The sequence below is a fragment of the Camellia sinensis genome, chromosome 14, assembly GCF_055761805.1.
Source record: "Camellia sinensis isolate YWXY chromosome 14, ASM5576180v1, whole genome shotgun sequence".
Lineage (NCBI taxonomy): Eukaryota > Viridiplantae > Streptophyta > Magnoliopsida > Ericales > Theaceae > Camellia > Camellia sinensis.
In genome coordinates this window covers 41,246,535-41,390,713 of record NC_138974.1, presented here as the reverse complement: position 1 = coordinate 41,390,713, position 144,179 = coordinate 41,246,535, and the positions used below count along the sequence as shown (strand labels likewise).

At 37.9% G+C, this 144,179-nt stretch overlaps 2 protein-coding genes, 1 long non-coding RNA gene and 1 pseudogene across 9 annotated transcripts; all 4 read left to right on the top strand.

The window, feature by feature from the left end:
- The first annotated feature begins 9,919 nt into the window (after positions 1-9,919).
- On the top strand, positions 9,920-14,449 carry LOC114274205 (CDT1-like protein a, chloroplastic). Of its 4 annotated transcripts, XM_082905585.1 has the most exons (8): positions 9,920-10,374; positions 10,857-10,976; positions 11,074-11,308; positions 11,981-12,736; positions 13,355-13,556; positions 13,642-13,732; positions 14,035-14,061; positions 14,101-14,449. In XM_082905585.1, exons 1-8 carry the CDS (start codon positions 10,079-10,081, stop codon positions 14,129-14,131), a joined length of 1,758 nt encoding a protein of 585 aa, XP_082761711.1. In that variant the 5' UTR covers positions 9,920-10,078; the 3' UTR covers positions 14,132-14,449. The 4 variants fall into 4 exon arrangements, 2 of the variants coding, with proteins under 2 accessions (XP_082761711.1, XP_028071883.2); XR_014350495.1 differs by lacking the exon at positions 13,355-13,556; XM_028216082.2 differs by having other exon boundaries at positions 14,035-14,449.
- A 39,656-nt stretch (positions 14,450-54,105) lies between these two features.
- LOC145807423 (uncharacterized) lies at positions 54,106-57,541 on the top strand. Of its 3 annotated transcripts, none has more exons than XM_082905582.1 (5): positions 54,106-54,332; positions 54,926-55,098; positions 55,795-55,893; positions 55,984-56,135; positions 57,050-57,541. In XM_082905582.1, the coding sequence occupies exons 2-5, from the start codon at positions 54,928-54,930 to the stop codon at positions 57,435-57,437; spliced, it is 810 nt and encodes a 269-aa protein (XP_082761708.1). In that variant the 5' UTR covers positions 54,106-54,332; positions 54,926-54,927; the 3' UTR covers positions 57,438-57,541. The 3 variants fall into 3 exon arrangements, with proteins under 3 accessions (XP_082761708.1, XP_082761710.1, XP_082761709.1); XM_082905584.1 differs by having other exon boundaries at positions 54,132-54,332; positions 54,893-55,098; XM_082905583.1 differs by lacking the exon at positions 54,106-54,332 and adding an exon at positions 54,383-54,490.
- A 404-nt stretch (positions 57,542-57,945) lies between these two features.
- On the top strand, positions 57,946-102,061 carry LOC114274247 (protein DOWNY MILDEW RESISTANCE 6-like; annotated as a pseudogene). Its single transcript, XR_014350493.1, has 5 exons — positions 57,946-58,281; positions 58,389-58,636; positions 73,691-73,754; positions 101,252-101,482; positions 101,915-102,061. The product of XR_014350493.1 is annotated as a protein DOWNY MILDEW RESISTANCE 6-like (transcript).
- An 8,800-nt stretch (positions 102,062-110,861) lies between these two features.
- On the top strand, positions 110,862-121,512 carry LOC145807422 (uncharacterized). Its single transcript, XR_014350492.1, has 2 exons — positions 110,862-111,073; positions 121,234-121,512. It is a non-coding gene; the product is annotated as an uncharacterized LOC145807422 (long non-coding RNA).
- The last annotated feature ends 22,667 nt before the right edge of the window (positions 121,513-144,179 follow it).

The window sequence follows — 144,179 nt, the reverse complement described above, 5'->3', positions numbered from 1 at the left end:
AATTCTACACCGGCATATCCTCAAGCGAATGGCCAAGTAGAAGCATCAAATAAAGTCGTCTTGGATGGACTTAAGAAAAGACTAGAGAAAGCAAAAGGCAAGTGGGCGGACGAACTTCCTCATGTTTTATGGGCTTACCGCACCACACCTCGACGATCAACAGGAGAAACACTATTCTCCTTAGCATATGGAATAGAAGCAGTAATCCCACTAGAAGTTGGCCTCCCCACAATTCGAAGCGAAAATTTTGATCCAGACTTAAATGAAGAAGCCATAGCATTGGAACTCGACCTTGCGGAAGAAAGAAGAGAAAGGGCACTGGTTCACATTGCTTCATACCAACAAGAGTTAATTAGAAAATACAACAAAAAGGTGCATCCAAGACAATTCAAGATCGGCGATTGGGTACTGCGCAAAGTAATGAGAAACACCTTGGTACTAGGATATGGCAAGTTAGGGCCAAACTGGGAAGGTCCTTACAAAGTGGTTGGATTAGCAGGCAAAGGGGCATACCACCTAGAAGACAAGGACGACAAAGCAATCCCTAGGCCATGGAACACAGCCAATCTCAAATTGTTTTATTTTTAGCCTTTTTTTTTTCTTTCAAACATGTAATTTCTTCTTTTTTCTCAATAAGACAACCAATTCTTTTTCAACATGAGTTGATCTTTGTAAAAGTCAGTTTTAGTAAAGATAGGAATATTGCAAACCTTTTGTTCTAAGTTAGCTGGAAAAAACTAACTTAGAAGTTGGCTGGAATAAACCAACACCCTTCCTAAGCCCAGGATAAGGATCCAGGCTGCAAGACGTTTGGTCGGAATAACCAAACAATATTCTAAGTTAGCTGGAAAAAACTAACTTAGAGGTTGGCTGGAATAAACCAACACCCTTCCTAAGCCCAGGATAAGGATCCAGGCTGCAGGACGTTTGGTCGAAATAACCAAACAATATTCTAAGTTAGCTGGAAAAAACTAACTTAGAGGTTGGCTGGAATAAACCAACACCCTTCCTAAGCCCAGGACAAGGATCCAGGCTGCAGGACGTTTGGTCGGAATAACCAAACAATGTTCTAAGTTAGCCGGAAAAAACTAACTTAGAGGTTGGCTGGAATAAACCAACTCTTAGTACTCTTCAGCCAAAGTATGGGGATGGCTGAAGAATAATTGGTTGGAATAAACCAACTCTTAGTACTCTTCAGCCGAAGTATGGGGATGGCTGAAGAATGGTTGGCTGGAATAAACCAACTCTTAGTACTCTTCAGCCGCAGTATGGGGATGGCTGAAGAATGGTTCACTGGATTAAACCAACTCTTTGTACTCCTCAGCCGAAGTATGAGTATGGCTGAAGAGTGGTTGGCTGGAATAAACCAACTCTTGGTACTCTTCAGCCAAAGTATGGGTATGGCTGAAGAATGGTTGGCTACAAACAAACTCATTGTACTCCTCAGCCAAAGTAATTATGTCGGCTAAGGAGTGGTCAGCTGGAATAAACCAGCTATTATTCTTCAGCCAAAGTAAGGGTATGGCTGAAGGGTGGTTGGCTTGAGTACTCCTCAGCCGAAGTACTTATGTCGGCTAAGGAGTGGTTGGCTGATAAGCATAGTTAGTTTAACCATTTAAAACCGGAACGACAGTTGGAACAATAGAAGACATTACAAGTGCAAGCACACATCAAAACCGGAATAAAAGTTCAAACAAAATTTTCATTCATTAAAAAGCAAGTACAGAGGGGCATAGCCCGGTTACAAAGACAAAAGGTAACAAAAAAGAGAAAAAATCAAGAAAAAAGATCTTCGATTTCGGCGTCAAAGGCAGCATCGGCATCAACATGAAGACCGGTTTCAGGCGGAAGGTCGTTTTCTGTCGCAAGAGTGGTTTCGGTCGGAACCACGGTTTCACCTGGTTGTTTAATAGTTTGATCTTCCACCATGGGCTCCGACCGAACTGACTGATCTACATTGACAACCGGAGTATCCTCAGAGGCAGAGTCTTCATCAGAGTCTGAGCCTTCAAGGAACTGCTGTTGCATGGCATTAGCATACTCCATAAGGGAGTTCGGTATGAAGTAGGCTGGAGGGTTGAAAACCTCGGTCTGTGGATCATGACCGAGCTTCTCAACGGCTCCCCTCCAGCCGCACTTAAAGAATAGCTCCTTGGCAGTTTCGCACTGCTTGACATAGGCGTCCTCTGCCTTCTTGTAGCCTCGTTTTTTGGCTCCTTCTGCGCTCTCCTTCACTTGGGTTATTTCGGCATCTTTCTTCTTTTCAAGCTTTACCAGCTCACGCAGGTACTTGTCCTTCAGAGCAATGGTAGCCTTCTGCTTTTCGGCTTCGGCCGAACTAACTAGTCCGGTCAGTCTGGCGATCTCACCTTGTAGCTCGGCCATTTGCTTTCTGGCTTCGTCTAGCTCAGTCGCTTTTGCTTCAGCCTCTGCCGCGGCTTGCCTTGTTATTCTCCTAAGCTCCAGCACTTTCCTATGAGTGATTTGGTTTTTCTGAATAGCTTGACAAAGCAAAGATTTCCCTTTAGCCGAAGTAAAAGTTGAAAAAAGAAAGTAGACAGAGACGATCGAAGTCACTTACCAGAATCATGGATTTTGTCGTAGACCGGATGGCCTTTAGTTCGGTGTTCAGTTGTTTTTGGTGGTGCTCCATGTCTTTAGGGAGACACACACTCTTGGCCAGGTTGAAGGCCAACTGATGGTCTTTTTCAGCAACAATCGAGTCTGAGGCTTGGATGTCTCGGTTGTTGAAAGTAAGTTTCGGTGCCCAGCAACCGGTCGTTCGGCCAGAAGGCTCCGGTTGGGGGCTCGGTAGTAAGCTCGGTGGAAGAGCAGGTTCTTCTTCATCAACCAAAGTTTGTTCGGTTTCGGCAGTCCGAGCTCGCTTGGTTCGACGGGAAGAGGACGGCTGTTGAGAGGGGAGGGCCACAACAGCAGGCTGCGATTGGCTGGGTGGCGTTACTTCGAGCCTGGTTGTCTCGGTTAAAAGGGCCCTGACTCTATTCTTTTTTGCCATCTCTTCTTCAGCTGTCAATGGGATCAGTCTAATCTCGGGCAAGGATGGGTCCGGTTCTGGGGCCTCTTCAAGAAGAAAGTCAGTTACTCTGGCCTTCCGGCGACCACTATATCGGTAGGTCGGCTCGAATTTCAGCAATTTGGCCCAACTACGTTCAGGATATCGTAGTGCGGTTCGCAAAGTTGCAAGGTTTGGATAACTGTATAAGGAATGAAGGTGGGCAGAATCTGCAAGAGAAGAACTGTTAGCTCGGTTGATAGACTAACAAACCGAAATAAAAAAATGCAAGATAGAAGACCGAAGTTAAATTACCGGGCTCTCCTTTTTTCCAATTTATAGGTCGCCCAAGAATTTGAGCTTGAAAATCCTTAAAGTTCCCAGAGACCCAGAAAAAATCATCGTCGTTTAAGTCTTTGTCCGGTGTATATTTAATTATCTTCTCTCGGCGGCGACGTATTCTAAGATAATAAACCCATCCATCTTCTTTTGAGCCGATGGAATATTGATGGAAGATTTCGGCCAGGCCAAGGTTTAGTCCGGCTTGGCAGTTCAGTTCGGCTATTCCCATAATGATGCGGTAGGAGTTAGTAGATAGTTGGGTTGGGTATAGTCTGGTTTGCCTAAGGAACTCGCAAATCAATGGCTGGACTGGAAACCGTAGTCCGGTTCTATAATGGATAAAAGAGTGAAGGGGACGAAGCCTTCATTGTCCCAGGGAATGACGTCTTTTTTGGCCAAGACCAGATGGACGTCATCAGGTATTTGGTAGTCTTTTCTGAATTCGGCTAGGCCGCCGGGAGTATTTACTAGGTATCTATACTTCCCCATCTATCGTATAATTTACAAATAAGTTATATCGGTGAAAAAATCGTGCTCAGTAGCTCGGTTGAGCGCACGCAGGAGTGCCTAGGCAACCTAAGTCTGCAAAGTAGAAAACACAGGAGTTAAGCACAGATCATTGGACCGTGCTACAAATTAAAAGCGAGGTAAAAAAGTCCTACTTCGGCTTTATGGACAGGTTCTATCTCGGTTCAGCAAAATGCTTGGTAGCTCGGTTTGAGCAAGGTTCTTATTAGCCAAATCTTGGCAGGCATCTCGGCATACTAGCTTTGGAAACAATTTTTGTTAGACCGGTTCATCGTCTAGGGGCAGCTTTCTGAGTTCGGTCTAAAAAACTAAGAAAGCTGGTTCAGCCCCAAAGGCCTAAATCGGTTGAACTAGGAGTTTTGTTATTTCGGTTGAGCCTCTAGGGGCAGCTTTCTGAGTTTGGTTTAGAAACTAGGAAAGCTGGCTTAGCCCCAAAGGCTTAGCTCGGTTGAAGACCGAGGTTCCTTAGTTAATAAAGTCAAACTTCGTTTAGTGGGATTATCCTGGCTAGAGTTATTCAAGAGTTGATAACCTACTGAAACTGCTGTTTCTTCTACAAGTTCTAGTTCGGTTATTTGCTAAAGTGATCTACCTATATAGGACAAACAGTATCCTAGTTCGGTTGCTACATGATTTTGGATCCAAGACTAGTTTTCTATAGAATAGTTCATACACGCATGAGTTCTACTAATTTTTTCATGGAAGTATAGAAGTGAAGCAGAAATGGAAGAACATGTTTTGCAAAAATACAGTAAACCAAATGCATAGAACAAATACAAAAGCAAAAACATGGAGGGAAAGAAGATTTGCTTACCAGATTGAAGAAAAGGGGACTGGGGATGAAAACAGTAGCAGCAAAAGAGGAACACGAACTCAGGATTAGAAGAGCAGAGGCACGAAGAAAGGAAATGGTGAAATGTGTGGGTGAATGATTCAAGGCTGGAGGAGTTGTTTTGTGAAAAGGGAGAGAGAAAAAGCGGGAAACTGTTCAAAATTTTCGTAGTACGAGGGTAGCGTGACAGCTGCCCACAGCCTATCAGAGCCTGCCACGTGTCATTGGAAAGTGAAGCGTTACAGTCACAGTGATTGAAGAGACGTTTTGACCGGACAATCGGAACTTGGAGTAAATTAAGCTCGGCTGGAGAGGTTAATGGGATTTTTAGCCCGGCTGGAGAGGCAAAAGGGGTTTTTTTTTTTTTTTTTTAGCTCGGCTAGGAAGGCTTAAAAACGTTAGCTCGGCTGGTCACCAGGTAATCCCAATCATGCTGTGCAGAATGGAATTAAGGGGCAATTGAGAGGGTAATTTTTGGTGAAAATTGGACCGAGCTATGAGATGGACTTTATGGCCCAAAGTAAAAAGGGCCGAAAAATTACTCCGGCCCGATAGAGATAATGTTACTTCGGCCAAAAGAGATGAAGTTACTTCGGCTCAGGAATCAACTTGAATTTAGACCGGTCTTGGAAGTTATACCGGTCTTGGAGTTATACCGGCCGCAAATCGTTGGTTCGGTCCAAACATACCATGGGTTGAACAAGAGAGAACCGAGGTAATGAGGAGCAAAGGGAGAACCGAACTAAGGAATAGTTCGGCCTATTCTATGGCTCAGCATAGCCGTAGGTACTTCGGTCAAATGGTAGTTCGGCCGTGGTAAAAATCATCCCACTTGGTTTGAGCAGTGAGGGGGTGTAAAAGGATAAGCATTTTCCTTTAGGAGTATGAATCCTAGGAGGACTCTGCATGGAGAAATAAAAGTCCTACTAGGATTGTGCCACTCGAAACCTATAAAAGCTCACAAGCATCACCTTGGAGGAGGTAACATAACACAACATACAATTTTGCTTCCTGAATACATTGAGCTTTGTTTATTTGTCAAGTTTTCTGACTTAAGCATCAGAGAGGTTTCCGGCACACACCCGCCGGCTAGCTCACGTTTGCATTTTCAGGTGACAAAGCGACGTCGTACGGAGGAGCGCGGACTTAGTCAACAGGATTATACGAGGAGAATTATTTCTTCCCCGTACACCAACCAATATAGAATTTAGTAGAATAATTATTTTTGGATATCTAATGTTATGACAAAATAAATATAAAATATACATTATATTCAATCAAATAGTTTAAGAACTATTTCTCACACAACTAATAATCAATTGCAATCCATCACTCACCTAATTCATTCAAACAAATAAGGCCTATGTTTCCAAACTAATTTCAATTAGCCATTTATACTTGTTTGTATGTCTAACAGATAAAATCATATCTGGATAGATTACAAATACATTCATGACATTTGCTTAAAATATAAATTGTTATTTGTAGTTTAGAAAATTATAAATATTCCAATTTTATAATTTTTTATTTACCACAATTAATTGAAAAAATAAAATTTATAACTGATCTCTTATGCAATAATAAAATTACTTAAATTATTAATTGAAATAAATTTCTGACATTATTAAAAAAATTTAATTAAACTTTATAGTTTATTAATAAAATGGGTCATTTATTATGAAATTATAAACTTCAAAAAACGAGATGTAATTTTCAAAACAACTGTAGACAAATCGTATTTTAAACACATTTCATGAAGTATATTTATAATTTACGCATTATTTTTTACTGTTCAATGTATAATTCCTCTATTTTTAAATTGTTTATTATACATCTTTTTGGGGCAAACAAATCAGCCTCTAAATAGCAAACCATCTAAATAATTGAATGAAGTTTTGTAACTATCTACTTTTTCCAACGGTCCAATTTAGCATCGAAGGAAACTATACAAAACTTTTAATTCCCCACCCTTTGTAGTCTTCAACGGTCCAATTTAATCAGATTAGGAAATTAGATAAAAACAAGGCACAAAAGACTAACATATACACACAACGAGGATTAGTTTATATTAGGAGTAATTATCCTGTACAACATGATTAGTCCCTCAATGACATTTGTGCCATGTTATGTGATTTTTGTTTATACACTTTAAAATTTATAGTGATTTTGTAATCGATCAATGAAAGGGGTAAAAATAATTAGGACTAGGATCATTTTCTTACATAGTTACAGTGGAAGATTTTTATTACATCATTTAAGTATTGTGAAGTAATAATAAAAACTTTATTATTATTTTAAATTTTAAAAAAATTATTACAATCTCTACTCCTTGAATAATATAATGAAAACATTTCATTACAATTTTAGAATAAAAATGATCACAACCCATATAATTTGTCAAGTTTGAAATATCATAAACAAAGTATACAGACATCTATTGTTAGACAATTTATGCTAATATTATCAAAAATTATCATATTGTATGACCATATGCTCATATACTAATATTTTTATATTTTTTATTTTTTTTTTTAAATTCATAGAGTTACCTAACTACTCAAATATAGAATTAGCTAGGTCTCATTTAGAAATAAATTATTTTAATAACTTTTTATTTTTTATGAAAAAATGTGTACACAAGCAAAGAAAGTAATGTGACAATTTATATTAATTTTTTAGTTAAAACATGTAGTTGTCAAACAAGGTTTTAATCATCTTAAAGGATCTCTAATGCTTACTCAATTTTTTTGTTAAATTTAAAAATGAGTTTAATATAATAAGATGTTCTCCAATCATTTCATCAAAACTGACCAGTCGTCTGCCCTAGTATAAATTTTCATCAAATCTTCCTCAATTCGGTCATCCACCTAGTTGTTTGACTAATCGTCCACTTGTTGACCAGATAATCATTTACCCGATTGTCTATTTACAAGATTTGATAAAGAGTTAAACACTTTATTGATTTTATAACAAAAAAAAAATACAACTCCTTTCATTTAATATTAATTTAATAAAATGGGTGGAATATTATTTTTATCAAATTAAAATTTAATGGAAGATAAGATATGATTAAAAAAATAAAAATAATTACTCATTGCGAGTAGGGATAGCTATACCTCTGCGTGTTCCCGGCATTTTTTCCCATCAACCGTGCCTAGGGGTGTAATTTTGATCCGGCCCGGCCCGGCCCATATTGGGCCTTGCGTGCTCCCGTCAAAAAATCGGGCCGGGCCGGGCCGGGCCAGAAAACTAGGCCTAAGCCCAAGCCCAAGCCTAGAAGTATTCAGGCTTTGGGCAGACCAGTGGGCCGGGCCCCTGGGCTCGGGCTTTTGGGCGGGCTTCGACAGGCCTAAACAACTTTTATATATTTTTTTTACCAAAATATTATTATTTTCTATTAAAAATAACATTGGGCCTCAGTCGGCCACGAGCGGGGCTTCAAAATGATGGCCTAGGCCCTGGCCCAAGGCCTCGGGATGGGCTTGGGCCTAAACGGGCTGAGCCCACCTCGGACCATGATCTGTCCATGGGCCACGAGCCAAAATTACATCCCCTAACCGCGCCACACCGCCTCCTTGCTTTGTAATGCCAATTAGATTAAATTACATGTATAGCCTTCTTCTCTCTAAATTATATATAATATAAGTATATTAGGGTTATTTACACCATGTTTGGGTTAAGTGATTTGGAGAGAAAAGAGAAAAAATTGAGAGATGTATTTTATTTATTTATTTGGATAATCTAAGTGGAGAGAAATGCGGAGAAATTGAGATGAACGGAGACTCATTTTCAATCTTTTCCAAAAGTGAAGAGATTGGGAGAGAAAAGAAATCAACAAATTCTTATATTTTCATAATATCAATTTTGTCCATATAAAAATAAAAATAATAAAATGATTGACACGCATATTCTCAAGAGCTTTTATATTATTTTGATAATATAATATAAAATAATTTCTTTTATTTTCTTTTATGAAATCTAACCAAGTAAGAAGTAGAAAAATCTCAATATTATAGTTACATAAAAAATAAAAAAAAATTTCCTTTCTTTTTTGTTTTTTTCCCCTCTCTATCTCTTATGTAATCATTTTTTTTTTTTGTTTTGGGGTTAAGTAGATGGGAGAGGATTAGGATGGCAGGGGTGTTATTTAACATTGTGTTTGTTTGTAAAATTGGGGAGGGAATTAGGATGGTGGAGATGATATAGATGGAGGTTGGGGAGGGGATTGAAATGAAGATTGATGGTATTAGAAAAATAGTGAAGGGATTAAAAAAAAATTTATTTTTTTTATTTGTTATATATTGAAATTTTTTTTATAAATATTAATGTGTTAATTTTTTATATTTTTTTATTTATTTTATTATCTTATATAAAAATAATTTAATAATTCCTACACTAACAATTATCATCAAAACAAATACAAATTTACTTAATTCTCTCGCTAACAACCCCTGCCCGTTAATCCCTCAGTATAAACGGGGCCTTTATCTCCTTAATTCCAAACATCGACCCCGCTATGTAGCTCGAAAATGGAAAGCTCGAATGGCTCGAATTTTTTTTTTTTTTTCTTTCTCCTTCGTTCTTTCTCTTCTTCCTTCCCTTTGGATTTGTTGAAAAACCTTTCTCTGTCTTTCCTTCTTTCTCTTCTACGTAGCTTGAAAAAGCCTTCTGGGTTTGTTGAAAAGCCACACAGCTCTCTCTCTCTCTCTCCTCAAACCCAAAGAGGAAGAAGAAGAGATCAAAAACGTAATGGTTCAGCCGAAGATCAAAATCAGCACACACAAAAAAAAAATCACAAAAAAAATCAAGTCTCAAAACAAAATCACAGTTTGCAAAATCACCAAAAAAATCAAAAAAAAAAAATAAAAAAATCAAAACAAAATCAAAACAACCAAGTCTGAAAAGAGTTGAGCCGAAGACCCATAGCCGAAGATCAAGCTTCGGCCTCTCCGTCCATGGCGGATCAAGCTTCGGCCTCTCGAAGATCAAGCTTCGGCTTCTCCTCTCTCTCGCCTCTCTCTTCCTCTCTTCCTCCTCCTCTGTTTCTTTCACCTCTGTTTCTCTCTTGCCTCTCTCTCAAACCACTCAAACCAGTTCAAGAAAGAAGGAAAAAGAAGAAAAAAAAAAAAAAAAATAGTGTCAAAACGACGTCGTTTTGACACTCGGGGCATTCGAGCCGCTTAACTCTCGAGCTACCACGCATTTCTCTTCCAAACATAGTGTTAGTCTCTCTCTCTCTCTCTCTCTCTCTCTCTGAGCCAGAGCAAACGGTGAAGTCCCGGAGGAGACAGGTCACGACGGTCTCTTTCAGATCCCCCAAACCCTAGTTATCTCCCACCAGTCCCCAAACCATCAACTAAGTAATGGAGTCTTCAGACTCATTACCCTTTGATTCATTTAAATCGAAGAAGATACTACATTCATCAGCCCCGAAGTCCTCGCCTCCCGATCAATTGGCCAAAGCTTGTTCTGATTCGAGTACATGTAGCTCCAAAACCCCCGAGAAGCCACCAAACCCTCCGAGTCGAGTCCGGAACCGCCGAACTGCGGCGTCGGTGGAAGAAATGAGAGATATCGCTTCAGAGCTCCCGATTCCAGATCAAGATCGGCCCTATCAGTACGAAAAGTCCGGTTCTGATGACGTAAATCTTCCGGAAAAGTATGTTTTATGCAAGTTTGATTACTTTTTCGTAAAATGTTGGTGAAAATTTACGGGTTTTGTCAGTTATGTTGTTGTTTCTATAGATCTTGTAATAGTAACATTTTGTTTGTTTTTGAGAGAAAATGATGAATTACTTGAATCTGATTTGAGCATTATGCTTTTATAGATCAGGGAGAGCTAAGGCCATTTCAAATTCAAGCAGATTTTTTTTTTCTTTCTCCCAATTTGTTGAATAATTGTTTTGGTTATTTTGTTTCAGCCAATCAAAACTCTCAACTTATTTGTACCTTTAACTAATTTGCTGGATTTTGGTTCCTGGCAAATCTTTGTAAAGTTTTGTTCTTGTAGCTCCGACTAAGTACATTGGGTAATATGTAAAAACCAGGGGAATTGATTTATTTTTTATTTTTTATCTTCTGGACAAGCACGCAGACCATGTTTTTAGTCAATTGCTGATGGTGGAGTTGAATTACTTTCAGGTATGAGATATTGGGAAAGTTCTTCAATAGCTTGGATAGTTCGATTCGGCTGCTTAGGTTGAGGGGCTCAATGTCCACATTTACAAATATTTGCCCCAAAGTAGAGCGTTTGACAGATAGGTAAAATTTTGATACATGCAAACTTCTATATAGCCAGAGGATTTCTTTTTTTAATCCTTTTCATTAGATTTGTAATGTCATGATTTAATTTTTGTAGGAGGTTCTCCCATGGTCATTTAGCACAATTGAAGTTTATTTTGCCTGAAGTGATTGAGATAAAGAAGGTACTTGTACATGATGAGCGAACTTGTTGTATGAAGCCTGATCTTCATGTTACTATGAATGTTGATGCTATTAAGAATGAGGGCATGATGAAATTGGCTAGTGGGAATTCGCACATGAGGAAGGTCTTTCAGGGTAGACTATTGGATTTCTTTAAAGCCCATCGTGAGGTATACATATTCTTCTATGAAGTTTTAAGATTGATTTCGTGAGCCTGAATGTAAGTGTGTAATTGGTTTGGTTCGGACAGTTTATAAAGCAAAATTGGCCCCATACTGAACATGTTGGTTTCCTATAAAATGGTAATGAAAATGACCATACTATACCTATAACTGAATCTTTTGGTTTTGTAGTGGGAGGTTTGGTGTGGTTGGTTTTGTTGGGTTGGCAATTCAAATCCTAATTTCTAACATCAATTAACCCAAACAAAGAATAAATTTCACTGACCAAATTACACAGAAAGGTGCCAATTTCACAAATTAAAACCTAATTCTGTAAATCATTCCCAAATTTCAGCATAATCAATTTTCACCACACTATTTAATTGTGTAGAATGCAAAACTCCAGTTCAGTTATCAGTATTAGTGTCATGGTGACAAGTTAGAGACGCGTCCTGCGACTTTTTGATGGTCTGAACCCGAAGTATGAATGCTTGTCCCCAGCTAGGAAGTTGGCTTTGCGTTTCAAGAACAATTTGGTCTATATTCTATATCTGCATTTTGCCTCTGATGTACTTTAAAGATATTATTGTCTATAATCATCTGCCTTTTGTTTTGCTTGCACTGTCATCCTGATTTTTTTTGGCATAGCTTGCGTAATTAACAATATCTCTTAGCATGCAGGGGGAAGTTCCAGAGGGAACGCTACCAGAGCCATTCAACCAGTCAAAGCTAGATCTGCATACAAGCACAATCAAGGCCTCCAGTTCATCCTTGATCGGTGAGGCACTAACTGATGCACTTGAAGAACCACAGCCAGCAGCAGCATCCCATCTATCTCAATCTTTCCAAAAATGCTTTTCAAAAGAAGTTTTACGCATTGAAGCAGTACATAGTAATCCAGAACAATCATTAGTGTCTGTTCAGCCTTCAGTTCCCCCTGTTTCAGAGCTGCAGGTTGACCACAGTTCCTATGATGAGCGAATCAGTGCATCTGCTGCCCCATTCATTAGTAAATTTTCTTTAAAACCAACCACCCATCAAAACTGTTCACTCCGGGCTTCTCAAGCAACTGTACCACAGCATCATTCACCTGCAACTGCCATGAAAGATATAAATTTCGTGAAGAATGAAGTCTGTTCTTCTGTGCGAACTCCTACCGTACAAGGAACTCCTGCAAAACACTTTTTGACTCCAGTAAAGCTGATGAGTGCCACACCTGCATTGCAACCTCCAAAGAGGTGTTATATGAGCCCGGACGATGATTCGACCAGCTCACCCAACAAATCTGTTAATCGGCCACTTCGTATCAGATCATTGAAATTTGACACCCCTGTGGAAAATGCAAAGATGGAGGATGAAGTCAATATCACTGGAGGAGTATCAGTTGACATTGACAGTGATATTTTTGAAATTCTTCCCGAGAATCTTCTGCAATCGGTAAGCCCACGATGGATTTGCTATCCTACCCTTTAATCCTTTTCACAGCGTATCTTTGTCTTAGAATTCATTCATGCTGATGGAATATATCAGCCATCTTATATGATATATCTAGGCATAGATTTTGTTCACTTCTTATTTATAACAAAGTCAGGCTTGGAGATCTAGGCAAAGTGTGTAATACTATAATGGTGTGTTTTATAATTGATGTTTAAGATGCTAAAATTTAACAAAGTAGAAACCACATGGGCTGCCTAATTTTGACTGAGAAAACAAGTAAAGAGGATAGCTACTCTGCTTTATTTAGGAGGCTTGTCAGAATTAGTTTCTGATGAGGTAAAATTGTAGTGTGTCCTGGAACTATTTCCCTGATATAGAATATAGTAGTAGTAGCATAAAGATTGGCCCTAATGTTATCATTTTAAAGAGGAAGTGTTTTGATGAAAACAACATTTACTCGTTCCACTCATGCTCTTGTATTTTTATGCCTAGTTTGGGGAGGAACATTGTCAAATTATGTTTCACATGGGAAGACTTGTGGTTACATTTGTTGCATAATTGATTCAAATAAGGAACTACCTAACATCCCTCTTACTCTCTCTCTCTCTCTCTCTGCAGATTGGAGAGAAAGAGAGGAAAGCATTAGAGCAGCAGGATCCAGCCTTCTCACAAGTGATGAGGCGCCAACAGATGATTGCCAGCTTACCTAAACTCTTTGACTTGATTCGTTACTTGTTTCAGTCAATCAAGAGTTCTGTTATCACAAAAGAGCAGCTTATGCACAAGATAGTGGCCAGCCACCTAGATATTGTTGATAGAAGTAAACCTCGATTTTATTATCAGAAACATAAATCTCTTTTGATGTCACGAAACTCTGTTTGAGATTACTCGTCTTGTGTTCACAGGAGAAGTTGAAGAGCAGCTTGAACTTTTGCAGGAACTAGTTCCTGGATGGATTTATGAGAGGTCTGTATCTAGTGGAGATCTTCTCATATGGTAAGCCTTTTATATATAATTTGTAGGTTTCACGTGTTAAATTCCATTTAAATGATTGAAAATAGTATATACAAGAAATGTGTTAGGTTAGTTCCAAACTATTTAAAATAACTTAAAAGTAGTGGTATTTCACTTTTGCCGTTTCTGGCTCCCACTTATCCTACACCTCTCAAGTCATTTCACAAAGTCGGACTAAAGTCAAGCTCAACAGGGTCTTCTTTCCCCTCTGAACTAATTGTTCCTTTGTTTGTTAATATTTAGCTACTCCAAGTTGTTTAATGTGATCATTTGTCCTTTTGTAGCATCAATAAGATATCAAGCCCGGAGTTGTTGCGTGCAAGACTGGTGGAAGCAAAGTGACAACAATTAATTGGAATTTCACTTCCTCAAGTTATTTAAAGAAGCGGATTTATACTGGTCAACATGGGCAGAGCTGGGTTGCTAAGTCTTTTGTGTGGACTGGGCGAAACAACAATTGGCCACTGGGTTGTTAAGTCTTTAGCTTCTAAGGTGTTACCTGTTAATTGGGCTTTGTTTCACCCAGCCTGTTTTGTTTCGTTTCGTTAGTCTCTTCTGATGTACCTTCCTTTCCTACTTAATGAAAGATTTCTAGTGTTAAAAAAAAAAATAAAAAAAATGGACGGAGCTATGCATAAAGTAGGTGTTTAATTGAACCCATTGAACTTTTTTTTTTAATTTATATATTTATTTATAGAATTTTGTAGTATTATATAAAATTTTTGAGAGGTTTTCATAAATTGACACCATTAAAATTGTTCAAAGAAATAGATTTATCAAAAAAAAAAAAAGGTTTAAACAAATAATTAATTTTATGCTTACTATATTTTTATACCATTTTTGTTTAATACAAATAACTATTAATGGTTGAATATGAGTATGAATATGAATGTGAATTATATGAATATCATTACAACAATCATTATGTATTTCAAGTTTTATTGACATAATAAATATCATGATATTAATAAATCTTTTTTGTGAATAATGGCATAAAAATAAAAATAAAAATAAATGATACATAATTTTTGTATAAAATTATATAATTGAATATGTATATTTAATTTTAAGATAAAACATTCATGAAGATATTTTTTATTTATGGGGATTTTTTTAGAGTTCTTGATATTAAGATTTTATAGCATAAATGACATTTAATAGTTTTATAATGTTTAAGGTCTTTCATACATTGATTCAAAAAAATTTCAATTTCTAGAAGAATTCTCGCTAAATTTCTCTAGATTTCTTTCCAAATTTTTCTCTCCAAAATTCTTTGGATTTCCCACTATCCAAGGAATTTTTTTCCAAATTTTTCTGGATTTCTTTCCAAATTTCTCATAACTTCTCAGTCTCCAGAAAAATTCTCTACAAATTTTTCTGACACAGTAAGTTCAAGTCTCAACTTGACCTAAACTCTCTCTCTCTCTCTGATATTTTAGAAGATGAAACAAATATTCAAAAAGAAACTCGGGGAAGGAAGTCGAGTCGCAAGAGTACCACTAGAAATGTCAGTAAGCATCTTTTTCTAAGATCATTGTATATTGGTGGTTTGTTTTCTTACTTTGATAATGGATTCTTGGTAATAGTAAATACAAGTGAAAATGATTTTAAATGTGCATACACTACACTAAAATAGGCTTAATGATATTTTTGAAAAGTGGAAAATACATCAATGCTGACTGCATAATGAATTTCTATTGTAAACAGTGAAAGAAATATTAACATCAACCATCATGTTGAAGTTTCAAAATTTCCAGGTATCAACACCTTATATGAAAATTGTGAAAAGCAAGGAAGGTTAAATGGCACACAAGGAACTTTTGCATGGATATTTATCAAACAGTAAGCTGAAGTGAAAAGGAAATTTTGGGTTGTTAAAGGGATGGAGTTTATCCAGTACCTCAATGGATGCAATACCATTATTAAATGTTGAATCAACTAATTTAGTGTCTATATATCTCTAACTCCATAAAAAAATTTAGTTTATGCAGAACCGCAATGGATGCAATTTCAGTAATATATGCAAAATCAATTAATTTGGGGGTTGTTTGGGGTGTCCTAAATAAGTGTATTTTTTGTCTTTTTGAACTAAAAAGTTGAGTGAAAAAATATGGATGTTTGGATTAACTTTTTGACTTTTTATGAAAAAATGTGTAATAAAAAATTGTAAAAATTGGTTTGTAGAGGAAAATTAGGATTGGGAATTGTACAGCCGTAATTGTTGACTTTTGATAAATAGTGTTAACTTTTTAACTTTTTGAATAACTTTTTAACTTTTTGACTTTTTTTAAGTATCCCAAACTTGGCCTTAGCGTCTATGTATCTCAAACACCATTGAAATATTCATTCAACCGTCCAAATGATTCAACTAAACTGGGCTTTTTTTAACCATTCAAATGAATCATTTATCAAACCTCTTGTCCCACTTTACCTCTCTTTTTTAGTAAATTGTGTTCATCTGTATATTTCTGAACACATCATTATATGCTGAAAGTTGGTTATTGAGATTTATTTGATGCAAGTAAACTAATCTTCTTTTAAATATTGTAACTTCAGGACCTGCTTAGCATTCAAAAAGTGAAAATAAAATTCTTCACATGTGTGGTGATGACTTGCTTGAGCTTTAAAATTTCATCTGCAGAACCCTGATTGTCTTCTTCCAAAGGTTGCCATTGTTGGAAGGCCAAATGTTGGTAAAGCTTCAATGACACCAAGAATGGGGTCTTTGGGAGCGGGCTCAATGGTTCGCCACAATGAAGAGGACATAGATCGACCTCTAAACGCTGCAATCGACGAATTATTCAGAATTCAACTCGACATCGTAGTTTGAATCACCATTGTTGAAGGAAGAAAGAGAATCTGAGAAACAAATAGAGAGCGAAGAGAGAGAGAGAGAGAGATGAGATTTGATTTGAGAGAGTCAAATTTTTCTGTGATATATGGGTGTAGAGTTGAGGGACCTTAGACATCATAAAATAATATTATGGATCTCTTCCATTACTAAAAATGGAAGAGGGACCTTAGACAAATTTCTCTTTATTTATAACATCCTTTTTATGATTTTTTTTTTTTTTTTGAGGAAAGGGCATAAATTTTATGTATAAATAGAGTTTATGAGAAAAAACGAAAGAAATAAAGATAGATTTCTTTTAAGGAGAAATTAGTGAAGTATCCCTTTTCAACTTTTTATAGTATGAGAGGCTTAATATGTTTTTTCCTATTAGTTAACGTCTATCAATAATATTATTAGAGAAATCTTAGCTTATTACAAAAAAACATGTGTATTTCACACATTAAATAGTAAATAAAATATGATAAGTGTAGTCTTATTGACATCATGATATCAATTTTATTTTTATTTTATTATTATAATTCTTTTTTTTTGTGAATAATGGCATAAAAATAAAAATAAACGATACATAATTTCTGTATAAAATTATATAATTTAATATGTATATTTCACTTTAAAATAAAACACTCATGAAGATGCTTTTTATTTATAACTTCATTTTTATGATTTATTTTTATTTTGAGGAAAGGGTATAAATTTTATGTATAAATAGAGTTTATGAGAAAAAACGAAAGAAATAAAGACACTTCTTTTAAGGAGAAATTAGTGAAGTATCTGTCATCCGTGATTATCAAAGGCTTGTTTAACAGTAATAACAACAATACAAAGTAAGGGGCTGGCGGAAGCCAAACAGTAAATAAGAGATGTTCGATGAGCTGTGAAAATTTGAATGCAAAAAGACTTTTATGTGCAAAGCCACATCCACAACCAAAACATATATACATACATCATATACACAAAACATCCAGGTTAGGGACCACAACCCTTCACCATAACTGTACAGTCAAGTCTTGAGCATTCGTTACAAAAAAACAGAGACAAAAGAGTGAATCTGAAACACCCCAAAACAGCCTTGGCTTGAACAGACTTTGAGCCTCGAAGTGAGGCACAGTGGTTGGCTTGACAAAACGAGAGCTTAACTTGACGCTCCTAGCTTCGGTCCGGTGCCTGGCCACTTACATACATATATAAACAGTGAGCTAAAGCCCAGTGAATAACTAATGCATAAAGGGGTTAAGAATGAATGTCCTTTCCTTAATTAAAACAGTCATTTGCATCGGTAAGTCAATTATTCAATCAGTGGCTCATATTTCATGCCTTATTAGTCATTTAGAAATCATAACAGTCATACGTGGTACGTCCAATAGAAAACAGTACTGTAGGTCTTAATAGACCGAACGGTCAGTTAATGGCCATCAATACAGTAGCAATAGTTCTAAGGATAGGAACTGATAGAGATCTCTGTAACAGTAGCAGTAACAGTATAGTAACAGTAAATTGCTATGGATGTCACGAGTACAGTTTACAAATAGGACAAACATTCATTCAGTAAACAATGTCATTTTAAAAAGCAGTACAATCAATCGTTCAAAAATAATTATAATTGAACGTATCTTTACAATATCGTTACTCACAAATTACTGGGCTATAGACAGGCTAGTCAGCGTCCTCGGGTGCCAACCCTACACAATTGCAGAATGAACACACACTAAGTTACATACTGGGATTAATAACTAAGCCCCTATCTTGACTTGGTGTGGTTCTATAACATTATCCTCATTAAGATGCCTTAAACATGGCCTAGGAATGCCTAGGATGGGATGAGGATGCAAAGATGTACTTTAAATCACTTTTCAAAATTTATTGAAAACAAGGGTCTCGCTCGAGCGTGAATTTCTACGCTCGAGCGAACATGCAGACAAAGAAGCTCCGTTCAAGCGTGACTTTCCCTGTTCGAGCAGACTGCAAACTCATGAAAAAGTACTGGTTGCACGTTTTTCACGCTCGATGGACGCTTGACCCACGATTGAGCGTGAGACTCAGATCCTCGCTTGAGTGCAGATTGCCTCGCTCGAGCGGACTGCAAAACACATGAACTTCTGGGCATATGCATTTCACGCTCGAGCGTGACCCTGGACGCTCCAGCGTAAGTGCATGTACTCAAAGTGTACGCTCGAGCGTGGATCAAAAATTTAGAATTTCCAGATTGACCCTCAAGCACAAAACTCAACCTCTAAAGCTTCAAATTTGATTTTTTTGGGCTAATTTTCTGGAAAACATTTAGAAACCCGTAACACAACATGTTTCAAAGATCATTTTATAAAATCAACCCCAAAGGTGTGATAATTGTACACGATTTTGACTAAAACTTGAAGAACAATGCAAGAACATGACATGCATGAGTTCCTATGAACTCTAATGCTCCAAAACATGATCAAATGCAAGATTGAGCTCAAAATCATGGTGATTTCGTTGACCATAACTAAAATATGAACATGCATGTGGAAATTCTCATGTAATTGATCTCAAAACTCAATGATATGGACATGCATGCACACATTGCTTCTTAATTCAACTCTTTAGGCTATAACTTGACTCTAGTCTCCAATATTTCCATGAACCATGCAAGAAACAACTTAAATTCACAATTAAGAGAAAGAATTCCCTACCTTAAGTCTTGAATTCTAAGTGTGGAAGCCCAATTTTGCAAGTCCTCTTCAATTCCTCTAATTTCCCAAGCCAATTCTTGTTGAATCAATTCTTTTCTCCTACTCTCCCTCTCTCTCTCAGTTTGGTCTTGAAAATGGCGAAAGAGTGGTGTGTCAAAGTGTATGAATTAACCCCAAACAATGCTTCTAAAAGTGGCCCACTAATGGCAAACATGTAATTAACCTTTATTAAATTAATCTAGCATTATCTAATCTAATTTAATCATTTCAAATTGGATTTTAATTAAACCTACCATAAAATTCTATAAATCCTAATTAGCATACAACACCAATCAATTTCAGAATCGGTCGCCGGAAAGGCTTTCAATTCGCAATTCAAAATTAGAACATGAACAGATCATTCAATGACAAACAGATAGAAATGCAATTAAAGCAACATACTCATGTAATCATTTCATGATTTCATCTTAATCTATTACTTATCATGCTCAATCACAATTTAACGCTAATCAGAGGTGAGGGTTGTCACAGTATCTCTTTTCAACTTTTTGTAGTATGAGAGGTTTAATATGTTTTTTCTTATTAGTTAACGTCCATCAATAATATTATTAGAGAAATCTTAGCTCATTACAAAGAAATTTCAAATTTCTCTTTGAAATTTTTGAAATTTCTCTGTATTGAAATTTCTCTTTGAATAGTTGAATTTCTCTTTGAAATATTGTCTTGTTACAATTTTTTGACCAATCATAATTTGATATGAAGTCACAAAATTGGATATTTATGGAATTGAATTTATAAATTTTATAATACCATTATGATATAAATTTGAACTTTTTAATTTGTAAAATTCTTCATTTTTTTTTGGACAAATAAGTTGATAATTATTAGTTATAGAAATTATAAATGTATATGATTAAAACCTCAAAGATTTAGTAATAAAAAAAGGGAGTTTTTTTTCATAAATCTCATTCCTAACAGTTTTATACCATAAAATCCAAATCATTTTTTATTATTCCATTAGGTCCCATTTAGTGTAGTAAGACCAAAACACCCTCCCTCCATTTCTTCCGCGCATACTCCATTCTGAAAACAAACCATTCCTATTTCATCTCTTTACTCCACAAAACACTGATTTCCCAAAAGAAAACTCATCATTGGCCCCAAAAAACTCTCAAACCGTAACCCTAGATTTACATTGCCTCACCACCGTTGTCCTCCACCGTCCACTGTCATCAGCTACTGCTATTCCACATCATCTCACCGCTGCGAAGGTTTCCATCGGAAGGAGGGTGGTTCGTTCTTCCGTGTTTCCCGTCGATCGACTGAGTATGATTTGTCGATTTCCATACCCACCCACAATGAGGAGTAAAAGTAAGTACCATCATTTCACTCTCTGTTTTTAGTCAATAATAACATAAAGTAATCACCAATGTATATATTTACATTGCCTTATTATTATTGTTGTTTTTGTTAATCATATTGTTCAATTTTGATGATGTCTAAAATATTATTTGCCGAAATTTAGATTTTTTAATATACATATTATTTGACACAAAATATTATTTTTTTAAAATATATATTGTATGATACATTTGTTAAATATTATTTAAATAAAAATATTTTTTACTATTCATTTTTTGAAAAATTATGCTGATCACTATTTATCTTTTGACAAATTTGATATTGATTGATTATATTATTTTGATAAATTTGATATTGATGAGTTGTCTTCTTTTAACAAAAGTGATATATCCACATGGATTGGTAGGTTATGTTTAGTTTAAAATCTCTACAAAAATTTAAAAATGGTATATATATATGTTCAGATCTATTATAAATATTATTTAAAGAGATTTTACTATATATGCAAATATTTGATTAGAATATTATATATAATGCATATAATATAAATAAAATACATCACGTGAGAAATTAGATTTTTTACACTACATTGATTATATCATGTCTCACACACACACACACACACACACACACACATATATATATATTATATAATAAAACAAGAAGAAAAAAAGGTGAAGCAAATCATTTGTTTGTTTGAAAGTTGTGATTTTTTGATCAAATTGTCTACAAAAGTGGTGGCTCTATATTTGACAAAACAAAAAAAATAAAAAAAATGGAAAAGAAAATTATCATTTGCTGTCTATTTAAATCAAAGAGCGTGCCATATAATCCATGACGTCAGCAAGGAGCGTCCTATTTCCAACGGGTAGATTTTTTGGTATAAATAAAAGTGTTGTGTGTGGAGAAAAATCAAGAACTTGAAGAGAAAAATTTCTGTGTGCTCTAAAATTTTGAGTATATTGTATTCTGTTCTTTCACTTTCAATCTAAGTGTAGCCTTTGATTTTACACTTTCATATTTACTCTTTGTGAGAGAATTATTGTAAAAGGAGGTTTAAGTACCACTTATTTTTATTCATTATTTTTGTGACAGATTTTGTAAGGGTGAGGCATTTATTGTTGAATAAGACTCAATTGATAAGAGTAAGTCCTGTGCAAAATCCACAAGCTTGGTGAAGACTTGGTGGTGTATTAATTCATTTTGATAGTAAAGAAATTCTCAAGGAGATTCCTTGGGAAGTGGATGTAGGCCTGGAGTGCCGAACCACTATAAATCTCAGTGTTTAATTTTCTCTCCCTATCTCTTTTATTTTTTATATTGATAATTATTATTCTGTTTTTTATTTGTTAAAATTCTGAATATTGTGTTTATAATATTTAATATTGTAATTTTTTTTAAATAACCTAATTCACCCCCCTCTTGGGTTGCCTACCTGTGATAACAATTGGTATTAGAGTCTAGACTCTACTTTGTGTGACTTAATCGTCTTAGAATAAATCATGGCAACCCCTAACTATTCCTTACCTGAGGGATAAGCATCCAATAGGCCACCACTGTTTAACGGTACAAATTTTAGCTATTGGAAAACTAGGATGATCATACATGTTCAATCTAATGATTATAAATGCTGAAAAATTATTTGCAATGGTCTAAAAATTCCTACTAAAATCGTACATAGACTTAGGGTACCAAAACCTAAAGATGAGTGGAATGAATCAGATACTATAATGGCCCAAATTAATGTCAAAGCCACGAACATGTTGTACTACGCCTTAGATACCAACAAGTTCAACAGAATTTTCACATGTAAAATCGCAAAAGAAATTTGGGATAAATTTATAGTGACTCATGAGGGAACCGAACAAGTTAAAGAATCTAGAGTCAGTTTGCTAGTCCATAATTATGAACTCTTTAAAATGAAGCCTGATGAAACTATTCCTCAAATGTTTACTTGTTTTACTGATATTATTAATAATTTAACTTCTCTTGGCAAAATATATACTAATGCTGAAATTATAAGAAAAATGCTTAGGTCATTGCCAAAAAATTGGGAGAAAAAAGTCATTGCCATTACCGAGGCCAAGTATTTATCAAAGTTAAGTCTAGATGAGTTAATTGGATCTCTTTTAACTCATGAGCTCATAATGCAAGAAGGAAAAGAAGAAGATGATAACAACAAGAAGAAAAGAATAACCTTCAATTCCACCTCGAAATAGCAAGAGGATGAGGACGATGATTTGGATGATGATAAGGAAATGGCATTCATCACTAGGAAGTTCAAAAGGTTTGTGAAAAAGAAACAAGGTATGCAAAAAAATTTCAGAAAAGATTTCAATAATAGGGATTTTCAAAAGGGAGAAAATCACAAAAAAATTTGAAATTACCTGCTACGAATGCAACAAACCTAGACACCACAAATCAGAATGTCCGAAACTTAAGAAACAATTCAAGAAGGACAAGAAGAAAGCCATGATTGCAGCATGGGGAGAAGATAGTGATGAAAACGACTCAGAAACTGAAATTTGCAAAAATAAGGTTGGTAACCTATGCTTAATGGCACTTGGAAACGAAGATGAGGTAAATGACGAATCTTTTACGTTTAATGAATTACAATCATCTTTTGATGAATTACATGCTGAATTTATGAAACTTAGGCTGAAAAGTAACTGTCAAAAGAAAGTGATTTCAAGTTTATCAAAAGAAAATGAATCCTTAACTTCCAAATAAATGATTTAGAAAATGAAACTATGAAAATGGAAAAGGAAAATGATATTTCAACTCGAAAAGAGTCTTCAATTTCTGAGAAAACATTAGTTGTATTGCAAGAAGAAAATGAGTCTTCAAAAAAGGAGCAAATTGGTTTGAAAGAAAATATCGAAGACATGAAAAATACTTTTCCAAATTCACTCAAGGTAGAGAGACTTTAGATAAAATTCTTAAAAATCAAAATCGTATTTTTGGAAGAGCCGGAATTGGATATAAACCTTTTTCAAAAGTAAAAACTGTCAAAAATGGTTTTATGCATGCATTTTCTAATCACTCTCATCTCACATGTCATTTTTGTGGTACAAAAGGTCATATTTCACATTTATATCCTGTAAAAATAAATCCTTTTGCTAAAATAAAAAAGATGTGGGTTTCTAAGGACATTTCAAGTGTAACGCCCTCAAAATAATAACATTAAACCCATCAATATAGACATGCATTGATACATAAAAACTCCACATTCTTCTATTCATCAGAGTTCCATTACAAAAAGTATTACATGTTAACGAGAAAAGCAAATGCCCTACGGGCTTACAGCTTTCCAAGTTAACACTTGGTTACAATAAAAGAGTACTAACTCATTTACACATTAAGCCCTTGGCTTGAATTTACATGTAATACATCAAAAAGAAATAAGACAACAAAAGTGTGTCCGCCTCTAGCCTCCCAAACTATGTCCTTGGAGGTGGCATGCTACCTGTACCTGAAAATGATATTCCCATATAGGGTGAGCCACAGCCCAGTAGAAATACACTAAACCAAATATGAACAATGACTAAAAGATTAACAGTTGATAGATGGCCAACAATGATACTTTCTCTTATCACACTTTACAGTTTCATGACATACAATTCCATGTTACAATTCATTTTCCAGTTCCTTTCAATTCTCATTTTATAACCATGGCTCAGAACCTGGCCAAACAACTCATATGAGACAGTAACTCATATCAAGCACTTCCCCATTTCATAATAGATAAGTATACTAGCTATATCACATACCAACAGATAAGCATACAAGTTATATCATCAATTCCACAGATATGCATATGAGCACTATCACACTTCCAATGACAAGCATATGAGCTCTGTCAATACATCACTAGATAAGCATATGAGCTCTATCAACGGAGTCCATCCCCTATCTCCTCCCAACAACATCCGGTTTAGAGGTCCATCCCCTATCTTCCCCTAAACCGTGGAGTACATCCCCTATCTCCTCCAACACAACACAATGCATATAAACAATAATTATACACATCATCACACAACACATAAATTTAACGTGTTCTTTCAATCATCATACTCAATGACTCATTCCAGTGATTAGTTTCCGTTTGCCTAATCATCATGCATTGTCTACAACAATCAAGACTATCCTCCACCGATAGCCCAAAGCAGTTATTTCTATACAAAAAAATAAATGCAACAATAGATATACAATCAACATTTCAATCAGGTGAGCGATAAATAATCAACTACACCCCTTAACCCCTTTCCCTTTCCAATTTCCACATTCTCAATTCAATTCCTCATTTCCAACAATTAATTATACAAATTAATCAACCAATGTAATTAGGGCATTTTCCATAACTAACATTACAACCCTTAGGTTCCATTTTCATTAATGTTTTAACATTAATTTCACTTTTTCCATGCCAAACATGCATCTAGGCTTTATATAGCTAAAACCCCAACTTTTGTAAATTTACACAAAAGCCCCAAACTTTCACAAAATTACCAAACCAACCCCAACATCTCAAAATACTAAAATTTAAAGACAATGCTCATAGTAAGGAGTAGGTTATCCCTACCTTAAAGAATGACACCCAACCAAGAAGATGATGGAAATGAAAATGCTCCAAACTACGAACTATTCGGATCAAAAGATAGCCCTCGACGATCAACAACTTTTTTGTAAAGGCCAAAGGTGAGGAAATCACTCATACTAGATCAATACCTAGAGAGAAGGTAGGGCTCTAGAGTGAGAGGCTCAACAATGGTGTTTTTGAAAAAGTAAGAGAGAAAAGAGAAGTGGAAAAAGTGATTTAAAAGATCAAAACACGGAGCTTTAACCCAGTCGCTCCGCTCGAGCGTCCAACGCCCCGCTCGAGCGTCACTCACAGACTCCCGCTCGAGCGTCAACAATCCCGCTCGAGCGGCGGATACACACTTCCAGAACTTTTACAGAATCAGGTCTCCGCTCGAGCGTCAACTCTCCCGCTCGAGCGTCACACACAACAACCCGCTCGAGTGTCAAAAATCCCGTTCGAGCGTACAACACTGCAGAGGAGATACTGGAAGATGGAAAACTACGCTCGAGCGTAGAAAACCCCGCTCGAGCGGACAGACAACAACGAAGGGCCCGCTCAAGCGTCAAAATCCCCGCTCCAGCGTGAAGGCCAAAATCTGGGCAACTACTCTTGGTTTCTAAGTTCAACCAACCTATTTCAAACCTGCCCATCACAACCCAAGACTCGAACACAAGGAGTAAAGGATGTAAATAGGACGCACACAGCAACTAACTCCACGGAACCTAAGTTCGGATACAACAATTAAAGAAAAGGGGAAACCGGGATCGCTATAACAAGAGTGTCAAATTCTAACTTTTATGGACCCAAGAAAATATGGGTACCAATAGAAAAATCAAATTTTTGTAAGTATGTTTCAAGACAAAATCTAGTAACGATAGATGGTATCTCGATAGTGCATGATCGAGGCACATGACTGGAAATAAAGCTATGTTTGCCACACTTTAACCAAAGGATGGCGGATATGTGACTTTCAGCGACAATAGTAAGGGTAAAATCATGGGTGTAGGTAGTATCGATAAAAATCCTTCTCCTGTTGTTGAAAATGTTTTACTTGTTGAAGGTTTAAAACATAACTTGCTTAGCATTAGTCAATTATGTGATAAAGGATATAGAGTTATTTTTGAGAAAACTCATTGCACTATTGAGAACACCTTAGAAAACAAAACTTTATTTGTAGGTTATAGACATCAGAATGTATATATGTTTGATTTACATGATTTGTCTTTTCATTTTAACATTAAATGCTTATCTGCTATAAATGATAATGGTTGGATTTGGCATAGAAGATTAGGACATGTTCATTTTGATTTAATTTCCAAGCTTTCAAAAAATGAGTTAGTCATTAGTTTATCAAAAATTATTTTTGAAAAAGACAAACTTTGCGATGCATGTCAATTTGGAAAACAAACTAGATTTTTTTTTTAAATCCAAAAATATTGTTTCAACTACTAAACTGCTTCAACTCTTGCATATTGATTTATTTGGACCATCTAGAACATTAAGTTTATGAGGAAAATCGTATGCTCTTGTTTGTGTTGACGATTATACTAGATATACATGGGTATTATTTTAGCACACAAAAATGAAGCTTTTTATAATTTCTCAAGACTTTGTAAAAGAATTTAAAATGAATTTTTTTTTAATATTTGTAGTATTAGAAGTGATCATGGTAAAAAATTTGAAAATAATGAGTTTATTATGTTTTGTGATGAGCTTGGAATTAATCATAACATTTCTGCCCCTAGAACTCTTTAACAAAATAGTGTAATTGAAAGAAAAAATAGAACTCTTGAAGAAATTGCTCGTACTATGTTTTGTAAAAATAATTTGCCTAAATATTTTTGGGCAGAAGCCGTCAACACTGCATGCTATGTTATAAACCGTGCCATGATTAGACGTATTCTTAAGAAAACCCCTTATGAACTTTGGAAAGGTAGAAAACTTAATATTAGTCACTTACGTGCTTTTGGTTATAAATACTTTGTATTGAATAACAATAAAGATAACTTAGAAAAATTTGATGCTAAATCGGATGAAGCTATATTTCTTGGTTATTCTATGTCCAATAAAGCTTATAGAGTATTCAATAAAAGAACTCTATTTGTTGAAGAATTTGTGCATGTTATTTTTGATGAATCTAACAACATTATTTCCAAGAATCTGGTAAGTAATGATATTGTAGAAAATCAACCAAGCATGGAGAGTATTTACATAAAAGAAAATGAAGAAAATCCACTACGCGAACATGAAGAAGAAATGATAATGGAGAAACTTCAAGAAATATATGTTCTTCCAAAAAACGACTCAAATCTACCAAAAGAATGGAAGTATGCTCATGGCCACTCTAAAGACCTCATCATAGGTGATGCGGCGGAAGGTATAAAAACTCGTTCCTCTGCTAGAAATGTTTGTGATAACTTAGCGTTTGTTTCACAAATTGAACCAAAATCGCTTTTAGAAGTTGAAAATGATGAAAACTAGATTTTAGCAATAAAAGAAGAATTCAATCAATTTGAAAGGAATGAAATTTGGTTTTTAACCCCTCGACCTAAGGATCATCCCGTTGTTGGTACAAAATGGGTTTTTCGAAATAAAATGGATGAATTCGGAGTTGTTACTAGAAATAAAGCTAGATTGATAGCCCAAGGTTATAATCAAGAAGAAGGCATTGATTTTGATAAAACTTTTGCACCAGTTGCTAGACTTGAAGCTATTAGAATGTTACTTGCTTTTGCATGCTTTAAAGATTTTAAATTATATCAAATGGATGTTAAAAATGCGTTTTTAAATAGGTACATTTCGGAGGAAGTTTATGTTGAACAACCTTCCGGTTTTGAAAATTATAAATACCCGGATCATGTTTTCAAATTTTCGAAAGCCTTATATGACTTAAAACAAGCTCCTAGAGCTTGGTATGAAAGATTGAGTCATTTTATACTTGACAAATGTTTTTGTAGAGGAAAAATTGATACAACACTTTTTATAAAAATAAATAAGGAAGATATGTTAATTGTTCAAATTTATGTTGATGATATCATTTTTGGTGCTACTAATGAAAAATTGTGCAAAGAGTTTACTAAAGATATGCAGGGTGAATTTGAAATGAGTATGATGGGGGAGTTAAATTACTTTCTTTGTCTACAAATTAAAAAACTAATGATGGGTTTCATTTAAATCAAACAAAATATATCAATGATCTACTCAAAAGGTTTGAAATGGAATCATCAAAGCCTGCAGCAACTCTAATGAGCACATCAATAAAAATCGACAAAGATGAGTAAGGTAAACCTGTAGATGAAAAGAAATATCAAGGTATGATTGGTTCCCTATTCTATCTTACTGCAAGTAGACCCGATATAATGTTTAGTGTTTGTATGTGTGCATGTTTTCAATCCGCACTGAAAGAGTTACACATTACCGCAATCAAACGTATTTTCAGATATCTTGTTGGCACTTCAAATTTGGGATTATGGTATTCTAAGGGAATCACCTTTGAATTTTTTGGTTACTCAAATGTCGACTTTGCGGGATGTAGACTTGACCGAAAAAGCACTAGTGGCACTTGTCATTTTCTTGGATACTCTCTCACCTATGGGTTTTGCAAAAAACAAAACTCAGTGGCTTTGTCAATTGCTGAAGCAGAATACATTGTCGCCGCTGGGTGTTGTGCACAATTGCTTGGGATGAAACAATAACTATAAGATTTTGGACTTCACTATGATTATATTCCTATAAAATATGAAAATACAAGTGCCATTAACTTTCAAAAAATCCTATTCAGCACTCACGCACTAAACACATTGAAATAAGGCATCATTTTCTAAAAGATCATGCACTCAAAGGTGACATTGAACTTGAATTTGTGCCTACAAATCATCAATTAGCTAACATATTTACCAAGCCTCTTAATGAAGAACAATTTTATTTTATTAGAACTGAGCTTAGTATGATGAATACTCCAATATAATGTTTATATTAAATATAAATTTTTAAAAATAAATAAAGAAATAAATAATAAATAAATAAAATAATGATAATTATATATATGTATATATGTTCTCTCTCTTTCTCTCTCTCTCTCCCCCTCTCTCTCTCTCACTCTGTTTCAATCTTTCACCAATTCTCTCCGTCACTCTTTGTTTTTCTCTTTCACTCTCGCTCTCTCTTTCTTCTTCTCATCCTCAGCCGACACCATCTTCATCCTCACCATCATCTACAACCAACTCCACCATCCATAACATCATCCATCACTTTCATCACTATCATTATCCATCCAAATCCCTTACCAATCTACTAAGATCCATCACTTCTCTACCCAAAATTTACATTACCATGTTCCATCACCGTTCCATCAAGATCCGTGACTAATTCATCCAGATCCATTGTCGATCTATAAAAATTCGTCACTGATTTACACGATCTTCTCAATTTCTTCGGATTATCAAGGTCATCACCGAGCAACATGTTAAAATTCTTTTTGCACTGTGTTATATTTTTTTACTTGTTGTATGTGCTCCAAACTCTCTTGAATTTAATAATGATTGCTTCTACCTTGTTTGAAGAAATTGATTTTATTTTTATTTTCTCTTTTTATGCTAGTGCATTTGGTGTAATTGTTTATGGTCGGATCTTAATGGCCCTTGCTATTATAGATTGGTAATTTGTTTCTTCAAATTTATATAATTTTTAGTGCATTAATTTAGGAGGAGACTCATATATTTTGAGATTAACAATTATAATAATAATAATAATAATAATTAAAAAAAATGTTAAAAAAAGGGACATGTGTATATCTTATGCATAATTTTAGGGAGAGTATATATATATATATATATATATTTTGCACTACTTCTTATCTGCACCACCAATTTTTTTTTTTTTTTGCAAAGACATAATTTATATAAATAAAAAAAATGGGAGGAGAGATGCTTGCAATTTTATTTCAGAAGGAGAAAATATTACTCGATTATATGTAAATTTTCAGAAGGCTTCACAGATTTTTTCCGTTTCACTTTTCTCAACAATTTTTCATGAGCCTCTTTTACATGCCTCTCTCTATTTTCTCCTTCTGAAAATTTACATGAGCCTCTTTTACATGAGCCTCTTTTACATGCCTCTCTCTATTTTCGACTTCTGTGAGTCTTGGTATTATAACCGTTGCATAATATTGCACTGCATTCTCCAACTGTGCATTTTTCTTTTTTAGTTCTTTCTTCTCCTTACACATATTAACCAGTTGTTGTTTTAACAAGCACACCTCATCTCTCCATTGCTGATTTTCTTGTACTATTGGTTATAATCGTTGCACCATATTGCAGTCATTGCCTGTGTACTAAGAGCCATAGTGTTATTAATAGCATCGATATCATTTCGATTACCAATAACACTAGGACCTTCATTTACAGGAATAGCATGTGCCAGCACCACTGGTACCCTCTCATTTGCTTGCATTACAGGCATCTCATGCATTTCCGAACCATTGATGGCTAAGGTAAGGAATGACATGAATATACAAGAAGGTAAAACAAATTTTCTCTCCAATACTTGATATTTTCATCTTTTTGCCTATCATCCTTGTCACTTTTTATACACTCCATCGATCTAATCCTCGATGCATATCTGCTCAAATCTTTTGTTTGTCAACATTTTGTGTGCTCGAGATGCTCCAAAATCCCCACAATGATCTCGACAAGACCTATAGACCATTATTATATTTTTGGCATCTTAGATTATTTTACCAAATGTGTTTGTTTCCTATCTCCATATTTTGATGATGTCAAAGGAGGAGAAAAAAATATGACTTTGAATTGTTGTGCATGCATGCGCTTTAAATATTTTATATTGCAAAATTATCAAATAACCTGTTGATTTTTATTTTGTGTCAAATCCATACAAATATTGTCATCATCAAAAAAGGGGAGATTGTTAATCATATTATTTAATTTTGATGATGTCTAAAATATTATTTGCCAAAATTTGAATTTTTTAATATACATATTATTTGACACAAAATATTATCTGTTTAAAATATATATTGTATGATACATTTGTTAAATATTATTTAAATAAAAATATTTTTTGCTATTCACTTTTTGAAAAATTAGGCTGATCATTATTCATCTTTTGACAAATTTGATATTGATTAATTATATTATTTTGATAAATTTGATATTGATGAGTTATCTTCTTTTGACAAAAGTGATATATCTACATGGAGTGGTAGGTTATGTTTAGTTTAAAATCTCTGCAAAAATTTAAAAAGGGTATATATATGTTCAGATCTAGTATAAATATTATTTAAAGAGATTTTACTATATATGCAAATTTTGATTATAATATTATATATAATGCATATAATATAAATAGAATACATCACGTGAGCAATTAGATTTTTTACATTACATTGATTATATCATGTCACACACACACACACACACACACACACACATATATATATATATATATATAATAAAACAAGAAGAAAAAAAGGTTAAACAAATCATTTGCTTGTTTGAAAGTTGTGATTTTTTTATCAAGTTGTCTACAAAAGTGGTGGCTCTATATTTGACAAAACAAAAAAAAAAAAAAAAAGAGGAAAAGAAAATTATCATTTGCTGTCTATTTGAATCAAAGAGCGTGCCATGTAATCGTTGACGTCAAGAGGGGGTGTCCTATCTCCGACAGGTAGATTTTTTGGTATAAATAGAAGTGTTGTATGTGGAGAAAAATCAAGAACTTGAAAAGAAAAATTTCCGTGTACTCCAAAATTTTGAGTATATTATGTTCTGCTCTTTCACTTTCAATCTAAGTGTAGCCTTTGATCTTACACTTTCATATCTACTCTTTGTGAAAGAATTATTGTAAAAGAGGGTTTAAGTACCACTTATTTTTATTCATTATTTTTGTGAGAGATTTTGTAAGGGTGAGACATTTATTGTTGAGTGAGGCTCAATAAATAAGAGTAAGTCCTATGCAAAATCTACAAGCTTGGCGAAGACTTGGTGGTGTATTAATTCATTTTGATAGTAAAGAAATTCTCAATGAGGTTCCTTGGGGAGTGGACGTAGACTTGGTGTGCCGAACCACTATAAATTTTAGTGTTTGATTTTCTCTCCCTCTCTCTTTTATTTTTTATATTGATAATTATTATTTTGTTTTTTATTTGTTAAAATTCTGAATATTGTGTTTATAAAATTTAATATTGTAAATTTTTTTTTAAATAACCTAATTCACCTCCTCTCTTGGGTTGCTTACCTGGGATAACAGTTTTTGGATTTGATTTTGTAATGAACTCCCTATTTGCACTCTTTGTCCATGTTGGTGATTTTGATTTTTTTGTTGAATATGAATAACATTAACAAACAAATGTACAACTTACATTCCTTTTCACCCTCTATTTTTCAGTCAATGATAATATAATGTAATCACCAATATATATATTTACATTGCCCTATTATTATTGTTGTTTTTGAATTTGATTTTGTAATGAATTCCCTATTTTCACTCTTTGTCCATGTTGGTGATTTTGATTTTTTTATTACATTCATTTGTTATTAATGTTATTTGTGGTTGTGATTTGGTAATGAACTCTCTATTTTTTCCCTCTGTCAATGTTGGTTTTGTTTATTGTTGATGTCCATCGAACCCTCAATTTTCACCAAAAAATATGATGGAATATGATGTAAATATTCACATTATGACATCAATGACAATATTCACATTATGAACATCAATGACAATATTCACATTATGGTTGTCAATCCTTTTTTGGGTTAATGTGAATTCCATTATACATAATATCAATATTTACATCAGATTATTAAATATTGGTAATGACTTGTTTGTCTTAAATTGTCATGTATTATTGTTTTGTAATATACTTCTTATCTCCTCCCTTGTTTCAATGTCAGACTTGTTGGTTATTGATGGTCATGAAATGATTACAGCCCAAACTTTAGATGGTTGCCAACACTGTTTTAGTTACATGTAAATTTTTGTAGGCATGTTATAAATAATAATATCATATTGTTTCACTTGTTATTGATTAACATCAATGTCAATATGCATATTCTGAACATAATATCAATATTCACATTGTAACATCAATGGCAATAATCACATTATGAACATAATGTCAATATTCATCTTCTAACATCAATGTAATATGATGTAAATATTTACGGAATTGTTGGTATTGTTGCTTGTTGATGGTTATGAAAAAATTATAGCCCCAAATCTTTGATGGTTGTCAACCCTCTTTTAGTTCAATGTTAATCCCATTATACATATTATTAATATTTGTATTACCCAAAAGACAACCTAAAAAGGGGGGTGAATTAGGTTTTTACAAATACAAATTATGATTAGCACAATAGATAAATATAGTTAATGAAATAAAAATAATTAAAACAAGTGTTCTAACAACTATGTCAGTTAATGATTTTAGCACAGTGAAAATGTGAAATATAGCTATGGCAATTTAAATAAAATAAAGAGATACGAGAGAGAGAGAGTCAAACAAATTTATAGTGGTTCGGTTTCAACTTGGCCTACGTCCACTCCTCAAGCTTCACTTGAGATTTCCACTATACTCTAGCTTTACGGGGGTGCTAGCAACCTCTTTACAAATGGAGCAATCCTCCACATATTTTACACAGACTTTTTAAGTTAAGAACACTGAGTGTACTACACTCTTACAAGGTTAAAAAGAATGTGTTTTTGCTTTCACAGAAAACTACAAGAATTATCTCTCAAAAATAGATATAAAAATGAAGTTCTGGTTTTTCTGTAAACCTCACACAGGAAAGATGAGTTTAAAGCTATACGTCTCAATGTATAATTTCTGAAGGAGGATATAAACAAAAATTAAAGAATACTTCTCAGAGAATTTTTCAGAGAATAGATGTAAGTGATTATAAATCAAAGAATATTTTCTGATTTTTTTGTAACATGTTTAAATTAGAGTCTTTGGTATATATAATAAAATTTATAGCCGTTTATAGCCGTTGTATTTATTTGAATATCTTCCACTCCATTATTACTAATTTGAATATCTTTCACTTGAACTTTTTGAACCTTTTGAACTGTTGCTGTACTGGGCTGTTTTAACTCTTGATTTAATCAATTATTAAATACATTCTAACAACATTTAGGATAAAGGTTTAGGTGAGAAATAATGGGGCAAAATAAATTTTGATTTTATTTTTCTCTTTCAAATAAATTAAAGCATAATTAAATAAATCATCAAAATAAATGTTGATTCTATTTTTCTCTTTCAAATAAATCATCAAAATAAATTTTGATTCTATTTTTCTCTTCCAAATAAATTAAAACATAATTAAATAAATCATCAAAATAAATAAGTCTAACAATCTCTTCCTTTTTGATGATGGCACACAATAATGCTTTGATTTGATTTGGGAGTAAGAAAAGCTCCCCATCAAGTCATGCTCCCTGAATTAATTTATAAAAACATAGGTTAGCACATGTGTAATAAAAAAGCTTTAATTAGAAACATGATATGAGACTAAGATATCAAACTATAAATACATAACATCAGATTAGTTTGAAAATAATACCATAATTTGAAAATAATACCATAATACATAACATCATAATTTTCTACCCCTGTGACATTATCAAAAGGAAATCATGGGTCAGAATTTGGAGGGGGAGGAGGAAAATGATAGTGATAAATGACATCTATACAATTCAAAACATATATATACATATATATATATATATATATGATTCGCACGCCTCTCTCTTTTCCATTGAAAATCGCGTCGGATATGCGTCCTCGCTTTTGCGTCAGCCAACCGACAAAAGTAAGACGGGTCAATCAACGGCCTCGGCTCTCTCTCCCTCTTGTCTTCTTCTCCTCCGTCTTCTTCTTAATCGCTCTGTTCTCCTTCTTCTTTCTCATTTGCTTCCATCTCTTTCTTCTTCTACGTGAGAGAGATAGAACAGATAGACTGAGCAGAGCAGAAAGGCTGCCAAAAACAACCCTCCTGCCGAGTACATCTCTCTCTTCTACTACATGGCCTCGTCCCGTCCCCTTCCTCTCTTTTCGGACCTAAGTGATCCTGTAAGCGCTGTTGGGCTGAGTGCCCCGACTCCTACTCTTCCTAACCTTCCTATGATGACGATTGAGCAAATAATGATAGATCAATCAGACATTGTAGCCAATCATTTCACATTGACGTCTTGTATGGAGACGGTGACTACAGTCACAAAATTGGCTCACCGACTACAGAACAGGACGAGTGAGCTCCACCAGGTTAACACCCAACTCTCGTTGCTCCAGCGCATGTACAAGGATGCGCGAGCAGAGATTTGCGTACTGAAGGCCGAAAATAAAGAACTTAAATGGAAGACCACCTTCTTGGCCCAATTTGGAGCAACGTCGTTCTTGGCCTTTGATAGTTAGCGGGGAGTCGTCGTTCTCAACGAAAGCACGGGGGAAGGGCCTCCCAAGGTGATAAAAAGAAGAAGAAAACGATAGAAGAGGCGAGTAAGTAAGATCGGTGAATGGTCGTACAAAAATGAAGTTTTTATTTTTTATTTTTATGAAAATATATTTATTTTGATCGGCGTATGGTCGTAAAAAATTAAGGGTTTTTATTTTTGTTTTTTATGTAAATATTTGTATTTTGATTTGTTTTTGTTTTTATGTTTAAGTACTGAAAAATGAAATTAAAAAGAAAATAAAAGAAAATAAAATTAAGCCCAAATAAAAATAAAAGAAATTAAGCCTAATAGCAAAATAAAAAATAAAATAAATTAAAATGAAATAATACCAGCAAAAATTAAACTTAATGGGACGTTGGTGTAGCTGGAATGGTAATGCAAAAAAAATACCATGAGGGTTTAAAAAAAATCAATGTATGCAAAGTTAATTTTACCTCAAGATGCAGAAACCAAAAAAAATTACACAATTTGAGAATGGCAAACTGTTAAGGAGAATAAATGTGTGAAGGACCTGAGAGCATTCAACTGATATAAATATTTCCATATCAATGTAGCAATACACATATATATCATTTTAACAAAAATTCAAGTTTTACAATCATAACAAAACTTTTTAAGTAGAAATCGACATTCCAAACTGGCCACGAATAAAATTGAAGCGATTCTCGCTTAGGGATTTTGTGAAAATATCCGTCAATTGCTTGTTGGTGTTTACAAATTCAAGTACAATATCCCCATTTTGAACATGATTTCTTAAAAAATGATGTCGAATTTCAATATGTTTTGTTCGTGAGTGTTGAACCGGATTTTTGCTTAAATTGATGGCACTAGTATTATCACATTTAATAGGGATATGATCATAATACAAATCAAAGTCCTCTAATTGTTGTTTCATCTAAAGTATTTGGGCCGAAAGCTATATATTCAGTTTCGGCCGTTGATAAAGCAACAAAATTTTACTTTTTGCTAAACCAAGATACTAATGAGTTACCAAGAAAGTGACCAATGCCACTGGTGCTTTTTCTATTAAATTTGCATCCGGCAAAGTCGGTATCCGAGTAACTAATGAAATCAAACGCAACACCTCTAGGATAAAACAGTCCCAAATTTTGAGTGCCAACAAGATATCTAAAAATTCTTTTAACAGCACTGAGATGTGATTCCTTAGGATTTGATTGATATCTAGCATACATACAAACACTAAACATAATATCGGGTCTGCTTGCAGTTAAATAAAGAAGTGAGCCGATCATACCTTGATATTTTGTTTGATCAATGGACTTATCTTTTTCATCATTGTCTAGCTTAATGGATGTACTCATAGGTGTTCCAGCTATTTTTGAGTCATACATACCAAACTTTTTGAGTAGTTCTTTTGTGAATTCCTTCCTTACATTGTTTGATTTGAAGCCCAAGGAAATAACTTAGCTCCCCTATCATGCTTATCTCAAACTCACCTTACATACACTTAGCAAATTCCTTACACAAGGTTTCATTAGTAGCACCAAATATAATGTCATCCACATATATTTGCACAATAAGTAAATCATCATTTTTAGTTTTAACAAAAAGTGTTGTGTCAATCGTTTCTTTAGAAAATTATTTTCAACCAAAAATTTACTTAATCGTTCATACCATGCACGAGGTGCTTGTTTCAAACCACATAAAGCTTTTGATAGTTTAAAAACATGATTTGGAAAAGCATGATCTTCAAAACTTGGAGGTTGTTTAATATAAACTTCCTCATTTATAAAACTATTAAGAAAGGCACTTTTTACATCCATTTGATAAAGTTTAAAATCTCTAAAACATGTAAATGCAAGTAACATGCGAATGGCTTCTAATCTAGCAATCGAAGCAAAGGTTTCATCAAAATCAATACCATCTTCTTGATTGTATCCTTATGCAACAAGTCTAGCCTTGTTTCTTATAATTGTGCTAGATTCATCAAGCTTGTTTCGAAAGATCCATTTGGTACCGATAATGATATGATCTTTAGGTTTTGACACAAGTTCCCACACTTTATTTCTCTCAAATTGATTAAGCTCTTTATGCATAACTATCATCCAATGTTCATCGAATTCAGCTTCTTGAAAGTTTTTAGGCTCAATCTGTAAGAGAAAAGCCAAGTTACTACAAATGTTTCTAAGTGAAGAACGAGTTTCAATACCTTTTGTAAGGTCACCTAGGATTAAATCTTTAGGGTGATTATGAACAAACTTCCATTTTCTTGGAAAATCATTATTGTTTCCTTCTTCTTCTTGAGGTAGGAGAATAGGTTGTTCAATCTCTTTGTTCAACTTACATGATTGGTTCTTTTCTTTGTAGATACTTGAATCTTTTACATTTGGTTCCAAATCTATATTATCACTGACAATTTGCTTTTGAGCAGAGATGTTAGTTTCATCAAATGCCATATGTATAAATTCTTCCATAACAAGAGTTCTTTTATTAAAAACACGATAAAATTTGCTAGTTAAGGAATAGCCAAGAAAAATTACTTCATCAGATTTTGAATCAAATTTACTTAAGTTATCATTACCATTATTATGCACAAAATATTTACAACTAAAAACATGCAAGTGACTAATGTTAGGCTTTCTATCATACCAAAGTTTATAAGGAGTCTTTTTGAGAATAGGACTCATTAATGCACGATTTAAAATATAGCATGCGGTGTGAACGACTTCGGCCCAAAAATATTTAGGAAGATTAGTTTCGCAAAGTATTGTTCTACTTATCTCTTCTAAAGTTCTATTCTTCTTTTCTACTACACCATTTTGTTGAGGGATTCTAGGTGCTGAAAAATTATGTCCAATATCATGCTCATCACAAAATAATTCAAATTTTTCATTTTCAAGTTATCTACCATGGTCAGATCGAATAATAGTAATAAGAAAGCCTTTTTCATGTTAAATTCTACGACAGAGTTTTGTGAAAGAAGAAAATATTTCATCTTTGTATGCTAAAAACATGACCCATGTAAATCTTGAATAATCATCAACAATAACAAGACAATAATGTTTACCATTTAGACTAGATGTCCTTGAGAGACTAAATAAATCCATATGTAGTAGTTGTAAATGTCTAGTTGTGGAAATGCGAGATTTTGATTTAAACGATGTTTTAGTTTTTTTTCCTTGTTGACAAGCACTACAAAGATGATCTTTTTCAAATTTAATTTTTGGAACTCCAATGACCAAATTATTTCTCAAAAGTTTAGAAATTAAATCTATGTGAGCATGACCAAGTCTTCTATGCCACAACCAACTATTTTCATTATTAACATATAGACATTTAACATCACTAGTATAGAGATCATTGAGATGAAAAACATAAATATTTTCGTGACGATTATCAACGAATAAAGCTTTATGATCATTTGTGCTTTCAATTGTGCAATGTGATTTATCAAAAATAACTCGATTACCTTTATCACATAATTGACTAATACTAAGTAGATTATGCTTAAGTCCATCAACAAGTAAAACATTTTCAATAGAAGGGTTAGGAGAAATACCAATGCTACCAATACTGATGATTTTTCCTTTCTTGTTGTCTCCAAAAGTAACAAATCCTCCATCTTTCGAAGATAGTTTAATAAAGAAGGATTTATCTCCGGTCATGTGTCTGGAACATCTACTATTAAGGTATCATTTCCCTTCTTTAGCTTTGGACTTAAAGCAAACCTATAAGATGACAATCAAATGTTGGTTTTTGGTACCCATAATTTCTTGGGTCCTTCTTGGTTAGTTTTATTAGATCCCTTAGTAATCCAAATCTTTTTAATTCCCATGTTCATATTCTTTTTGAATAGACAATAAACTATATAATGGCATTTCTACAATAATGACAAGTAATATGAGGGTGTGTCATGGGAGGCGCCTTTTCAAAAATTGTATTGAGATTCTTTTGTTACTTAATAGAGTCATATCCAATGACCGCTTTATCGAAAACACATCTTTGATTTCCAAGAAGCATGTTGAGATTATTTCTACCTTTTACAAAATTTCAAGTGTTTTTGTTAAATCATCAATATTGTTTTTTAAAACAGTTTTCTCATTAGAGATGGTGTCAAAATCATTTTTCAAAATAATTTTTTCTTTCTTTAATTCTTCTACATTACTAGATAAAGATGCAACAGATTTTTTTAACACATTATTTTTGACACAAACTTTTCTAAATTCATCTTGTAGTTCATGGAATGCACTTTCAAGTTCTTTATAAAAAGTAGTTAGCTCATCTTGAGTAGATTCCTCATCTTCAAGAGCCATGAGACACAAGTTGGCTACTTCATTTTCAATTTCATCACTTGAGCTTTTATCTTCATTTTCTCCCCAAGCTGCTACCATGGCCTTCTTATTTCTTTTGTAGTCTTTTCCATGGTTTTTCAATTTTGGACAATCCATCTTCATATGTCCAGGATTTTTGCACTCATAGCAAATAATAGGTTCTTTCTTGTTATCTTTGTTGTACTCCTTTTTGAAAGGTCTTCTTCCTTCATAATTATTTTTCTTGAAGTATTTTTTGAGATTTATACTAAACATGGCATAGCTTTCGTCCTCACTAGAGTTTTCATGTTCTTCTTCATTTGATGAGGTTTTGAATGCAATTCCACTTTTGTTTTTGCTTTCAACATCCTCATGTCCTTTCATGGTGATCTCATAAGTCATAAGAGAACTCATAAGCTTATCCAATCCAAGTGTGGAGAGATCTTTGGCTTCTATAATGGCGGTGACCTTTGCTTTCCAATTCTTTGGTAAACACCTAAGAATTTTTCTCACCAACTCACTGTTAGTATAAATTTTGCCAAGAGATTTCAAAGAGTTTACAATTTCAGTAAATCTAGTAAACATACTTGAAATAGATTCATCAGAGTTCATTTTAAACAATTCATAACTATAAACAAGCATATCAATATGAGATTCCTTCACTTGGTTGTACCTTCATACGTTACCTTTAGTTCGTTCCAAATTTCTTTTGCTGAATCACAACTTAAAATTTTATTATACTCCTTAGTCTAATCCACAAACAAGATTGAGTTTGGTTTTAGCATTGGTTTGCAATAATTTGTGATCACTCTTATCACATTCATCTTCTGTTTTAGGTATACTAATATTATCTAGTAATTTAGCAGGAATTTTTAGACCTTTGGTGACAATAATCTACATGGCATAATCAGTAGCTTAAAGGTGTAGGGTCATCTTATATTTCCAATGACTATAGTTGTTTCCGTCAAACAATGGTGGCCTATTTGAGACTTGTCTTTCAACTAAAGTTGCCATGGATCGAAACTCCCAGATGATTAAATCTAAAATAAGAGTCTAGGCTCTGATACCGATTGTTACCCAAAAGACAACCTAAGAGGGGGGTGAATTAGGCTTTTACAAATGAAAATAATAATACCCTAATAAAAATTATGACTAGCACAATAGATAAATATAGTTAATGAAATAAAAATAATTAAAACAAGTATTCTAACAACTATGCCAGTTAATGATTTTAGCACAGTGAAAATGTGAAATATAGCTATGGCAATTTAAATAAAATAAAGAGATAAGAGAGAGAGAGGGGGGCAAACAAATTTATAGGGATTCGGCTTCAACTCGGCCTACGTCCACTCCTCAAGTTTCACTTGAGATTTTCCATTATGCTCTAACTTCACGGGGATGCTAGCAACTTCTTTACAAATGGAGCAATCCTCCACAGATTTTACACAAACTTTCTAAGTCAAGAACACTGAGTGTATTACACTCTTACAAGGTTGAAAAGAAGGTATTTTTGCTTTCACAGAAAGTTACAAGAATTATCTCTCAAAGATAGATATAAAAATGAAGTTCTGATTTTTCTATAAACCTCACACAGGAAAAATGGGCTTAAAGCTATACGTCTCAATGTATAATTTCTGAAAGAGGATATAAACAAAAATTGAAGAATATTTCTTAGAAAATTTTTCAGAGAATAGATGTGAGTGATTATAGATCAAAGTTTCTGATTTTTTTGTAACATGTTTACATTAGAGGCTTTGGTATATATAATGAAACTTATAGCCGTTTATAGCCATTGTATTCATTTGAATTTATAGCCATTTATAACCGTTGTATTCATTTGAATATCTTCCACTCTGTCATTACTAATTTGAATATCTTCCACTTAAACCTTTTGAACTGCTGCTGTGATGGGCTGTTTGAACCTCTGTTTTTGGGCTGTTTGAACTCTTGATTTAATCAAATATTAAATACATTCTAACAACATTTAGGATAAAGGTTTAGGTGAGAAATAATAGGACAAAATAAATTTTGATTCTATTTTTCTCTTTCAAATAAATTAAAGTATAATTAAATAAATCATCAAAATAAATGTTGACTCTATTTTTCTCTTTCAAATAAATCATCAAAATAAATTTTGATTCTATTTTTCTCTTTCAAATAAATTAAAACATAATTAAATAAATCACCAAAATAAATAAGTCTAACAATTTGCATTAGATTGTCAAATATTGGTAATGGCTTATTTGTCTTAAATTGTCATGCGTTATTATTTTGTAAAACACTCTTTATCTCATCCCTTGTGTCAATGTCAAACTTGTTGGTGTTGTTAGTTGTTGATGGTCATGAAATAATTATAAACCAAACTTTGGGTGGTTGTCAACCCTATTTTGGTTACATGTGAATTCTTGTAGGCATGTTGTAAATAATATCTTATTGTTTTACTTGTTATTGAGTGACATCAATGTCAATATGCACATTCTGAATATAATGTCAATAATTACATTTTCAACATAATGTTAATATTCACATTGTAACATTTTGAACATAATATTAATATTCACATTGTAACATCTTTTGGTTCAATATGAATTCCATTATAGATAATGTCAATATTTAAATCAGATTGTTACATATTGGTAATGACTCTAAACCGATGGCAATATTAACAACACAAGACCGTAACCATCACAGACATTTACATCATGTTTTATTCTTGCAGGTTTGTTGATGTAATGTGTGATTGTTCTCCCCCCTCTTTATGTCAATGTTTGTTTGTTATGTGTTATCACCTCTTCATGTGAATATTTACACCAGCTATTCACATACTATTTTACCATCACCATCCCATTATTCACATTACACTTATTATCACTATTCATTTGTGAACAGTGATGTTAAATTTGTTTGTATTTGAACAAACAGGTCTTCCCCGTAAATTCGATGGCAAAAAAAAGAGAGGGGAATCCCACATCAAAGGCAAACCCAATCAAACAGCTAGTTCCGAACAAGTAAACATGAAAAAGGTCAACTACAGGTTTAATATAACTAGATTGGTGAAACTACTGAAGGCTACAAAATTTACAATTGGTCAATTGAAATGCCTTAGGAAAACACCATTTTGGCCCTTATTTGATTGTTTGATCAATAATGAAGTCGACCTCTACCATTGCATGAAATACGATAATGTCATTGTACGCATAGTGTAGACATTCAAGCCATCCAGTAGAGGTTTTACATCGGGGGTAACAACATTTAGATTTTTAGAAGTGATGTATCACTTATTTTTGGGATAGATTGCAGCACCAACCCAATAGACCTCTCTTGTGGTGCAAAACCAAAGGCCAGCATCATACGCCGAACGTGCAAGGATGTCAATCAGGTTAAGCGCAACAAAAATACATGAAATTCTGAATGAAGCATTAAAGGGCACAGAGAAACAAGACAATGAAGAGGTTGCAAGATTAGTATACATGTATGCATGTGTAAAACTGTTCTTTTCCACATCTGGAGAAACAATTGGATGGACTTTCTATTCATAAATAGACCCATTAGACAAAATGATCGAGTATGACTGGGCTGAGAGCATCCGAGCAATGCTCATGGGGTCAGTGGGCCAAAACTGGAGAAAACCAGGACGAGTCACCAGATGTGTTATGTTGTTAATGGTAAATCCCATAAATCTTATTCTATATATAATATGAACATTCACAGGGTCTGTCCACCCATGTTGGTAGTAAAACAAATGTGACACACACATCAGTACACACTGATAGCAAGGTTGGCATAAGTACACACTGATGTGAATGTTGTGTGGAATGTTAGGAACATTCACATTAGTGTGTACTGATGTAAACATTGACACCAGTGTTTTGCTCATGTTGGCACTAAAACAAATATGGAACACACATTACTAGGCAATGGTGTGGAAGTTGACATCTATGATGTGAACATTCACATCAATGTTTATTAATGGAAAAAGTCACACTAGTAGACAATGGTGTGAACATTCATATCAATGTGCTACTCATATGAACATTGACAACAGTGCGTACTGATATGAACATTTATGATTGTGTTAAAAATGCTGAAATCAACATTGATGTTTGTTATTTGTTTTAGTACTAGTTGTGTGAGCACACAACCATCTTACAACCTCGCAAACCTAATGCCATTCCGCGGTATGTAAAGTGAGACCTCACAGCCTTACATACCAACATAAAGTCTATATATTTGTCGAAGCTTGGTTTAAATGAGGTAAAAGTACACCAAAAAATATTGTGAACATTCACATACTGAGACAAGGAACTATGTAACTAACATAATGTTTCCAACTCCAGGTATATGACGACGAGCTGATAGCAACCCCAACAGAAGTAAAGATGTACCATCGTCGAGTGCACCACCAAAGCAAAATAAAAGCAACGATGATGAAAGCAAAGACAATAAAGGCAGTGACAACAGCGATGGAATTTTTGGGGATGCAATTGAACTAAATGATGTTAAAGATGACATCAACACCAGCTTTAACAACCTCAATGCTGAGAGAGATATCATCGTAGCACAGCCAAGTGAACTGGACATCGTGGATATACTTATAAAAGAAAACCAAAAAGCTTGGGGTCTCATACGATAATGGGAAGCAAAATACAAACAGTTGGAAGAATCATGGAAATTGAGGGCAAGGATGATCATTGCACTTGAAGCCAAATTATTCGACCAATCGAGCTCATTCAATATGAACATGGAAATCAAAAATTGCATGGAGCAGAAGGATGTAGAAATCTAGTGGTTGACAAAATTGGTCATCAATCTAGAATGCAAAAAAAAGATTCTTTAAGACCTTTATGATGATCAATCCGTCCACATTATCACGCAAGCCGAAGCATAAAAGGTTCATGACAGCCTTAAGAAGCATCCCATTGCATCATTGAAAGAAATTCTCAGCCCACCATCTAGGGTGAAACGTATCAAGCAGAAGGTAAGGAGAGAGCACCGCTTGGATGACTTTCAATACCCCTACTTGCCTAGCCAAAAGAAAGGGAAAGAGAGAGTTGAAAAACAATTCCATACAGTTCACATTGTACAAGATGTAGACAAACATCCACAAACAAAGCACCCAACAAAATACAAAAAGGTAACATTGACCAACAAACTGAAGGTTTGGGCCAACATGAGCAAACTCAACAAGAAAAAGGTCCAAAATTTGCACAAGAATAGCGGTGACGAGTAATTGATTATACACATTGAGATTGAATTTATCTTTATGATGATGTTAAGCTTCACATATCTACTTAATAGATTAGATCATTTTATAATTGTGCAATGTTAACATTTACATTTTCCGTAATCACAATGCACATGTTACTTGTGTGGCGAAGGGACTCAAAGTCTAGAAACGTGTATTTTGATGACATCATGTACATTATCAAGGAAGAATCAATATACAACAATGTATGACACTCGCAAATGTATACAAAACACACACACACATACATACATACACACACTGTAAAGACACTAGAAATAATATACTGTCACCCCTCTGTTTGTGCAGGTGATAGATGTATATGGAGAAATACTACTTGAACTACAAGAGCTGGTCAACTTAGCTTTGGAGGATTCGACATTCATTTTTACAAGCACATGTTTGGTAACAACTAGACTATTGGTTTGTTTATGTTTGATGTTGATGTGAATGTTCACATGAACAGTAATTGATTTGCATGTTGAATAGATGTGAATATTCATCTGAACATTATATGACATGCTAGATAGATGTGAATGTTAACAACAACATTATATGACTGATTGAGAAGTTAACAGATTTGAACATTCACATCTATAATACATTGTAGGACTGATTAACAAATTAACAAATGTAAGCATTCACATCACTCATAATGAACATTGATATAAATACTTTGTAAGAACCTGAATTTTTAGACAACTAATTAGTTTATTAATAATAATATTAAGTCAATCAATAGTGATTATTAAACTATTAAATTATAATGTTAATAGCACCATAATTAATACCAATATTAAATTCTTTTAAATAAAATTATTTATCTTGCTGTGATTAAATTTCTATATCAAAATACAGTTGTGAAAACTAAATGAATTAAATTAATAGTAAATAAGCTAGTTAGAGTTTAGTAGGAAGAAAACCATCTAGTTAAAATATACACACACACATATATATATATATATAAAATAATATAAATAAATAAATAAGTAAATAAGGAAGTTATATCTATGTATACTAATATTGTATTGGCATCAATTTCAATTCAATTCAAAAAAAAAAAAAAAGGGTCAAATTGCAAGAAAATGGTTGACTGCCACTTCTTTTCCTATACTACTCTAACGCATGCAAGACATGCTTGTCTCCCAAGTTCACACTCAGCATCCCTAAGAAACAAGCATGGCTTAGAATGGCAATTCCAAGCCAATAGAAATTTTTTGGCTAAAGAAAGGAAATAATAAAATAAGACAAAAAGTTGCTCCCATATTCCTTACATAAGGGACCTCACCATCAGCCATAATACACACACACACACGGCTGTGAGAGGAAAGAAAGAGTGGAGAGGAAAAAGAGAGAAGAAAAAGAGAGTAGAAAAGAGAAGAGAAAGAGAGGGTACTTAGTGAATACCATTTTCAACTTAGTTTGAGAAGTGTTTGCAAAAGCTCTTGAGGTAAGAATACTCAACCTCTATCCTCCCTTAGATACCTCTAACTGAATTTATATAATTTATATATGCAAGACTAAGCATGGTTAAGTCATAAATAGCAAAATAGTACCATGCATGTTTAAAATTTTGATAGGATGAGGGTTTCATTATGTTATAATTTCATATTCCTTCTTGTAAACATAGATATATGGCTTAGCTACTATTTTTATGTGTTCAATATTCTCCATTGTTGAAATAATCTTACAAGGGAGTAAAATGAGATAAGAATGGCTTCCATTTACCTGAAATTTAGATTCTTCCTTACTGTTTCAGACTTTATCGGATGAAAAGAGGGCTCTAATAAATTGAAAATAATTAATGTTAAAAATCTGTGTACTGGAAGTATATATAGGGGTTATACACTATGTAAAATTTTTATAAAATCATTGGACACCATTTTCTTACCGAAACAAATATTTTCCCTAAGCGTCACTTATAACACAGTAGAAGCAGTAGCTTCAAACAGGTCCCATTTTCCCTACAAATGGTATTTTTCTGCACGACCACTCAAAAAAGTTATATTTTTAAATTACCTTTCAAAATCCACTGGTTTCATAATTTTTTATTAAGTATTGAGAGAGAAACACCAATTTTTCCAAAATGTGACAGAATCTGTCCAATTTTCTTATAAAAATTATTGGACCATCTTCGGCTGGTTTTCAGCCTTCACACTCTTCTGGAAATATGTTCTAAACTCAAAAATATAGCAAATGGTTCTGACCATGCCTCTTTTCGACACCTTTTGAGGCCACTTTTTATTTTTCAAACTTGGATCACCTGTGCTGGAGGTTAATATAACCCACTGTCCCAGAAAACTAGTTTTCTTCCAAAAATTATTTCTCCATTTTAAGATTGTTTTTAGCCCTGGTATTCTTCTCGAAATATTTTCCTAACTCGATGAACTAGTACCAGTTAAAATATTATAATGGTTGAACTTCGTTTGATATGAGTTTCATATTTTTTTTTTGGTATGACCATACAGTGCTGGAAGAAGAAGTGTGTGAATTCTTAAAGAATTTTGTGATGATTCCTAAGACATTCTATCACATTTATTTTGTTTGCCATATATGATTGCGTTGTACTATATAAACATTATGTCATTGTGATTCTCAAACTAAAACTTGCACATGCATAAATATGTGAATTAGACGAAGGAAATACGAAATTGAACCGATTATACATTAAAAATTTAAAAGTAATGGGGTGAGCTCGGTTTAGAAGCTTGCGCAAGTGAGTTGTGAACCCTAACATGGCACGGGAAGGTATTTCGACTCTTATCGGTGTAGGCGATATAAGGTTGGTGGTGCGGGTGTCACAACATAGACCGTTCCTTTGGGGCAAACCGTGATGTCACGACTCGGGTACGTAACCCTGGTGCGTGGGCATCATTGGTAGTTACAGCAAGTAACATTTGAATATTTGACCAAAGGGGAGCTAGAAATGCCCGTGGCCATTGCTTAGCGGTTGAGTGGAAATAGTGCTCCGCGGGGAGTTACTTAAATTTATTTGATAAACTAAATTTATGAGAATTCAAAAGAAAAATGTGCATTTTTCTTATGATAAATTACTGTTTTTGTTTGTCATTTTTTTTTATTATTTATTTATCCATCTATTGTTATTATTTTAACTGTTGGCATTCTTGTTATGCTTATTAAATGCTACCTGTTATTCTGTTATTACGCATTATTCATTAATTATGAGTATTATTATTGGGGTGGGTATTTTCAGGTTGTAGTATATTATTGAGCTCGTCGCTCATTGGCATTTTCGTTGCCTTGGCATTTTATGCCAGGTACCGAAGAAAACGAAAGAAACACCAAGGCCTTGCAAGGTGACATTTAGCCTTGGTTAGCTTGAAGAGTCCCTCATTTCCATGAACCATTTCCTATGTTTCCTAGTTTTCTCTAGTTTTATTTCATAGTTGTTTTATTTTTTTTTATGTACCGAGACTAAGTTTTAAGTTTTATTAGAACTGTAATTTGAAAACTTTAAATTTTTGGGTTGTTAATTAGTGGATGTTAGTGATGTTTGGTGGCAACATTGATTTTAAGTTCTAAATCTTATTATGATGTCCTTAAAATTTGGGGCATCACATACTTGGTATATAATTGTATGTCCATTGTGTGCATAAAGTTATGCAAGAGTACCCCCCATAAGAGAAATAAATTGATTGATGTACATATCAATGATTATTAAGGTCAGAGATACTTGATCTTCCCAATACACCACGACTTCTATTGTAAGATCATTGTCTACGACGTCAAAGACAATATATGGAGGCATTATAACTCACTATGACCAGGACCCAGCATACATGACCCATATATTAACAAAGCACAAATCGTCATAAGTGGCTGACACATATAATATTTGTCATGATGTCTAATATTTGAACTTGGACGTATGCACTATGTTGCTTTGTGCCTAATATGAAATTTCATTCTTCCCCCCATGACAGAGGGACTACATTGAGGCAGTGGTGTGCAACATTGGACCTTCATCACCACTATGGACCAAATTATCAAGCCAAGATCCAGCGTAACCAATCATATCAGTAGACGTCTATCCTCAGCAAGCATCCGAATCGTAAGCCTCACATCAATTTGTATGCATATTCTACAACCATTATACACACCTAAATTTCAAATTCTAACAATAACAACTTTGTATTTTCAGGGTAGATTGCAAACCCTGCAGTGTGTTACATCATGAGGGCGCATGTATTCCGTGAGGAAATTGTTGACAGCCTTAATCGCTTTGAATGGTGTTAAATAAAAACTCATTAGTACACTTTTTTCTGAATCATAAAAAGACAGTGCAATATGAAAACCTATAGGTGCGGGGTGTCCATCTATAACTGTTATCCACATTTAACACAATTTAGTATCAATAGCTTTGACATATTGGAGCAGATTAGCTTGATTGTAAATCAATTCTATATCATTGCTTGTACTGCTATTTTTCATTCAATATATGTATATGCATTTTGAGGCCTATTTTGTGTTGATCATTCATATTGAGATTGTGTTTATTTTTGGCGCACGACATGATATGAATTTCCACATCATGGAAGGATCAGACACATTCTTATGTTTAAAGCCGTACTCCATGGATGTGAAGTATTATTATAACACAATATGACATGTGTGAATATGATATTTCTTAACACATAAGTCAATATTCACAGCAAATAATTTGATGATATGAATATTCACACCACACACATATATGTATCACAATATATACAACAAAATCTCATTTTGCTAGCCAAACCCACTCACAAAGCCACTGTTTTATGTACTACAAACTAAAAAGATAAACAAATCAATACTACGGAAATTAAAAAAAACACAGTATTTTGTTTGGCAAATATATGAACGTTATTCAAACATGCTTTATACCCGTTGCCACACAAAGCATAATTTTATTCCAAACGTTATATTTTGTGCAAGAATGTCACATTGTCTACACAACATCATTACGAATGACATACACAGGTGTGAATGTTCACACCATGTCAATCTGTATGCATGTGAAAGTTCACATCCTAGATTATATTCATGTCAACGTTGACAACAATAATGTTAAAAGTTCAACCCATGTGCGAGTATTCACATAATATGATTATTTTACACAAGTGTGAATGTTCACATCATGTATTCTTCATAAACACACCAACAAAATGTCAGTTTGCTACTGGAAAAAAAAACCAAGCACAAACCAAATACTAATTTTGCCAATGCATTATTATGTTTGCCAATACAACGTAATCTTATTGCAACACAATATTTGCTAACACAACACAATCTTATTTCAAAAATCAATATAAGAATCACATGTAAAATATAATGTTAAAATGAAAAATGTACACCCTATATCGGCTCCTTGCATGATTTCCAATTGTGACTTCCCAATTTATCACATCTCCTGCACCTTATTTGTTTCAGTTTCTCACCCTTTGATGTTATTCTATTCTTTTTCGGCTTGCCGGGTGGTCTTTTCATAGTTGGTGGGTATATAGTGAAGTCCGTAGGATCAAAAGGCGGCTTTCCACCGACGGTATAGGGAATATGGCACCCAAATAGGCTGCATGATACGTCTCTACATGAAAGTAATGTTCCACACAATCATTGAGATTGTAGCGACTCTTCTAAATAGCAATAATAGCATGGTCACATGGGAATCCATTAATTTTCCATTTGAAGTAAGAACACGTATGCCTTGCAATATCAACTGTAACAGATGGTATCGAATAAACCTCAAACACATCCTCATTGGCTTTGCTAACCTGTCAAGACTTGTTGCTGTTGAACGAATCAAGAAGCATTGTTTCGAATGTAGGACAAATAAGCTCATTCCACTTGTTTGCTTGGTCACGCCGCGCAGACATTGGCCGCATCAACTGAATATACATTGTGTCCACCATCTGAGTGATAAGAAGATTGCATGCTTCTTTAATCCAATTATTAAATGACTCCTCCGCATTGGATGTCATCTCCCTATAAACCATGCCTCTGCACAACATCACAAATATTGTGCAATATTGAATTTAATTTCTTTGAAACTGAATATGAAATTTCACATCACCACATAACATAACTGAAATTTCACATCACTACCTTTCTAAACTTAACAAATGGAATACATTAAGAAACTACTATTACCTAAAGTATGAATTCCCCTAGCGCTTAGGTGCCAACTCCTTGAAAAAACTATGTGCTCATTGCTTACCCTCCTCTTTTAATTTCTCAAGCTTTTCATGGAATCCTACCACAGTTAGCTCCTAAGCACAGTCACTCAAACTACTAACCATGTGGTCCCTAAATCTATTATCAATTCCCTTCAGTTGGTCTCTTAAATTGTTCTTTAAGTGTTGTAAGCAATAACCGTGATGAGCCGATAGGAATACCCTTGGTATCGCTTCTGACAGACCAAGATTACGGTCCGAAATAAAAGTAATCTGACGCATACTATCAACAGCCTTCCCAGTTTATGCACGAACCACGACCAATTGGCCGTGGTCTTTGAATCAATAATCGCAAATGCAACAGGGAATAAGCCTATAACACAACACCATTAAACAATTGGTCACAATATTCTAATGTGAATATTAACACAAGTAGTTTACAAAAACACTATAAAGTAAACAGGGCATGTGAATGTTCACACTGTGTAATGGTCAGTCATATATCCACACTATGCCGCTCAATGTGAATATTTACATGGCTACACAGCTAAAAAAAATACTAACCATTGTTTCCATTTTTCGTCGTTGCCGCAAGTAGCTGACCTTTGTACTTTCCTTTGAGGAATGTTTCATTCAGGAATAACAAAGGTTGGCAAGAATTGTACCCAGAAATACATGCAGCAAATGATACAAAGAAATGACAAAACTGTTGACTACTTGCGTCATAGTCAATATTGACATAACTTCCCAGATTGTAACGCATCACAACATCCAAATACCACCGCAGCTGGTCAAACAATAATGAGTGATCTCTATGAATAACAGTCTTTGCTTTCTCCACGCCCAACCATATCACGTGATAATTCACATCTAGCCTATAATCTCTCTTCAAAATAGTCACCACCTCCCACGGCCGAGTCAACGGCTTGTTCATTATAATTTCAGATATAGTACTCGACACCAAACCAGAACTAACTTTTGGATTTTTCGAAGTTCGGACATTCGTACCACAACTATGCACATCACTGAACCTCTTCATGTAGAAAAAAACCATTTGCTCGTTGTGCTCTACAATGTATAGCCCACAAGAAACCTCTCTCCTCGCGTATCGCACACACTGCAGTAACCCTTGTTGTCTCGTTCTTGACATACGTAAACTGAAACCCACATTAGATTGCATGCTTATATAAAACATCATGAAATTCTTGTGCACTTCCTATAAACCGTTGTCTCACATACATAATACCATTTGTCCAAGGGGCTGACAACAACACCTTTTCTTTATGGTGGCAAAATTTTCGGAGTGTATCAATTTCTTCTTCACCCCCTACACGCAGCGACCCAGAGCTACTCGACTAACCAATATCACTTTTTAAATTAACGATAACCTCTACATGGTGTAACCCTATTGATTTGGCAAGCAATAACATGTTCTGAAATTCTTCGTCATTGTCCAAATCACACCTATTAATTCCAGGTAGTCGATAAAACAATGAAACAGAATAAGCAAACAACTCGTCCCATTTCTCACACAAACACTCCACCAAATGCGAATAACACAATGTGCGAACCACATTTATTACAGTTGAACTGCAACTATATGTGCACACCAACATCATAAATGTATCCATATCCTGTAAAAACACAACAAAACAAAAGTCAACAACCATGTAACAACCATACGAACAACAATACATGTAATAATCCATACTATATGAGCATTCACATTATGCAAACTAAAGGCCTATGTGTACGGTTCCACTGCTAAATCCATAATGAAAACTACCACCACCATCCTTGCACAATATAAAATATTTTACAAGTTCAAAATCACACCACCAAAATGCTGTCATAGTACACAACATGCATACAACCCTCTATAACTTCATATTAATAAGATGTGAACATCCACATTAAGCACGCATAAAAAATTCATCAAAAAAGCACTTGTATTACCACATAGATCAAAATATAACATAAAACGAACATACATTCATACACAATGTATACGCCTATATGTACATTTTACACTGCTAAATCCAAACTCAAAATATCACCATCATCATTGCCAATAAGATGTGAACATCCACATTGTTCACTTAATCCGAATTACTCCCCATCACAGAGCCACGCAAAATGCATATAAAAAAAAAAAACAGAGCGTTCAATGTACATACTTCAAACACCATAGCATCCAATCCATCACCATAGCATCCAATCCATCACATAAATTAAAACATAAACTGAACATGCATTTAATACCAAAATGATACTAACCTTGATCATCAAATCCTGCACTCGTCCTCTACCTCGAAACGATTGATTTGAACCAGTTATGCTTCAAACAATGTCACAACTGAACATCATTCAAAAGAGCCACAACAATAACAATGAAATCCTAGCACACACTAGCCTTTAAATGAACCAGCAAAATTGAAACGTATCCAACCAAATCAGAATCAGAATGAAAAGCGTGAATACAACAACCTACCAAAACAGAATGAACAAAAAATAAGAAAACGTTTATATCTGTTATGTGTATCAACAATATATAAATAAGGGCATAATAGTCCATTAAAAATAATAAAATGAGAAAAAATGATTTTATGGAATAAAAAGATAAATACATGAAATTAATTAGACTATACTAATCATTTGTGGTCCTAATGAGTTACAACAACTCTAAAATGAATTTATTAATAAAAATCCTATTAAATAAAATAAAAAAAAAAAAAAAAAAAAAAACTCATATGCCAAACGAGGGCATTATTTCCCTGAGCTAAAGTTAACCGGGGTTGGGGTTTCGGTTCGAGCCGCGTCGGCGTCTCTCTCTCTCTCTCTCTCTCTCTCTCATCTTTACAAAAACCGACCCAAACTTCGTTACAAAGGAAACTCATATCAGATTCAGATTGTCACCATCTCGCTTGCAGATCGACTCATTTCTCTTTCACTCTCCCTGGTTAGTACCTCCTCTATCTCTCTCCCTCTCTCTCTCTATATATATATGTTCGTGTTTGTCTTTTTCGTTCTGCTTCTTTCAACACAAAGATACAGAAACAAATTCGATTTTATAGGGTTTGAAACGCAAGGTTGCCCGAACCCTAGAATCCCACAAAAGTATGAAGTTATCTATATATATACATAAACACCATGATTTGAATTATTTTCGATGGTTGTTTAGTTTGAAGTCTCTTTTAATTGTAGTTTATTAGATGCGATTGTCTAAGACACGCTTTTGTATCTTTTGAGATGTTATTCAAGATTTCTGTTACGCGTGTAATAGTTTCACCTAATAATCGTTCTGTATTTTCAATTGCTGAATTCTCATCATGCTTACTGTGTTGCCATATTTTAAAGTACGGTTTTTTTAATCCCTGTATCATTACATGTATATACATTGTGTATTTCATTATTTTCGTAGCAGCAAACCTTAATTAGATCCACAGTTCTCATTTTTTTTTTCTTTCTTTTTTCTTGGATATATTTTTTCCTCCTTTCGCCATAATGTTCGTAATCTAGTGAAGATGGCCTGATTGGGTTTCATTATTGTAGAAATGTATGATAATTTGGGAGCCCAACCTGGGGTGCAAAGACCACCTCCAAACCCACAGCCAAATCCGTTTGGGGATGCATTTGTTGGAGCTGGTTCCGGACTTATAAGAGGTGGACTGGGTGCTTATGGAGAGAGAATTCTAGGATCAAGCTCCGAGTATGTGCAAAGCAATGTAAGTGACATACTATGGCTATGGAATTCCAAACTCCCATTATGGTTAGTTTGTGTTTGTGTAAGAAAAGATGTTGAGTGCGTGTGCATCCATCTCTGAATTATATGATAGGTTGGAAGGTCGTTTAGTGCTGTTTACTATTGAGGGAATAAGAACTTTTAATTGATATAGTCAGTTCCAAAACCTTTATATTCACATGTTGCTTTATGACATGTCTTTAAGGAACTTTTAGGGGAAGCCTTGTAGTCCGAATACCATTTTGTCAAATGAAGCATTGGCCTTCTTTAGCTTTATCTTCGGATAATGTGGATTTTAGCTGTGCTTAAGTTGCAACTTCAATTTTGGCAAAGGCAGGCTTACCATGGCAATTGAATTTGTCCATCCTGTTTCAAATATAATATAACACAAATCAGGGGTGTATTGTGGAACATAACCATAACCATAAACATAAACACAACCACAACCACAACCACAACTACCAAAGGAAGGAAAACTGTGCTGTTTCTCAGATTTTCACGATACAATCACGTACAGAAGAACTTGAAATTTCTATTTCCTTGAGATATCTATTTTTTCTCTCTTAATTTTCATTCATTTTCTTAAAAACTAGCTTGCGACAAACACCTTTTAGTGTCATGTTATTATTTTGATATTTGATTTGAGGTCTGTTTACTTTGTTTGTTCTTCAATGAGCAGATAAGTAGGTACTTCTCTGATCCCCAATACTATTTCCAAGTTAATGACCAGTATGTGAGGAACAAATTGAAGGTTGTCCTCTTTCCATTTTTGCACAGGGTAAGCACTAATTTTATGTTTTTTAGCCATTTTGTTGGTCAGTTATTACTTTAAGGGTAGCTGCCTTTTTCTTATTCTTGGATCCTCCAGGGCCATTGGACAAGGATAACAGAGCCAGTAGGCGGTAGGCTTTCCTATAAGCCCCCAATCTATGATATAAATGCTCCAGACTTGTATATTCCATTGATGGCATTTGGTACCTATGTTGTTCTTGCTGGTTTCTCGCTGGGTCTTCAAGGAAAGTAAGTGGTCGTTTTGTTGCATTACATGTTTTTTGCTTCCTTTTTTTTTTTTTTTTTTTCCCTTCTCTCCAGGTAGTTTGAAGTGGAGATGGGTGTCCATTTACTGTACATTGGCTTGAGTGTTAGCATTACTGAACTTGCATTTATTTTTTTTACAAATGCTTTATTATCTAAGGGGTGCTTGAAACTTAACAAACATGACTTTGTGGCTTGTTCTTTACATCCGATTGAGCTTTTGCTTAAATGCTTAGTGCCCTACATCATGCCCCATTCTGTAATTTGCGATGAGTTTGCTCTGGGTTGACTCCCAATTGCAGTGTTCCACAATGCTGTATGAAAGGTCGAAAGGGCATCTTATCATCTAGGGAAAGGCTAGGAAATTTTGTATCACAACGTATGAAAGGTCAAAAGAGTATGCTTGTCATCTGGGTGAAAAGCTAGGAAACTGAATTGCTATGGCTGTGATTTGTTATGTTATCTGAAGGTATTTTTAGAGGCAACATGAATAATTTTTTTGTTCTTTTCTTTTATAAATTAGTTTTTGTTGCAACAAATGGTTTCTACATGGTGTCTTAAATAATGTTGCTTTCTATAAACAATGAAAGTCCCACGTGGCATAAAGTTATCGGGAATTGTTGATTAGGTGCCAGAGTTGACCTTGTTCCTTACTGGACATATAGTCATTTTTGTATTCTCAATAGTTGACTTCCATATTGGCGTTCGGTGATTATTTTGACAATAACATGCTTTGGTGTTCTGGCATTCAAACTTGAAACTTATGTCATAATAATTTGGAGTTAAATAAGATTTTTTTGTTCCATATCATTTTCTTCCCCCCCCCCCCCCCCCCCCCGCCCCCCGCCCCTTCTTTCTCTCACATATTTCTTGTATAACATGTCTTCATTTGTTGCCAGGTTTAGCCCAGAAGCTCTGAACTGGCTTTTCATCAAGGGGTTGGTAGGCTGGTTTTTGCAAGTTTCTCTTCTGAAAATGTCGTTGTTTTCATTGGGTAGTGGTGAGGCACCCTTGCTGGACATTGTGGCATATGCTGGATATTCTTTCACAGGAATGTGTCTGGCCGTCCTGGGAAGGATTGTGTGGAGCTACTCGTACTACTTTTTGATGCCGTGGACATGCTTGTGCATGGGAATCTACTTGGTCAAGACGATGAAGAGAGTTCTTTTTGCAGAGGTTAGGACTTACGACTCGAGCAGGCATCATTACCTCTTGCTATTCATTGCCTTGGCTCAGTTCCCACTTTTCATTTGGCTTGGCAACATTAGTGTTAATTGGCTTTTTTAAACTCTTCTCTCTCTCTCTCTCTCTCTCTATGTTGTAGTGTGAAACAATTATGTCTAGTCTAACAATCTACTACGAGTTATAGGCAATTTTTCAGTTTTGATTGATTTCTGGATGGTTATTTTAATATCTGATTCCATTCATTCTTCTGAATGTCACGATTTAACAACCGATTAAATATTTTTAAATGTTCATTATAGCGCTTGAAGTCTTTAAGAGAAATGAATGATGGAACAAGGAGTCTTGGGAGTGTTTATGTTTCATTTTGTGTTCTGTTTTATTTTTTAGACAGGAAACTTTTCTTGCTACTATCAAGACTTTCTTTTACTTCAATTTTTTAGTTATGGAAAATTTCTTTTTAGAGTGTTTTTTTCTTTTTGGAAATCGAAGTTTAAGACTCTGCTTGGAATTTGGATTTGCGAAGGGGAAAGATAGGAAAACAAAACAACGTAAAGAAACTAAATTTGTTACCATTTTAACTGGAATCAGTTGCTACTGATTCCAATACCAAGGTCTTGTCTGTAGCTGGACCTCAAGGGATCAACCCTAAACATATAGTTCTTTTTAAACATTTGTTATCAAGTTGTTAATACAAGGGCCAGACACAAAGGCAGGAGTTGTCAATACACAAATCAATTTGCTAGAAAATGGAGAAGCTCATTTCAACCAATGCAACATTCAATCAGTGCTGGAATCGTATATATCACCAGTTGAAATCAGACCAGGAGAGCTAGTTGTTCCTCTATGCAACACAATCCCAGTGATTGATCTTGAAAATCTTGGTCAGAACCAAACAGAACTAGTTCAGCAAATTGTCAAGGCTAGCCAAGAATTTGGATTCTTTCAGGTATGTATGTCTCAACTCAATTCAATTGTATTATTAATATCATTAACGTGATTGTCAACATACTGATGTTTTAATATTTGAAAAACAATTAAAAAATACAAAAACAGTCGATAAATCATGGGGTCCCAGAGGGGCTGGTGCAGGATGTGATGAGAGTGGCTAAGGAGCTCTTTGAGTTGCCTGCAGACGACAACGCCAGCTTGTACTCTGAGGATCCGAAGAAAAGTTGCAGGCTGTACATGAGCATCGACTGTGTTCACGAGAAAGTGCTTTTTTGGAGAGATACTTTGAGGTTCCATTGTCATCCTCTCGATGATTATGTGGAAGATTGGCCCAGAAATCCAGCTCGGTACAGGTATGTATTTGTTGTTGCAAATGATTATTCTATGTTTGCAAGTGCAACTAGGTCTAGCTATCTTAGTAACAAGGAACATTTTGCGAAAATTCAGAAAAATTTATGAAGCGGGGACATTTTACCTTACCAAATTAGCGTATTCAAGATGTGATCAGAGAATTAATCACGTCACGACAAAACAGGCATAACATCTTTCAGATTTCAATGAACCAAATAAGTGCCCTTTTTTTTTTTTTTTCTTCCTTCCCTTTCTCTCTCTTGGATATATTTTTTTTCCCTTTTGCCATAATGTCCGTAATCTAGTGAGGATGGCCTGATGGTGTTTCCTTTCTTAATATCTTATTGTAGAAGTGTATGATAATTTGGGAGCCCAATCTGGGGTGCAAAGACCACCTCCAAACCCACAGCCAAATCCGTTTGGGAATGCATTTGTTGGAGCTGGTTTGGGACTTATAAGAGGTGGACTGGGTGCTTATGGAGAGAGAATTCTAGGATCAAGGTCTGAGTATGTGCAAAGCAATGCAAGTGACATACTATGGCTATGGAATTCCAAACTCCCATTATGGTTAGTTTGTGTTTGTGTAAGAAAAGATGTTGAGTGCATGTGCATCCATCTCTGAATTATATGATAGGTTGGAAGGTCATTTAGTGCTGTTTACTATTGAGGGAATAAGAACTTTTGATTGATATAGTCGGTTCCAAAACCTTTATATTCACATGTTGCTTTATGAAATATCTTTAAGGAACTTTTAAGGGAAGCCTTGTACTGATTACCATTTTGTCAAATGAAGCATTGGCCTTCTTTAGCTTTATGCTTAAGTCGCAACTTCAATTTTGGCAAAGGCAGGCTTACCATTGCAATTGAATTTGTCCATCCGGTTTCACATATAATATAACACAAATCCGGGGTATTGTGGAACATAATCATAACCATAACCACAACCACCAAAGGAAGGAAAACTGTGCTGTTACTCAGATTTTCACTATACAACCATGCACAGAACTTGAAATTCTATTTCCTTGAGATATCTATGTTTTTTTTCCTTTTAATGTTCATTCATTTGCTTAAAAACTAGCTTGCGACAAACACCTTTTAGTGGTCATGATATTATTTTGATATTTAATTTGAGGTATGTTTTCTCCATTTGTTCTTCAATGAGCTGATAAGTAGGTACTTCTCTGATCCTAAATACTATTTCCAAGTTAATGACCATTATGTGAGGAACAAATTGCACGTTGCCCTCTTTCCGTTTTTGCATAGTGTAAGCACTAATTCTACCATCTTTTTTACCCATTTTGTTGGTTGCTTTTTTCTTATTCTTGGATTCTCCTGGGCCATTGGACAAGGATATCAGAGCCAGTAGGTTCTAGGCTTTCCTATATGCCACCAATCTATGATATAAATGCTAAAAGAAAAACATATGCTAAACTTGTTTTTGTTTTCTGTTTTAATTCTTTTAATACTAAAACACAAATGAAACAATCAAATCACAAGTGTTAGCATTACTGAACTTGCGGTTATTTTCATACAAATGCGTTATTATCTAAGGGGTGCTTGAAGCCAAACAAACATGACTTTTTGGCTTGTTCTTTACATCCAATTAAGCTTTACTTTATTGTTTAGTCTCCTACGTCATGCCCATTCTGTAATTTGCAATGAGTTTGCTCTGGGGTGACTCCCGATTGTGGTGTTCCACAATGCTATATGAAAGGCCAAAAGGGCATGCTTGTCATATAGTGAAAGGCTACGAAATTTTTGTATATCGCAATGTATGAAAGGTCAAAAGAGAGTGCTCCTCATCTGGGTGAAAAGCTAGGAAACTGAATTGCTATTACGGACAGGTACGGATATGGGTATGATACGGATACGTCGATATGACAAATTTTTTAAAAAGTAAGGTATGGGTATGACAAATTCTTTATATATATATATATATAAATTATAGTTAAACATTCAATATACAAATCAAAGATTTAATATCTAAATTAAAAAAAATTAGTTTGTCTAAAAAATTATATAAATTTTTTTTTTTTTTTATTGTCTAAAACATGATGTAAAAGAGAGCAAAATTATAACTCATGGGTAAAAAGTGTTGGAAATAAATTATTTGATATTTTTAAAATTTAAAGAAAAATATAAAAGGTTGCAACAAATTTTAGCCGCGGCAAAAAAAAAAAACTTCGCTGTATCGGTGTTGTACTCACGATGTACCGGTGTCGTACCTAAATGTATTTGCTGTATTTGGCATATATTTGGCGTATCTGGTACATGTACCGTCATATCGATATACGTACCTATACTCTATAAATATCCGATATACGACATCTTTTTAAATTTCCCATACTTCATAGCTGAATTGCTATGGCTGTAATTTGTTGAGCCATCTGAAGGTATTTTTAGAGGCAACATGAGTAGCTTTTTTTCTTCTTTTATTTTATAAATTGGTTTTTGTTACAACAAATGGTTTTTAAATGGCGTCTCAAATTATGTTGCTTTCTATAAACTATGAAAGTCCCACGTGGCTTAATGTAATCGGGAATTGTTGATTAGGTGCCAGAGTGGACATGCTTGTGTATGGGAATCTACTTGGTAAAGACGATGAAGAGAGTTCTTCTCGCGGAGGTTAGGACTAATGACTTGAGCAGGCGTTATTTCCTCTTGCTATTCGTTGCCTTGGCTCAGTTCCCGCTTTTTAATTGGGTTGGCAACGTTAGTGTTAATTGCCTTTTAAAATTATTCTCTATGTTGTAGTGTGAAATAATTACTTCCAGTCTAACTGTCTACATTGACTTATAGGCAATTTTTCAATTTTGATTGATTTCTTGGATGGCTAGTTTAATATCTGATTCCATTCATTCTTGTAATTCTCGCAATTAAGCAACCGATTAAATATTCTTAAATGTTCATTATAGTTTGAATTAAAAAAAAAATGTTCATTATAGTGCTTGAAGTCTTTTAAGAGAGATGAATGATGGAACAAGGAGTCTGTGAATGTTTATGTTTCATTTTGTGTTGTATTTCATTGTTTTAGACAAGAAACGTTTCTTGTTACTATCGGACCCTCTCTTAGGTGGTGTTTGACAAAGTTAATAATTAAAAATTAAGTATTGAAATTTGAATGTTAAATTTTTTAAGTTTAAAAGTTGTTTGATAAAAATTTAATTGTAAAAATAAGTTGTTTGATATGTATAAAATTAAATTTATTATTTATTATTTTCAAATTGTATATTTCAATTTAGCAAAAAAACAAAAATGTATGTTTTAATTTTTATATTGTGATGGTAGTGGTAGTGGTAATGTATATTCTCCCTATCTGTTCATTTTTATTTTTTTAAATCTTTTTAGTTCAAATTTTGTTCCTTTGTATCAAACCAACACTATCTGATGATAAAATCTTTCCTATCTGTTGAAGTTTTGTATCTATCTGTTGCAATTGCTAGAGAGAGATGAGAGAGTTATCTATTGCAATACCAAGCCAAACCAAACCTATCTGTTAAAAAATTATTATTATTTTATTTGTTCAAATCTCTCTCTATACCATATGTTCAACACACAAGAATAAGAAAAAATGGTGTGTTCTATTTTATTTTCATCAACATCAACATCAACATCAACAACCAAAATAACTATAACTACATACACATACACAACAGATCAATTACTAAAAAAAAATATGGAGACAGAGATAGAGACATACACAAACATACACATATCATACATTTGAAGAACCTTTTCCAAAAAAAAAAAAAATATTGGGAGAAAGTGAGAGAGACAGACTGTAAAACCCAAGTTTTGAACATTATTATTTTTGGATAGATTGGTATTACATTAATTTATATGGGTCACTTAGTAATATCAAGGATTTAATTATGAGATGGCATTATTATTTCAATAACATAGGTGGGTAATTTTGTAATTTTGGAAAAGAAAAGAATATTAGGTTAAGTAGCCATCATGCCGTGGCTTTGTCTGGGAGAAGATAAAAAAAAAAAAAAAAACAGAGGGCTTGGGAGGAAGGCTGCGCAGGGTTTGAAAAGTGGAAGGAAAAAAAAAAAAAAAAAAAAAACAAACAAACAAACAAACAAACCAAAGTGAAGAAGGAGGATTTATAGAGTGGCGACTTTTCTTTATTCATCACTTAGGTAAAATTTATTTTATTGTATTCTTATCTATGATTTTGGTGTTAATATATCAATAGATGAATTTATGGGCATTTATGATTAAATAAATATATTGATGTAGTCTATGTCGGGGGTCTCGATTTTTGCTCAATTTTAGAGTGTATTTTGCATCCCGGTTGGGTGGTTCATATTTTGAGATTAATATGTGATAGGTTAAGTTTAATGGTGGTGTGTTTGTGGGATACAAGTTTGGCTACAAGCAATCACAAATTTATACATGTATATGAACAACAATAGAATAATATAGGTTGAGAATTCCGAAGCCGTGATGGCTTTGTTTTGATGCTAAATTGTGGGGGTCCCTAATAAACAATTGGATTAATTTATTCTATGGTTGCTACAAGAAGAGAAGGATGGGTGCAAATAATAATTGTTTATGTGGTATAATATTTTATTAGGTTCGTGAGATTGAGGTGGATCTTGGTAATTTGAGATTAGCTTGGGAAATATTATTTTAGCTGTTTGAGGTAAGTAACCCTCTATCACTGTTGGTACATTTTTTATTCCTATTGAATCGTTTAAAATTATAAGTATTTATTTATAGTCTTCCTGTTCTCTTAAAATAAAATATGGGTCAAGTATAAAACAACATCGAATACTATTATGAAAATTATTTGAATATTTTGTGGAACTATTCTGAAAATTGTACTAAACGTTTATTCTGAAAATATCGAATGTTTTATTTAAAATTTGTTTATTGTTTGAATTTTGAACATCACTCTAGTCTGACTACGATTTGGACCCTAGCCAATGGGGGTTATTTATTGGCACAGAAACTAGTTTCTTTTGGGGCTTTACCACCGGCCTATGTGTGGTTCTGGGCTTTGTCACGGGCTAAGTGACCGTAGTCATTAAGACTTGGGTTTTGTGAATCAAATCATTGAACCATCTGAATATCGAACCATCGATTTGAACAATGAATTACTTTGAATTATCTTGTTGGCTTTTCATTTAAAATGCATTATACATTGTTTATTTTTAGCTATGAAACCATCTTTCAAATACTTGTTCATTTATTGAACTGTAGAAAAATTTATATTTATTGGTTATCGGTTTATTTATTTATTTTTTTAATACTTGATCTAGCTGGTAGTGATGGTTGGTTATTTACTGGGCTATCTAGCTTACCCTTTTTTTTTCTTTTTTTTTTTCCCCAGATTCTGAAGAGTAGAGCTGCGCGGGATTTTTTTTACATATGGGAGTGCCGAGAGTAGGACTATGATTTAAGTACTTGGATTAATTGTTTTGTTAATGGATTTTATTAGTGGACTTGGTGGATAATTTCATATGATAACAATAATCAATTTTATGGATTTTAGCATTATGATAATTAAGGATTTAATTGGAGTATTTTACATTGTTGGTTATGTGTTAGACTCTTAGCCTTGCATGCTCACTTAAATGAGTGTGCGGCGTTGTCACGGAGCTTGGGGCGTGACAATTTTGTGGTATCAGAGCCAGGTTGTAATTTTAAAGGCTGGTATAGAATAATGGTGAGATTGGGTAGATGTAGGATTGGGAACGCTTATAATTTGATATAATGTTATTTTTATTTACATGTTATAGGGACTTGAGAATAGAATAAGATGAGATTTTATTATCGACGCATTTAGGTTGCAATAGAACATGAGGAGACATTGGCAAATATGGCTAGGAATACACGCCAGGGTCAAACGAATCGACGGACTGGTAATAGCAATCGGCGAGGGAATGTGACTAATAATGGTAGTGGTTCTCAAGCAGTCGGAGGGAATCAAGGGCAAGAGTTGGGACAACAAGAACAAGCTGCAATCCCCAATCCAGTTGGAATGGTTCAAGTGCTTGAGACTTTGGCCGGGGTGGTGCAACAACAAACCACCATAGGGAATAACTTGACTAGACTTATAGAGCAACAACAACGGATGCAGCCAGGTGTTGGGCCACAATCGAGGCCACATTGTAACATTACTGAGTTTAAGAAGATAGCCTTAGCATTTGACGGAGCCACAGACCCTTTGGAGGCTGAAAAATGGTTGACAGAAATGGAAAAGTTGTTTCCTGTTTTTGAGTGTACGGATGATCAGAAGGTGACCTATGCTACGTTTATGTTACAAGGGATAACTAACGATTGGTGGCAGATGGAGAAGCGCATACATGAGCATGATGCTAACCCCTATACATGGGAAAGGTTTAAGAATGCATTCAATGAGAAATACTTCCCTAGGAGTGTTTGTCTACAAAAACAGAGGGAATTTTTGAAGTTAGAGCAAGGGAATAACACGGTTGTAGAATATGAAGCCGAGTTTACGAAGTTGTCTAAATTTGCATCAGCATTTGAAGCAGACGAGGATAGCAGAGCACGAAAGTTCGAAGGTGGGCTAAGAACGAACATTATGCAACAGGTGGTTCCTTTCGAGTTACCTACTTTTGGAGTAGTGTTGAATAAGGCTTTGTTGGTTGCGAGTGGCCTCAATAGAGCCCAAGAAGAGAAAGAAGAGAATTATAAGAAGAGGCATAGTTCTTCCAACTTCCAAACTAACAGTTCGAAGGGCAATGCTAAGAGACAAAACACTTCTTCGGTTGGGAGTTGGGGAAGTCGAACTGGAGGTGGTAGTGTTGACAAGCAGAACGATCGGGTACAGTGCACTAGGTGTAATGGATTCCATCGGGATAGTGAGTGTCATTGGAATACTGGGGCTTGTTTCTCTTGCGGACAACAGGGGCACAGGATAGCTGATTGCCCTAACCGGAAGGGGCATGAGATTGAACAAAAAACATGGACAAATAAAGGAGCATCAACAGACAAAGGGTTTTCAGGAAGTCAAAAGAAAAATGGAGGTCATAAGCCAAAGACTCAGGGTCGAGTGTACGCACTCACACAACAAGGTGTTCAGCTTCCAACACAGTGGTGTCAGGTATTGTTTTAGTGTCTTCTGTTTATGCACATGTGTTATTTGAATCTGGCGCTACAAATTCATTTGTGTCTATGGGATTTGTTAAGAAACATGGATGGAAATGTGTCTCTAGAGAGATCGACTTATGTGTTGAAACCCCGATAAGAGGGGTTATGGTTGCTGACTTAATTTGCAAATCTCGTGTGGTTAGTATAGATGACAGGAAATTGCTTGTAGACTTAACTGTTTTAGATATGCGGGACTTTGACATAATTCTTGGAATGGATTGGTTGGCAACCAATTATGCTTCTGCTAATTGTCGAGGCAAAAGGGTAGTATTTCAGATTCCTAATCAACCAGAATTTTGTTTTGTGGGTAGTGGAGTTAACACTCCTCTTCTGGTAATCTCAGCTTTGCAAGCTAGACGGTTGTTAAGGAATGGTTGCGAGGGTTATTTAGCTTCTGTGAGAGATACCCGTGAGACTGAATTAAAGTTAGAGGATATTCTAGTTGTGAAGGAATTTCCCGATGTTTTTCCTGAAGAGTTACCGGGGTTGCCACTAGATAGAGAGATTGAGTTTGCTATTGAATTGATACCCAGCACGGGTCCTATCTCCAAGGCTCCGTATCGGATGGCCCCAGCAGAGTTGAAAGAGTTGAAGGAACAGTTACAAGAGTTACTAGATAAGGGCTTTATTAGGCCTAGTGTTTCTCCTTGGGGTGCGCCCGTTTTATTTGTGAAAAAGAAGGATGGTAGTTTTCGCCTTTGCATTGATTATCAAGAGTTGAACAAGGTGACAATCCGAAATAAATATCCTTTGCCTAGGATATATGACCTATTTGATCAGTTGCAAGGAGCACAAGTTTTTTCTAAGATTGACCTTCGTTCTGGCTATCATCAGTTGAAGGTTAAGGCGGAAGATATACCTAAGACAACCTTCCGAACTAGGTATGGGTATTATGAATTTTTAGTGATGCCGTTTGGGTTGACCAATGCGCCTGCAGCTTTTATGGATTTAATGAACAGAGTATTTAAACCCTTCTTAGATCAGTTTGTAGTAGTTTTTATTGATAACATTCTTGTGTACTCGAAGAGTAAAGAGCAGCACGAAGAACATCTGAGAATAGTGTTGCAGATATTAAAGGAGAAGAAATTATTTGCTAAATTAAAGAAGTGTGAATTTTGGCTAGAGAGTGTATCATTTTTGGGTCATGTGATATCTAGAGATGGGGTGTCTGTTGACCCCAAGAAAGTGGAGGCGGTGGTAGAGTGGAATAGGCCTACTAGTGTCATTGAAATTCGTAGCTTCTTGGGTTTAGCAGTATTATAGAAGGTTTGTTGAGGGATTTTCTCAAATTTCTATGCCTTTGACTCATTTAACACAAAAAGGGGTTAAATTTGAATGGTCTGATGATTGTGAGAAGAGTTTCCAGGATCTAAAGAGTCGATTGGTGTCTGCTCCAGTACTTGTAGTTTCGTTCGGAGATGAACGTTTTACCATCTATAGTGGTGCATCGAAGATGGGCTTGGGTTGTGTCCTGATGCAGAATGATAAGGTAGTGGCATATGCGTCTAGGCAGTTGAATCCATATGAGCAAAATTATCCTATGCATGATTTGGAGTTGGCTGCTGTGCTGTTTGCATTGAAAATTTGGAGGCACTACTTGTATGGGGTGAAATGTGAGATATTCACTAATCATAAAAGTTTGAAGTATATTTTCACTCAAAAAGAATTGAATATGAGGCAAATGCGATGGTTGGAGCTATTAAAGGACTATGATTTGACTATCAATTATCATCCAGAAAAAGCCAATGCAGTGGCGGATGCCTTGAGTAGAAAGACCCTGAGTAATTTGGCTACCTTAATCACTGACCAAAAGAATATCTTGGAGGACTTACAGAGGTTAAATATTGAGATTAGATGGCATAGCCATGGAGTGCAGTTAGCAAACCTTAGAGTTCAACCCACATTGATTGATAGAATTAAAGATGCTCAGGGAAGAGATCCTTAGTTGCAAAAACTTAAGGCTGAAATGGAAATAGGGCTACAAATGGAATTTTGTATGCATAAAGATGGAACCTTGAGATTTGGAGAGAGGTTGTGTGTGCCTAATGATTTAGAGCTCAAGAGAGAAATCCTGAGAGAAGCTCACAGTTCAGGATATACTGTACATCCAGGGAGCACTAAAATGTATAAAGACTTGAAGAGGAACTTTTGGTGGAATAATATAAAGAGGAAAATTGCTCAGTATGTTGCTCAATGTTTGGTATGTCAACAAGTGAAAGTTGAATATCAGAGACCTGCAGGTAAGTTACAACCTCTTCCTATTCCCGAGTGGAAGTGGGAACATATTACCATGGATTTTTTGACAGGGTTGCCTAGGACCCAAGGTGGTAACAATGCTATTTGGGTTATCATTGATCGATTGACCAAATCCGCTCACTTTCTAGCTTTTAAGGTAGGGTTCTCCTTAGAGAAGTTTGCAAAATTGTATATTAAGGAGATTGTGAAGTTGCATGGTATTCCGGTGACCATTGTGTCTGATAGAGATAGCAGATTTGTATCTATGTTTTGGAGGAGTTTGCATACAGCTTTGGGCACTAGTTTGAATTTTAGCACTGCCTTTCATCCTCAAACTGATGGACAGTCAGAGAGAACTATTCAAACCTTGGAAGACATGTTGAGGGCTTGTGTTATCGATCTTGGAGGTTCTTGGGATGAGCATTTGGTCTTAGTGGAATTATCTTATAATAACAGTTATCATGCGAGTATTCAGATGGCACCATATGAGGCTTTATATAGACGAAAGTGTAGATCACCTATTTGTTGGGATGATGTGGGTGAAAGGAAGTTGTTAGGGCCTGAGATTGTGCAACAAACAATGGGCAAGATCAACCTTATTAGAGAGCGACTTTGCATGGCACAGAGTAGACAGAAAAGTTATGCAGAGAACAGGAGACGTGATTTGGTGTTTGGGGTTGGAGACCATGTATTCCTTAAGGCGTCTCCTATGAAAAGAGTAATGAGGTTTGGTGTTCGTGGTAAATTGAGTACTAGATTTGTTGGGCCATTTAAGGTTTTAGATCGAATTGATGAGGTAGCTTACAGACTTGCCCTACCACCTTCACTAGTTGGAGTTCATAATGTTTTTCATGTCTCAATGTTAAGGAAGTATATACCGGGTCCTAGTCATGTGATTGATCATGCACCATTGCAGTTTAAGGAGGATTTGACATATGAGGAACATCCTGTATGAATTGTTGATAGGAAGGAACATGTTTTGAGGCGTCGAGTCATCCACTATGTTAAGGTTCAATGGAGTAATCACTCAGAAAGAGAAGCAACTTGGGAACTCGATGATGAAATGAAACAAAAGTATCCACAACTTTTTGAAACTTCAGGTATGTCAAATTTCGAGGACGAAATTTCTTTTAATGAGGGAAGGATGTAAAACCCAAGTTTTGAACATTATTATTTTTGGATAGATTGGTATTACATTAATTTATATGGGTCACTTAGTAATATCAAGGATTTAATTATGAGATGGCATTATTATTTCAATAACATAGGTGGGTAATTTTGTAATTTTGGAAAAGAAAAGAATATTAGGTTAAGTAGCCATCATGCCGTGGCTTTGTCTGGGAGAAGATAAAAAAAAAAAAAAAAACAGAGGGCTTGGGAGAAAGGCTGCGCAGGGTTTGAAAAGTGGAAGGAAAAAAAAAACAAACAAACAAACAAACAAACAAACAAACAAACCAAAGTGAAGAAAGAGGATTTATAGAGTGGCGATTTTTCTTTATTCATCACTTAGGTAAGATTTATTTTATTGTATTCTTATCTATGATTTTGGTGTTAATATATCAATAGATGAATTTATGGGCATTTATGATTAAATAAATATATTGATGTAGTCTATGTCGGGGGTCTCGATTTTTGCTCAATTTTAGAGTGTATTTTGCATCCCGGTTGGGTGGTTCATATTTTGAGATTAATATGTGATAGGTTAAGTTTAATGGTGGTGTGTTTGTGGGATACAAGTTTGGCTACAAGCAATTACAAATTTATACATGTATATGAACAACAATAGAATAATATAGGTTGAGAATTCCGAAGCCGTAATGGCTTTGTTTTGATGCTAAATTGTGGAGGTCCCTAATAAACAATTGGTTTAATTTATTCTATGGTTGCTACAAGAAGAGAAGGATGGGTGCAAATAATAATTGTTTATGTGGTATAATATTTTATTAGGTTCGTGAGATTGAGGTGGATCTTGGTAATTTGAGATTAGCTTGGGAAATATTATTTTAGCTGTTTGAGGTAAGTAACCCTCTATCACTGTTGGTATATTTTTTTATTCCTATTGAATCGTTTAAAATTATAAGTATTTATTTATAGTCTTCCTGTTCTCTTAAAATAAAATATGCGTCAAGTATAAAACAGCATCGAATACTATTATTAAAATTATTTGAATATTTTGTGGAACTATTCTGAAAATTGTACTAAACGTTTATTCTGAAAATATCGAATGTTTTATTTAAAATTTGTTTATTGTTTGAATTTTGAATATCGCTCTAGTCTGACTACGATTTGGACCCTAGCCAATGGGGGTTATTTATTGGCACAGAAACTAGTTTCTTTTGGGGCTTTACCACCTGCCTATGTGTGGTTCTGGGCCTTGTCATGGGCTAAGTGACCGTAGTCATTAAGACTTGGGTTTTGTGAATCAAATCATTGAACCATCTGAATATCGAACCATCGATTTGAACAATGAATTACTTTGAATTATCTTGTTGGCTTTTCATTTAAAATGCATTATACGTTGTTTATTTTTAGCTATGAAACCATCTTTCAAATACTTGTTCATTTATTGAACTGTAGAAAAATTTATATTTATTGGTTATCGGTTTATTTATTTATTTTTTTAATACTTGATCCAGCTGGCAGTGATGGTTGGTTATTTATTGGGCTATCTAGCTTACCTTTTTTTTTTTTTTTTTTTTTCAGATTCTGAAGAGTAGAGCTGCGCGGGATTTTTTTTACATATGGGAGTGCCGAGAGTAGGACTATGATTTAAGTACTTGGATTAATTGTTTTGTTAATGGATTTTATTAGTGGACTTGGTGGATAATTTCATATGATAACAATAATCAGTTTTATGGATTTTAGCATTATGATAATCAAGGATTTAATTGGAGTATTTTACATTGTTGGTTATGTGTTAGACTCTTAGCCTTGCATGCTCACTTAAATGAGTGTGCGGCGTTGTCACGGAGCTTGGGGCGTGACACAGACAGATAGACAAAGGCATACATACACATACATTTGAAGAACCTTCAAAGCTAAATACTTGTGTATCATCGACAGATTTGAGATCTGAATGTGTATCACAGAGAGAGAGAGAGATATCTGAGGAAAGAGATTATGCGGTGTGGTCGGCGGCGATGGACGACGGAGGAGGACGACGTAAGGTGTGAGATCTATGTGTGTGTGTGTGTGTGTGTATGAGAGAAAGAGAGAGAGAGAGAGAGATTTTGATCTCAAAACCACAATCATCATCCTCGTTGCTGTCTTTTGAAGGCTCACTAATGATGAGACGACTCCATTTCTATATTTGAGAGATCTGTTTGAAGTCGTAATTGATGATGATGGAGAGAGTGAGAGAAAGAGAGAGAGAGAGAGAGGCGACAAAGGCTTTATGGTTTATTTGAAGAGGCATCGACAACGTCTGTTCAGATCTGCCGTGGCGGAGGAAACAGACGTCGGAGTATTGAAGTTTGGTGACTCAGGCATTACGACAGTGGCGCGGACGAGGAGGCGATGGTGACTGCGTCGCTGTGGGAGGCGACTGAGAGAGAGAGAGTAGAGGGAAGAGAGAGAGATGAGTGTGATTTGTTAGGTTTGGATGTATATATGATATATATATATATATATATATATAAGGAATGGTATTTTGGTCATTTTGTTTGAGTTTATCCTTTTGGACAAAATGTTTCATCGCCTAAACTTTTGAACAAACAAATTTGAAATTTTGGACCACGTGGCCATTTTTTTTTTTGATGATTTAAATTGCTAATTTTATCAGGAACTTTGTATATTTCATCTACACAAAAGATTAGATTGATCTGATAATTATAATTTATTCAATTTATCGTGTTTTTAACTTAAAAAAATTGTGTTTTTAAAAATAAATCATACATTTTTTGGTTAAAAATGTAATAAATTGAACAAGTTACAATTATACGATTGACCTAATTTTTTGTGTAAATAAAATACACAAAATATCTGATAAAATGAACTATTTAAATCTTCAAAATAGAGCCCATGATGGCCCCACCGGCTCAAACAGCATGATCCTCCTCCTAAATGAGTGGTGCTATGTATTTTTTAATATATAACTCCTATTTTAACTTCTAATGAAGTGAAAGAGAGAATAAAGAGAGATAGAGAGATTAAGGATGAAGAGTAAGAAGTGAAATCCATTTCATATCATTAGAATGAATTAGGGGTGTTCAATTAAAACTTCCAACCATATTCCTTTCTAAATATAACCAATGTCGTTGTAGGCTCAGGTGAGGTCAAAATTTGGGAATCAGATTCCACTGATCCTTGTGTTCCAAGGTCTTGTTTTTACTTGGACCTCAAATAGTTTTTTCTTTTTTTTTAAATATGTATTATCAAGTAGTTATTATAAAGGCCAGACTTCAAATTCTCATACAAAGGCAATACATTACTGAGCAATCTACAAGAGGAAAAAAAAAATGAATAAGCTAATTTCAACCAAATCAACATTCAATCAGTTCCAGAATCTTATATATTACTAGTCGAAATCAGACCAGGAGAGCTAGTTGTTGCTCCTCTATGCAACACAATCCAAGTCATTGATCTTCAAAAACTCAGTCATCACAAGCAAACAGAACTAGTTCACCAAATTCTCAATGCCTGCCAAGAATTCAGATTCTTTCAGGTATGTATATCTCAAATTCTCCCTGTTCAATTCAATTGAATTATTAATATTATCATTATCTTGATTGTCAACATATACTGATGTTTTAAAAAACAAAGAACAAATGCAGTTGATAAATAATGGGATCCCGGAGGAGCTGATGCAGGATGTGATGTGAGTGGCTAAGGAGTTCTTTGAGTTGCCTACAGAGGAGGAGGAGAGTTTGGATTGTTATGGAAAGTTGGTTAAAAGTTAGTTTTTTTTGACTTTTTTTTATTTTTATTTTTGAAAAAACGTATAAAAAAATAAAGAGCTGATATGACCCAAAATATCCAAAAGAGGGCTTTATACTCCAAGGATCCAAAGAAGATGAGAAGGTGCATTTATGGAGAGATGGTTTGAGGCAGCGTTGTCATTCTCTGGATGTTCATGTGGCAGATTGGCCCACTAATCCAGCTCGGTACAGGTATTTATTTATTATTTTTTTACAAATAAACATTTTATCTTTACAAGTGCAAATAGGTCTAATAATCCTAGTAATATTTTTGAAATTTTTTTGGAAGCGCTGACCTTTTACCATCCCAAAATAGTATATTTATGATGTGATCAGAGCATTAATCACGAAATTTACTGTATTTATTGGTGTTTTTTTGTGTGCAAATTGATCTAGTTATCATAATAACAAGAACCTTTATGCAAAAATTCTAAAAAATCTTTTACCATCCCAAATGCCTATTCATGATGTGATCATATTTAGGGTTTTTTTTTTGTGTGCGCGCGCAGCAAATTGGTCTAGTTAGCTTGGTAATAAAAAATATTAAGCAAAAATTCTGAAAAATTTATGGAAATGTTGATCTTTTATCATCCCAAAGTAGTATATTCATGATGGGCACAAGAAACATTTGCAAAAATTCTTAAAAAATTATGAAAGTGCCGAACTTTTACCATCCTAAATTAGAAATATTCAAGATGTGATTGCGAGCACCAATCGCAACAAATTTAGATTTAATTTAATTATTGTTATTATTATTATTATTATTTTTTTTTTGGGTAGGGAGGTGGTTGGAAGTTATGTAGTTGAGGTGAGGAAGCCTAGTCTGAGGCTTTTGGAGCTAATTGTTGAAGGGTTGGGTTTGAATTGGGATACTTCAAGGAAGGGCAGATCCAAGTTTAGTTGATGACTCTAATCATTACCCACTGTAACGCCCTTAAAATATGATATAAATCAATTATTCATATAATCTATAGACATAATAGAAATGTTATATTTTCATTCATCAAAGTTCATATTACAAAAGATATTACATGCATTATACTTTCATCAATGTTCATTTTGAAACTATAGCATGTAACTCTAAATTGTTAACAACAAAAATAAGTGCCCTACGGGTTTACATCTTTCTAAGTTATCATTCGGTTTCAACAAAAGAAGAGTCCTAACTCTATACATATAAAGCTATCGGCTTGAATTTACATTAAACACAAAACAAAATATGTAAAATGGAGCCTTCAACCCCTAAACCTCTCTAGCTATGTGCTTGGAGGCGGCATGTCACCTGTACCTGAAAATAGTTTCCCAAGTAAGGTAAGCCAAAGCTCAGTAGAGATATACTAACACAGTGTATGAAATTTAATTAAGATATAGGCATTAGATAAATGTTCAATATTGTTACCCAAAAACCAACCTAAGAGGGGGGTGAATTAGGTTTCTACAAATTAAAATTAATAATACATCAATAAAATTAACTACTAGTACAACAAATTATTAACAAGCACAATGATTAACTTAGCAATAAATGATCAAGCAAAATAACAATGAAGTATAACTAACATACAGGGTAAATCAAATGATTAACACATGAATATTAGATAGTGTACGGGGAGGAAATAATTCTCCTCGTATAATCCTGTTGACCAAGTCCACGCTTCTCCGTACGACGTCGCTTTGTCCCCTGAAAACACAAACGTGAGCTAGCCGGCGGGTGTGTGCCGGAAACCGCTCCGATGCCTAAGTCATAAAACTTGACAAATAGACAAAGCTCTAAGTTCTCAGAAAGATTGTGTTCAATTACCTCCTCCAAGGTGATGCTTGTAGGCTTTTATAAGTTTCCCGTGGCACAATCCTGGTAGGACTTGTATTTCTCCATGCAGAGTCCTCCTAGGATTCATACTCCTAAGGATAATGCTTATCCTTTTACACCCTCCCCCACTGCTTAAACCAAGTGGGATGGTTTTCTCCATGGCCGAACTACCACATGACCGAAATAACACTGGCTATGCTGAGCCATATAGAAGGCCGAACTATCCTTAGCTCGGTCTTCTCTACTAACTCATTACTTCGGCTGCCCTTGTTCAACCTTGGTGCGTTTAGATCAAACTTCCAAGTAGCAAGTTCTGACTGACCTAGCCAGAGTATGTCATGACCGGACTAACTCCGAAGCCGGTCTTCCCAGAACATACTGCGACCGGACTAACTCTAAGACCCTACTCCGAGTTGTCTCTGGACCGGAGTAGAATTACTCTTCCTTGGGCCGAAGCAACTATCTCTTCTTGAGCCGGAATAAACTCACCTCCTTGGGCCGAAGTAACTTTGTCTCCCCAAGGCCGGAGTAACCTTGCCCTCTAGGCCGGAGTATTCAGTACGGCCTTTTTACCTAGTCCTCTGCGTTTTGGGCCTCAAAACCCAACTCGAAGCTCGGCCCAATTTTCCCAAAAATTACCCTCTCAATTGCCCCTTAATTCCATCTGTGCAACATGATTGGGATTACCAGCCTTCTGGCCGAGCTAGAGTTTGTTACGCTTTTTCAGCCGAGCTAAAAAACCCTTTTAGCCTTTCCAGCCGAACTAAGTTTACCTCGGGTATCACTATGTCCGGTCAAAACGTCTCTTCAATCACAGCGACTGTAACGCTTCCCATTCCAGTGACACGTGGCAAACTCTGATAAGCTGTGACCAACTGTCATGCCGCCCTTCAGAATTTTTGTACTGTTCCCGCTTCTTTTTGCCGCCTTTTTCTCTCCCTTCTTTCACAAAACAACCTTTTTACTCTTCTGAATCATTTACCTGCATCTACCTTCTCTCTCTGTCTTCATCTTCTTTTTGTGCCTCTACTTCCATACTCAAGCTTGTGCTCTTGCTGCCACCGTTTCCGACTCCAGTCTCCTTTCTCTCTTTTCTGGTAAGAAAATCTAATCATCTTGCTCTCTATGTTTTCGTATTTTACTTTCCATGCCCTGTATGTTTTTTGCAAACATCTTTCTCCATTTATCTGCTCTGCTTTTGTACTTTCTATGAAGAAACCAGTAGAACTTGTATGTGTATGAACTGTTATGTGGAAAAACAAGCCTTAGATCCAAAATCACATTGCGACCGAACTAGGATTCTGTTTGCCCCTAATATGTAGATTTCTGTAGTCAATAACCGAGCTAGAACTTGTAGGAATGTCAGTAGTTTATCCTGAACCACTCTAGCCAAGATAAGATTACCGAACAAGCTTGCACATACCGAACTAGGTACTTCGGTCTCCAACCGAGGTAAGACCTTGGGGCCAAGCCGGTTTTCTTAGTTCTGAAACCGAACTCAGAAAGCCGCCCCTAGGGGCTCAGTCGGAGTAACTCTCCTCACACCGCAACCGATTTAGGCCTTGGGACTAAACCAGCTTTCTTAGTTTTTTAGACCGAACTCAGAAAGCTGCCCCCAGACGTTAAACCGGTCTAAACTGCTCAAAATCGAGCTAAGAAACCTTCTGATGAGCCGAGGTAGAACCAGCCCACTAAACCGAAGTAGGATTTGTATATCTTGCTTATAATTTGTAGCGCGGTCCAACGATCTGTGCTTAACCCCTTTGTTTTCTACTTTGCAGACTTAGGTTGCCCAGGCACTCCTGCGTGTGCTCAACCGAGCTACTGAGCCTAGTTTTTGTACCGAAATAATTTATTCATAATTTATACAATAAATGGGTAAGTATAGATATTTAGTCGAAACCCCTGGTGGCCTGGCCGAATTTAGGCAAGATTACCAGATTCCTGATGATGTCCATCTGGCGTTGGCCGAAAAAGATGCTACCCCCTGGAACAATGAAGGCTTCGTGCCCTTTACCCTTCAATCCATAATAGAAACCGGACTACGGTTTCCTGTCCAACCGCTAATCTGCGAATTTCTTAGACAGACTAGGTTATGTCCCACCCAACTATCCACCAATACATACCGTATTATAATGGGGATAGCCGCATTAAACCACAAAACCGGACTGAATCTTGGTCTAGCCGAGATCTTTCATCAATACTCTATCGGCTCAAAGAATGCTGGGTGGGTCTACTACCTTAGAATTCGCCGCCGCCGAGAGAAGATAATCAAGCACACTCCGGACAAAGATCTTAACGATGATGATTTCTTTTGGGTCTCTGGGAACTTTGAGGATTTTCAAGCTCAAATTCCTGGCCGACCTATAAATTGGAAAATGGGAGAGCCTGGTAATTTTACTTCGGTCTTCTGCTTTGTGTGTTATCTCGGTTGTTTAGTCTATTAGCCGAACTAACACTTCTCTCTTTTTTGCAGATTTCGCCCATCTCCATTCCTTATATAGCTATCCCAACCTCGGAGTCTTGCGAGCCGCATTTCGGATTAAAGAAAGAGATTGGGCCAAGCTTCTAAATTTTGAGCCGACCTATCGCTACAGCGGTCGCCGAAAAGCAAGGGTGACTGACTTCCTTCTTGAAGAGGCACCGGAGCCGGACCCAACTTTGCCCGAGATAAGACTTGTCCCTCTAACCGCAGAAGAAGAGATGGCGAAAAGGAGCAGAGTCAGGGCCCTTCTTACCGAAACAGCTAGGCCCGAAGTGGCGCCTCCCAGCCAACCGCAGCCTGCTGTTGTCGCCCTTCCTTCCCAACAGCCATCCTCTTCCCGCCGAACCAAACGTGCCCGAACTTCCGAACCCGAACGAGTTTTGATTGATGAAGAAACTCCTATTCAGCCGAGCTTACCACCGAGCCCCCTTCCGGAGTCTTCCGACCGAACCATCGGCTGCTGGGCACCGAAATTAACCTTCAACGACCGAGACATTCTAGACACAGACTCGGTCGTTGCTGAGAAGGACCACCTGTTGGCCATCAACCTGGCCAAGAGCGTGTGTCTGCCCAGAGACATGGAGCATCACCAAAAACAATTAACCACCGAGCTGAAGTCCATTCGGTCTGCGACTAAATCGATGATTCTGGTTAGTAACTTCGGTCGAATTTCTATTTTTTCCTCTTTTTTTTTTCAACTTTTTCTTCGGCTAAAAGGAAGTTTCTTTGTCAGGCCATTCAAAAGAACCAAATCACCCACAGGAGAGTACTGGAGCTGAGGAAAGTGACAAGGCAAGCGGCGGCCGAGGCAGAGGCAAAATCGGCCGAACTAGAAGAAGCTAGAAAGGAACTGGCCGAACTCCGAGGTGAGGTCGGCCGACTGACCGGAATGGTTAGCTCGGCCGAGGCTGAAAAACAAAAGACTGCCATAGTTCTGAAGGACAAGTACTTGCGCGAGTTGTTAAAGCTCGAAAGAAAGAAAGACGCCGAAATGAAGGAGAAGGCGAAGGAGGCTGAGAAACAAGGTTACAAGAGGGCAGAGGATGCTTACGCCCAACAATGCCATGCTGCCAAGGAGCTTTTCTTTAAGTGCGGCTGGAGGGGAGCCGTTGAGAATCTCGGTCATGATCCTCAGACCGAAGTTTTCAACCCTCCAGCCTATTTTATACCGAACTCCCTGATGGAATATGCCACGGCCATGCAACAGCAGTTCCTTGAGGGCTCAGATGATGAAGACTCTGATGAAGACTCTGCCCCTGAGGATACTTCGGCTGTGAATGCAGATCAGGTAGTTCGGTCGGAGCCCATGGTGGAAGATCTAACTCTTGATCAACCAAGTGAAACCGTGGCTCCAGCCGAACCCATTCTTCCTTCTAAAAATGTTGTTGCGCCCGAAACCGGTCTTCGGGTTGACGCCGATGCTGCCTTCGACGCCGAAATAGATGAACTTTTCTCTTAATTTTGTACTCTTTTCTTTGTAACCGAACTAAGCCCCCTTGTAATGACTTCTCTTTCGAATGAAAATTTTACTTCTCTTATTCTGGTTATTGTGTGTATGCTTGCATTTGTAATGTCTTCTATTACTCCAAGTGTTATTTCGGTTTTTGGTTGGTTAAACTATACTTACCAGCCAACCACTCCTTAGCCGACATAATTACTTCGGCTGAGGAGTATTAAGTGTTGGTTTACTCCAGCCAACCACTCTTCAGCCTTACACTCACTTCGGCTGAAGAGTAACAAGAGTTGGTTTATTCCAGCCAACCACCCTTCAGCCTTACACTTACTTCGGCTGAAAAGTAACAAGTGTTGGTTTATTCCAGCCAACCACTCTTCAGCCTTACACTTACTTCGGCTGAAGAATAACAAGTGTTGGTTTATTCCAGCCAACCACTCTTCAGCCTTGCACTTACTTCGGCTGAAGAGTAACAAGAGTTGGTTTATTCTAGCCAACCACTCTTCAGCCTTGCACTTACTTCGGCTGAAGAGTAACAAGTGTTGGTTTATTCCAGCCAACCACTCTTCAGCCTTGCACTTACTTCGGCTGAAGAGTAACAAGTGTTGGTTTATTCCAGCCAACCACTCTTCAGCCTTGCATTTACTTCGGCTGAAGAGTAACAAGAGTTGGTTTATTCCAGCCAACCACTCTTCAGCCTTGCACTTACTTCGGCTGAAGAGTAACAAGTGTTGGTTTATTCCAGCCAACCACTCTTCAGCCTTGCACTTACTTCGGCTGAAGAGTAACAAGTGTTGGTTTATTCCAGCCAACCACTCTTCAGCCTTACACTTACTTCGGCTGAAGAGTAACAAGTGTTGGTTTATTCCAGCCAACCACTCTTCAGCCTTGCACTTACTTCGGCTGAAGAGTAACAAGTGTTGGTTTATTCCAGCCAACCACTCTTCAGCCTTGCATTTACTTCGGCTGAAGAGTAACAAGAGTTGGTTTATTCCAGCCAACCACTCTTCAGCCTTGCACTTACTTCGGCTGAAGAGTAACAAGTGTTGGTTTATTCCAGCCAACCACTCTTCAGCCTTGCACTTACTTCGGCTGAAGAGTAACAAGTGTTGGTTTATTCCAGCCAACCATTCTTCAGCCTTACACTTACTTCGGCTGAAGAGTAACAAGAGTTGGTTTATTCCAGCCAACCACTCTTCAGCCTTACACTTACTTCGGCTGAAGAGTAACAAGAGTTGGTTTATTCCAGCCAACTATTGAAGTTAGTTTTTCCAGCTAACTTCTAGTATTTGGTTATTCCGACCAAATGTCCTGCAGCCTGGATCCTTATTCTGGGCTTAGGAAGGGTGTTGGTTTAATCCAGCCAACCTCTAAGTTTGTTTTTCTGGCTAACTTAGAATGGAATGCTTGTAATATACTTAAGTCTTGAAAGCTAACTTGTACAAAGAGTAATCTGTGCTAAAAAGAATCTCATTTTATTGAAGGAAGAGAGAATTACATAATGTTTGAAAGAGAAAAGCTAAAGGTAAAATATCTTGAGATTGGCCGTATTCCATGGCCTAGGGATTGCCTTGCCATCCTTGTCTTCTAGGTGGTATGCCCCTTTGCCGGCTAACCCAACCACCTTATAAGGACCTTCCCAATTTGGGCCTAACTTGCCGTCTCCTGGGACCAAGGTGTTTCCCATTACTTTGCGCAATACCCAATCGCCAATTTTGAATTGTCTTGGATGAACCTTTTTGCTGTATTTCTTGATTAACTCTCGTTGGTATGCGGCGATGTGGACCAACGCTCTTTCTCTTCTTTCTTCTGCAAGGTTGAGTTCTAAGGCTATGGCTTCTCCATTTAAGTCTGGATCAAAATTTTCGCTTCGAATTGTGGGAAGGCCAACTTCTAGTGGGATCACTGCTTCCATGCCATAGGCTAAGGAAAATGGTGTTTCTCCAGTTGATCGCCGAGGTGTGGTGCGGTAAGCCCATAAAACATGAGGAAGTTCATCCGCCCACTTGCCTTTTGCTTTCTCTAGCCTTTTCTTTAGTCCATCCAAGACGACTTTATTTGATGCTTCAGCCTGCCCATTTGCTTGAGGATACGCCGGTGTGGAATTGTAGAACTCTATCTTGTATTCTTCACAAAAGCTTCTGAAGATTCTGCCGTCGAACTGAGTTCCATTGTCTGAGATCAGTGCTTTTGGTATGCCAAACCGAGTGATAATATTTTGCCAAACGAACTTCTTCACATCTTTTTCTTTGATTGATGCCAATGCTTCTGCTTCCACCCATTTTGTGAAGTAGTCTGTTGCTGCGAGAAAGAATTTTCTGCCTCCGGGTGCTGTTGGAAGTGGTCCTACTATGTCTAAGCCCCACATTGCGAAAGGCCATGGGCTAGTTAAAGGTAGGAGTTCTCTTGCTGGTTGATGTATTTGGTGCGCGAATTTCTGGCATTTTTCACACTTCTTCACATATTTCTCTGAGTCTGCTTGCATATATGGCCACCAATATCCTTGTGAAATAGCCCTGTAAGCGAGCGACCTTCCCCCTTGGTGACTTCCACATACCCCTTCATGTATTTCGAACAGGAATGCTTCTACTTTGCTGGGATGAACGCACTTGAGGTAAGGCCCAGAGAATGACTTCTTATATAATGCCAAAGATGGAGATAGCCAAAACCGCTGCGACTTCGCCCTTATTCTGTTGGCTTCTTTTTTCTCTTCTGGTAGGATGCCGTCTTTTAGGAACAGGATGATGGGATCCATCCAAGAGGGCCCTAATTCTGCGCAATACACTTCTTCTGCTTCGGGGTCTTCTATGCTTGGTTTTGGTAAGAAGTCGACGAGTAATGGATGAGGGATTGATGTATCTGCCATTGAGGCAAGGCCTGCTAGCTCGTCCGCTTGGCTGTTTTCCTCCCTGCCAATTTGTTCTATCCTTACCACATCAAACTTCTTGATCTCCGTTCTGACTAGCTCTTGGTACTTGGCCATTCTGTCATCCTTTGCTTCGTATTCGCCAGAAATTTGGTTTACCACCAGCAGTGAGTCACTGTACACCATTAGTTCGGTTGCTTTCATGAAGTGTGCCGACTTGAGTCCTGCGAGAAGCGCCTCATACTCTGCTTCGTTGTTGGATGCTGGGAAGCCAAGGTTGATTGCTTGCTCTATAACCAGGCCGTCTGGAGAGATGAGGACTACGCCAAGCCCTGCACCATGTCGGTTGGATGCTCCATCCACAAAGAGCTTCCACATCTCTCCAACGAATAGTTTCCAGCAAGTGGAAGGATCAGATGATGTCGTGAGGTCAAGAAGGGTGTTTTCTTCAAAGTCCAGGTTGGCTGTCTGCCCTTCGTCCTCTGTTTGAACTGCTGGTGAGCCTTTGTTTGGCTCCTCCTTATTGTCCTTAGTATGGTCTGCCTTTGTGCTTGATGGACTACCTTCCACTAGGGGTTGCGCTATTCCGGCGTCAACTTCCGTCCCTAGTTCGGTTAAGTCAGTCAGGTCGACTGGGCAGATATGATGACTTCCAGGAGTAAACTCTGCGACGAAGTCTGCCAAAGATTGAGCTTTTATTGCGGTCTTGGGTTGGAACTTGATGTCGAATTGTCCCAACTCTACTGCCCATTTCAAAATTCGCCCACTGAAGTTCGCCCTTTCAAACAGAGCTTTTAATGGAAAGGCTGTGAGGACGACTATGGTGTGGGCGTGAAAGTAATGCGCCAACTTTCTGGATGCCATCATTAACGCTAATGCTAGCTTCTCTAAGGGCAAGTACCTTGTTTCGGCTCCCAACAATGTCTTGCTTACATAAAAGATGGGCAGGTGTTGTATTCCTTCTGCACGAACCAACACTGCGCTAACTGCGTGCTGAGAAACTGCCAGGTATAAAAAGAGTTCTTCACCAGGAACTGGAGTTACAAGTAGTGGTGGGGAATACATGTACTCCTTCAAGCTTTCCAGAGCTCGGTCGCATTCTTCATCCCACTCAAACTTGGCTTTTAAAGCTTGGAAGAATGGTCGTAGTCTGTCTGACGACCTGCTTATGAACCGGTTTAGCGCAGCCGCCATACCAGTGAGATGCTGCACTTCTTTGACTGAGTTTGGTCTCTCCAACTCCTGGATTGCTTTGATCTGAGAGGGGTCTGCTTCTATACCTCGGTTGGTCACCAGGAAGCCCAAGAATTTGCCAGATCCAACTCCGAATGCGCATTTGGATGCGTTGAGGCGCAACTTGTGTTTCTTCAGGATCTGGAACATCTCGCCCAAATCTTTCAGATGGTCATTCTTATCCTTGCTTTTGACCACCATGTCGTCGATGTAAGCCTCCATTGTTCTGCCTAACAATGGTTCAAACATCTTGGTGACCATCCTTTGGAATGTCGCCCCTGCGTTCTTTAGGCCAAAGGGCATGACCTTGTAGCAGTATAACCCCCTTGGTGTTGTGAAGGATGTGACCTCCTGGTCTGGTTCATGCATGGCGATCTGGTGGTAGCCTCTGTATGCATCCAGGAAGCTGAGACGGTTATGCCCTGCCGTTAGGTCCACCAGTTCATCTATCCTTGGTAGAGGGAAGCTATCTTTTGGGCACGCCTTGTTGACCGTTTTGTAGTCGACGCAGACACGCCATTTACCATTCTTTTTTGGCACTACGACGGTGTTGGAGATCCATCTTGGGTAGTGCACTTCCCTTATCGCTCCTGCTTCCAGCAGGTTGCCTACCTCTTCTGCCACTATTTCGGCGTGGTGGAGTGCCGATCTGCGTGTGCGTTGAATGACTGGTCTGGCGGATGGGTGGACATTGAGTTGGTGACTGATGAAGTTTGGATCAATGCCTGGCATGTCGTAAGGTGTCCAGGCAAACACTTCGATATTGGAGGTCAAGAATTCCATGACCTCTAATCTCTCAGCGCTAGACAACGATGATCCAAGCAAGAAGAACTTATCCGGGTTCTTCTCATCTATTTTTACCTCCACCAAGTCTTCCACTGCTTTTTGATCAACCTCTTTGCCGACGTCAGCGAATAGTTCATTACTTTCTGGCTCTTCCACCGAATGAACGTATCCTTTGGCAGCTCGGCTTCCATTCGCTGTGGCGAAGCACTGTTTTGACATGATCTGATCGCCATAGACTTCTTCAATTATACCGGTGTCATTGGGGAACCGCATTACCTGATGGTATGATGACGCTACCGAACGCATGGCATGCAGCCATGTTCTGCCCAGGATGATGTTGTAGGTGGAGGGGACCTTCAATACCCAGAACTCCACCTGTTTTGATACACTTCCCGCTCTGACTGGAAGGATTATTTTGCCGACAGGCCACTCTGGCATGGAGTTGAATCCAATCAGGGGAGAAACTGCGGGTGCCAAGTCTTTATCTTGCAGCTTTAGTTGTTTAAATGTGTCGTAATACATGATCTCACGTGAACTACCCTGGTCAATCAGAATCCGCTTGACGTCAAAATCCTTGACTCGGAGAGTGACAACCAGGGCATCATTATGGGGGCAGTAAATTCGTTCCAAGTCCTTATCCGAAAAGGACATGACGTTTGTTGCCTCTGTCCTCCCCTTCTTGATGGCGGGTTGGGCACTTAATACTTCCCTAAAGTGCTCAGCCTTCTTGATCGAACCTCTAAGCTCGCATACGCGCTCAGGTTCAAAAACTCCATGAATTACATTGATAATGCCTTGTGGTGGTGCATCGTTTGGCATTCTGTTGGGTTGGTCATTATGATCTTGGGGGGCCGGTTGCGCTCCCCCTTCAATGTATTCGTCCAAGTGGCCTGCTGCCACCAATTCTTCTAAATGCTGTCTTAGTGGCGTGCAATTCTCAGTTCGGTGCCCCTTTTCTTTGTGGAAGGTGCACCGTGATCTGTCGTCGTAATTCTTCTGAGCTTCCCCAAGCTTGGCTGGCCACTTGACAAAAGGCTCATCTTTGATTTCGCTCAGAATCCGATATATTGGTTTTTTGAACACCGTTGTTATGGCAGTGCGGATTCTCAACCATCTTTTGTCTGGGTCTTCTCCGTTATCACGTCTGCCACGTCCGTTCTTGTTATTTCGGTCAACCGTGTTGACCTTGGCAGGGGTTTTCTTTTCTGGTGCCGCGGTCGTACTTGATTTTGCTTTAGCACGCACGCCATCCTCTTCTACCCTGATGTGCTGATGCACTCTTTCCATCAGGGCCTCCATGGTGAGGGGTGGTGTCATGGTGATCGAGTCTCGTAGTCGATTCCCTACTGGTAGGCCTCTTTTATATTGCGCAATGGCCAGATTGGTGGGGCAGTCTCCAATCTGGTTGAATGTCTCCCAGTAGCGACTGTTGTAAGATCTGAGGGTCTCTTTTTCACCCATGTCGATGGAGAGTAACTGGTCTATCTCCACCGGTGTCTTAGTATTTGTCTGAAACCTTGTTACGAACGCTTCTGCCAATTGGGCCCAGGAGGCTATGCTGCCCTCTGGGAGCTTTTCGAACCAAGTCAAGCCTAAGTCGCCCAGACTTGATGGGAAGAGTATGCACATTAGGGCCTCGTTTCGCCTGTACACAGCCATGACTTGGCGAAAGTGGCTTAGGTGAGAATACGGATCCGTCTTCCCTTCATATGTATTGAACTTCGGCTGAAGGAAGCCTGATGGTAGGGGTGCGTTTTCGATCGCTGGGACAAACGGCGAAGTCTGTAGTCTTGCTAATGCCTTGTCTGCTGGTTCGTAGGCCGGTCGCGGTATTGGCATTCCAACCTCGACGCTTCCATGCGTCCGAGGAGCCAACCGTTGTAAGGCCGAAACTCGGTGTGGATCTCTTGCCCTGGCATCCTCCTTGCATCGTGCTTTTTCTTCTAGCACAGTTCGTAAGTCGGATGACCTGGGTAGCTCGGTTTGTCTGGATCTGGTTTGGTGTGAATGTGAAGGCCAATACGTGCTTCCTTCAGTGTATGATCTTTCGGATCTCGTCCTCTCAGACCTGGAGTGACGAGTTCTTGAAGATAAGGAGTGAGTGTCGCCTGTCCTGAGGCTTCTGCTCTCTCCTTGGGAGGGCGTAGTATTCCTACTACGATTCTCTGAGTGGCGAGGGGGCGTCTTATGCTTGCGCCCCTCTCCTGTCGCCACATCTTTAGTCTTCATCTGGCGTTTTAAAGCCTCCATGTCCGCCGCCATCCTTCGAATTAGTTCATCCTGTTCCTTTACGCGATCTTCCAGGGCTTGAGGATCAATCCTCCTCCTTTGCCTGTCGGGACTTTGAGAGTGACGAGGGCTGCCATTCCGCCTTCCCCTGCCACTCCTCCTGGAATTATGTTGTTGGGGCTCCAAGTCCGCCATGGGAGGGACAGCAGGTAATCCTTCACGCCTTGCGCCCCCTTCTGGAGTTAGTCCGTCGACGGCGGACTGCGGCAAGTCTTCAATGTGTGCCATTGAATGAGAAAAGGAGAAGCTTAGTCAAGAGGTTTTTGTTCTTGTCTGTTCTTCCCACAGACGGCGCCAATTGTACGGGGAGGAAATAATTCTCCTCGTATAATCCTGTTGACCAAGTCCACGCTTCTCCGTACGACGTCGCTTTGTCCCCTGAAAACACAAACGTGAGCTAGCCGGCGGGTGTGTGCCGGAAACCGCTCCGATGCCTAAGTCAGAAAACTTGACAAATAGACAAAGCTCTAAGTTCTCAGAAAGATTGTGTTCAATTACCTCCTCCAAGGTGATGCTTGTAGGCTTTTATAAGTTTCCCGTGGCACAATCCTGGTAGGACTTGTATTTCTCCATGCAGAGTCCTCCTAGGATTCATACTCCTAAGGATAATGCTTATCCTTTTACACCCTCCCCCACTGCTTAAACCAAGTGGGATGGTTTTCTCCATGGCCGAACTACCACATGACCGAAATAACACTGGCTATGCTGAGCCATATAGAAGGCCGAACTATCCTTAGCTCGGTCTTCTCTACTAACTCATTACTTCGGCTGCCCTTGTTCAACCTTGGTGCGTTTAGATCAAACTTCCAAGTAGCAAGTTCTGACTGACCTAGCCAGAGTATGTCATGACCGGACTAACTCCGAAGCCGGTCTTCCCAGAACATACTGCGACCGGACTAACTCTAAGACCCTACTCCGAGTTGTCTCTGGACCGGAGTAGAATTACTCTTCCTTGGGCCGAAGCAACTATCTCTTCTTGAGCCGGAATAAACTCACCTCCTTGGGCCGAAGTAACTTTGTCTCCCCAAGGCCGGAGTAACCTTGCCCTCTAGGCCGGAGTATTCAGTACGGCCTTTTTACCTAGTCCTCTGCGTTTTGGGCCTCAAAACCCAACTCGAAGCTCGGCCCAATTTTCCCAAAAATTACCCTCTCAATTGCCCCTTAATTCCATCTGTGCAACATGATTGGGATTACCAGCCTTCTGGCCGAGCTAGAGTTTGTTACGCTTTTTCAGCCGAGCTAAAAAACCCTTTTAGCCTTTCCAGCCGAACTAAGTTTACCTCGGGTATCACTATGTCCGGTCAAAACGTCTCTTCAATCACAGCGACTGTAACGCTTCCCATTCCAGTGACACGTGGCAAACTCTGATAAGCTGTGACCAACTGTCATGCCGCCCTTCAGAATTTTTGTACTGTTCCCGCTTCTTTTTGCCGCCTTTTTCTCTCCCTTCTTTCACAAAACAACCTTTTTACTCTTCTGAATCATTTACCTGCATCTACCTTCTCTCTCTGTCTTCATCTTCTTTTTGTGCCTCTACTTCCATACTCAAGCTTGTGCTCTTGCTGCCACCGTTTCCGACTCCAGTCTCCTTTCTCTCTTTTCTGGTAAGAAAATCTAATCATCTTGCTCTCTATGTTTTCGTATTTTACTTTCCATGCCCTGTATGTTTTTTGCAAACATCTTTCTCCATTTATCTGCTCTGCTTTTGTACTTTCTATGAAGAAACCAGTAGAACTTGTATGTGTATGAACTGTTATGTGGAAAAACAAGCCTTAGATCCAAAATCACATTGCGACCGAACTAGGATTCTGTTTGCCCCTAATATGTAGATTTCTGTAGTCAATAACCGAGCTAGAACTTGTAGGAATGTCAGTAGTTTATCCTGAACCACTCTAGCCAAGATAAGATTACCGAACAAGCTTGCACATACCGAACTAGGTACTTCGGTCTCCAACCGAGGTAAGACCTTGGGGCCAAGCCGGTTTTCTTAGTTCTGAAACCGAACTCAGAAAGCCGCCCCTAGGGGCTCAGTCGGAGTAACTCTCCTCACACCGCAACCGATTTAGGCCTTGGGACTAAACCAGCTTTCTTAGTTTTTTAGACCGAACTCAGAAAGCTGCCCCCAGACGTTAAACCGGTCTAAACTGCTCAAAATCGAGCTAAGAAACCTTCTGATGAGCCGAGGTAGAACCAGCCCACTAAACCGAAGTAGGATTTGTATATCTTGCTTATAATTTGTAGCGCGGTCCAACGATCTGTGCTTAACCCCTTTGTTTTCTACTTTGCAGACTTAGGTTGCCCAGGCACTCCTGCGTGTGCTCAACCGAGCTACTGAGCCTAGTTTTTGTACCGAAATAATTTATTCATAATTTATACAATAAATGGGTAAGTATAGATATTTAGTCGAAACCCCTGGTGGCCTGGCCGAATTTAGGCAAGATTACCAGATTCCTGATGATGTCCATCTGGCGTTGGCCGAAAAAGATGCTACCCCCTGGAACAATGAAGGCTTCGTGCCCTTTACCCTTCAATCCATAATAGAAACCGGACTACGGTTTCCTGTCCAACCGCTAATCTGCGAATTTCTTAGACAGACTAGGTTATGTCCCACCCAACTATCCACCAATACATACCGTATTATAATGGGGATAGCCGCATTAAACCACAAAACCGGACTGAATCTTGGTCTAGCCGAGATCTTTCATCAATACTCTATCGGCTCAAAGAATGCTGGGTGGGTCTACTACCTTAGAATTCGCCGCCGCCGAGAGAAGATAATCAAGCACACTCCGGACAAAGATCTTAACGATGATGATTTCTTTTGGGTCTCTGGGAACTTTGAGGATTTTCAAGCTCAAATTCCTGGCCGACCTATAAATTGGAAAATGGGAGAGCCTGGTAATTTTACTTCGGTCTTCTGCTTTGTGTGTTATCTCGGTTGTTTAGTCTATTAGCCGAACTAACACTTCTCTCTTTTTTGCAGATTTCGCCCATCTCCATTCCTTATATAGCTATCCCAACATCGGAGTCTTGCGAGCCGCATTTCGGATTAAAGAAAGAGATTGGGCCAAGCTTCTAAATTTTGAGCCGACCTATCGCTACAGCGGTCGCCGAAAAGCAAGGGTGACTGACTTCCTTCTTGAAGAGGCACCGGAGCCGGACCCAACTTTGCCCGAGATAAGACTTGTCCCTCTAACCGCAGAAGAAGAGATGGCGAAAAGGAGCAGAGTCAGGGCCCTTCTTACCGAAACAGCTAGGCCCGAAGTGGCGCCTCCCAGCCAACCGCAGCCTGCTGTTGTCGCCCTTCCTTCCCAACAGCCATCCTCTTCCCGCCGAACCAAACGTGCCCGAACTTCCGAACCCGAACGAGTTTTGATTGATGAAGAAACTCCTATTCAGCCGAGCTTACCACCGAGCCCCCTTCCGGAGTCTTCCGACCGAACCATCGGCTGCTGGGCACCGAAATTAACCTTCAACGACCGAGACATTCTAGACACAGACTCGGTCGTTGCTGAGAAAGACCACCTGTTGGCCATCAACCTGGCCAAGAGCGTGTGTCTGCCCAGAGACATGGAGCATCACCAAAAACAATTAACCACCGAGCTGAAGTCCATTCGGTCTGCGACTAAATCGATGATTCTGGTTAGTAACTTCGGTCGAATTTCTATTTTTTCCTCTTTTTTTTTTCAACTTTTTCTTCGGCTAAAAGGAAGTTGCTTTGTCAGGCCATTCAAAAGAACCAAATCACCCACAGGAGAGTACTGGAGCTGAGGAAAGTGACAAGGCAAGCGGCGGCCGAGGCAGAGGCGAAATCGGCCGAACTAGAAGAAGCTAGAAAGGAACTGGCCGAACTCCGAGGTGAGGTCGGCCGACTGACCGGAATGGTTAGCTCGGCCGAGGCTGAAAAACAAAAGACTGCCATAGTTCTGAAGGACAAGTACTTGCGCGAGTTGTTAAAGCTCGAAAGAAAGAAAGACGCCGAAATGAAGGAGAAGGCGAAGGAGGCTGAGAAACAAGGTTACAAGAGGGCAGAGGATGCTTACGCCCAACAATGCCATGCTGCCAAGGAGCTTTTCTTTAAGTGCGGCTGGAGGGGAGCCGTTGAGAATCTCGGTCATGATCCTCAGACCGAAGTTTTCAACCCTCCAGCCTATTTTATACCGAACTCCCTGATGGAATATGCCACGGCCATGCAACAGCAGTTCCTTGAGGGCTCAGATGATGAAGACTCTGATGAAGACTCTGCCCCTGAGGATACTTCGGCTGTGAATGCAGATCAGGTAGTTCGGTCGGAGCCCATGGTGGAAGATCTAACTCTTGATCAACCAAGTGAAACCGTGGCTCCAGCCGAACCCATTCTTCCTTCTAAAAATGTTGTTGCGCCCGAAACCGGTCTTCGGGTTGACGCCGATGCTGCCTTCGACGCCGAAATAGATGAACTTTTCTCTTAATTTTGTACTCTTTTCTTTGTAACCGAACTAAGCCCCCTTGTAATGACTTCTCTTTCGAATGAAAATTTTACTTCTCTTATTCTGGTTATTGTGTGTATGCTTGCATTTGTAATGTCTTCTATTACTCCAAGTGTTATTTCGGTTTTTGGTTGGTTAAACTATACTTACCAGCCAACCACTCCTTAGCCGACATAATTACTTCGGCTGAGGAGTATTAAGTGTTGGTTTACTCCAGCCAACCACTCTTCAGCCTTACACTCACTTCGGCTGAAGAGTAACAAGAGTTGGTTTATTCCAGCCAACCACCCTTCAGCCTTACACTTACTTCGGCTGAAAAGTAACAAGTGTTGGTTTATTCCAGCCAACCACTCTTCAGCCTTACACTTACTTCGGCTGAAGAATAACAAGTGTTGGTTTATTCCAGCCAACCACTCTTCAGCCTTGCACTTACTTCGGCTGAAGAGTAACAAGAGTTGGTTTATTCTAGCCAACCACTCTTCAGCCTTGCACTTACTTCGGCTGAAGAGTAACAAGTGTTGGTTTATTCCAGCCAACCACTCTTCAGCCTTGCACTTACTTCGGCTGAAGAGTAACAAGTGTTGGTTTATTCCAGCCAACCACTCTTCAGCCTTGCATTTACTTCGGCTGAAGAGTAACAAGAGTTGGTTTATTCCAGCCAACCACTCTTCAGCCTTGCACTTACTTCGGCTGAAGAGTAACAAGTGTTGGTTTATTCCAGCCAACCACTCTTCAGCCTTGCACTTACTTCGGCTGAAGAGTAACAAGTGTTGGTTTATTCCAGCCAACCACTCTTCAGCCTTACACTTACTTCGGCTGAAGAGTAACAAGTGTTGGTTTATTCCAGCCAACCACTCTTCAGCCTTGCACTTACTTCGGCTGAAGAGTAACAAGTGTTGGTTTATTCCAGCCAACCACTCTTCAGCCTTGCATTTACTTCGGCTGAAGAGTAACAAGAGTTGGTTTATTCCAGCCAACCACTCTTCAGCCTTGCACTTACTTCGGCTGAAGAGTAACAAGTGTTGGTTTATTCCAGCCAACCACTCTTCAGCCTTGCACTTACTTCGGCTGAAGAGTAACAAGTGTTGGTTTATTCTAGCCAACCATTCTTCAGCCTTACACTTACTTCGGCTGAAGAGTAACAAGAGTTGGTTTATTCCAGCCAACCACTCTTCAGCCTTACACTTACTTCGGCTGAAGAGTAACAAGAGTTGGTTTATTCCAGCCAACTATTGAAGTTAGTTTTTCCAGCTAACTTCTAGTATTTGGTTATTCCGACCAAATGTCCTGCAGCCTGGATCCTTATTCTGGGCTTAGGAAGGGTGTTGGTTTAATCCAGCCAACCTCTAAGTTTGTTTTTCTGGCTAACTTAGAATGGAATGCTTGTAATATACTTAAGTCTTGAAAGCTAACTTGTACAAAGAGTAATCTGTGCTAAAAAGAATCTCATTTTATTGAAGGAAGAGAGAATTACATAATGTTTGAAAGAGAAAAGCTAAAGGTAAAATATCTTGAGATTGGCCGTATTCCATGGCCTAGGGATTGCCTTGCCATCCTTGTCTTCTAGGTGGTATGCCCCTTTGCCGGCTAACCCAACCACCTTATAAGGACCTTCCCAATTTGGGCCTAACTTGCCGTCTCCTGGGACCAAGGTGTTTCCCATTACTTTGCGCAATACCCAATCGCCAATTTTGAATTGTCTTGGATGAACCTTTTTGCTGTATTTCTTGATTAACTCTCGTTGGTATGCGGCGATGTGGACCAACGCTCTTTCTCTTCTTTCTTCTGCAAGGTTGAGTTCTAAGGCTATGGCTTCTCCATTTAAGTCTGGATCAAAATTTTCGCTTCGAATTGTGGGAAGGCCAACTTCTAGTGGGATCACTGCTTCCATGCCATAGGCTAAGGAAAATGGTGTTTCTCCAGTTGATCGCCGAGGTGTGGTGCGGTAAGCCCATAAAACATGAGGAAGTTCATCCGCCCACTTGCCTTTTGCTTTCTCTAGCCTTTTCTTTAGTCCATCCAAGACGACTTTATTTGATGCTTCAGCCTGCCCATTTGCGTGAGGATACGCCGGTGTGGAATTGTAGAACTCTATCTTGTATTCTTCACAAAAGCTTCTGAAGATTCTGCCGTCGAACTGAGTTCCATTGTCTGAGATCAGTGCTTTTGGTATGCCAAACCGAGTGATAATATTTTTCCAAACGAACTTCTTCACATCTTTTTCTTTGATTGATGCCAATGCTTCTGCTTCCACCCATTTTGTGAAGTAGTCTGTTGCTGCGAGAAAGAATTTTCTGCCTCCGGGTGCTGTTGGAAGTGGTCCTACTATGTCTAAGCCCCACATTGCGAAAGGCCATGGGCTAGTTAAAGGTAGGAGTTCTCTTGCTGGTTGATGTATTTGGTGCGCGAATTTCTGGCATTTTTCACACTTCTTCACATATTTCTCTGAGTCTGCTTGCATATATGGCCACCAATATCCTTGTGAAATAGCCCTGTAAGCGAGCGACCTTCCCCCTTGGTGACTTCCACATACCCCTTCATGTATTTCGAACAGGAATGCTTCTACTTTGCTGGGATGAACGCACTTGAGGTAAGGCCCAGAGAATGACTTCTTATATAATGCCAAAGATGGAGATAGCCAAAACCGCTGCGACTTCGCCCTTATTCTGTTGGCTTCTTTTTTCTCTTCTGGTAGGATGCCGTCTTTTAGGAACAGGATGATGGGATCCATCCAAGAGGGCCCTAATTCTGCGCAATACACTTCTTCTGCTTCGGGGTCTTCTATGCTTGGTTTTGGTAAGAAGTCGACGAGTAATGGATGAGGGATTGATGTATCTGCCATTGAGGCAAGGCCTGCTAGCTCGTCCGCTCGGCTGTTTTCCTCCCTGCCAATTTGTTCTATCCTTACCACATCAAACTTCTTGATCTCCGTTCTGACTAGCTCTTGGTACTTGGCCATTCTGTCATCCTTTGCTTCGTATTCGCCAGAAATTTGGTTTACCACCAGCAGTGAGTCACTGTACACCATTAGTTCGGTTGCTTTCATGAAGTGTGCCGACTTGAGTCCTGCGAGAAGCGCCTCATACTCTGCTTCGTTGTTGGATGCTGGGAAGCCAAGGTTGATTGCTTGCTCTATAACCAGGCCGTCTGGAGAGATGAGGACTACGCCAAGCCCTGCACCATGTCGGTTGGATGCTCCATCCACAAAGAGCTTCCACATCTCTCCAACGAATAGTTTCCAGCAAGTGGAAGGATCAGATGATGTCGTGAGGTCAAGAAGGGTGTTTTCTTCAAAGTCCAGGTTGGCTGTCTGCCCTTCGTCCTCTGTTTGAACTGCTGGTGAGCCTTTGTTTGGCTCCTCCTTATTGTCCTTAGTATGGTCTACCTTTGTGCTTGATGGACTACCTTCCACTAGGGGTTGCGCTATTCCGGCGTCAACTTCCGTCCCTAGTTCGGTTAAGTCAGTCAGGTCGACTGGGCAGATATGATGACTTCCAGGAGTAAACTCTGCGACGAAGTCTGCCAAAGATTGAGCTTTTATTGCGGTCTTGGGTTGGAACTTGATGTCGAATTGTCCCAACTCTACTGCCCATTTCAAAATTCGCCCACTGAAGTTCGCCCTTTCAAACAGAGCTTTTAATGGAAAGGCTGTGAGGACGACTATGGTGTGGGCGTGAAAGTAATGCGCCAACTTTCTGGATGCCATCATTAACGCTAATGCTAGCTTCTCTAAGGGCAAGTACCTTGTTTCGGCTCCCAACAATGTCTTGCTTACATAAAAGATGGGCAGGTGTTGTATTCCTTCTGCACGAACCAACACTGCGCTAACTGCGTGCTGAGAAACTGCCAGGTATAAAAAGAGTTCTTCACCAGGAACTGGAGTTACAAGTAGTGGTGGGGAAGACATGTACTCCTTCAAGCTTTCCAGAGCTCGGTCGCATTCTTCATCCCACTCAAACTTGGCTTTTAAAGCTTGGAAGAATGGTCGTAGTCTGTCTGACGACCTGCTTATGAACCGGTTTAGCGCAGCCGCCATACCAGTGAGATGCTGCACTTCTTTGACTGAGTTTGGTCTCTCCAACTCCTGGATTGCTTTGATCTGAGAGGGGTCTGCTTCTATACCTCGGTTGGTCACCAGGAAGCCCAAGAATTTGCCAGATCCAACTCCGAATGCGCATTTGGATGCGTTGAGGCGCAACTTGTGTTTCTTCAGGATCTGGAACATCTCGCCCAAATCTTTCAGATGGTCATTCTTATCCTTGCTTTTGACCACCATGTCGTCGATGTAAGCCTCCATTGTTCTGCCTAACAATGGTTCAAACATCTTGGTGACCATCCTTTGGAATGTCGCCCCTGCGTTCTTTAGGCCAAAGGGCATGACCTTGTAGCAGTATAACCCCCTTGGTGTTGTGAATGATGTGACCTCCTGGTCTGGTTCATGCATGGCGATCTGGTGGTAGCCTCTGTATGCATCCAGGAAGCTGAGACGGTTATGCCCTGCCGTTAGGTCCACCAGTTCATCTATCCTTGGTAGAGGGAAGCTATCTTTTGGGCATGCCTTGTTGACCGTTTTGTAGTCGACGCAGACACGCCATTTACCATTCTTTTTTGGCACTACGACGGTGTTGGAGATCCATCTTGGGTAGTGCACTTCCCTTATCGCTCCTGCTTCCAGCAGGTTGCCTACCTCTTCTGCCACTATTTCGGCGTGGTGGAGTGCCGATCTGCGTGTGCGTTGAATGACTGGTCTGGCGGATGGGTGGACATTGAGTTGGTGACTGATGAAGTTTGGATCAATGCCTGGCATGTCGTAAGGTGTCCAGGCAAACACTTCGATATTGGAGGTCAAGAATTCCATGACCTCTAATCTCTCAGCGCTAGACAACGATGATCCAAGCAAGAAGAACTTATCCGGGTTCTTCTCATCTATTTTTACCTCCACCAAGTCTTCCACTGCTTTTTGATCAACCTCTTTGCCGACGTCAGCGAATAGTTCATTACTTTCTGGCTCTTCCACCGAATGAACGTATCCTTTGGCAGCTCGGCTTCCATTCGCTGTGGCGAAGCACTGTTTTGACATGATCTGATCGCCATAGACTTCTTCAATTATACCGGTGTCATTGGGGAACCGCATTACCTGATGGTATGATGACGCTACCGAACGCATGGCATGCAGCCATGTTCTGCCCAGGATGATGTTGTAGGTGGAGGGGACCTTCAATACCCAGAACTCCACCTGTTTTGATACACTTCCCGCTCTGACTGGAAGGATTATTTTGCCGACAGGCCACTCTGGCATGGAGTTGAATCCAATCAGGGGAGAAACTGCGGGTGCCAAGTCTTTATCTTGCAGCTTTAGTTGTTTAAATGTGTCGTAATACATGATCTCACATGAACTACCCTGGTCAATCAGAATCCGCTTGACGTCAAAATCCTTGACTCGGAGAGTGACAACCAGGGCATCATTATGGGGGCAGTAAATTCGTTCCAAGTCCTTATCCGAAAAGGACATGACGTTTGTTGCCTCTGTCCTCCCCTTCTTGATGGCGGGTTGGGCACTTAATACTTCCCTAAAGTGCTCAGCCTTCTTGATCGAACCTCTAAGCTCGCATACGCGCTCAGGTTCAAAAACTCCATGAATTACATTGATAATGCCTTGTGGTGGTGCATCGTTTGGCATTCTGTTGGGTTGGTCATTATGATCTTGGGGGGCCGGTTGCGCTCCCCCTTCAATGTATTCGTCCAAGTGGCCTGCTGCCACCAATTCTTCTAAATGCTGTCTTAGTGGCGTGCAATTCTCAGTTCGGTGCCCCTTTTCTTTGTGGAAGGTGCACCGTGATCTGTCGTCGTAATTCTTCTGAGCTTCCCCAAGCTTGGCTGGCCACTTGACAAAAGGCTCATCTTTGATTTCGCTCAGAATCCGATATATTGGTTTTTTGAACACCGTTGTTATGGCAGTGCGGATTCTCAACCATCTTTTGTCTGGGTCTTCTCCGTTATCACGTCTGCCACGTCCGTTCTTGTTATTTCGGTCAACCGTGTTGACCTTGGCAGGGGTTTTCTTTTCTGGTGCCGCGGTCGTACTTGATTTTGCTTTAGCACGCACGCCATCCTCTTCTACCCTGATGTGCTGATGCACTCTTTCCATCAGGGCCTCCATGGTGAGGGGTGGTGTCATGGTGATCGAGTCCCGTAGTCGATTCCCTACTGGTAGGCCTCTTTTATATTGCGCAATGGCCAGATTGGTGGGGCAGTCTCCAATCTGGTTGAATGTCTCCCAGTAGCGACTGTTGTAAGATCTGAGGGTCTCTTTTTCACCCATGTCGATGGAGAGTAACTGGTCTATCTCCACCGGTGTCTTAGTATTTGTCTGAAACCTTGTTACGAACGCTTCTGCCAATTGGGCCCAGGAGGCTATGCTGCCCTCTGGGAGCTTTTCGAACCAAGTCAAGCCTAAGTCGCCCAGACTTGATGGGAAGAGTATGCACATTAGGGCCTCGTTTCGCCTGTACACAGCCATGACTTGGCGAAAGTGGCTTAGGTGAGAATACGGATCCGTCTTCCCTTCATATGTATTGAACTTCGGCTGAAGGAAGCCTGATGGTAGGGGTGCGTTTTCGATCGCTGGGACAAACGGCGAAGTCTGTAGTCTTGCTAATGCCTTGTCTGCTGGTTCGTAGGCCGGTCGCGGTATTGGCATTCCAACCTCGACGCTTCCATGCGTCCGAGGAGCCAACCGTTGTAAGGCCGAAACTCGGTGTGGATCTCTTGCCCTGGCATCCTCCTTGCATCGTGCTTTTTCTTCTAGCACAGTTCGTAAGTCGGATGACCTGGGTAGCTCGGTTTGTCTGGATCTGGTTTGGTGTGAATGTGAAGGCCAATACGTGCTTCCTTCAGTGTATGATCTTTCGGATCTCGTCCTCTCAGACCTGGAGTGACGAGTTCTTGAAGATAAGGAGTGAGTGTCGCCTGTCCTGAGGCTTCTGCTCTCTCCTTGGGAGGGCGTAGTATTCCTACTACGATTCTCTGAGTGGCGAGGGGGCGTCTTATGCTTGCGCCCCTCTCCTGTCGCCACATCTTTAGTCTTCATCTGGCGTTTTAAAGCCTCCATGTCCGCCGCCATCCTTCGAATTAGTTCATCCTGTTCCTTTACGCGATCTTCCAGGGCTTGAGGATCAATCCTCCTCCTTTGCCTGTCGGGACTTTGAGAGTGACGAGGGCTGCCATTCCGCCTTCCCCTGCCACTCCTCCTGGAATTATGTTGTTGGGGCTCCAAGTCCGCCATGGGAGGGACAGCAGGTAATCCTTCACGCCTTGCGCCCCCTTCTGGAGTTAGTCCGTCGACGGCGGACTGCGGCAAGTCTTCAATGTGTGCCATTGAATGAGAAAAGGAGAAGCTTAGTCAAGAGGTTTTTGTTCTTGTCTGTTCTTCCCACAGACGGCGCCAATTGTACGGGGAGGAAATAATTCTCCTCGTATAATCCTGTTGACCAAGTCCACGCTTCTCCGTACGACGTCGCTTTGTCCCCTGAAAACACAAACGTGAGCTAGCCGGCGGGTGTGTGCCGGAAACCGCTCCGATGCCTAAGTCATAAAACTTGACAAATAGACAAAGCTCTAAGTTCTCAGAAAGATTGTGTTCAATTACCTCCTCCAAGGTGATGCTTGTAGGCTTTTATAAGTTTCCCGTGGCACAATCCTGGTAGGACTTGTATTTCTCCATGCAGAGTCCTCCTAGGATTCATACTCCTAAGGATAATGCTTATCCTTTTACACCCTCCCCCACTGCTTAAACCAAGTGGGATGGTTTTCTCCATGGCCGAACTACCACATGACCGAAATAACACTGGCTATGCTGAGCCATATAGAAGGCCGAACTATCCTTAGCTCGGTCTTCTCTACTAACTCATTACTTCGGCTGCCCTTGTTCAACCTTGGTGCGTTTAGATCAAACTTCCAAGTAGCAAGTTCTGACTGACCTAGCCAGAGTATGTCATGACCGGACTAACTCCGAAGCCGGTCTTCCCAGAACATACTGCGACCGGACTAACTCTAAGACCCTACTCCGAGTTGTCTCTGGACCGGAGTAGAATTACTCTTCCTTGGGCCGAAGCAACTATCTCTTCTTGAGCCGGAATAAACTCACCTCCTTGGGCCGAAGTAACTTTGTCTCCCCAAGGCCGGAGTAACCTTGCCCTCTAGGCCGGAGTATTCAGTACGGCCTTTTTACCTAGTCCTCTGCGTTTTGGGCCTCAAAACCCAACTCGAAGCTCGGCCCAATTTTCCCAAAAATTACCCTCTCAGATAGCTATAGTAGTAGTAGGAAAGTAAAGAAATTAGGAAAGAGGAGACAAACAGATTTATAGTGGTTCGGCTTCAACCAAGCCTAGATTCACTCCTCAAGCTTCACTTGAGATTTTCCACTCTTTTCTAGCTTCACAGGGGTGCTAGCAACCTCTTTACAAATGGAGCAATCCTCCGTGAATTTTACACAGACTTCACAAGCTCAAACCCTTGCAAATCTTAGGTGATTCACAATCACTCTCAAGATTTCAAGAACACAGTGTTTTCAACACTTTTACAAGATGAAATTGTATTTTTGCTTTCAAAGAAAGGTTACAATAAATATCTCTCAAAGATAGATATATAAAATAAAGCTTTGATTTTTCTGTAAATCTCACATAGGAAAGATGAGCTTAATGCTATAAGGCTCCGTGTATAATTTCTGAGAATAGATGTGAGTGATTATAGATCAAAGAATATTTTCAGGTTTTTTGTCACTTGTTTACATTAGAGGCTTTGGTATATATAATAAAAATTATAGCCGTTGTATTAATTTGAATTTATAGCTGTTTATAGCCGTTGTAGTCATTTGAATTTATAGCCGTTTATAGCCGTTGTACTTCCATCATTACTAATTTGAATATCTTTCACTCCATCATTACTAATTTGAATATCTTCCACTTGAATCTTTTGGCCTTTTGAACTTTTATAGCCGTTGTACTTCCATCATTACTAATTTGAATATCTTTCACTTGAACCTTTTGAACCTTTTGAACCTTTTGGCATGCTGCTGTGCTAGGCTGTTTGAATCTTTGTTTTGAGCTGTTTGAACTCCTAATTTAATCAAATATTAAATACATTCTAAAAACATTTAGGATAAAGGTTTAGGTGAGAAATAATGGGACAAAATAAATTTTGATTCTATTTTTCTCTTTCAAATAAATCATCAAAATAAATTTTGATTAAAATATAATTAAATAAATCATCAAAATAAATTTTGGATTCTATTTTTCTCTTTCAAATAAATTAAAATATAATTAAATAAATCATCAAAATAAATAAGTCTAACAAATACTTAAAACTAACCGACATCTTTCATGACCAATCAATTATGACATCAAAACCCCATTCCGTTTCCATTCATCCATTTAAAGTCGATACAAAAGTATAGTCCTTTATTTTTAAAACAATCCCAAATGAGACTACAACTCATTCATTAACAAGGCAATTCATTCATTATTTAAACACTTCAAACTTCTTGCCATTTTACGGAATTCTCATCCAAGGGAACCGGCACCTATATATATATATATATAAGATTTAGGGACTTTCATCCTGGACACTACGACCAACTTAGTTTTTAATGGAGTCCATCCCCTATCTCCTCCCAAACAAAGATACATGCACAATGTATTTAAGAGCATGCCATATACAATGATTACCAAAATTCACACATTCCACAATTTAATGAAACCGTCATGTTCAGTGACATAATTCATATGACTAGTTTCAAATTACCTAGTCCTCATGCAGTTTCTATAACAATCATACATATCCTCCACCGATAGCCCAAAACAGATATTTCTAAACAGATAAACGAATTTATCAAATTTCCATAGGCGAGTGATTTAACAAATCCAACTATACCATTCATTTATATACCTTTCCAATTTCATATTTTCCATATCAATTTCATTATATAAACAAGATAAATTGTTCACCCCAAACTAGGGCAAATTTCCCTTTTTCACAAATGTAAATCATAAGTCTAAATTTCATCATTTTGACTCATATAATCCCATCTTCAACATCCTACATATATTTCCATGGCCTAAATAGAAAACCCTTTTTCAACTTTATACTTAAACCCTTGCTTACCCAAATCACTCCCAAATTCCACTATTTATACATAACATCAGATACCTAGGTTAAAAGCCATGCTAAAGTGAAGAACATCACTACCTCAAGTATAGAAGCTCAAAGGAGAAAAAGGAAGAAACTTTGAAGGTGACCAAGCTCCACTTTTTTTGGATCAAATTGAAGCCCACGCGATACTCTATTTTTTTAACAAAAGGAGTAGGGTAGAAAGACCTTAGATCATGGAGTATTTGTAGAGAGAGAAAGTGTTAGAGAGAGGAGGTGCCTGATTAGGGTTTGGAAAAAAAAATGAAATCAAAAGGTGATGTAAAAATCCTCTGCTACGAATTGATATATGCGAGGCTCACTCAAGCGAAGGAGTTGTCGCTCGAGCGACCAGATACAACAAGTGACCTCGCTCAAGCGCAAGAAGCGTCGCTTGAGCGCAGAATGCAAAACTTTAGGTCTGCCATAGACGCAGACGCACGCTCGAGTGCAAGAAGTCTCGCTCGAGCGAAGAAACAATTCCACAAAGCTCGCTCGAGCGCAAGAAGCCTCGCAGCGCTTCATCTTTCCAGAAAAGCTGCGTCTGGGAAAGAAACCTGAAGACTCTCAATCCTCGCTCGAGCGCAAGAAACCTTGCTCGAGCGAAGAAGCAAACTACTCAAGGCTCGCTCGAGCGAAGAGACCAAAATCTAGGCAGCAACCATTTATACTAACTAACAACCAACCTGTTCTAAACTCACCTAACAAGTCCCAACACTCAATTTCAAGGAATTAAAGGGAAGAAACAAGACATAGACAACAACATAGAATCACGGAATCCGAGTCCGAAACACAACAAAGGTCGGGGTAAAATCGGGATCGCTATAACCATGTCCTGACCCAAGCTTAGTGTTGGGATTGCCAAAGCATAGTGATAGTAACCTTATCACTCTTCTCATCCAAGATCAGCCAGGCTTTCAAGTCTTAAAGGATGAACAATGGCATACTGTTGAGCCAGTTCCCAACTTCTTTGTGGTTAATATAGGCCACATGTTACATGTATTCTTTTCTTTTCTTCTTTCTAATATAGTGATCATTCTAAAAATAGCATAGATATTGCTAGAACGAGTTTGTCAAAAACAACATTTTTAATACCAGCTTAGGGTAAATTACCAGTATATCCTACTTTTGAGACTTATTACCTATTAATCCTATTAATAAATTTATCAGTCTCTCCTATTTTTATAAATAAATTTACAGTGATAAATTTATTAGTCAAGATCTGTAGATAAATAAATCTAATTAATAGGACTGATTGGTAAGTTCCCTTAAAATATAGCATTTGACATGATTGAAGAAAGCTAATCTTGTTAACAAAACTATTTTGTTTAGTATCATTTGCAAAACATTTGTTTTTGTTATTTATTTCATACGTTAATTTTGAATGCAATTTTTTGAAAATATTTCACTAAACAGGTTTTCTGAGTGTAGACAATAAGCAATGGAAAATTGAGGAGTGCAGATCATAGAGCTGTGACAAACACAAGATTCGCTCGAACCACGGTCTGTAGCTTCATTCATCCTTCAGGTGAAGCCCACATTGAACCTGCAAAGCCTGTGTAACTTAACAAATGCAATCCTAATCCTCCATTGTATCGAGCTCTCGACTACAAAGACTTCATCCTTACATACATAGCTGATACTTATGAAGGCAGTGTAAAAATTTTATAGTGTTAGACATATAACAACTTTCATAATCTAAAATCGTGAACTAACATGATTCTTACAAATAATAACATAATGCGGAGAATAAATAATATATCCGGATCAGTTATGCGAAACCTTCGAGTGATCCATAATTGATTGAATGTAAATATAATATCAACATTAGTGAAAAAAAAAGGTTTCTTTTAACCCTCTTTAGAATATATTGAATTCAAAATATTTGATAGGTAGTTTGAATGTCCTTTTATAAGTAAAGAGATAACCGGTTTCCTTATTCAACAATGATGCGACTTTCCCATCAAATTGGAAAACACTTTTCTTTATTTACCAATTAATTGTAACAAAAAATATAGAATCATAATCTTGTCAAATTTGTAATTCATATTACCATATTATATGGGCCAACATAATGACTAAATAATTAATTTAGTCTTACGTTCTCTCACTTGGCCCATATGATAATTTACGTTAAGATTTAACAAGGTTAACGTTAGGCGCGCAATAAACCATATTCAATATTACATTTAATTTGGTCATCATCATAATACCATAATTAAATAATTCACTAATGTGAGTCATGGCGGTTTTACACCAATAGTGCAATATAGGCCCTTCCATGTACTACAACACTAGCAACTGGTTTAATATAATCCTTTAAGTGAAGAGTATAAAGAGGTCTAACAATAATATCTTTTTATGAAAGACTATTCCTGTTATCATTCATTCATTCTCATATATATACGTACTCATTTCATAACAGGAAATATATCAGAAACACAATTAATGAGATCTGAATGTGTCAAATGACACAATCAATCAATCATAAACAATTGTTATGAATTGTATTCAAGACCCAATTGGAAAATTTCTTAATTGTCTTTAAGAGTAATCCCTTTATCAATAGATCTACACTTAAAAGTTATGTATTTATGTGTTTTATTGACATTTCTTGTTTATGAAATTCTTCTTTAACGACAAAGTATTTCAATTCTGCGTGTTCAGCATCTTTAGAATACTTGTCATACTAAGAAAATAAAACAATTACAAAATTATCACAATAAATTCTCAACGACTTGACAACAAAAGTTGACAATCCCAAGTCATGAGATAAAGTTCCGCAATAACAACTCATGAATTGTGGTCTCAAAGTACACCACAAATTCAACTTTCACCGGAGATATTTATTATAGTTCATTTCATATTTCTCATGATATTTCTTTTTCACATAATAAGAACAAATAATCAAAAATGAACTTTCTACTATCAATACATCCTCCAAAATTTGAATCTAAATAACTAATCAATTCAAGATTATCAGACCCATAAATGTGAGTAAGTAATCTTATATTCCTTATGATTACCTTATCACTTCCTTATTACAATAAATGTATAAAGAATCGTTTCCATTTCAATTGATTTTATAATTTATTTATTTATTTATTTTGAATAAGATTGGACTTATTTCCTTTCGGAACATGAATAACTTTATGTGAATATTCTTTCATTCTAAATCTCTATAGAACTTTTAATCTATACCTTCTGAGGCAATCTCAACAATTCATGTGATTCATTCAGAAATATTTCAATTTCTATTACATAAGTTATCTTACTAATATATTTCATTTCAAAGTTCTTAAAGAGAAATTTCTTAACTCGTGCAATAAATCACGTACATTATTGACTACAAATCATAAATACAAACTTACTTCCACTGATCTTTGGATATGTACATTAATAAAAAATATATATATATATATATATTTTAAATCCAAAGAAAAAATAGTATCATAAAACTTAAGATACAATTTTTAGAAAACTTATTTAAGTCTATAAATTGATTTCTTAAGTTTGCAAGTCATATTTTCATTTTTATCAATAGAGAAACCTTTGAGTTGATTTATTGAAAATTCTTTATCTAAACTCTCTTTCAAAAAATTAATTTTCACATAAATTTAATTTAACTCAATATCATAATGAGTTACTAATGCCATAATGGTTTTAAATCAGCCATTTAAGATACAAGTGAAAAAGGAATATCTCATTATAATTAATGTCTACTTTCTGAGTTAAATTTTTGGCCACATATTTAACATTATATCATTTTATATTGCCCTTAAAATAATAAATATTTTATATCCTTAGGCAATTCAATGAAATCCCAAATTTCATTCTAGTCCATTAATTTCAACATATCATTCATAACATCAATTCATTTAGTAGAATCAATACTTTCTGTGGCTTATAACAACAAATTCGGGTCTTTACTTATCCCAATATTATAATAAGATTGTTAAGATATACCACATAATCATTCGAAATAACAAATCTCTTTATCTTATGAGATCTTAATATTATTTCTTATGATTCATTTATAACTTTTCATTGGTGATAATTATATTATGGAGTAATTGATTATTCATTTGTTGTTCTAAGACGTTAAGTTGTTTAACAACTACAGGAACGACAATTTCTTTTAAATTATGGGTAATAATACTGTAGACGTCCCCGAACGTCCCGGGAGGGAGATCCCGTTTTGTTCATATGGGCTCACTACAGTTCGGACTCAAAAGTCACGGTCCTGTATCTAATCTCGCAGAGTGCAATGCAAGACCGATGAATCATCAAAAAGTCCAAATCTGGCAAATCGTTTTTGAAAACAGATTTTTTGAAAGAAGTGTCAAACATGGACTGCTTTGCCAGATACAGAGTCGCCACCTAAATGTTTCGTTTTGGGAAATCTAGGAAACCCTGACTCGTTTGCCTAAGGCCACGTGTCCGTCATCACCAAAGTTGCCTCGGCTCGGGAACTTGGGTACGATTGGGGAAGGTCACTTCGTGAGCACCCCCGCTCGTCCGATCAAAGATCGGCCTCTACTAATCATGATATCTAGTTTTGAAAATATTATGCGTTCTTATTCCGGTTATTAGCCTAAATTTACTATGTGATGCGCACAGCATACAAGTATAGACTGGATCCCCTAAATTGGAACAAAACGTTTCATGTTTGTTTATTTGAAAATGGTTTGATGGTACTACTCGTAAGTAGGCTAAGACGTGGATTTGCCACCCTCGGGTGGGTTTAGAAAAAAATGATTTTGCCACTCTCAAGTGGGCTTAAAACTTGCATTTAATGAATTGCTCCAATCCAAATAACCTTACCTTCACCCACAGGCATTCAGACAGTTATATCACATAAACAATTAGCCTCATGGTAAGCATGCTATCATGGCAGTCACTCACACACATGCAAGGATGTTAAAACATAAACACTTACTGAGTACTCCAAGCCAAAACAGAAGCTATGTTAGAAATCCATGCATGATTCTAACTATACAGAAATGCCTAATGCAACACATGCAAAAATGCAACTACAATAGGCTCGGCTATTCTAAGGATGGCATGTGAGATGCTACAACTAACAAGTATTCAACTTGGAATTGAAATACAATGCAGTTAGTATGATGCGCCGAGCCCGGTGCATGCAAGACAGATGAATGAATGCAAACATGCTATCATACTGTATGCTAATTGAAACATGCCCTAACCTAGCCATCATAAGCTGGTAAATAAAAGGGAGAAAGACGTGGGATTGGAAGACATACATCACACACACGCACACTTATTACAATTGCACCCTCGCTTAGAGGGTCCGAATAAATAATATACAGTCCGAATAAATAGTACAGTCCGAATAAATACAAAATCCTAATTAATTAACAAATTAATCTAGGAAAGCAGATAAATTAGCACGCAAATCCATAGACCGCCTCAGCTCTGTTCCAAATGATGAATGATGCATGCTTGAGTTGCCTTCTACAGAAATCCATTACGATGCCCCAGTTTGCCTCTGTTTGCAATTGTTCTCGGAATATTGTGCAAAGCTCCAGAAGGCTGCTGATTTCTGATTTACTGCAACAGAGAGCAACAAAGGGGCATGGCAAAATATTTTCATATATGTATGCATGACTACTCTTTAGGGAGTGTAGTCCTCGATCCTCGTGCCACCAATCACACATCTCGATGCATGATGGTCGAGGAGTCGAATTGCACGACTCAATATGAAATGAATGCACATGAAAACACAACAAGACCTAAACTCCATCATGGGTAATCCGGAGTGTCGGCGACAAGGAATTGAGACACGTTCTGTCACTCGGAGTACGAAACGTACCTCGTTTCACGTGCTTGGGCTAACTCCTATCCCAAACACGATGCGAATGAGATGACATACACAATGCAATTAACATACAACCTAGCATACGCAATGTTATGAAATGGCATACACAATGCTCGATGTGACATGGCATACATGATGCTCTAACATGCAATCTAGCATACGCAATGCTATGGACCGAAATGACATACACAATGCACGATGGACTTACACCAACACGAATGGACCTCAGCCACACTCACATCAGTGGCCATTAGATGAAAATGAGACAACCGAAATATGTGCACACATGTACGAATACCAAGGACCGAACCTAAGGCATCAAATGCCACTCTACCAAAGCATGGCAAGGGATGAAAGATGGCATACAAACATGCAATTTTCAGCAGTAAAATATGATAAACAATGGTCCCGAAACATGGAAATATGGCACCCAATGCATGAAATAAGCCCCGAAACTCAAAGCTAGGCACATGTATTGAATTATAATTATGCAAAGCAAGCATTATTTGGCCATGAAGTACAAAGACAGAGCCAAGACAGAGCCAAGGCAGTCCCAAAACATGTACATTTCTAGTTTAAAGCATGGCCAAAAAGTGCTAACATGATGGACTAAAATAGCATGCAAATTGGCTAGCAAGCATGGTTTACATGGCATGTATATGAAGCGTATGAGAACTCATCAAACCAGCTAAAAACAGTAAATAAAACATGACAAAATATGCCCAAATAACCACTGAAATGCAGCCAACATGTGCGAAAATGATGAGCTCCTTTGAAAGGGCATGCAAGGGTTACTCAACACATATATGATGGACACTTAGCATAGAAAAACCAACTCTGGAAATCAAATATGACAGCCCTAAAACTCATCAAAAAGGGCCTGAAATTGATCAATAAAGTATACAATGAAAGGTCCTCTTGAAAGGCCTTGAGGAGGGTTGTTCCACACATGCATGAGGGACATAAGATATGGCCAAAAGGGCCTTAGACAGAGCTAAGGTAGACCTCAAAACCCTCAGAATGAGGCCTGGAACATGACTTCAAAGCATGCAAAAATGGGTCCTTTTGGAAGGCCAACAAGACAACCAAACAAGACAAGGAGAGAGGGGGTCACTCCCCTCTGATTTTGGCTCTCAAAAAAGCATCTAAGCCACTAAAAATCCATTGGATTTCAGTGTCTAAGAGGCCAAACCATGGCCAATGCAAGTGCTCTAATGCATAGCCCTAATCATGAAGAGATGAAGCATGCATAGGGGGAAGATGACCCAAAACAGAAAAAAGACCTTAACCAAACTTGAAGAGGAGATTAAAACAAGATCTTTTTCAGTTTATGACAAATCTTGAAAATGTTCACAAGTAAGGCTAAAATATGATGCAAAAAAAGCCCTAAAAGAGAGATAGAGGCTAAGGGGAAGTAGATGACCTCAAACAGCAAAGTGCCCTTAAACAAAGTTGAAGAAGAGCTCAAAATAAGACACTTTACAGTTTAGGTCAAGGCCCAAAAATGCTTTCAAATGGGGCTAAGTAATGAAGCAAAATAAGGCTAGAAAAGGGGAAATGAAGACTTACCCTTGTAGAGCCGACCTCTAGCAGCTTCTGGACCAAGTTGGTGAGCTTTCAACCTCTGTAAATGACCTCCAAGGTGCTGGAATGAATGAGGGAGGTGGTAGGCTAAGAGGTGTAGGGTAAAATGGCCAAGAATATGAGTGTTTTGAGGCTTGAAGTATAGAGATAGAGGGTTGTATGTGTATTTCCAGCCAAAAGCTTCTAACCCTTGAAAATGGAGGTGAAGGGTTGATTATATAGAGGGAGGAGGCCATGGCTTCTTGGAGAAGCCAAGAGAGAGGCTCAAAACTTCTAAAGGAAGCTTGACCAAAGGGGTCAAGCTTCTTGAAGAAGCTAGACCAAAAAGGTCAAGCTTCCTCAAGAAGCTTGACCAAATGGGCCAATTCCTCTTTTAAGCCAAGCAAAGGGGTGAAAACCAACTTAAAAGGGGCCAAAACAAGGACAAAACCCTCGGATAGTGGGTCAAGTGTAAAACAACTGGCACAGCTGGAACACACTCAAAGAGACAAAACTGGCCGACCAGTTCAAAAGGGTCAGGGTGGTCGGCCGACCACCTCCCCTGGTCGGCCAACCAGGGTCAAAAGGTTCAAGCAAAATTGCTGGTCAGCCTACCCAGAAAGGTGGCCTCCTAGATGAGTAGAACACAGCCCTACGGTAAAAAACCAGAAAATGTGACCCAAGAGAGAGAAAAACCAACTTTTTAGAGGGGTTCAAAAGGGTCAAGAGGAATTACTGGTCGGCCTACCCATATTGGTGGCCTCCCAGATGAGCACAACACAATGATAGTAAGAAAAGCCAGAAATTGTGGCTCAAAAGTGAGAAAAACCAGTTTTTTGCCAGAAAAATCGGCTTTAGGAGAGAGAAAAAGAGAAAACTGATTTTTCAGGAAAAAAAGGTGGCCTCCCACCATACTACCACCTCCCCAGCAATGAAAATAGGGTCCCTACCAAAAATGGACCAAGACGGATGCAAAACGAGGGTTCGGGGGCCAAAACGCGCAGTCCGGGGCCCCGAAAACAGGTTGTTAGGCACCGGAAGTGGCGTATGACCACGAAGGTGGTCTCCTGGGCCACAGTGTTCCTCTAAAGGGAGGAAATAAGGTGTGTGCCAAAAACCGGAGCAAACGGAGGTGGTTAAGCGGTCCCGAACTGAGGCACACGGCCGACAGCTCCGAAAACTAAAAACTGGGCTCCAAACGGGAAAAATGGCCTACAACCACGAAACGTAGGCTACGGCCATTGAGAGATGGTCTACGAGACCTCTCCCTCCCTTCGGGAAGAGAAAATAGAGAAAACAGGACCTGGTTCGCAAACCGAGACAAAGCACAAAAGAGCCCCGAAGTCCAGAGGTAAGGCTCGCAGCCGAAACTCCATAACCTTAGAACGAGCACAATATGCAACATCACCGAGCGCTCATTCAGTGACGTCTGAGTCTTAAGGTCGGTCAAAAATGGGGTGTCTACAGATACTTGTACCCAAACTTATTGAATAATCATATTTTATGATTTATCACTTCTACTGGTTTCACCATTCTCATTAAATTTGATATTATCGATTTCTACAATTCTTGTACTATGGCCAAGATAGTAAAACCACTACAACAGAAAAGGTCTACGGTAACGAAAACACATGATGAAAAAATATTTTGTCTCCAAATATACATGTTTTAGTGATGAAAATAAGATTTCTCCTCCAATTTTACTATTTTTAGAGATGAAAACCAAATTTCGTTACCAAATGCTTAAAATTAAATAAAACAATAGGTGACGAAAATTTTATTTGTCTCCAAATTTTTTTTCGTCACAAAACAATTTCCTACCCTTAGAAAATTTGGCGAAAGATTTGGCGCCATTTTGGAGACGAAATTTTTCGTCACCATTGTAAAAAAAATTTAGAGAGGAAATAATTTTGTCTCCAAATGTATTATTTTTAGAGAGAAAAACCAAATTTCGTCACCAAAATAAAATTGAACCATAGATATCTTTCTTTGTTTAGATGCATCTATTTTACTTTCTATATCTCTCTGTCACTCCCTCACCTATCTATCTCCATCACATCATCCGTCTATCTTTGTCGCACTGGCTAACTTGTATGTCACCGGCTGGCGTTCGCTACAATAGGTCTCTCTCTGTGTTTCTCTCTTCCTCTCCCTATTTTCGCCTCACTCTCTCTCCCTATGCCCTTTTCTCGCTTTTCCGAGGTCCCTCTCCCCTCTTCTCGTTTTTCCAGCATCCGTCCTTCCTCTTCTCTATCTCCCTATCCCCATTCTCGTCTCTCACTTTCATAATTCGTTTTTCCCCAATTTGAACCCTAATTTGTTGGATGCTTCGCTACCTGCATCCTCCTCACTTGGTTTTTCTCTAATCCTAACTTGGTTGCTCTCTCTCTCTCTCTCTGTGGTTGTACCCAATTTCTAACCCTAACTTTTTCCATAAATGTAAGTTGTGTTGAAATTAGTTAGTGATAGTTGCTGATGATATAGTTCTAATTTGGGATGTAGAATGGGCTGCCAATTTCGGGTTTTTTGTAGGGTTACTTGTTAATTTTGATCAAGTTTTAAATCTTGTAAGCTTAAAGGAAGGCTTATGTAAATAAATTCTTTTACATCTACTAATGGAAGGGATTTTACAGAAATTTTTAGACATGTGGTGATTTTTGTTTATTTATTATTTGATAAATATCTTATTTCTTACTTTATCCACTACTACAAAAATAGTTAAAAATCATACTTTGACAAATAAAGATATCTCACTTTTATTGAAAGTGTGATAAAAAAAATTAGATTAATATTTTAATTACACTTGATTTGATTGAGTGTAATAATATTTATTTTTTATATCACTTTTCAATTAAGTATGATTATTTATATTTTTTTTAATCACACTTTCTAATTAATATATGATTATATTTATTTTTTATATCACTTTTCAATTAAGTCTCATTATATCTTTTTTAGATGTATTCTCTGTTTGTATGATACATACACAAAGAGCAAACCAAACAACAAACAGACCTTCGTTTGCTCTCCTTCTCATATCCCCAATTGCTCTCCCTCTTATCAACTGGCCGTTGCCCATCGCTCATCATCCCTCTCATCGACGGTGATCACCGTCCCTCACTGTGTCTCACCGTCTCATCGCCACGGTCGGTATACTGTCTCGCCTCCCATTGATTTTGATTCAGGTCTTTCTCTCTCTTCCAATTTCATTCTAGCTCTAGGGTTTTTATTTTGTTTTTTGATGCTGTTGAATCTTGATTTCTATGAAATGAGTAAATGTGTTTTGATTTTTGTTCTAGATTTAGGGGTTTTTTTCTTTGCAGAGGCTTGATCTCTTCTGCTAAGGAATAAATGTATTGATGGAGATTTGAAGTATTTTTCTAATTGATTACAGCAAACCTGAATGTTTTGAGTGGATTATAGAAATGCGAGTCATCACACCATTTGAGTTTCGAGTGGAATCACTAGCTTGCGTATGCATTTCACCATTTTCCTTCCTTGTTTACTTGATTTATTTTAATCCATGCTCATATTTGTATTGATTGGGGATTGGCGTGAGTGCTGTAGTATGGTGTTTGGTTGGGTTTTTATTAATATTTATTGGTGTCATACAAGTTGTGTTGGTGGAATTTGATAACATGATTCAAGGGGGGTATAGGTGTTCTCTTTGACAGTTCTAATCGGTGCTTCACTGTAGAAAGTGTAATAGTGGATGTTAACTGGCTGTTCATAAGTGAGTGTTGGGTGTTTAAAGGTTTTACAAAATAGGATTACATCTGCAGGCACATATATAAGTATCTTTTTGTATTTTTGTTCCATAGTCATGAGAGAAATAGAAACTAGAATCTCCTATCCGTACTATATGTTGTATGATTCTTGTAATATTGATTAGAGTAATTCATCTACTTCTGATTTGAGTTTATTAAGGTGGTCCAATGCATTCTCACCATTCCAATGTTATGGTTTTTGTGATATGAAGGTAATTGTTTTGGTTGATATAGCTAGAATTGAATCAAATAACATACATGAATGTGAGGCAAGTATATGGGATGAAATATAACACATTAATACATACAAGCATGGTAAGGCAAGTAAACCACATTTGACATGCATTTGAGCACTCAAGAACACTTGACACAAAAAGTAACACATTTTCAGCAGATTTTAGATTAGTAGGAGCCAAAGGATTGGGTCGGAAAACATACTTTGGGACCTTTCTAGGTTTTGAAAATTAACATAAAAATAGAATAATAAGTTTACTTTCATTCTCAATTTCAAAATTTGCATAACCTAACTAGAATTTTTATCTATAGGCCATACACCGTATTCTATCTAGATTTGACACATTTTTAGGATAATTTCCCTCAATCTACCCATTGTACAAATAAATTTTTTTTGGAAAGAGGACTAAAAATGCTAAGTTTTGACATAAGAACCAACCTAAGATGATTTTTCTAGATTTATTTTTTTTAAATACACGAAGCGGACTGTTTTCTCGAAACACAGGGCTAGATTGTTCAAGAAAATTGTTTAGACTATAAAAACGTCTAATTAGGGGTAACCAAAAATGTCACATGCTCTAAACACCTCAAAGATCATCCCCTACATTTAGTTTTGAAAAAGAAGTAAGTTTAATATTTTTCCAAGAGTGATAAAGTTGCAACAATCATGAAATCAGTAGAAAATACAAGGTAACATTACTTATTCATACTAACACCTAAACTTAAACCCCATTTCCAAGCATACCAACATTTCGTATTGTAAAATTTGATGTATAGAGAAATAGAGAGAATGAATTATGTATTATTGATTGATATATTGATGTTATTTTTTGTCTATTACAAATGGTTCCTTATATAGATGTAGGTGTAGTGGATGGTGTGTAGTGGATGGTGATAGTGGTGTAGTGGGTTAGGTTTAGTGGAGTAGGTGAGGTGGTAGTGGTGTAGTGGGTTAGGTTTAGTGGAGTAGGTGAGGTGGTAGTGGTGGTAGGTGATGGTAAATTCTAACAGCCCCCCGCAAACTCAAGGAGGAGAGAAACTAACCAACTTGAGTTTGGAGAGAGTAACAAAACAAGAAAATACATAAAAATAAAAAAGGATAGGAGACACTGTATGGTCGTGACAGACCATTGGTGAAGACACTGAATGGTGGTGTCATAACGTTGTAGAGGACACTGTATGGTGGTGTCATAACGGTGTAGAGGACACTGTATGGGAGTGTCATAACGTGGTAGAGGACACTGTATGGTGGTGTCAGACCGATGTAGAAGACAGTTTATGGGGTCATGTCGGACCGTTGTAGAAGACAGTTTATGGGGTCATGTCGGACCGTTGTAGAAGACAGTTTATGGGGTCATGTCGGACCGTTGTAGAAGACAGTTTATGGGGTCATGTCGGACCCATAAAGGAGCTAACCGGAATCAATGTCGGGACAGTTTACAGAGTCTTGTCGGACCCATAAAGGAGCTAACCGGAATCAATGTCGGGACAGTTTACAGAGTCTTGTCGGACCCCTAAAAAATACACTGTATGATGGTGTATATAGGCTGCCCAAATATATATATATATGGATATATATAGTGAGCCCTCAAAAGGCGCGCCCTCAAAAGGCGCGCCCACTTTATCAAAAGATGTGCCATGAAAAGGCGTGCCAGTTTGTCGGGCGTCAAGAGGCGCGCGATGCGCGTGGCTGCCTCGGCTATATAACCAAGACTGAACCTGAGGCTGAGGCAGAGGCTGAGACAAAAAACCTGCGAATTTCTCTGAAAAACTCTTCGTTGTGCTGAGAGAGAGAGTCTGGAACACTCTGTTGCGAGAGATAGTCTGTAATACTCTGTTGCCCAGAAAATGGCCTCGTCTTCCCGGAGTCTGCTCACTCTCTTTCCAGACCTCAACGAGTCAACAAGAGAGAAAACTGGTGCGGTGGCACTGGAACCTCAACCAAGTGCCCCGGAGTTTGCTCCGTTGAACTTTCCGATGCGGTCTGTGGAGCAAAAAATGGCGGTGCAGTCGGATGTGGAGGCCAATCAGTATACGTTGAAGTCATGTGTGGAAACCATGACGGCGGTTACAAATCTGTCGCACCGGCTGCAGAGTAGGACAAATGAGGTGCAGCAGTTAAACTCCCAGCTGGCTCTGCTCCAACGCATGTATAAGGATGCGCGAGCAGAGATAAGCGTGCTAAAGGCAGAAAACAAGGAGCTGAAGCGGAAGGCCACCGTGATGTTCCGATTTGGAGGTCCGCCATATACTGCAGGGGAGGAGCAGGGGGTAGTGATCGTGCCCAGTGGAGTGGGAAACACGGAGGCAACATCGTCAAGGGCCGCCCAGGACGGAGGCAAGAAGAAAAGACCGGCGGCAGAGTAGAGAAGAAAAATCCCACCTGTGAATGTGGGTGTTTGTTTGTTTGTTTGTTTGTTTGTTTTTTTTTTTTTTTTTTTTTTTGTATGTGGAAACATGGTGATCGGGGTGAGCTTTGACATGAATAAAATGAGTTTGGTGTGCAGATCTTCCTGCGTCTTTTTTTGTTTTTGTTTTTGTTTTTGTTTTTTGTTTTTTTTGTTTTTTTTTTTTTTTTTTTTATAAAAGAAAAGAAAATTGAAGAGAAGTGTGTGAATGTGAAAGTAATAAAAAAATAAAAAAGAAATGGGAGATTTAAAGTTGTGGGCGGGTGTGTTGGTTGCTTTTCAAAAGATGGAGTAAAAAAGTTGAGTGGGGAACATGAGTGTGTGGAAAGAATGAAAAAGAAAAAAGGATGGGTTGGATTTGTACAAAATAATAATAAAATAAATGAGTGGAGAAGGCTGGAAAAGGGAAGAGAAAAAGAAAGAAAGGCAAAGTATTGGTTTGTTTTGGATTCCAAGTAACAATGGAGAGAAACACTCCGGTGAGGAAGCCTCACACATCCACTGCGTGCTCACGGCTTTGAAGAGACCCACTTTCCAGAACTTCGACCACTGCAAGCACTCCACCTTCTTCAGATGTCAATGCTGTTCTGCCCTCATTAAAACCCACTAAAGATTCCATAAGTGTGGAAGGTCCAGCCAGTACATCTCCACTTGTAGATACCATTACAGGGCCAACGACTAAAGCTCTAACTGGGAACTGCTTGAGACAGTGATGAAGAACCTTGACTATGCCAATGGAAGGAAGCATGCCTGTTTTCACAATATCAACATTCATGTCAAACAGCACGGACTTTAATTGCTCTGCAACAAAATCCTCGGGCACAATGTTCACACCCTGAACTCCAATGGTGTTCTGAGCAGTGACAGCTGTGATCACAGTGGAACAGTACACTCCACGGGCTGCACAAGCCTTGAGAGGGTTATGATTTGTATAGGGAAATGAAATCCGGCGGGCGGTCAAGGCAAGGTTGCCGCCCGCCGGAAGGCGAAGAACACCAAGAGCTTAACCTATAGCTCTGATACCATGTAAAATTTGATGTATAGAGAAATAGAGAGAATGAATTATGTATTATTGATTGATATATTGATGTTATTTTTTGTCTATTACAAATGGTTCCTTATATAGATGTAGGTGTAGTGGATGGTGTGTAGTGGATGGTGATAGTGGTGTAGTGGGTTAGGTTTAGTGGAGTAGGTGAGGTGGTAGTGGTGTAGTGGGTTAGGTTTAGTGGAGTAGGTGAGGTGGTAGTGGTGGTAGGTGATGGTAAATTCTAACACGTATATACACAGGACATGATAGGAGGTAGATTAAGAAGAGTAAGCAGGATTAGAGAAGAGAAGAGGCGTGTGTAATTTACCTTGAGGCTAGCTTTCAAGTTCTGCTCTCTCTCTCTCTCTCTCTCTTTCTCTTCATCTTTTTTTCTTTTTTTTTTTTAAGTCTCAAACTCTTCACTCCTCGTAGTTCAATAGCTCACAAATGAGAATGAGGGACTGAGAGAGGTGAAAATATATATACATAATATAGACTGAAGAATTGGAACTAGGGTTGCATGTTTGTCTCCTCATTTGCAAAGAAATGTGTTGTTCTGGTGAGATTCTCGCAAGTTACAAGGGAATAAAGGAGCATAGGAGTTATAAGGAACTAATGGAGCATGGATTTGCCACCCCTTCCCTAAAGAATTAGATCAAATACACTTAAGGGATTTATGGCATATATGAAGATTGAATACGAACTATCTGCCTATACGGTGGGTCATGTGGCATCCAAAAGGACATTTGGTCTTGGTTGGTTCAGAGGATTCCAATGTTTGGACATGGAATGCTGGCAAAAGTGCCTATCTTAATCTGTTTTCAGTCATGCTAATAGTGTGACTTGTGGTGATTTTACACTAGGTTTTAATTGAACCTTAAGCAAAAAACCTTGTTTTGTTTAAGGTTGTTGTCAGGGCTTGAATCATTTGAATGTATCCTACATCATAGCTATTACATGGGAAACAATTCTAGGTGGACAATGGCAACTTGATATTGAGGAATGCTGTTATGTGCTCACGGTGTATTGTCACTTGATTTGGTGAGTTGGAATAATGCCTTCACAAGTATCAAACGCATTTAGTAAGGCCAAATTGCATTTAGTTTTCATTATTTTGGATAGTTTGGCTTTTCCCATTTATTTAGGTGTTGCCTTTTTTCTTTTTCTTTTTTTTTCCGATGAAGACTATTGATCATAGGTGGCTAATGTAACTTTGGTGAGTTAAAAAACATGGCCTTGTGGATGCTATGAATTAATTTGTTGTTGCCCTGCTGTTATGTTGACTGTGGCTCCAGCCATGCTCATTGTTGTGTTCTTTCACCTCTGTAGCAGCTTTGCTGCTATGATTCCTTTTTTGTAGTAGCTTTGTGGTTTGCTGCTGTCTATAGCCCCGGCCTAAGTCCAAACCAACCAATAAACATGAGAAGAAAATAGCCACCAGTGAGTAAATAAAGTAGATCAACCAAGACTATATAGGGAAAAACACTTACCATACTTGGTTGATGGTCAGATGTAGGAACCAGATTATATAAAGAAGAAAATTAGATTTAGAGCTATGGCTCTATCATATGTGAAAAAAACCAATTATGATGAGTGGTTTCTTAGTTCCTGGAGACTTCCTAGAACAATTCTTAAGCATTGAGGTTGTCTATTTTGTTTGAGGGTTGAGTGGTGGTGAGCATATATTGAGTGAGGCTGTTGTTCAGAGAGTGAACTGTGAGATTTATTCACCACCATGCCACCGCGTCCACCTCTACCTTTATTCCATCACCACCAAACAAAGAAAATAATTTCTCTAAAAAAGATTTTCTGGAAAAAGTTTTCCATAGAAAATGTGTTCCACTAAAACAAATACAGCATTACAAAGGATAACCCAGATTCTGAGGTACTACAGTATTATGACTTTGTCACCACAAGTTGAAGCATTTTCAGGGCCTGCTATGCCTTCTCTAACCAATTTAATGACATTCTAGCAACAAGTTAATAAAGCATTCAAATAAGGTTAAACAAGTTAATAAGGCTAAACAAGTGTAGTAAAGCTTTCAAAGTGTACTCCATGTGAATAAGGCTAAACAAGTTAAAATAAGGCTAATGTTCTGTTTTAGTCTAATGTGAATAAGGCTAATGTGAATAAGGCTAAACAAATTAATAAAGCATTCAAAGTGTACTCCGTATGAAATTCTAGATTTTTCCTCATTTCCATGCTCCACACAATTTTCATTTGTACAGAACTTCACTATTCCACTAATGTTCTGTTTTAGACTCTTAGGAAATGAAAATGTTTTGGCCATATCCTTGGAAACAAAATAAAATTATGTTCCTTGATTGTAAATGTGTAAATTCATCAATTTATGAACTCCATTAGTAAGAATTTGATAAAGAAAAACATTTAAAAGGTAAAAAGGATGGGTAAATTCAACACTTGCAGTCTTCCATGAAGAAATAATATAAAATGAATTGGTTTGTTCAGGTGTAGCTGGATTTGAGGATTGTGAGGATTACTAAAATGTGGGTTGAGTGGTGTGAGACCATATATCTGTGGGTTTATACTAATTTTATCTTTTGCCTATCTATGTGTGTATCTTCTATTGTAGGTACAAGAGGGAGTATTGTGAGTTTGAGTGTTATGTGGTTCGTAAAAGTGGATTAAGTGTAGTAAGACCAAAATTGTGTGTAGATTCCCCCAATACCTGCTTTTCTTGATGAGTGTGAGGCACATTTGTGGGTTGAGTGACTTAGGAATTCATTGTGTGGTGAGATTTGGTGCAGGTTTTGTATTATCTGGATATGATGTTATAGTGTATCGATTCATTTTAGTTATAATTTACAGAACGCACCAAGGTGGTGCTAGTGTCACTGTATAACTGCATGTAAACCTGCATCACGTGCTTAAGGCATTTGATTGCTAAATTATTTGTTTGCTTTCACATAAATATTTGTTGGTTTGGTATCCAGAAGTTCATTTTTCAATAACTTATGAAAAGAGTTAGCTATGTAGCCTTTATGAGCCATAGTCTTATCTATAGTTGAATCTTGTTTCTGATATGTTTTCCATGATTATGCATGAATCTGCTAATAAACAAATACACCATGATTCAAATGCTGGCTTTATTAGATGGGATTTATACTTTTTTGGTTGTTGACTGGTTTTGCATAGTTGGTTAGAAGAAAGTTTCTTTTCAATGTAGAAGTCAAATGACATTGGAGATCTAGAAAGTTTGGTGCTGCTTTTAAAATGTTTGAAAATTATGGAAAATGCCACATTCCTAAGTATGGACAATCAGGTAAACTGAATATGCTTCCCCCAGCAGCCCCCCAACACAAAAAACAAAAAAACAAAAAAAAAAAAAAAAAAAAAGAAAAAGAAAGAAAGTAAACACACACACATATAGAGATTAAGTCATGGTTAAGTAAACTTGCTGTTAATTTTTGCATTATCATGTGTTTTATTTTTGGCAATTATTTTTGTGCAGAGTCATTTGCTTAAAATGAAAGGAAACCTCAACCATTAAGGTTCCCCCTAAACTTTCACAAAACTCATTATAAGTGTCATCAACATACTCTTAGGTATCTAATAGTGCTAGATGTTAACTTTTTCAATTTATTTTTGGGTTGGTCTCCTATGTTAGTAATGTCACATACATTAATTCATATTTTGCTTAATCTAGTTAACATTCTAAACAAATTGAACAAATTGCGAGGTTTCAAAAGTCATAGAAAAAACAAAGTATTATAGTGTTTGAGGTGGAAAGGTATCACGGGAAATTTTTAGAGTGGGAAAAGTTCAGATTCTAACGGACAAGCTTCTTAGGCTTTGTTTGGCATAGACTATATAATCCATCTTTTTATCTTTTTATCTTTTTTCCATCACATCACCTCTCTACTTTTCTGCACATCTTTTCGTAAAAAGACAAAAAGTGCACTTTTTTAGGACACCCCAAACCAACCCTTAGTTAGTATATTATGTTTCTATGTTAATTTAGTATAAACTTTCTGTAATAACCCTCACCACTAATTACTGATTAAGCTATTGATTATTGCTAAACTGAGACTGATCATGATAAGTAATTGAGCTGACTGAAAAACTGAACTGATTGATTGAATGTGCTAGTTTAAATGCATATCTATCTGTTGACTGTTAAACTATCTGTTCATGTTTTATGCTTTAAACTGCAAATTGAAGGCCTTATCGGCGGCCGAATCTGAAATTGATTAGTGATATGTGTTAATCATAATTTATGTGATTTTATGGTGTATTTACCTGAAATGTGATTTTGTATGATTTAATTAAATTAAATAAAGATAAATTACAATAGTTGGCTTAATTACCACTTTGCCACCTAGTGGCCCACCTCATACAAAACATATTGAGCTTCATTACATTCATACCAAACATTTCATCAGCCTTTTTCCTTGAGAGCTAGCCAACCAAGAGTGAGACAGAGTGAGAGAATTGAGTTCAACTTGATGGTTTGCTTGGAAATTGGAAGAATTGTTAGAGAATTTAGCAAATTGAGCCTCTAGACTTGTGATTGGAGACTTAAGGTAGAGATTCTATCCCTTGATTTATGTATTTAATTTGTATCTTCATGAATCGTGGAAATTTAGTGAGTTAAAGTCTAGAATTGATTTTATTTGTTGAATTGAAGCTCATTTCATGCATGCATGCCTCTATTGAGGAGTTTAAAGTTGTTTTCATGGAAAATTGTCACATGCATGTTCATATTTTTGCTAAGGACCATGAATTTATCTTGTTTTGAAAAGAATTGGCTCAGTTAAGCTAGCATTTGAAGCTTTGAAGTGTTTAAATTCTTGCATGTTCCATATTAGTCTTGTCCATGAAAATTAGTTTGAAATTGAGTTTAATTGAACTACCTTTGGGCTTTGATTTCTCAAATTGACCTTTGAAACATGTTATGTTATGAGTTTTGAAGTGTTTTCCAGAAAATTAGCCCAAAAGGATCGAATTTAGTACATTAAAACTTGGTTTTGAGCTTGAGGTTCGAATTTGGAATTTCTAGATTTTGGACTCACGCTCGAGCGGAGTGACTGGCGCTCGAGCGTGAAATTCGTGCTTCCAGCACTTTGCACTGTTTTACAGTCCGCTCGAGCGGGGTATTAGATGCTCGAACGAGGACTTGTGTCGCACGCTCGAGCGGGTATCGAGCGCCCAATCGAGCGTGATTTTCACACATCCAGTACTTTTTCAGTACGCTCAAGCGGGAAAGTTTACGCTCGAGCGGGGAATCCCACGCTCGAGCGAGACCCTTGTTTTCTAAAAATTTTGAAAATGTTTTTAAAGTGCATCTTTGCATCCTCATTCCATTCTAGGCATTCTTAGGCCTAGTTTAAGGCATCTTGATGAGGATATTGAGATAGAACCACACCGAGTCAAGATAGGGATTAAGTTATTATTTTCCCAACTATGTAGCTTAGTGTGTGTTCATTCTGCAACTGTGTAGGATTGGCTTTCGGAGACGCGCTCTAGCTTATCTGTAGCCCAGAACTCTGTGAGTAACAATGTTGTAAAGATATGTTCGAAAATGAATATTTTCTTAATGATCAATTGAACTGTTTACTGTTAACTGAATGAATGTTGTCCTCTATTCTGAACTGTATTATGGCATTTTTAGCAACTACTGTTACTGCTACTGTTACAGAGATCTCTGTCGGTTCCCATGTTTGGAACCATTACTGATGGCCATCATTGACTGTTCGGTTTTTCAAAACCTACTGTTTACTGTATTGTTCTGCTATTGGATGTACCACATATGACTGTTATGACTGAATGAATGATATACTGAATCAATTGACTGTTTTCAATACTGAAAGGACATTTATTCTTAACCTCTTTACGCATTATGTTATTCACTGGGCTTTAGCTCACTGCTCATATATATATGTAGGTGTACAGGCACCGGATCGTTGCTAGAAGCGTCAGGGTAAACTCCAATTTTGTCAAGCCAACCTTTGTGTCTCACTTCGAGGTTCCTAATCTGTTCAAGCTAAGGCTGTTTGGGGAGTTTTAAATTTCCCCCTTTTTGTTTATAATCTGTATAGACTGAATGACATCGTACCGTACTGTTATGGTAGGGATCCGGTCCTTAACCTGAATATCTGTATATGATGTATGCATGTACTCTTTTGTTCTGAATGTGCATATATATGAAAAGTCTTTTTGCATACAGACTGTCACAGCTCATTGGACATTATCTATTTACTGTTTTGGCTTCCGCCATGCCCCTGTACTCTATATTATTGTTTGACTGTTAAGCAGGCCTTTGGTGATCATGGATTACTGGCCGGTTACGATGCTAAACCCATAGGGGCGGGTTTGGGTCGTGACACTTTCTTTTTCAACTAGGGTAGAATAAAAAGTTACTTTGACATTTAGGTACGAAAGGTCCCAGGAAAATAGTGAAATCTGTGTTTAAAGGCCCAGGAAATATCACAAACACCTTGAGACGGAGCAACATAAGTTGTGCAAACTTACAGAACAATCACGTGGCTCTCGGTTTGAAAACTACTTTGAAATTTGCACTATTCCAATACTTAGGCACGAAAATAAGTCTTGGAGAGGGGGGAAAGCTTCAAATAGGCACCAAAAGGCTCGGGAAACATCATGAACACCTCCAGAGGAACCAATGTAAATTGTGAAAGCTTATAGAACAAGCACGAGACTCCCAAAAATTTACCACTGTATTCCAAACTCATAGTAACCAATGTAAGTTGTGAAAACTTACGAAACTAGCACGAGACTTCCAGTTTGAAAACTAAGTAGAAAAATACATTTTTTTAACACTTAGGCTTGAGAATAGACATCGAGGGGGGGCCAAAATCGTAAAACAACCACAAGAAGGCCCGGAGAACACCCTGAACACCTCGAGAGCGACCAATGTAAGTTTTGGGAACTTATGAAACTAGCACGGGACTCCTGGTTTGAAAACGAAGTCGAAAATGTACTTTTCCCAATATTTAGGCTTGGAAATAGGCCTTTGGGGGGCCAAAATCGTGAAACAGTCACGAGAAGGCCTGGGAAACACCTCGAACACCTTGGAAGGGACCAATGTAAGTTGTGGAAACCTATGAAACTACCATGGGACTCCCAGTTTGAAAACTAAGTCGAAAAATGCACTTTTCGAAAAATGTTAAATTGTATATTTTATTGATAAGATAGTAATATTTTTTTTTTGGTTACAGATTGGAGATTAGAGGTGGACGTGTTTGGTAATTTAGAGAGCAAAAGCTTGCTCATTTTGTGTTTTTGTTAATATTACTTGACATGTATTTTGCTTGCGTTGTATAGTTTATAATTTTGTATATATTAGGAGACATGTTTGGTAATCTGCACTTAATATTATATTTTTGTGGATATTAGGAGACGCGTTTTCTGTGGATATTAGGAGACGTGTTTTGTAATCTGCAGTTGATATTGTATTTTTGTGGATATTATGAGACATATTTCAATTGTGATATTTATGAAAATGAACAAGTTTTTGTATTGATCTAGTAAACATGTTATTAAAATGTGCAGAGAATTTTTAGTGAAAAAAAAATTGAAAATTGAAAATATTACCTCCATTTTTAAAAATGTTAATTATTATTAGCAACGAAATAAAAAAACCGTCGCTATTAGTTTTCGAACAACTTTTCTTGATGAATAATTTTGACACTAATGAAATAGTTCCAACAAATAATTTCGTCACATTTGCTGAATATTTCGTCACTAACTTGAAATATTTGGTGAAAAATTATTTTTGTCATTGAAGAATTTTGTTTTGTGCTCATTTTAGTGACGAAATATTTTGTCGCCAAAACAATTAAAAATAAAATATTATTTAATTATAGTGACGAAATGGATGTTATAGAAAATGAAAAATTCAACATTTAGAGATGAAAATTTTCGTCTCCAAAAATGAAGAATAGGTGATGAAACAATTTTTCGTCACTAGATACTTTTTGCGATGACAAATAGACGATGAACGTGGTGACAAAATTTTTTCATTACAGATCACTTTGGTGACGAAAATTTGATGTTTGGAGACAAAATCAGTCTGTCACCAAAGGCCATTTTTGTTGTAGTGAACTAATACCCTTTGAATTTTCAAGATAATTAACAAAATAACCACTAATTATTCTAAAATCCAATTTCTTTTCATATGGATTAATAATTCTAATTTTGTAGACAACTCCAAACATGCAGGTGTCTTAAATTCGATTTCCTTCTTGTTCACAGTTCAAAGTGAGTGTTTGGAACTACCTTATTAGGAATCCGATTCTATATGAAAACAAGTGTCTTAAATTCGATTTCCTTCTTATTCACAGTTCAAAGTGAGTGTTTGGAACTACCTTATTAGGAATCCGATTCTATATGAAAACAATAGATCATAACGACATACATCCACAATGGTATAGGTATTTAGAAATAATTTAACATACTCTTAGTCATATTCATTAGAGAACAATAATGTTTCTCAGCTACATCAGGCATTATGCCTTTCATAGAGTTTAGCAAATGGACTTATACTTTGCACTATCTTTATGTTTTTCACATTTTTATTTAATTGCCTTTCTTCCTTAATAATGTACACCTCAATGGTGTCCATATATTAAAGATCTGTTATACAATAAATAAACAAAATCACAAAGTGAAAATTCATTTATAATAATGATAAAAATAACTTTATTTATCAAACATGAAGTGTCAAAAGGGCACATTAATGCCTATTTGGATAATATGAAAAAATCTTGTATATCTTGTGGCACTTTACTTAATGTGATTAAATTGCTTTTCTTTAATGCAATCCACACTCCTACTAAAAGTACTAAAATCTAAGTTCAAAAAATCTCATCTATATCAATCTTTACATATATTTTTTTCAAGAAAAATAATACAATCTTTTAATTCATGATGAAAGATAATTTTTTTTTGTGTTGAGAAATCATTAAATTTTAATTTATACAAACCATCAAAAATAATACCAAAATTAACAAAAGAGGAATTTTCAATAAATTAAACTTTTTTTCTAAAATAAACATCAAGGTTAATTAAGTTTAGACAAATCAATAAATAATTTTTTAAAATTAGAAAGAACATAAATTTTTTTGAACAAAGTCTAAATAATAATCAATGCCCAAAAAATAAACGATAAAGCCCGATAATTTCAATTGGAGATTTAACATAATCGGTTTGAAAATAATCTTGCACCGTATTAAAAATATGAGTAGCCATTTTCTTTCTTATGAGACTGAAATTTTGAGTATACTCATTTTCTTTTTGTGGCTATTTCTTTATGCCATTTTCTAAGCATTCTTCCTTTCTTTTTGGCTCATTAAATTACAAGATCAATAAATGATATATTAATTACTTAAGTTTTGTTTCTTCTTAAATAAACATACTAGTCAATTTATTAACTTTCTACTTACTATTCATAGAATTATAGTTAATATAATGGCCCATACTGAAGAGATAAATAATTCAAAATAAATTATACGAAAACAAACTCATTCACAAATATTCTTAAATTCTTTAATTGAGCAGTCAAGTTAGACAATTCAATAACATGCTCATACATCTCATGCATGCCATCAAACCTTATATTGGTAAACTTAACCATAAGTGTCCCAGCAAAAAACTTATTAACGGTTCGGAAACGTTCTTTTATATTATTTAGTATTATCAATTTAAGGAAGTTAAAACTTAATGTTTGCTATACTCATTCACATAAAAATATAAAATTTATGTGTTCGATCCTTTTATATTTTATGAAAAGTCTTTTCTTTCTTTTATATTTGCTTGAATCATAATTACAGTAAATTTCTCAAATACTAACACTAAGTCAAAATTCAAAACATCGAGATGAAACTGAACTTATTCTATTTATTTTGAGAAATCTTTTTCATTTAAAATCGAAACAAATAAGGTATAAAAATATAACGAAATAAAACTTTAATCAATAATTCATGCTCACTATATTAATGTTATTAGTCAAGATAAACACATGTTTAAACAATCACAAATAGTATCACCGTGATCTACCTTTGGGATAATCTAATGACATACTATTTAACAGTTATTGTGATTCTATTTCACCAATATGACTAGTTGATAAAATATTCATAATTAAGTAGGTCCATTATCTTTGTATATTCATTCTAATATCAATTATGAATATCCATCAACTATCCTATTCCAATTCAACAATTACTTGGAAGTGGTGCACGTTTGGGCCAACCTAATATCTTTATAATTAAAGAATTGCGATTTGCAAAGTCATTATTTTTTAATACCTGAGAAGGGTATTAAATTTTAATTTTTTGATTTGATATCTATGTGTCATCCGGTTGGGCCACTTTAGCAACTACCAATCGTATCACAATTTAAATTTCATATCACAATAAAAACTTTGCATGGACATTATTGAATAAATAATAATTTATTCACAATTATTCATTATATATCATAATCATAATGCATATTACCCAATCATAAGAATAATATTATGACAACAAATATTAACACAATTCATATTCTATGTTATATAAGAATATATACTTTTGTACCTCATCAAACCACCTATAAAAATCAAGCTTATACATAATGGTGGTAATAATATCATACTAAAATAATTTTTTAGAGGTTACAATTAGATACTTAAATAGCAATATGCTTGGTACTATAAAGATTACAATAAAATTTTAATATGCTTTCTCATACTAAAATTTAATAGCACTTTAATGTGCTTTACAATAAAATTTGATAATATAAAATTTAGCAAAACATGAATAATAATGATTCATTATGTAATACAAATATTTTTATGCACTACTAAATCAAATGATACAATGGTCATTATCCACTGAACATTTCCTCATAATAAAGATAATTAAATCATTCATAGTATTCAATTAGAGTCATGCTAGGGGTCCCAAATGAATTACCAAATTTTCTACCAAACCTCTCACATGAGTGCGAGACCCACACAAATCACATGGGTGTGGGTCTCACACTCATGTGAGAGGTTTGGTAGAAAATTTGATAATTCATTTGAGGTCCATGGCATTTTCCATTCAATTATCAAAATATTGATACATTCGGTTTATCATCAAAGAGTTAGCACTCATTAAATGAATATTATTTATACATTACGTAATCCAATCTGAAGTAGAAACATAAGAGTTGCATATTAAATTTCATATCATATTTAGAAAATTAAAAATTTTGGGTCAAGGCAATCATAATTGTAATCAAAATTAATTGATATTTACTTAACTGAAAAATCATAATGTTTTAAAACATGAGTTCTGATACCACATGTTAAAATTTTATGGTGTTATGCATATAACAACCTTCATAATCTAAAATCGTGAAATATCATGATTTTCGCAAATAATAGCATGCAAAAAATAAATAACATACTCGGATCAGTTATGTGAAACCTTCGAGTGATCCATAATTGATTAAACGTAAACCTAATATCAATATTAGTGGAAAAAAGGTTTCTCTCTCTTAACCCTCTTTAGAATCCATTGTATTCAGAATAATTTGATGGGTAATTTGAATGCCCTTTTATAAGTAGAGAGAGGACCAGTTTCATTATTCAACAATGATTCCACTTTCCCATCAAAGTAGCATATTTGGAAAACACTCTTATTTATTTACCAATTAATTGTACCAAAAAATATGGAATCATAATCTTATCAAATTTCTAATTCATATTACCGTATTATATAAGTTAATATAATGACTAAATAATTAATTTAGTCGTATAGGCAAACCACCTCTCGACCGTTATAAGCTCCAATACTAAGGGGTTGTTTGAGATAATTTAAATAAGTATACTTTTTGATTTTTTATGAAAAAGGTACAACATGGTAGAGAAGTGATGTGACTCAAATAAAAAATAATGCAACCCAAATAAAATAAAAAGATAAAAAGATATGCTAAAGTAGCACATAAGTTTGTTTTGTTTGTAAGAACTACTGAACTCAATTAAAATGGTTCCTTCGATAATACTGGGATCCATTGTTAAGTTTGTTTGCATATTCTATACATGTAAGTTCATATAAGTTGAATTCTACTTAAAAGTGTTTTGTAACTGAGGTATACATGATAGAAAAAATAAGTTAAAATATTAAAGAAGAACGGAAATATTTCATTTTTATGGTCTTTAATCCAATTTTGGTTTATTACGTGTCTTCAACTTTGGACATTATATAATCTAGATTTGGTAATAAACCTCACGAAACTATATATTATTATTTCTTGTGAGAGGGAAAGCATGTTGTAGCAATTCCATCAAGAACTCAAGGATTATTTTTCAAAGGAGAGTGGTGTTATACAAATTAATAAATTTTATAATATTTTTATCAATTGATGTATATGCTAACTATTTGATAGAAATATGTTGTCTCATAAGCGAGAAAAGTAACAAGATAAAAGCAATGCCCGGAGCTTTATGAAACAAGCAATAGAGTAGCTTACTCTTACACCTTGTTAATTTACAGTGAGTCTTGTTTAAAAATTTAAAATTTCATTATTCCATGTCACATTTGCAAGTCAAATAAATTTGTAAATTTTGTAAATTTACATTTTTTTATTCTCAAACTCTTTAATGTTTGACTTTTCCAAATGTTTGATAAAATTAAAAATTAAGTATTGAAGATATTTATTATGAATTTGTAGTTTTGAAATGTTTAAGTATTGAATTTCCATATAAGCTAGTTAGTTGATATTTAAAATGAAAACAATTTTTCATTGTGCAAATCATCTTTCATTGATGGATTAAGTGTATTGGTTTTGAGAGGGTGATTTATGTTCAGGAGTTGGGCCGAAGTAACGGCCGAGCAGATTGAGAGCCCAACGGTGCATGGGGCCGAGATGATTGGCCATCCGCCAAGAAGTGGGCTGCCAGAACTTGAGCCGAGAAGAACTTGGGCCAAGTATGAGTCACCCCGGCCCAAGACGGAGCTCGGCTAGATAGCGCCTGGTTGGACCGAGCTGCCTGATTAGGGGATGGCTGAAGCCAGACAAGCTGAGTGACCGGCGCCAGGAAAGGCGTGGTCAACCGAGGAGATTGTTTGACCGGCAGAAAGGCCGACCAAAGGAGTTACCCGGGCTAGGCGCTGCCGGGATGCCGCCTAGCCCGGTCCTCCATGTGTTTATCCGGTTAGGTGCTTGGGTATGAAGCATGGCATGGCCGTGGTAGAGCAGCTCGGCTGCCGAGCTCCAGCTGTGAAGTCAGGCAGTTGAGATTAGGTGATGATCGGCAAGGTTTACGCTGACAGATGGGATAGCAGAGCCACGTGTCAAGAGAAGACAGGGAGTGGATATGGGGCTCAGAATGTATATAAGCATGTCTGCACCCCCCATACGCGGGACGAACACTTTGTAAGGATTTTCTTACACTAAAACACCCCCCCTCTCTCTCTCTCTATCCTAAGGTGTGTGCTAACTTGATCGTCGGAGGGTTTTTCCGGCCACACACCGCCTGGTAGCTCACCGTTATTTGCTCGCAGGTGATCGGACAGAAACGGAGCTCGGAAGAAAGGAGTACGGGCTTGCCGGAATATTTGCTCCCCGTACAATTGGCGCCGTCTGTGGGAAGCTTGACAGATAAAACCTTGTCTTCCAGGTTCATCTGATCACCGTCCATGGCGAACAACGACGAGTTTCCGTTGTCCGCCATCGACGGAGCCACCTCGGAGTATACCCGAAGGAGAGAGGGACCTCCAGCTGTCCACCCAATGGCTGACTTGGGAACGCCCACTGGCGGACAGTCAGGAGACGCGCGGGACAAGCGCGGACGAAGTCATGGACATTCACGGAGTCCAGACGGTCACCGGCGGAGGAGAGACTCGCACGCCAGGCGACTGGAAAGCAAGTTGAGAGATCAAGATGCTGTCATCCGGCGAATGGCGGCGGAGATGGAAGATCTCAAGCGGCATGTCAAAGGGAAGGGTGTAGTTGGAGTGGGAGACCACAGTGAGCGCACCCTATCCCGCCGTTCAGGCGGTCAGAGTCAGCGACGTACTCAGTCAATGTCCATTACCAGAAGTTACTAGGTTGGTGATTCCGACGTGGGTGCAGGGAAGTCTAGCGCGCAAGACAGCACCTATAAGCCCTCACGTCCGGAGACGACGTCGAGGTACTCTTACTCCGCTCAATCAGAGGATTTACGGGCGGTCTTAAAGGAGCGGGCCCGTCGGCGAGAAGCCTAGAGAATACCAGCTTTCCAGCGACTATCTTACGGGGTTCACGCCAGCGAGGAGGTCGGAATGCCTCCGCCCCGCCAAGCAGTGCCACTCCTTGAAGATATGGACTTGGCCAGGCTGAGTGCCACTTCTTTCTCCCTGGAAATTGAAACAACACCACTTCCGGCAGGCTTCCACCAGCCTAAGTTCACACTTTATGACGGAAGAACCGATCCATACATGCATGTGAGCCACTTCCGACAGGTTATGGCCGAACATAGGCGCAATGACGGACTTATGTGCCTAATCTTCCCGTCAAGTTTGGGCGAGCTGGGCTTAAAGTGGTTCGAGCGGTTGCCTGAAGGGAGCATACAAAGGTGGCATCAGTTGGCCGAGGCGTTTGTTACACGCTTCAAAACCAACACAAAAACACCAAAGGAAGTCGATCACTTGCTAAGTGTCAAGATGGAACCGTGCGACACACTGAAGGCATACAACTCAAGGTACTGGGAAACCTTCAACGAAATCTTGGACTGCCCGGTCAACCTTGCAATCACACAGTACAAGCGAGGTCTCCCGGTCGGACATAGACTGTGGGACTCGCTTACCATGCACCAGCCGACCTCCATGGGCCAGCTCATGCAGCGCATCAATGAGCATATCCGTGTAGAAGATGACGCGTCAGCTTCTACTGTGAAGGTCAGTCCGGTAGCAACAGACAAGAAGACAGCAGGCAAAGTGCACGCAGTTGGGCAAGAGCCCAGCCGCTCAGGTGACCAAGCAGAGGAATCAGACCGTGGTTCAAACCGCAAAAACCGGGGTAGAGGACGTCGGAATGACCGGGATGACTACCCCCGAGATGACGTAGCGGACGCAAACCGAAGGTTGAAGGCTAGGACTGGCATAACCACGGTCTTTAAGATTCCAATCTATCGCATACTTAGTGAAATTCGAGACGAGGAGTATGTCCGGTTTCCTGCTAAGTTGGGCGATGGACAGAAGGGCTACAATCCGCGGTATCGTTGCACGTTCCACCGGGAGAGAGGCCACCGGACTGAGGATTGTTTGCCTTTGAGGCAGCACTTAGAAGAGCTTCTCGCAGCCGGGCACCTGGACCTTTACATTGATGGCGGCGTGAAACCGAATCAGGCCCCGGTCGATTCCAGGGGACAGGATGACCGAGACGCACCGCCGCAGGGAGTAATCAATGTCATCCACGGTATCGTGGAACCAGAGCGAGTTTGCGAACTCCGGGGCATGATAAAGAAGGCCGAACATATGAGGGAAGTTTTGTCGGTACAGCCGGCCATCAAAAGGGGGAAGACAGAAGAAAAAGAAGTGATTAGTTTCACCTCAAGGGATCTAGAATGTATCCAGACGCCGCACAACGATACCCTAGTGGTAACGCTACGCGTCAAGGAATTTGATGTTAAACGGATTTTGATCGATAAGGGAAGCTCGGTCGAGATCATGTATTATGATGCGTTCAAGCAGCTTAAACTCCGGGAGACAGACTTGGCTCCGGCGAATTCGCCACTAGTTGGATTCAACTCGCAACCAGAGTGGCCTTTGGGAAAGATTATCCTGCCGGTCAAAGCGGGATCCGTGGTCAAACAAGTTGAGTTTTAGGTGCTGTAAGTGCCTTCGACGTACAACCTTATCCTTGGAAGGGGATGGCTACACGCCATGCAAGCCGTGGCATCAACTTTTCACCAAGTAATGAGATTCCCCTCGGCTATGGGGGCAATCGAGGAGATTTGGGGCGATCAGGTCATGTCCAAACAGTGCTTCGTGGCGGTCAACGGAAGCCGAGCTGCCAAAGGATTCGTTCAAATGATTGAGGGACCGGAGGACCAGGGTGTTTTGGATGATGTGGGTACCAAGGCCAAAGATAAGGCTGTTGAGGAATTGGTTGAGGTACGGATTGATACCGAGCAGCCGGACAAATTCTTCTTGCTCGGTTCAAATCTCACGGCCATAGAGAGGATCGAGATGATTGAGTTTTTGATGGCGAATATCGAAGTCTTTGCATGGTCGCCTTATGACATGCCTGGCCTCGACCCAAGTTTTATTTGCCATCACCTCAATGTCTTCCCTGGAGCGAAGCCAGTCATCTAGCGAACAAGGAGATCGGCACTACATCACGCCGAGGTAGTTGCAGAAGAGGTGAAGAATCTGCTTGAGGCACGAGCAATTCAGGAAGTGCACTACCCTCGGTGGATCTCCAACACGGTAGCGGTGCCCAAGAAGAATGGAAAGTGGCGAGTTTGCGTCGACTATAAGACAGTCAACCGAGCTTGTCCCAAAGATAGCTTCCCTTTACCACGAATTGACCAGCTTGTGGACTTGACGGCTGGACACAACAGGCTCAGTTTCTTGGATGCCTACCGCGGCTACCATTAGATTGCCATGCATGGGCCTGACCGAGAGATCACCTCTTTCACGACTCCGAGGGGACTCTTCTGCTACCGAGTGATGCCTTTTGGTTTAAAAAATGCCGGGGCAACCTTTCAGAGGATGGTAACCAAAATGTTTGCTCCCTTGCTTGGCCGGACAATGGAGGCTTACATCGATGATATGGTGGTAAAGAGCCGACATGAGGCAAACCATTTGTCCGACTTAGCCGAGATGTTTGCCATTCTAAAGAAGCACAAGCTGCGCTTGAATGCGTCAAAGTGTGCCTTTGGCGTGGGATCCGGGAAATTTTTGGGATTCCTAGTCACGAACCGAGGCATTGAAGCAGACCCTACTCAGATCAGAGCCGTGCAAAAATTGAAACAGCCCAGCTCGGTTAAGGACGTGCAGCATCTGGTCGGGATGGCCGCCGCGCTTAATCGGTTTATAAGCCGGTCATCAGATCGCTGCCGCCCTTTCTTTCAAGCATTGAAGTCAAAGTTCTCATGGGACGACGAATGTGACCGAGCTTTGGCAGAGCTCAAGGAATATCTGTCTTCTCCGCCACTGTTGGTTACACCAGAACCGGGTGAGGAACTCTACCTTTACCTTGCCGTCTCCCAGCACGCAGTCAGTGCGGTGCTGGTTCGGGCTGAAGGAATCAAGCACCTCCCAATTTTTTATGTCAGCAAAACTTTGTTACCGGCAGAGTCGAGATACTTGCCGTTGGAGAAGCTTGCTTTAGCCTTGATGATGGCTTCAAGAAAATTGGCGCACTATTTCCACGCCCATACCATTGTCGTACTGACTGCGTTTCCCCTCAAGGCCTTGTTTGAACGGGCGGACTTTTCAGGCCGAATTCTTAAGTGGGCGGTCGAGTTGGGACAGTTTGATGTCAAGTTCCAGCCGCGCACTGCTATAAAAGCCCAGGCCTTGGCAGATTTTGTCGCCGAGTTCTCACCTGGCATTCATCCGGTATGCCCGGTCGACATTACCGAGGCAGATGGTGAGATGCACGCAATGCCAGCCGAGGTACAACCAGTTGAAGGAGGTAGCGCCGCGGAGTTAGCGCGTACCATCGAAGTTCCCTCAGTTTGCATGGTCAAACCACCCGGTGATGCGATGACGGAGTTGTGTATCACCAACCCATCCACTCTGTCCGGTCCCGCATCACCAAGGGGGGAAGAAATTGAACCACACCGCTCAGAACTTGATGATTCGCCTACGGACTTGGGCATTTCGAACCAACTTGCTGAGTCCGGTGCCGAATCATCAAGGGGGGAAGGAATGGTTCCACACAGCTCAGAACCTGCGGCCGGCTTCACACCGCAACCTGATGATTCGCCCACGGACTTGAGCATTACAGAACAACTTGCTGAGTCCGGTGTCGAATCACCAAGGGGCACTGAATTTGAACCGGTCAACATCGAACTTGACACCGCACAGCCGAGCAATTGTGATCCCATTGCCCTTCGCAAATCTCAGGACCCATCCGACTGCTGGAAGCTTTTTGTGGGGGACATGTGGAAGCTTTTTGTTGATGGAGCGTCCAACCGCCATGGTGCCGGCCTAGGTATTGTTCTTATCTCCCCGGATGGCCTAACCATTGAACATTCAATCACGCTTGGCTTCCCGGCATCTAACAACGAGGCTGAGTACGAGGCCCTTCTTGCAGGGCTAAAAAGTGCAATTCAAATGAAGGCTGCCGAGCTTCTGGTATATAGTGATTCCCAGCTTGTGGTTAACCAAGTCTCTGGGATTTACGAAGCAAAGGACAATAGAATGGCGAAGTACCAAGCTCTGGTCAAAGAGCATATCAAGCAGTTTGAGGCAATCAGAGTCCAACAAATTGGTCGTGAAGAAAACAGCCGAGCTGATGAGCTGGCCGGCCTCGCCTCCATGGTGGACAGGACATCTCCACATCCCTTGTTAATTGACTTTCTTCCGCGGCCAAGCATTGAAGACGCCGGGCAGACGGATGTACTCTGCGCCGCGCTAGGTCTTTCTTGGATGGACCTCTTGATCTTGTTCCTCCGAGACCGGACTCTTCCGACTGACAAGAAAGAAGCACACAAAATCCGGGTGAAGTCGGAGCGGTTTTGACTCTCTTCATCTGGCGCGTTATATAAGAAGTCATTCACTGGTCCTTATTTAAAGTGCGTGCACCCGAGCAGTGTGGAGGCCTTCTTACACGAAATTCATGAAGGCATTTGTGGCAGCCACATAGGAGGCAGGTCCTTGGCCTACCGTGCTATTTCGCAGGGTTACTGGTGGCCGTGCATGCAGGCCGACGCACAAAAATATGTTCGCAAGTGCGAAAAATGCCAGAAATTCGCCCATCAGATCCACCAGCCTACCAGGGAACTTCTTCCCCTCACCAGTCCTTGGCCCTTCGCCATGTGGGGGCTAGATATAGTGGGACCACTGCCAACAGCACCGGGCAACCGAAAATTCTTCATCGCGGCCACAGATTACTTCACAAAGTGGGTTGAAGCTGAGCCCTTGGCAACCATTAAAGAGAAAGACGTGAAGCGGTTTGTCTGGCAGAACGTGGTCACGCGGTTTGGCGTCCCCAAGATTTTGATCTCTGACAACGGCACCCAGTTTGACGGTCGCCTATTCAGAGGATTTTGTGAAGATTTGAAGATAGAATTCTACAACTCCACCCCGGCTTACCTGCAGTCCAATGGTCAAGCCGAAGCATCGAACAAGACTATCCTGGATGGGTTGAAGAAACGGCTGGAAAAGGCCAAAGGCAAGTGGGATGAGGAATTACCTAGCGTCCTTTGGGCATACAGAACAACCCCGCAACGTTCCACCGGGGAAACTCCATTTGCTTTGGCTTATAGCATGGAGGCGGTCATACCCTTGGAAGTTGAAATGCCCACCCTCAGAAGCGAGAGTTTTGAGCCCGAGCTGAATACCGAGGCTATTGCCTTGGAGCTGGACCTAGTGGACGAGCGTCGGGAGAAGGCCCTTATCCATGTGGCCGCCTACCAACAGGAGCTCTCAAAGAAGTATAACAAGACGGTGCACCCCAGACCGTTCAAAGTTGGTGATTGGGTTTTGAGGAAGATTATGGGCAACACCCTGGTGCCAGGAGAAGGCAAACTAGGGGCAAATTGGGAAGGACCCTACAAGATCACTGGTTTGGCGGGCAAGGGGGCTTACCACTTGGAGGATTTAGAGGGAAGAGCAATACCCCGGCCATGGAATGCGGCTAACTTGAAACTGTATTATTTTTAAGCTTTTGCTTTCTTTTCTTGTGCAAAGAAATTTTTTGGCTTGCACCACAGCATGTAATTCTTTTTGTCAATTTATAAAATTAATTTTGCCTTAGCATTTGGACTGTTGTTTTCATGTTACGGACCGTGATGATGTACTCCGGTGGGAACAGCTGGTGTTTTGTCCAACTTCGGATTCCCAACCAAGATGATGTACTCCGGTTGGAAGAGTTGGTGTCTTGTCCAACTTCGCATTCCCAACCGAGATGATGTACTCCGGTTGGAAGAGTTGGTGTCTTGTCCAACTTCGCATTCCCAACCGAGATGATGTACTCCGGTTGGAAGAGTTGGTGTCTTGTCCAACTTAGGATTCCTAACCGAGATGATGTACTCCGGTTGGAAGAGTTGGTGTCTTGTCCAACTTCGCATTCCCAACCGAGATGATGTACTCCGGTTGGAAGAGTTGGTGTCTTGTCCAACTTAGGATTCCTAACCGAGATGATGTACTCCGGTTGGAAGAGTTGGTGTCTTGTCCAACTTCGCATTCCCAACCGAGATAATGTACTCCGGTTGGAAGAGTTGGTGTCTTGTCCAGCTTAGGATTCCCAACCGAGATGATGTACTCCGGTTGGAAGAGTTGGGGTCTTGTCCAACTTAGGATTCCCAACCGAGATGATGTACTCCGGTTGGAAGTGTTGATTTGTTCAACTTTGTTACAACCGAGATGGGATTTCGGTTCATGAATTTGTTTTGTTATGCTGAAGTGCTTCGACCGTGTTATGGATTCCGGTCGACAAAGTGTTGTTCAAACGATGAGTTATACCGAGATATTTTGTTGAAGATGGAATTGATTACTACCGTGCAAACACTTAGAAAAATTTGAGTTTCTCATTGAAAAGAAAATCATTACAAAAGGTGGGGACAGAGCGCAGTTACATCAAAAGAGTTGGAAGCAAAAATACAAAAACAAGGAAAAAGAGAACTAAACTAGGGGGGAGAGATTGGTGAACTCGTCCTCGCCAGCATCAAGGTTGATGGTAGAACTGACGTCTTGGGCACCGGGCTCAGCATTGCCGGGCTGCTCTTGCACTTCGGCCTCCTCTTCCTCAGAATTTGTGTCATCCTCCCCATCTTCAAGTCCTTCCTCGGCCTCTGCTTGCAGAGCGCTGAATACGTCGTTTGCGTAAGGCACAAGGTGGACCGGTAGCGAAGCTGGAGGAGGGTTGGCAAATACGTCGGTGTCGGAGCCTTGGCCGAGGTGTTCGCAGGCAGACTTCCAGCCTGCTTTGAAGTAGATGTCTTGCGTTGCAAAGACTTGCTTCTTGTAGCTCTCCTCGGCCTCGTTAAAGCCGGCGGTGTTTGCAGCCCGGCAAGCTTTCTTCTTCGATTTCTTCAGGGTAGCCACCTCGGTCTCGAGCTCATTTTGTTTTTTCTCGGCCGCATCCAGCTGGCCGAGCAGTCTGTTATTGTCGGAGTTGGCCATCTCAAGAGAAGACTTAGCCCGGCCGAGCTCGGCTTGAAGGCTTTCAACCTGGCTGGCTGTGTCGTTGGCTTTCTGCCTAAGTCTGTGGATACGCTCCAAGACCAGGTGTTGTTTTTGAATGGCCTGCAAAAACAAAAGCCACGTTGATTAGATAGGAGACCGAGCAAAAAAGGAACCGGGCAAGCACTTGTGAAATTTTCAAAGGAACATCGACTTACCCTGGCCATAGACTTCACCGACGATTTGACCAACCGAGTGTCGGGGACGTGGTCGCAGCCGACCACGTCGCTCGGTAGTAGCAGGGCTTTGGACAGATCGAAGGCGAGCAGATGCTCTTTATCCGCCTTGATCGAAGCCGTCGCCGGGATATCTTGACCCCGGTGCTTCAATTGTGGGCGCCAGGCCGGCACTGGGGCGGGGGCGTTTGTTGGGTGCTCGGTGGTAAGCTCGGTGACTAGCTCGGCGGACGGGTCTGCCCGAGCTCTTTTTCCGGCACGACGTGCAGCGGGTTCTCGGCTGGATTGCCCGGCGGATTGAGTGGCAAGGGCGACCACGGCGCCACTGGATTGATCGGCCGCTGGCGACCGAGTTACTACGCTCGGCACCTCGACGGATATGGCGGTAAGAAGGTTCTTGATTCTGCTGCGCTTGGCCATTTATTGTTCCTCGGTCAGGCGAATGAGGGGAACGTCAGAAAGGGAAGGATCTGGAGGCGGCGAAGGAGCGCGGAGGAAGTCAGTTACTCTACTCCGGCGCGGAGCAGAATATCTGTATGTCGGTGTGTAGCCAAGTAATTCGTTGCAATCTCGGCGAGGATACCTAAGCACAGTCCGAATTGCTTCGACGTTTGGGAATTGATAGTTGGCTTGCAAGGCTTAGATTGCTGCAAAAGAAACAGGAAAACCAGTTAGTTACAAAGTAAAGAGTTAAGCTAACCGAGCAAGTTTGAGTGGCTTACATGAAGAACCGAAGTCCTTATTTATGAACCAGCCCGGTACCTCGGCTGTTTCGTAATTTCCCGACACCCAGAAAAAATCGTCGTCGTGCAGATCTTTATCCGGGGTGCCGGTTACAATTTTTTCCTTGCCCGGTCTAATCTTCAAGTAATATGCTAGGCCGTCGCCGGTGTGGCCCATTGTGTATTGCCTTAATATCTCGGCTAGACCTAAGTGGGTGCCTAGCCGATTGTTCAATTCGTGAACGCCGTTGATTATTCTATAGGTATTGGTTGACACTTGTGTGGGTGCCAGCCCGGTGCGGCGAATGAACTCGGTTATAAGAGGGTTGAGCGGGAAACGGAGTCCCCCTTCGACAATTGAGAGCACGGTGAAGGGGCATTGGTCAAGTCTGCCCCAAGGTGTGGTCTCCTCTTCAGCCAATTCAAGACGAACATCGGCCGGAATGCCGTAATCCTCTCTGAAAGCAGCTAGCGCGGCTGGAGTATCCACTAGGAAGCAGAATTTCCCCATTTGTGGCCGGCTTAGTGTATCCCAGCTGAGGGGTTTGGCACTGGTTATTGGATGCTGCTCGGTCCTGAGAGCCTCAGGAATGACAGTGGTCCCCTTGGACTCTGCAGGAAAAGGATGGCAAGTATTAAGTGTTAGCGCGGTCGCGCAAAAGGAGCGGGATTTTAGCTCGGTCATTTAGAGTGCCAAACCACCTCGGTTCTCTAATTCTATCTAAGGAGCCCGGTCGCCCAAGCAGACCAGATGTTAGCCCGGTTGAACGACCAAGTCCTTTTGTTATCTCGGTTTCTGCTGGGGTCGAGACAAACTTGTTATTTGCTCGGTTGGACTGGTTTTTTGGATCAAAAGAGGATCAAGAGCCCGGTTCACCCCAGTTTTTCAGTGTTCATCATGAAGATATAGAACACCAAGAATAATGGGAGGTTAGGTGCGGATTCTACGACCTATGCCCTAATAGCTATGTTTTTGTGCCCTAATGTGTGTATTATGAAAGAAAACAGCAACTTAAGAAGGAATGAAGATCTTACCTGTGAAGGGCTCGAGCTGTCCTTCCAAGCACGAAGAATGACAGTCGAGATAGAAGAGATGGCTTGAGCTTTGGATCGTCAGGTAGTAGAAAGGCAGTAGGAAGAAATGGCGTTAGGAGGGTCGTGTATATGTAAGAACGAAAAGCCGCCAAAATTCAAAACACTGGCACGGACGGCGGGTTGGCTGCCCGATGACCAATGGCAGCCCGCCACGTGTCCCTATTTATGGCAATATCAGTACTGAAGCGACGGGTTAAAAAGTCGAAGAGCCAACCGAGCTACTTCCGAAGAAGAGGGCGTCATCCGTGGCGGATAACCGGGCAAGTTTGCGGCCAGTTTGTTGACCAGTTCGGTTGCCTTCTGGCCTCTTGGAGACCGGAGAAGTGTTATCTCGGTTGAAGAGAATAATCCCAGTCACGCTTCCGCGGACGGAATTAAGGGGCAATTGAGAGGGTGATTTATGTTCAGGAGTTGGGCCGAAGTAACGGCCGAGCAGATTGAGAGCCCAACGGTGCATGGGGCCGAGATGATTGGCCATCCGCCAAGAAGTGGGCTGCCAGAACTTGAGCCGAGAAGAACTTGGGCCAAGTATGAGTCACCCCGGCCCAAGACGGAGCTCGGCTAGATAGCGCCTGGTTGGACCGAGCTGCCTGATTAGGGGATGGCTGAAGCCAGACAAGCTGAGTGACCGGCGCCAGGAAAGGCGTGGTCAACCGAGGAGATTGTTTGACCAGCAGAAAGGCCGACCAAAGGAGTTACCCGGGCTAGGCGCTGCCGGGATGCCGCCTAGCCCGGTCCTCCATGTGTTTATCCGGTTAGGTGCTTGGGTATGAAGCATGGCATGGCTGTGGTAGAGCAGCTCGGCTGCCGAGCTCCAGCTGTGAAGTCAGGCAGTTGAGATTAGGTGATGATCGGCAAGGTTTACGCTGACAGATGGGATAGCAGAGCCACGTGTCAAGAGAAGACAGGGAGTGGATATGGGGCTCAGAATGTATATAAGCATGTCTGCGCCCCCATATGCGGGACGAACACTTTGTAAGGATTTTCTTACACTAAAACACCCCCCCTCTCTCTCTCTCTATCCTAAGGTGTGTGCTAACTTGATCGTCGGAGGGTTTTTCCGGCCACACACCGCCGGGTAGCTCACCGTTATTTGCTCGCAGGTGATTGGACAGAAACGGAGCTCGGAAGAAAGGAGTAAGGGCTTGCCGGAATATTTGCTCCCCGTACAGGTTTAAATTTAAGTTATATTTTAAGTGATTAAGTAATTTTTTTTTAAACATAGTGATTAAGTCCAGTTGATCAAAACTTTTGTATCTCGTGAGGAAGTTAAAATTTCAAGTCAGAAGACTTTTCTCCCTTGAATTACTATGTACCAAAAATATAAGACATCTTTTACTAAAATAATGGATTAACTTCTTGGAATCTAGAAAAGAAAATTAGTAAGTGAAAAGTAATTTTCATTTCCATTAAGAAAAAGGGCATTTCATGACCAAGATGATCTTGATTTGATTTGGTCCATGTGTTGGTGCTGTTTCTCTTTCTTGAGTTGTTGATTACTACGGGACTTTGCTTGTAAAGTCCAATTCAATGAAACCAATCATGAGTTTTCTCTACATAAGTTTTTATTTTTTTTAAACATATATGTAGTATTTTATTTTATATTAAAGTAAAGTCGTATAAAATGCTTTCCATCATTGGATTCTCTACTCTTAGATTTGTAGAGGCCATTACTGAGTTGGGTGGTGTTGACAAGTTTCAAAAGCTCATGAAAAAAGGATGGTTTGACTCGAGTGGTGTTTTTATGTTTGGTTGTATTTTTATTTATGTTTATAATTCATTAAATATATTAAATTTGTTTGCTGAACTATTTTAAAAAATTTATAATATTTTTGTAAATTTATGAAAACATCTTAAATTTTAGAAAACATACGATTTTTATATTTTGAAAATTGCTTTCGTGCAAAATAAAAATGATATTGATTTTGAATTTTTATTATTTTTATATATGAAAAGATAAAAAAAACAAAGCCAAATAATTAGTCGCAAATAACTCAAGTGAGTAGAGGATGAGTGGTCTCTTGTCATGTTTCAAAACAACTTCAAGTGGAATAATTTTATTAAGATATTGGCCACTAATATCGCACACACTTAACACTAAAAGTGTATTAATATTAAGAATACAAAATTAAAACACAAAATAAGTCACATAAAATACAATGGTAAGTTATGATTTATTTTGAATGTACGTCTCTCCACAATTAGTTATAAGTCTTTTATTATATTTTTTATGAATCATTTTGTATTCTTAATATTACTGTTTAAAAATATATATATATATATATATAATTATATGTGAATTTCAAAAGGGTAACTTGACCATTTTCACACCCATCCATATTGACTTTGAGTGAGAAAGAGAGAGTCATCAAACACTCACTCATGACCATGGCGACTAAGGAGTCACCATCCTAGATTACATGTTAGTAAAAAGCTAAGCTAGTAAATCTACTTAGATTGATTTTTGTTGCCAAACTCTTTTTTTTTAGAGAGAGAGAGAGTAAAGAAAGAAAAGGGAGAGGAATGATAGAAATGATAAAAGGTGGTATTGGAATCCAAGTGCAAATTGACACAATATAAAATTGCCACCATTTTCCTTTGTTTATTATGTTTTGCAGCCTTACATAATACTTACCTCATATGGGAATGAAAGAGACCATATGATGGATTTACTCAACAAGAAATTGAGTATGTTACATTTATTAGAGAATTGGGTGGAAATAAAGGGGAGGGATATCATTGTCCTTTGTCACTTTGCATTCATGGTTACACTCATGTTGTTCACTATTTCTTTTTTGTATGTGTAGAAATGACATCATTTACATCACTTTCTATTTATTATAGTATTTAGGTTGCTTCTTAGTGCAAGTATTGAGCATTTGGCTTCATCCAATAAGAATTGAGACATCTTATTGCACTTTTATTCTACTTAATGGTTGTGAAAAGATTGTTCAAAGTAAAAAAAAATTATGCATAAATAGATTTTTCACAATATATTCTCGTTGTTGGATATAAATGTATTTTTTTACTTGATTTTTTATTTATTTATTATCATTAGATACAAATGCATGAGTTTCGTGCGTATGTAAAGTGTAATATTATAGACTCCAAAATGTTATTCTTAAATTTATTCATACTAATAGAGAATTAGGTTTTAATTGATTCTTAAATAAATTAGTAATTGACATCTAACCGTTCACTTCACTAAAAATAAATTTAAGAGCTAGAGGTCATGAGTATCTTCCATTTAGAATTTTGGGCTTTGCTATCTTTACATTTAGTATTTTGCGTATTAATATGAACTCTATGATATTTGTGTCTAGTAATAAGAAAATATTATGAGATTATTTTTATAACATTAGTTCTATGTATAGGGAAATTCTATTTTCACACATTTAATTAACTCAGTATACATATTTAATGAAATATTATTTTAACGGCAATTATACCCTAAACTAAAATGACCATAATGGACATCCACTAGTATCCATAATATTATATGAAAATATTTTTTGTATACATCTTTTAAAAACAAAATAATCTCGGTGTACACCTTTTGAGTAAAACAAAACTAAACCCTAATTTTTCTATTGTTGTCACTTTACTTGCTATACACTCTATACTCCTCTATTACTTGCAAATTAATACACTCATAACAGCTCATATTGTTTTAATCTCTAGATTTATACTCTATTAGTAATGAAAAGATTAGTTTTTTCGTACAGAACTTTTTTTATTTTATTTTTCCTTTCGCAGTTTTTAGTCGGACAACCAGTGCAGAATTATTTCATTATATTTGGACATCAACTACCGAATTATTTCATTATATTCTGACATCAACTGTTGAAAGTTTTTTTTTATTTTTTTTAGAATAAATTTGTCTAACTAATCACTTTTATTCGAAAGTTAAGTTTCAAATCAAATGTATAATTTCGGAAAACTAGTGCTGAAATCTCCGAATTGAAAAATATAAATAAAAAGTAAAAAATAAAAACAAAAAAAAGTGTGGAAAGGAGGGTTGAGTGGTGTGTGTACAATGATTATGAGTGAAAGGGTATAATTGTAACTTTTAGTATGTGAATTGAGAAAATTAATTAATAATCAAATTAATAAATATGTGTACTAAGAAAAAATATATACCAAAATAATTAAGTGTGTGGAAATAACATTTTCCACTATTTACAAGAACATCCTTTTTTTTAGCCTCTCACATTTTTCAAAAGGTCAAGATTAAAAAATAAAAAATAAATAAATGAAGTGTAAATATTATTGCCAAAACTAATACTAACATTTAAGGAGTATAAATTTAATAGCCACTTGTAGTTGAGTTTTAGTGTTATGGCCAAAACTTCTTTTCATGATCTTAGGGACCGTTGGGGTCATTTTCAACTTTTTGTTGTTTATGGACAATCATTAATATCATTTAACCCTACAATAAAATTTTAAAAAATAAATTAAAAAAATTTATTGTTTCAAACTATTGTGTGCTTCTAGAGCATTGCTAATAACGCCTCAGTAGCTATCATGGATGGGCATTGGTCGAGTGGCCGTCCAACTCATAATTTAAAAATTTTGAGATTTAATATTGAGTAATACTAGAGATTTCAAAAATTCTATCAAAAGTTTTACCAATTGTCTCACATGGGTCCCATGTGAGACATTTGGTAAAACTTTTTATAGAATATTTGGGGCCTTTAACATTTTTATTTAATATTTTAAGCCACGGATTGAATTTTTAACTCTGTTTATTAAATAATTTTGACTTGAAAATAGTCATGAGGTTAGTTCGGTCTAATTATTAATATATTTTACAAGTTATATAAATGTGTATAATTTATTAATTTTATTTTTTTATAAATAAAAAAATATTTAGATCCAAACTCAACTCGGCTAAATCTGATCAATATTTATCAGTAGTGGTTATATAATCATAAAAGTAACTTGTATTTATGGGTGGATTTCACGTGATTGTGTTCGTAGGACTCGATATTGAGTCAATGACCTACAAGCAAGGAATAAGTTCAATAATTCTTCAATATTTCATGCTCAAATTAATCAAAAACAAAGAAAACATATAAAAATGGATAAAATCATGATTATTGCCTGTAAATAGCCAATGAAGTCAGTGAGCTTTCTTGCAACACTTCCGACAAATTGAGAATCTATTGGGTTAAAAGCAATAAGGAGAGGTGATCAATTTTGGTTGGATGATTGATCATGTGATCATTTTGCCCTTTTTTTTTTTTTTTTTTTTAATCTTTAAACCCTGTTTTGTTTTTAGCTCTTTATGACGAGTAATTAATTACAATTAATTGGCCGACTCTTCTTTATAAATGCTTAGAGGGAAAAGAAAAAGAAAAAGAAATATATGAAATTAATAGAAAATGATTAGAAATCAGTCACAATAATCACCTTGAGATCACACTGCTAATTCGCATGGGATTCGATGAACAATGTTTAGTTGGTGAGGTGCAAGAAGGATTAAGTTACTAACAATCTATTATG

Excerpts from the sequence above, each read along its gene's own strand:
- LOC114274205 (XM_082905585.1), top strand. The coding sequence starts at position 10,079 with ATGGAGTCTTCAGACTCATTACCCTTTGATTCATTTAAATCGAAGAAG. Across the intron at positions 12,737-13,354 it reads CCGAGAATCTTCTGCAATCG|ATTGGAGAGAAAGAGAGGAA; the intron begins GTAAGCCCACGA and ends CTCTCTCTGCAG. Across the intron at positions 14,062-14,100 it reads AAGATATCAAGCCCGGAGTT|AATTGGAATTTCACTTCCTC; the intron begins GTTGCGTGCAAG and ends GTGACAACAATT.
- LOC145807423 (XM_082905582.1), top strand. The coding sequence starts at position 54,928 with ATGTATGATAATTTGGGAGCCCAACCTGGGGTGCAAAGACCACCTCCA. Across the intron at positions 55,099-55,794 it reads CCGAGTATGTGCAAAGCAAT|ATAAGTAGGTACTTCTCTGA; the intron begins GTAAGTGACATA and ends TTCAATGAGCAG. Across the intron at positions 56,136-57,049 it reads TCGCTGGGTCTTCAAGGAAA|GTTTAGCCCAGAAGCTCTGA; the intron begins GTAAGTGGTCGT and ends ATTTGTTGCCAG.